At 43.6% G+C, this 144,179-nt stretch overlaps 7 protein-coding genes and 1 long non-coding RNA gene across 12 annotated transcripts; 4 read left to right on the top strand and 4 right to left on the bottom strand.

Annotated features, from left to right (window-relative positions):
* The first annotated feature begins 48,980 nt into the window (after positions 1–48,980).
* LOC106607392 (estradiol 17-beta-dehydrogenase 1) lies at positions 48,981–51,125 on the top strand. The gene is made up of 6 exons (XM_014204314.2): positions 48,981–49,204; positions 49,580–49,741; positions 49,947–50,126; positions 50,273–50,366; positions 50,473–50,656; positions 50,836–51,125. The coding sequence occupies exons 1-6, from the start codon at positions 49,108–49,110 to the stop codon at positions 51,001–51,003; spliced, it is 885 nt and encodes a 294-aa protein (XP_014059789.1). The 5' UTR covers positions 48,981–49,107; the 3' UTR covers positions 51,004–51,125.
* Positions 51,126–58,050: 6,925 nt separating this feature from the next.
* LOC106607393 (coenzyme Q-binding protein COQ10 homolog, mitochondrial-like) lies at positions 58,051–65,977 on the top strand. The gene is made up of 6 exons (XM_014204315.2): positions 58,051–58,104; positions 59,658–59,761; positions 62,804–62,956; positions 63,223–63,415; positions 65,145–65,246; positions 65,737–65,977. The coding sequence occupies exons 1-6, from the start codon at positions 58,051–58,053 to the stop codon at positions 65,899–65,901; spliced, it is 771 nt and encodes a 256-aa protein (XP_014059790.2). The 3' UTR covers positions 65,902–65,977.
* Positions 65,978–70,235: 4,258 nt separating this feature from the next.
* On the bottom strand, positions 70,236–86,877 carry LOC106607302 (myosin light chain kinase, smooth muscle). 3 transcript variants are annotated; one of them, XM_045720578.1, is made up of 17 exons: positions 86,535–86,877; positions 82,404–82,559; positions 81,739–81,987; positions 81,299–81,478; positions 80,180–80,224; positions 78,797–78,921; positions 78,519–78,672; positions 78,113–78,430; positions 77,604–77,703; positions 73,580–73,783; positions 73,181–73,398; positions 72,719–72,842; positions 72,156–72,308; positions 71,840–71,969; positions 71,627–71,714; positions 71,155–71,295; positions 70,236–70,848 (listed from the first exon to the last, which is right to left on the bottom strand). In XM_045720578.1, the coding sequence occupies exons 1-17, from the start codon at positions 86,692–86,694 to the stop codon at positions 70,643–70,645; spliced, it is 2,751 nt and encodes a 916-aa protein (XP_045576534.1). In that variant the 5' UTR covers positions 86,695–86,877; the 3' UTR covers positions 70,236–70,642. The 3 variants fall into 3 exon arrangements, with proteins under 3 accessions (XP_045576534.1, XP_014059609.1, XP_014059610.1); XM_014204134.2 differs by having other exon boundaries at positions 81,739–81,891; positions 86,535–86,874; XM_014204135.2 differs by having other exon boundaries at positions 81,739–81,979; positions 86,535–86,837.
* A 274-nt stretch (positions 86,878–87,151) lies between these two features.
* LOC106607304 (EF-hand calcium-binding domain-containing protein 3) lies at positions 87,152–95,137 on the bottom strand. Its single transcript, XM_014204138.2, has 9 exons — positions 93,954–95,137; positions 93,777–93,847; positions 93,455–93,598; positions 93,111–93,185; positions 92,819–92,930; positions 92,416–92,552; positions 92,083–92,267; positions 91,866–91,991; positions 87,152–91,781 (listed from the first exon to the last, which is right to left on the bottom strand). The coding sequence occupies exons 1-9, from the start codon at positions 94,877–94,879 to the stop codon at positions 91,434–91,436; spliced, it is 2,124 nt and encodes a 707-aa protein (XP_014059613.2). The 5' UTR covers positions 94,880–95,137; the 3' UTR covers positions 87,152–91,433.
* Positions 95,138–96,943: 1,806 nt separating this feature from the next.
* LOC123743445 (uncharacterized) lies at positions 96,944–102,499 on the top strand. Its single transcript, XR_006770235.1, has 4 exons — positions 96,944–97,186; positions 97,726–98,097; positions 98,234–98,278; positions 98,361–102,499. It is a non-coding gene; the product is annotated as an uncharacterized lncRNA (long non-coding RNA).
* Positions 102,500–109,768: 7,269 nt separating this feature from the next.
* On the bottom strand, positions 109,769–112,854 carry LOC106607305 (frizzled-2). Its single transcript, XM_014204140.2, has one exon. The coding sequence runs from the start codon at positions 112,629–112,631 to the stop codon at positions 110,982–110,984; it is 1,650 nt and encodes a 549-aa protein (XP_014059615.1). The 5' UTR covers positions 112,632–112,854; the 3' UTR covers positions 109,769–110,981.
* A 3,145-nt stretch (positions 112,855–115,999) lies between these two features.
* On the top strand, positions 116,000–125,575 carry LOC106607306 (meiosis-specific coiled-coil domain-containing protein MEIOC). Of its 3 annotated transcripts, none has more exons than XM_014204143.2 (8): positions 116,000–116,193; positions 116,697–116,744; positions 117,001–117,158; positions 119,141–119,245; positions 119,427–121,251; positions 121,439–121,573; positions 123,199–123,379; positions 124,237–125,575. In XM_014204143.2, exons 1-8 carry the CDS (start codon positions 116,188–116,190, stop codon positions 124,413–124,415), a joined length of 2,637 nt encoding a protein of 878 aa, XP_014059618.1. In that variant the 5' UTR covers positions 116,000–116,187; the 3' UTR covers positions 124,416–125,575. The 3 variants fall into 3 exon arrangements, with proteins under 3 accessions (XP_014059618.1, XP_014059617.1, XP_014059616.1); XM_014204142.2 differs by having other exon boundaries at positions 116,638–116,744; XM_014204141.2 differs by having other exon boundaries at positions 116,625–116,744.
* Positions 125,576–125,663: 88 nt separating this feature from the next.
* LOC106607307 (coiled-coil domain-containing protein 43) lies at positions 125,664–130,959 on the bottom strand. The gene is made up of 5 exons (XM_014204144.2): positions 130,746–130,959; positions 128,226–128,316; positions 127,945–128,089; positions 127,704–127,750; positions 125,664–126,756 (listed from the first exon to the last, which is right to left on the bottom strand). Exons 1-5 carry the CDS (start codon positions 130,917–130,919, stop codon positions 126,569–126,571), a joined length of 645 nt encoding a protein of 214 aa, XP_014059619.1. The 5' UTR covers positions 130,920–130,959; the 3' UTR covers positions 125,664–126,568.
* Positions 130,960–144,179: the final 13,220 nt, after the last annotated feature.

Here is a 144,179-nt window from a genome sequence, read left to right as displayed (position 1 = left end):
GTTGGAACACCTGACTCAAGGTCCAAAGATTGTCAAATATATTTGATTTGGCTTCTGTGATTAGTTGTGTGCAGAGAGAGATAGAGAACATTAGTCTGGCAGGCGGAAATACCATGGTCTGACTGAGTCAGACAAGGAGCAGCTGGAGACACTGCACAACACTCACTCCCACGGCTTCAAAAAAAACCTGTGTAAAACACAAGACTCCAAAACAGAGCATTGTAAACTTATACCATAACACTGCACACACAGTCACAGACCATCGTCTGAGAATAACAGGTATTATGATAAATTAATTTTCCTTCATTTTAGAGGCTTTTGGTTGTCTTCTACCCATTAAGAAAGAATTTTAATGTTTAATGAGGGAGAAAAAAAAGTCACTTCACTGCTGTCGCCTTGTGCAGTCAGGTGTAACAAACACACTTCCAGGAAACAAAAACAAAAGGTCCTAGAATAATATGGTAACGTCTCTACTTCAAAATGGAAAACAGAGAGGTGGCGCTGCAGAGGGCTCTACCAGCAACACCACCTAGCCTCAAACAACATGCCCTCCCTCCCTCCTCCCCCTCCCAACTGCAGCACCCACTAAAGGTGTTAGCGTGCTTCAGTTCGGCTGGCACCTAGCAACGGCTAGACGAACCAAACAAGTGTTTTCGCGTACTCCCTTAAAAGACCTTCCTTGGAAGCGGCAATAGTACTGTTTGTCCATTTTGAGATACCGTAGCCAAATCAAATCAAATTGTATTTGTCACATGCGCCGAATACAACAACCTTACCGTGAAATACTTTCTTACAAGTCCTTAACCATCGATGCTGTTCAATGTTGTTTAAGAAAATATTTACTAAATAAACTAAAGTTTAAAAAAGTTACACAATAAAATTACATATCAATAACGAGGCTATATACAGGGGCTACCGGTACCGAGTCAATGTGCGGGGGTCCAGGTTAGTCGAGGTAGTTTGTATCTGTAGGTTGGGGTAAAGTGACTATGCATAGATAACAAGTGAGTAGCTGCAGTGTAAAAACAAAGGGGGTGGAGGTTCAATGTAAATAGTCCGGATGGCCATTTGATTGACGGATATTGATGGCTATTTTTTATTATGTTACTTAGATTGTAGCACGGGTGCGTTAATAGACTTAAGGGTTAAGGCCTTTGTATACTAACTGTGTCACATCTGCTCCCACTACGCCCTCTGGTGTCCATCCGGTGTGGTCCTAACCTGTAGTTCTCCCCCTGTATTCTCTCTCTCTCTCGGTGATTGTGTGGTTGGAGACAGGTGTGCTGGAGTCAGAGCAGATCCCTACCAGCTGCAAATCGTCCCATGAATCAAGACCTCTACATATACTCATTCCTGCCACCTCCACTCTGCCAGATCGTAATCTCTGTTCATTACCGCTCTGTCTCCTGTACCACATCTCATCACCCAACCACCTTGCTCTGGACTTCACTCACCAACACCACCTTGGATTCCCCTCAGGACCTGTTTACCCTGTTCACTCAGTCAACTACAACCTCACTCTACAACTTCGGGTTTTTCTGCAACTCATCTGAGCTTCCCCGGTTCTGCACTCCATGTCTCTGTGTACAATAAACATTTTGGTTCATTCATCCCTGCTTCCGCATCTGAGTCCGCTCTTGGGTTCCCTGTGTTCTCTACGCGTAACAGTACGATCTGGCCAAAAAGATGAACCCAGCAGACTCTCTAACTCTTCACCAAATTCTTGTTGGTCAAGGCACCCTTCTTGACCAACATGACCAAGCCATGAAAAGCCTGTTGGTGAACATCAAGGAGTTTTCACGGAGCCTGTCTGACCTACAGATCCGAACCTCCGTCCAGAATTCACAACCTGTCTCCAGTTCCTCTTCTCCACTCCGTTAGTCTTTTGTTCCGACTCCTGAGCGCTATGATGGCAATCTTGGGCTTTGCAGAGCCTTTCTTGTACAATGTTCACTATTGTTTGAGCAACAGCCCTACTCTTATGCTAGTGAACGCGCCAAAATGTATTTTTTGATTGGCTGCCTTCGGGGAGCAACGCTCTCCTGGGCCACTGCGGTTTGGGAGAGACCGTCATCTATCTGGTTCTCCTACAGTGGATTCACAGATGAGATGAGGAAGGTCTTCGTCTGTGGAAGTTATGCTGTTCAACGACTTCTGTCCCTTCTCAGAGTTCTCAGAGTGTGGCTGAGATGGCATGTGAGTTCCGCACCCTCGCCGCAGAGAGCGGCTGGAATGACAAGGCCCTTCAGGGAGCATTCCGGAACTCACTCACTGAGACCCTCAAGGACGAGTTGGTATCCAGAGAGGAGCCTGATGGACTTAACAAACTAATTTCTCTACTATCCACATTGACAACCGTCTCCGTGAGCGTCGGAGGGAGAGGGGAGGTAGGGTTGCATGTCCCATAACGTCTGCTTCTGTGCCTTGCTCAATTTCTCCGACTGCATCACATCACCAGGCAGGTTCCAATCCTGAACTCATGCAGCTTGGCCGGACTCGTCTATCTCCAGAGGAGAGGCAGCGGCGTATCAGTACTAGGAGCTGTCTGTATTGTGGCCAGGTTGGTCACCTGGTCTCTACTTGTACCCGGTGTCCAGCAAAAAAGTGGGCTCAGCAGTAGTGGGGGATATACTGTTGAGCCAAATTGCCTGTCCATCATCTCCCAGACCCCTGCTTGAGGCCAACCTTGTGTGGCAGAGCCAGGCTTTTCCTCTGCCTGCTCTCATCGATTCAGGTGCCAACGAGAGTTTTCTGGACCGAGGGGTTGTTAAGCAATTGGGCCTGGACGCTGTTTTGCTTGATTCACCTCTGGAAGCCAACACTCTCACTGGAAAGCTACTCTTACATCTTTTGGCGAGAACTGTTCCTGTTTTCCTGCATCTCTCGGGTAATCACCAGGAAAAGATCAGTTTCCGTATCATCGACTCACTCACCTCTGGTTCTGGGCCATCCATGGTTAAAGCTACACAACCCTACCGGAAGGGTTACTACTTGGAGTATATTTTGCCATTCTAATTGTCTACATTCTGCCCTTCCTCCTGCCTTGTCTGCACCCCAGTCCATTCCAGAACCCCCAGACCTGTCTTCTGTTCCTCCAGAATATCACGGTCTAGCTCCTGTATTCAGCAAGCACCACACCCCATCTCTGCCGCCTCATCGGCCTTACGACTGTGCTATCGAGCTTCAGCCTGGAGCGCCTCTCACTAGTAGCAGGTTGTATAACCTCTCTCGCCCCAAGCAAGAAGCCATGGAGGAATACATCCAGGACTCCCGGGCTGTCGGACATGTCAGGCCTTCTTCCCGGTGGGAGCTGGTGTCACGTCCTGACCAGTAAAGGGGTCATTTTGGTATTGTAGTTTGGTCAGGACATGGCAGGGGTGTGTTTTGTTTTGTGTTTCGGGGTTTTGTTGTATGTTCTATATTTTCTATTTCTATTTCTATGTTCCATTCTATGTTGTGTATTTCTTTGTGTTGGCCTGGTATGGCTCTCAATCAGGGACAGCTGTACATCGTTGTCGCTGATTGGGAGCCATACTTAGGTAGCCCTTTTTCCACCTGTCTTTTGTGGGAAGTTGATTTTTGCATTGCTGTGTGTGGCCTGCAAAACTCTCTAGCTGTCGTTCGTTTTTTTGTTTAGTGTTCAATAAAAGTTAAAGATGAGCACTCAACCCGCTGCGCCTTGGTCCATTCACTACGACGGCAGTTACAGCTGGATTTTTCTTTGTCAAGAAGAAGGACGGGTCACTGAGGCCGTGCATAGACTTCTGTGGGTTGAATAGTATCACCGTCAGGAATAAGTATCCCTTGCCACTTATCAGTTCTGCTTCTGCCCCCCTCCATGGTGCCACAGTATTTACTAAACTGGACCTCCGGAATGCCTACCACCTTGTCCGCATCAGAGAGGGAGACGAGTGGGAAAACGGCGTTCAACACACCACTTGGACATTTTGAGTACCTCGTTATGCCTTTTGGCCTCACTAATGCCCCAGCTGTTTTTCAGGGCCTGGTGAAGGATGTCATTGGGCGTTTTGTTTTTGTCTATGTGGATGACATTCTTATTTTTTCGAAGGACATTGAGGCTCACAAGCAACACGTCCACCAAGTTCTCCAAAGGCTATTGGAGAATAAGCTATTTGTCAAGGCTGAGAAATGTGAGTTTCATGTTTCCTCTGTGTCCTTCTTGGGTTACATTATTGCTCAAGGACAGCTACAAATGGACCCTGCCAAGGTTAGGGCAGTCACAGAGTGGCCTGTGCCTGCGAATCTGAAGCAGTTACAGCGTTTTCTGGGGTTTGCCAATTTTTATAGATGATTCATCCGTGACTACAGTCGTTTGGCAGCTCCTCTCACCGCTCTCACCTCAACCTCCACTCCATTCCACTGGTTCCCCGAGGAAGAGGCAGCATTCCGGGAACTCAAGCACCGCTTCACTTCTGCTCCAATCCTTACCCAGCCAGACCCAGAACTCCAGTTTGTCCTCGGTGGACGCTTCCGACACCGGGGTAGGTGCAGTTCTGTCTCAACGTTCTCCCGTGGATCAGAAGCTCCATCCTTGTGCCTTCTTGACCCGCAAGCTCTCACCTGCAGAGAGGAATTGACGTAGGCAACCGGGAACTCTTGGCTGTTAAGCTGGCTCTTGAGAAGTGGCGTCACTGGTTAGAGGGTTCAGTACTTCCCTTCATTGTGTGGACGGATCATAAAAATCTAGCCTATATCCACACCGCCAAATGTCTCAACTCTTGGCAGGCCAGGTGGGCATTGTTTTTGGAAGATTCAACTTCACACTCACTTATCGCCCTGGATCTAAGAATACCAAGCCTGATGCCCTCTCTCGTCAGTTCACCGCAGACAACAAAAGTTCCGAGCCTGAGACCATTATGCCATCCTCCTGCATCGTTGCTGCTGTCTCCTGGGAGATTGAGTCTCGCGTTCGTCGGGCTGGACCAGCCTGATCCTAGAAACATCCCGTGTAAGGCTCTGTTTGTACCAGATTCAGTTCGTTCTGATGTTCTTCAATGGGCCCATTCTACTCACCTCACCTGTCACCCTGGCATGAACCGGACAGTCGTCTTCCTGCGTCAGCGATTTTGGTGGCCCACCATGGAGAGAGACACTCGGGAATTCATATCAGCCTGCTCAGTCTGTGCCCGGAATAAAACCTCCACCAAACCTACATCTGGTCTGCTTCGTCCTCTTCCCATACCTAGTCGCCCCTGGTCACACATAGCTTTGGACTTCGTCACTGGGCTTCCCCATCAAATGGTAACTGTCATCCTCACTATTATTGACCGATTTTCTAAAGCGGCTCACTTCATTCCCCTCTCCAAGCTTCCATCCTCCAGGGAGACTGCGGACCTGCTGGTATCCCATGTTTTGCGGCTGCATGGAATCCCCAGTGACATTGTTTCTGAAAGAGGACCCCAGTTCACATCCCAGGTATGGAGAGCCTTCTGCACAGCTCTGGGTATTAACCTGTTGGGGGTAGGGGGCAGTATTTACACGGCCGGATAAAAAACGTACCCGATTTAATCTGGTTATGACTACTGCTCAGAAACTAGAATATGCATATAATTATTGGCTTTGGATAGAAAACACCCTAAAGTTTCTAAAACTGTTTGAATGGTGTCTGTGAGTATAACAGAACTCATATGGCAGGCAAAAACCTGAGAAGATTCCATACAGGAAGTGACCTGTCTGACAAGTTCTTGTTCATCTTGGCTCTTTTTATTGAAGACTGAGGATCTTTGCTGTAACGTGACACTTCCTACGGCTCCCATAGGCTCTCAGAACCCGGGAAAAAGCTGAATGATATCGAGGTAGCCCCAGGCTGAAACACATTATCGCCTTTGGTAAGTGGCCGATCAGAGGACAATGGGCTTAGGCGCGTGCACGAGTAGACCCCATGCTTTATTTTCTTTCGTCTTTTTACCTAAACGCAGATTCCCAGTCGGAATATTATCGCTTTTTTACGAGAAAAATGGCATAAAAATTGATTTTAAACAGCGGTTGACATGCTTCGAAGTACGGTAATGGAATATTTAGAATTTTTTTGTCACAAAATACGTCGTGCTCGTCACCCTTCTTTACCATTCGGATAGTGTCTTGAACGCACGAACAAAACGCCGCTATTTGGATATAACAATGGATTATTTGGGACCAAACCAACATTTGTTATTGAAGTAGAAGTCCTGGGAATGCATTCTGACGAAGAACACCAAAGGTAATAACATTTTTCTTATAGTAAATCTGACTTTGGTGAGTGCTAAACTTGCTGGGTGTCTAAATAGCTAGCCCTGTGATGCCGGGCTATCTACTGAGAATATTGCAAAATGTGCTTTCACCGAAAAGCTATTTTAAAATCGGACATATCGAGTGCATAGGGGAGTTCTGTATCTATAATTGTTATGCTTTTTGTGAACGTTTATCGTGAGTAATTTAGTAAATTTTTTGTAAATTCACCGGAAGTTTGCGGGGGGTATGCTAGTTCTGAACGTCACATGCTAATGTAAAAAGCTGGTTTTTGATATAAATATGAACTTGATTGAACAAAACATGCATGTATTGTATAACATAATGTCCTAGGTGTGTCATCTGATGAAGATCATCAAAGGTTAGTGCTGCATTTAGCTGTGGTTTGGATTTATGTGACATTATATGCTAGCTTGAAAAATGGGTGTCTGATTATTTCTGGCTGGGTACTCTGCTGACATAATCTAATGTTTTGCTTTCGTTGTAAAGCCTTTTTGAAATCGGACAGTGTGGTTAGATTAATGAGAGTGGCGCGTTATTCAAATACCTTAGAAATGCTATTACTTCAATTTCTCAAACATATGACTATTTTACAGCATTTTAAAGACAAGACTCTCGTTAATCTAACCACACTGTCCGATTTCAAAAAGGCTTTACAACGAAAACAAAACATTAGATTATGGGGGGACGCCCTCTGTTCATCCGGTGTTGTCCTAACCTGCAGTTCTCCCCCTGTATTCTCTCTGTCTCTCTCTGTCTCTGTGTGATTGGAGACAGGTGTGCTGGAGTCAGAGCAGATCCCTACCAACTGCAAATCGTCCCATGTCTCTGTCTCTGGCTCCTGTCTCGTGTACCACATCTCACCACCCAACCACCTTGCTCTGGACTTCACTCACCAACACCACCTTGGATTCCCCTCAGGACCTGTTTACCCTGTTCACTCAGTCAACTACAACCTCACTCTACAACTTCGGGTTTTTCTGCAACTCATCTGAGCTTCCCCGGTTCTGCACTCCTTGTCTCTGTGTACAATAAACATTTTGGTTCATTCATCCCTGCTTCCGCATCTGAGTCCGCTGTTGGGTTCCCTGTGTTCTCTACGCGTAACAAACTGTCCACAATTTGTTGGATGAAACATGGGTTATAATCAGCTCTGACAAAGGAAACTGGTAAACAACACTTACCATGAAACATGTTCAGACAGTGTGCACTACTACATAAGTACCAACCCAAATATATCAGAGGATGCATGTTACGTGAATTGAGTTATCGATGTTCTTAAACCGAACTTCAATTAAACTACTCAGTCTGCCCCCCCCCCCAGAGTGTGTAAGATTCTGGTTGAATGAAGCAGACAGATACCCAGCCCACAAGGGTCAAAACGTTTATTTATGAGAGCTCTCAAATTCATACAATGCACACCGCCTTTTATATTACCACACACACAAATAAACTTACATCAGTAGAGAACTCCACCCCGCTTTAGGCGGCTGTATTTTTCCACAGTACCCAGACCACCTGTCTCCTTATCTTTTGCCAGCCTAGCCGTTTTCGGGCAGTTGTTCTCCTCCCTAACTTAGGAAGTTCCTGTTCCCTTTGCACAAGGTTGTCTTGTCAACTATGCCCTGTTCCTTTTGAAATAGTAACAGTGTCTTACTCACACACAGTATTGGAATATAGTTTTTAACCCATTATTATAGCCTTATAATTTCAAATACATTTCAACAGGTTATATGGTTTCTGAGTGAAATCATTTAGTCAAACCTTTAATCATATAATTTCCATTACAATACACAAATCAAAATGTTCAACAACGGCCTTCTTGGTTACAGAATCTGATGAGGAATTGAAAAAGCTCCAGCACTGTTTTTTCCCAGAGAATAAATGAGTGTGGGAGGAAGAAGTTGCTTTAAACGCCAGCCAACAAGATCTTTAAGAGGTTGCCATGGACCTTGTATCCAGCGCACCACAGAGCCAGACTAACAGGGAGAGTTTTGTGGTTGGTGTCAGGGGGAATGTCTCAACGTCAAATGCATTGAAAGTCAAAAATCATAATATACCTCATAAAATATACAACAGTTAAATTTGTGAGGCGTAGTCCACATACCGTGGGTCTCACGGGTAACTCAGAGCACAGGCGGGATTGATACCCAAGTTCTGAATGTCATACTCTATATACCTTTTACTCAGCATTATGTTCTACATCAGGGGTCGGCAACAGGTGATTTTCTTTGGTCAAAAATAATAAAATCACCAGGAATTCAGCTAACAGTGGGTTTCATTTAGAAAATCTGTTCACCAAGTGTTCCCACAAATAAATAATAAATACATATGTGATCATGTAAAATTATATTAAATTATAGTTATTTTCAAATACAATCTCTTTTTGGGCTTAGTTGTGGTCAATTTGCAGTGTACATGAGGTAGGGGTCACAGGTCAGAGGAGGTGGATAATCTTCCTCTTTCTCTCTGCCACTGTCAACCTCCTCTTCCTTTTCTTCCATACACTAGACAGATGGAACATTTCCCAATACTCTCAACTCTTACGTCTTAGGGTATCGTTATTGTAAGTAGTAATCGTTCTTACTTCTAAAAATAATCAATATCCTGTGCTTTATTCTCCTGCTTTGTGCTGACTTGTGTTTACAGTTTATTGAGTAGGGGAGAGAGGGGTACATTCAGAATCACTATAACAAGGTATTCTTTTTAACAATTATATCTACATACAGTACCAGTGAAAAGTTTGGATACACCTACTCATTCCAGGGTTTTTCTTTATTTTTACTATTTTCTACATTGTAGAATAATAGTGAAGACATCAAAACTATGAAATCACACATATGGAATCATGTAGTAACGAAAATCAAAATATATTTTATATTTGAGATTCTTTAATGTAGCCACCATTTGCCTTGAAGACAGCTTTGCACACTCTTGGAATTTCAATAAACAGGTGTGCCTTGTTAAAAGTTAATTTGTGGATTTTCTTTCCTTCTTAGTGCATTTGAGCCAATCAGTTGTGTTGTGACAAGGTAGGGTTGGTATACAGCACATAGCCCTATTTGGTAAAAGACCAAGTCCATATTATGGCAAGAACAACAGCTCAAATAAGCAAAGAGAAACAACAGTCCATCATTACTTTAAGATACGAAGGTCAGTCAATCCAGAAAATTTCAAGAACGCTGAAAGTTTCTTGCAGTCGCAAAAACCATCTCTGATGAAACTGGCTCTCATGAGGACCGCCACAGTTAAGGAAGACCCAGAGTTTACCTCTGCTGCAGAGGATAAGTTCATTAGAGTTAACTCCACCTCAGATTGCAGCCCAAATAAATGCTTCACAGAGTTCAAGTAACAGACACATCTCAACATCAACTGTTCAGAGGAGACTGCGTGAATCAGGCCATCATGGTCGAATTGCTGCAAAGAAACCACTACTAAAGGACACCAATAATAAGAAGAGACTTGCTTGGGCCAAGAAACACGAGCAATGAACATTAGACCGGTGGAAATTTGTCCTTTTCTCCAAATTTGAGATTTTTGGTTCCAACCGCCATGTCTTTGTGAGACGCAGAGTAGGTGAGCGGATGATCTCCGCATGTGTGGTTCCCACAGTGAAGCATGGAGGAGAAGGTATGATGGTGTGGGGTGCTTTGCTGGTGACACTGTCAGTGATTTATTTAGAATTCAAGGCACACTTAACCAGCATGGCATCCACAGCATTCTGCAGTGATATGCCATCCCATCTGGTTTGCGCATCCCGGCTGTGTAAGGGCTATTTTACCAAGAAGGAGAGTAATGGAGTGCTGCGTCAGATGACCTGGCCTCCACAATCACCCGACAACCCAATTGAGATGGTTTGGGATGAGTTGGACCGCAGAGAGAATGAAAAGCAGCCAACAAGTGCTCAGTGTGAGAACTTCTTCAAGACTGTTGGAAAAGCATTCCTCATGAAGCTGGTTGAGAGAATGCCAAGAGTGTGCAAAGCTGTCATCAAGGCAAAGTGTGGCCACTTTGAAGAATCTAAAATCCCAAATAATTTTTGATTTGTTAAAAAAAATTGGACTGGTACTGTATATGTCAGAATCTTGTGTATCCCTGGAAATAATCAAAATTCATGTAAACATAACAGTTTTGAATACATAGCTTGTCCAAAAAAAGTGGTCTCTTGTCACAATTTATGGGGTACGTTGAGCATAGGGACAGAGTAAGGTGAGCCGTCTTGGGGTAAGTGGGTGATGTCCTGTGAGAGTAGGTGATGGTGCTGGCAGGTCAAAGTTTCATTCATGGAATGGGGGTGTGGTATATTGTAAATCTTAAATGTATGCCTACATTCAGATATAGGTCTCTAATTCTGTGGCATTATTTTACATTATTTCATAGTATGAAGAATACAATTGAACAAAGCTGAATAAAATATTAATATTTTCTCCAAACGATTTGAGGGAGTGTGCACATGCAGCTATTCTGTGTTGAACGGTTAACAATGAAATAGGTACTCCTATATGCTTAATTTAGAGTTATTAATGTAACTTTAGTTGTTCTACAAACGTTAGGCTATATGGTTTGATGTTTAAGACATTGTAAGGCTGCATGACGAGACTAATGATGATTTCAAATAGTTGTTTGTAAGGCATGAGCTCTGCTTTGTTTTTTGCACAGGCTGTACACACTCCAATAGTCTCTCATTCACAATTTGACAAGCACTTGATAATGCCTCGAATTTTACAGCCTCATCCCCTTTGTGGCCGTAATGCACCCCAAAAAATTATGCTGGGCATCATTCACAAGTGATAATATATAATTCACAAGTGATAGGCTATTATTGTCACCCATCAGACTATTCTTGATTTAATCTTGTCTTTACATGTACTAAATAATATATGTGTGACATTTGTTTTGATTTGGAATGGACCATTATCATGCACCTGTATCGAAACAGGGGCAGCTGTAAAATATATGTAATCTATGCACTTAAATAACGAATGGAGGACGTTTTTCCCCGTGGTTTATTTTCATGCCAGCCAGGTAGGCTATACTCCTGCTGTACATATAAACAATGTGCTTAATATTAGGAAAGTTGAAAAATAAATATAGTAGGCCTAGCGTATAGAAAGCTGATCCTCCTCTTTTTATTAGAGGCCATCACTCTGTTTTCTCCCGCAATTGCATAGCCTATAAAAATGTTGCGCAACATGAGTTCATGGGCTCTCATGAAGTGTTTGATTAGATTTTTGAAAACATTTGCATTGATGTCAGAGTGATTAGAGGGACAATAGAGTACTGAGTACCAGGTAGTTAACAAGTTTTGTAGGCTACTAATGACCAGAAGCAGCATGAGAGCTTGGAGAAGCCTAATTACCGTGACTAAACGGTCATGTGGAATTTGACTGCCTTCATGACTCGTGGCTGCCGGTGTGGCATAAACCCTATGACAGCATGACACATTGCAAAAATACTATGCATATTATGCATAAAACTGACAAAATAATTTGTATGGGGTATGGTGGCTATTGGCTCAACTTAACTCAAGGCAAACATTTTGACTAGATTAACCCACACAGTTACAAGGATGCACTTTCATGATAGGTTTAGGACCTCATATTGTAGCTTATAGAGACTCCAAATGATGTATAAAACAATCTTTAAACATCTAACTTGATTTAGATGTTTAAGCATCATGAAACCCATAACAAAATACATGTGAACCCAACTTGCTTACCACCTTTTCCATGTGGTTTCTTCCTTCACAGACTCCATGAAATGATGACTCTCCATCTCCCCTACAAATAAACATAAAATATAAAAAGAGGCCTGTTTCACTGATTTACTTCTTCAATATGAGTAATCCAGACGTTATACATAATGTCGACAGTTACAACATTGATAGCTCACTCATACTCTGACATTACAGCAAAAGTATGACCATTGGCGTCTGGAGTCCAAACTATCTCTGCATGGGGAAATTCTTTTAATCTTAATATTGGGCCTTGGAATGTAGTATACCTCATACTCAACAGCAGCCAGAATAATCATACAAGCACCACAACAAAGCCATGAGCAACGTCTTCATCACCACTGAGTGTACATGATCCTTACACTATAGTCGCTACAGTTCCACAAACACCAGATGACAGCGAGCGTTTCCTAACCTGAACTTCCCCCTGTGGAACACTGGACTGGACCACAGATCCATTCGGAATTTCCTGGATTTCCTGCGGTACCTCAAAGTGGCTGGATGAAAGGGGGGCGTTGGACCAGATCCAGCTCACAGCTGGCTTCAGTGAGGGGTCGTAGCGTGTAACAAGAAATGAGGTCAGGAGGGCAGAGCTGATGGGTCCTTGAAAACTCTGAGGGGGGCAACACAAGCAGCCCATTGCAGAATCTGACGAAAGAAGGATAAACGGCTGGGGGGTACTTCTCTCTCCACGCTCTAGTTCTTTGATTCTGTCCGTGTGAGCTGATCATGCACAGTCCTGCTCGTCTGTCTGGTGGACTCATTCAGATTCACCCCATTATATGGTGAGGAGCAGTACTGGCGCTTGCCCAGTAGCCGGCTTGTGCTTCCTGTGTTTTGTTCACTTCCATACAAACAGAACACCTGTAAATCCTAAATCCCAAGTTAGAGAATTTTTAGGAACTCTAAATGAGGGTGTAGCTCTCTCCTCTCCCATAAACCCACTCTTTGGGTTCTTTTAGTAGTCCTTCACCCCTTGGCCTATAAGACACCTCAGGGCGACCTCACATCTTGAGAGTGTCTGTGTTTCCTCCAGCTTGAGAACCCAACATATACAGTGAGGGGAAAAAGTATTTGATCCCCTGCTGATTTTGTACGTTTGCCCACTGACAAAGAAATGATTAGTCTATAATTTTAATGGTAGGTTTATTTGAACAGTGAGAGACAGAATAACAACCAAAAAATCCAGAAAAAACGCATGTCAAAAATGTTATAAATTCATTTCCATTTTAATGAGGGAAATAAGTATTTGACCCCTCTGCAAAACATGACTTAGTACTTTGTGGCAAAACCCTTGTTGGCAATCACAGAGGTCAGACGTTTCTTGTAGTTGGCCACCGGGTTTGCACACATCTCAGGAGGGATTTTGTCCCACTCCTCTTTGCAGATCTTCTCCAAGCCATTAAGGTTTCGAGGCTGACGTTTGGCAACTTTAACCTTCAGCTCCCTCCACAGATTTTCTATTGGATTAAGGTCTGGAGACTGGCTAGGCCTCTCCAGGACCTTAATGTGCTTCTTCTTGAGCCACTCCTTTGTTGCCTTGGCCATGTGTTTTGGGTCATTGACATGCTGGAATACCCATCCACAACCCATTTTCAATGCCCTGGCTGAGGGAAGGAGGTTCTCACCCAAGATTTGACGGTACATGGCCCCGTCCATCGTCCCTTTGATGCGGTGAAGTTGTCCTGTCCCCTTAGCAGAAAAAGACCCCCAAAGCATAATGTTTCCACTTCCATGTTTGACGGTGGGGATGGTGTTCTTGGGGTCATAGGCAGCATTCCTCCTCCTCCAAACACGGCGAGTTGAATTGATGCCAAAGAGCTCCACTTTTGTCTCATCTGACCACAACACTTTCACCCAGTTGTCCTCTGAATCATTCAGATGTTCCTTGGCAATATTCAGACGGTCATGTATATGTGCTTTCTTGAGCAGGGGGACCTTGCGGGTGCTGCAGGATTTCAGTCCTTCACGGCGTAGTGTGTTACCAACTTGTTTTCTTGGTGACTATGGTCCCAGCTGCCTTGAGATCATTGACAAGATCCTCCCGTGTAGTTCTGGGCTGATTCCTCACCGTTCTCATGATCATTGCAACTCCACGAGGTGAGATCTTGCATGGAGCCCCAGGCCGAGGGAGATTGACAGTTCTTTTGTGTTTCTTCCATTTGCGAATAATCGCACCAACTGTTGTCACCTTCTCACCAAGCTGCTTGGCGATGGTCTTGAAGCCCATTCCAGCCTTGTGTAGGTCTACAATCTTGTCCCTGACATCCTTGGAGAGCTCTTTGGTCTTGGCCATGGTGGAGAGTTTGGAATCCGATTGATTGATTGCTTCTGTGGACAGGTGTCTTTTATACAGGTAACAAACTGAGATTAGGAGCACTCCCTTGACGCACGCCCAAGATAGGGGGCGCTACAGCGATTTTTGAAAAAAATACGTGCCCATTTTAAACGGCCTCCTACTCAAACTCAGAAGTTAGGATATGCATATAATTAATAGATGTGGAAAGAAAACACCCTAAAGTTTCTAAAACTGTTTGAATGGTGTCTGTGAGTATAACAGAACTCATATGGCAGTCAAAACCCCGAGACAGATCGTAACAGGATGTGGAATTCTGAATTGCGGACTCAACTTCAGCACTTTGCCTATAAATCACACCGTGAGCTATGGTTCATTGAGCACTTCCTATTGCTTCCACTAGATGTCCCCAGTCTTTACAAAGTGGTTTGAGTCTTCTACTGTGAAAACTGACTGAAAGAGAGGCTGTTGATCTTGGTCACATGGGGAGGGCCATCACCATTATGACGCGGGCGCCCCTGGCTACCCTCCCCTTTCGAAACATTTTGAAAGACAATGCAACCGTCCCCATGGAATATTATTGAAGCTCTGGTTGAAAAAGGCCCTAAAGATTTATGTTATACAACGTTTGACATGTTTGAACAAACTTAAATATTTTTGGGGGGGGGCTTTCATGAGGAGAAGTCCCGCGCACGATGGAACATTTTGAGGTGTCTTCGGAACGCGCTAACAAGAAGAAGCTATTGGGACATAAATTATGAACTTTTTCGAACAAAACTACATTTGTTGGGGACCTGGGATTCCTGGAAGTGCCTTCTGATGAAGATAATCAAAGGTAAGGGAATAATTACAATAGTATACAAGAGTAGATTTGATATTCGATTGTTCCAAGATGGTGCAGACCTGTATTGCTAGCCTATTTTTCTGAGCATACCACGTCGTTTATTGCAAAATGTGATTTCCCAGTAAAGTTATTTTTAAATCTGGCAATGCAGGTGCTTTCACGAGATGTTCATCTATAATTCTTTGAATGACAATATTACATTTTAAAAATGTTTTCGAATAGTAATTTAGTAAATTGTAGCGCTGATTCACCGGATGCATTTGAGGGAAAATAGTTAGTCAACGTCACGCGCCGATGTAAAATGCTGTTTTTATATATAAATATGAACTTTATCGAACAAAAGAATGCATGTATTGTGTAACATGATGTCCTAGGAGTGTCATCTGATGAAGATTGTCAAAGGTTAGTGCTGCATTTAGCTGTTTTTTGGTTATTTGTGATGCATGTGGTTGGTCGGAAAATGGCTATGTGAATACTTTGACGATATACTCCTCTAACATTATCTAATGTTTTGCTTTTGCTGTAAAGCCTTTTTGAAATCGGACAACGTGGTTCGATTCAGGAGAGGTGTATCTATAAAACGATATAAAATAGTCCTATATTTGAAAAAAAAATGAAAATTTTCTATTGTTCGGTTATGAATATGGCGAAATGATTTTACGCTGGATGTTGATCCCGCATGCGGGACGGGTGCTTCAACAGGTTGAGTGTGCTCCTAATCTCAGCTCGTTACCTGTATAAAAGACACCTGGGGGTCAAATACTTATTTCCCTCATTAAAATGCAAATCAATTTATAACATTTTTGACATGCGTTTTACTGGATTTTTTGTTGTTGTTATTCTGTCTCTCACTGTTCAAATAAACCTACCATTAAAATTATAGACTGATCATTTCTTTGTCAGTGGGCAAACGTACAAAATCAGCAGGGGATCAAATACTTTTTTCCCTCACTGTATGAGTTATAGCACATGTCAGCAGCCAGTTATTCATGTGTCCCTCATGACCCCAGTGATAAAACGACCTACCATACAACTCCCCATTCCCCCTCCGCTTTTCAACACATCACTCCCTTAATAACTGGACCATCAACACACAGCACCAATTCCCTCACACACTGCCTTCTAAGTTTCAGATGACCAGATTTTCCACCAGAAACATTTACAAAGCCAGCCTTTAACAGAAGTTCACATTTTACAGTACTTCAGAGGATTAGATACAAATGTACACATATGGATGTGTAAGATGATGAAAGGTGAAAGTTTGGTGAAATAGGGTCTCTCTGCCAAATATACTATAAGGAACTCAGAGGGTGTCAGATTTTTACTGGTCTGGTGTGTTGCCCCTTGCTCAGGCCTCTCTGTGTTGTAAATGTGGCCATACAACACACTGGCTGTGATTCAGCCACCCTGTCCCCTGTTCTGTCTACTGACATCCAGAAAGTGGCCTGTCTAGAATGGATGTCCCACCACTGTTGCACCCTAGACGGAAACACCTCTGGTTGTGGGAGGGGGCCGGGGGGGACACTCCTCCTCCAAAAAGCCCATTGAGGGAGGGGTGAATGGGTGCAGCACACCATCTGTTAGCTTAAACAGCCTCTTCATAATCAATATCAGTGGTGTGTTACGATCTGAGATTACTACATGGTGTTGGTGGTGGAGCTTGTGGGTGGAGATTCTCCAGATGTTTTTTTTTTCTCCCATCCCGATTAGATCAAAGTCCTGCTGTTGTGTTTTTGAAGTCGGGTAACTTAGGCTGAGCACACTTCCTTTTCATACATAAAGCAGAATTGAGCATTTTGATGTTTCTTGTGTTGAGAGGTGTTGAATTGCACCATTGTCCCGTCTCCTCGCCTGAGGAGGGGCTGTTAGGGGGTTGAGGGGTGCTGATGAAGAGGGAGTGCTCTTCACTGTAGGCTGAGGTTATTTGGGTGTGGGCCACTTTTCGCCTCCCGGACCATAACTCTGACCTCAGTGTGCATGTTTCTCACACCCCTGCCTCTCCTCAGCTGCAGCACAGGCCCTGCTTGTGTCTCTGTGTGCAGCGGGGCCACTGTGCTGGCGCGTGAGTGTGGGGATGGCAACACGTGGGGACCGGGAGGAATGCAGCTCACAGACAAAGAGCCCAGAGGAATCCCCCTGCTGACGCAAGGCTGGGCCAACAAGGATCTGCTGCCACTCCAGTGTTAAACTCAGAGACAGGCCTGAGACTGTCTGTGGACCAACTCTGGGAGCAGATCAACACTGGGGCAGTCAGATAGCATTTCACACACATCACCAACCGTACTGTCACATGCCATGAATCACTCCCTCTACTCTCAATAGACAGTGACATGATCAAAATATTTCAACCACATGCCGTGAATGACATATTTTACGGCATCAATGTAATGTGTCTGAAAATCTTTCTCACGCTTCGCACATTATCAAAGTTCTAGTGAATAGACGTAATTCAAGCCAGATCTGGCTTATCTTGTCAGTTCAGTTTTTTCCCAGTTCCTTTGAAGCTGTCTCTTTCTTGTAGTCAGAGTGACCTTACTGACGACCACAATATCTGTCCACTGTGGTGTACGATACCAGGCACTGATCAAAGAGATAGACAACAGTCACGTGATCTCACTCAGTCAGGCATGAGAGCGGGACGGACGTGGGTTGGAAATATACAACCAACCGCTCAGCAGAGGACTCAGGTCATGACAAGTGTCCTCTATGATTACATGTTTAACACTACGTTCTAGGGAAGCCTTAGAATACTGGTCAGGGTGCTGTTCACAGTGGATGAGGAAAATCTGAGAGGGATGGGTGATGACACCTAGAAAGGAGCATAGGAAGTACCCTTCTGAATGACTGGAACTCATAAAGGAGATTTAACTTGAATTGGAAGCTCTGCTATGTCTTTAATCTGGGTGGAGTTGGCATTCCTCTCAAACGTCAATAGAATACTCTAATGGAAATAGTCCCAGAGCTAAACTTGAATTGCCACAGGACAGGTTTGACATGATTTTACAGCCCCATGACCAGGCTGCTTATGAACACTATTCAGACTGTTCTCATTCAGTCCTTCCATAATCAATGTTACTTACTGTCAAAACCAATACATCATGTTTATTAAAACACATAACTATAGAATCACTGTAAGTATGACAGATTTCTGGCACACAGAGAACAGAACAAATCAGGGTCAAGTGTAGCTGAGGAATCAGTTGTTGGTGGAGAAATTTTAAGAGGATTCCGGGGAGACGTGCAAAACATCATGTTCCCGAGAGATGGTCATCGACCTTGGTCAAATCACCCCATATCCACTCCAGACAGTAAGTAGACCTGGTCAATGTACTGGGTCAGACAAAATAGCATAGACCCATTCATTTGTCGAGATAATGTCACTTAACAATGCTCTTACAATATCACTTAACATTGCAAGTTGCAATGTATCATTACTGCCAATGAATTGACAGATGCATAGAACAGGTCAAGTGAGGCCTGGGTCCTGGGACAAGGTAAACAAACAGGCAGTGGTGATGTCTGATAGGCACGTACAGCCTTTTAAAAACACTCACACAATTCAGAACTTGGCTCCATTTCTCCATGGTCTCCCTGGTTTTTATGAGAAGGAAGTGATGCTGTGAAACGATAAGAGACAGATGGGCCTGTGGAATGTTTCTGAGTACACTGAATGTGCATCCACAGCCTCCCAAACAGTAGGGGGGACTGGGGGGTCTGGGGTCTATATAGAACAAATAAATTCACGGGATTCATGGGATTTCTGGAAAACGGCCATGAAATAATGAATCATCCCAACTCGCTGCTATCCTTTCCTAATGTTGAGGGGGCCAACAATGTGTCTGGAGAATGAATTTGGGAGGTATATCATCCTCGTTTTGCCTTGTGATTGCTATTTAAGTTTTGATTTAAATGTGTTTTATTGGCCCTGGTTCATGAAATGAATCATGGGATTTTAGAGTTAAATGCCCTTAAAATACCAAACTCAGTCTGACCTGGATGTCTTTACCATTCTCTCACTCGTACTTCTATTTTCCCAAAATTTCCCAGGCTTGGGAGAGACTTAGGGGATCAGTGTCTTTCAATTAAGCTATTCCCCCATGTCAAAGTGAGGCACCAGAATAATATGCAGACTTGCAATGCCTCCTGTGTAGACAGGCTATCTGAGTTTGATGGTGACACATTATTCCCCTCAGTGGAAACAAAAACCCCAGAAGGCAAGCCCTGGTCTGGACACCAGTCAAAATGGGTGAGACTCCTGCTGGGCCTGTCTTTCAAATGAACCTAGCCAGATGATTTCACCCAGTGAGATTTCAGAGGGTTAGTTCAGCCATTAAACGGCCGTAGTGCCTCTCCATCGAAGACAGGCTCATCACCACTAGAAAAAATCACAAAGATCATTCTGAAGTCTATAAGAACAATCTGAAAGAACAGAACAGTGAGAAGGAAAGGAAAATAAACATCTATGTGTGGTGCTGATGCACACCTGTCTCTCCACTGGTGCCCATATATAGTCATCCAACCTAAAAAACTATCTGGTGTGATTCATGGTATGGCAGATCTAGGCCATACAAACATGGTTCTGGTAAACCGTCTCTCCACTGATGCCTATATATAGTCATCCAACGTAAAAAACTATCTGATGTGATTCACGATATGGCAGATCTAGGCCATACAAACATGGTTCTGGTAAACCACACCCATCCAGATACTACATGTCTAGAAACTGCTGAACAATGACGAAACAATCAATAAGAATCAACAAGGTCTCAGAACAATGACTCACTATGACAGGAATGCTCAAAATGAAGACCGGTGACATTTCTTTCTATTGAGGTCTAAGCCCTATTCAGGGAGGAGGAACAGTTGATAATTGTGAGAATAGTTTAACTGTGAAAACAAGGTAGCTAGGCTGGGCTACTGGGCAAGTACAGGGAGTAGGTAGCTAGCTAGGTGACAACACATTCTTAGCAGGAAATATAATCATCTAATAGCATAAATCAGAGCAGTGAAGAAAAACATTTCAGGTGATCTCCCTAGTGTTGTTTGCATACCTGGGTTGTGAAACTGCAATGACATTTAAACATTGTGTTCCCTGGACCTATGTTCCCTCAATTTTTGTTCCCTGGGCCCCATGTTCCCTCAGCCCTATGTCCCCTTAGCCCTAGGTTCCTTCAACCTATATTCCCGGGACCCAATGTTCCCTCAGCCCTATGTTCCCTTCAATATGTTCCCTTACACAGTGGTGTAAATAATTTAAAGTACTACTTAAACAGTTTTTTGGGGGGTATTACTATTTATATTTATGACAACTTTTACTTTTAATCTAATTCCCTCACGTATCAAGAGAACATCCCTGGTCAACCCTTCACTGCCTCTGATCTGGTAGACTCACTAAACACAAATGCTTCGTTTGTAAATTATATCTGAGTGTTGAACTGTGCCCTGGGCTTTCCGTAAGTAATTAAATAAACAAGAAAATCGTGTCGTCTGGTTTGCTTAATATAAGGAATTTTAAATGATTTATACTTTTACTTTTGATACTTAAGTACATTTAAAACCAAATACTTTTAGACTTTTACTCAAGTAGTATTTTACTAGGTGACTTTTACTTTTACTTGAGTCATTTTCTTTTAAGGTATCTTTACTTTTACTCAAGTATGAAAATGTGATACTTTTTCCACCACTGCCCTTACATAACGTGTTCATATGTGTGTTATTGTAGTTAGGTTTCTCAGGTAACAATATACTTATAGTGTGGCTGGCAGCCAATCAGTGCAAAGTTTCCCTTCAATAACAAGCTCTGGGTGGAGCACCCTCTCTAGAAAAATACCTGAAATGCCAGTTTTGGCAATGTCAGAGTCTGGACCATTAGGTCAGAGATGGTCATAATGTTAAATGTTGGAAATGTGCTTGCCTGGGCCATAAAGCAAAATACTGTACTGAAGAAGCTTCTTTCAATGTCCAGTGGCCTACGCGGGCATGGTAAGAACAGGTGCAGCCTCTAATCCCAGGCCTGACCAGGACGGAGAGAGAGAAAGTGAGCCCGCAGCATCTGACCCAGCACCCTCAATCAACCACCCCCAGCACCCCAGACAGTCAGTAAGACTAGTGTGTGCAGTCACAGCTGCTGGTCCAGGAGACAGAGCCCAGGAGAGAGCGAGCCAAGACAGCAGAAGAAGAAAGAAATGGAACCAGTAAAGTCCCTGTCCCTGTCCCTCTTCCCATACCTCCCTGTTTCCCTCCCCACTTCCCTTCCACCCCTACCTCCCAATGATGGCCCAACCACCAGCACTCCCATCATCACGGAAGGTCTGAAAAGACAGCGGGTCTCTCTGGAGGAGGGAAGAGAAAAGAAGGAAAAATAAGTAAGGTAAGCTAACTTGTTTACTACAAACTACGGACAATGTCCCTATTCAAAGACAAGAGATTTAAGATATCATTTAAATATCTCTATATAGGCCTATCTATTATTTTGTGGTTTATCTAAATATTGGCACTTGATTTAAAAAAAATATATATATATATATATTCTGGACTTCATAATTTCCCACAGGTCAGTTTTTGTTAATATTTCCAGTTCACATATTTTCTGTTTCAAATTTTTATTCATTTATCATATCTTTGTTTTCCAGACCCACTCTAATCATAGTTATTACTGACTTAACAAAAAGCATAACAAATGTATAGTCTCTCAGGGGTTAATCAGTTCCCTCCTGTACTCCCTGTCCACCTACGACTGCGCGGCCGACGACAATGAAACAGCCTCTAAGGAGGAGGTCAGAGACCTGGCAGTGAGGTGCCAGGACAACAACCTCTCCCTCAACATGTGCAAGACAAAGGCACTTATCGTGGACTACAGAAAACGGAGGGCCGAACATGCCCCCATTCACATCAACGGGTCTGTAGTGAGTGGGTCGAGAGCTTCAAGTTCCTCGATGTCCACATCACTAAGGACCTATCATGGTCCACTCACACCAACACAGTCGTGAAGAGGGCACGACAACACCTCTTCCCCCTCAGGAGGCTGAAAAGATTTGGCATGGACCCTCAGATCCTCAAAAATTTATACAGCTGCACCATTGAGAGCATCTTGACTGGCTGCATCACTTCTTGGTATGGCAACTGCTCGGCATCTAGCCACAAGGCGCTAGAGAGTAGTGCGTACAACCCAGTACATCACTGGGGCCGAACTGCCTGCCATCCAGGACCTCTATACCAGGCGGTGTCAGAGGAAGGCCCAAAAAATTGACAAAGATTCCAGCCACCCAAGTCATAGACTGTTCTTTCTGAGACCAAAAGGCTCCTGAACAACTTCTACCCCCGAGCCATAAGACTGCTGAACAACTTATCAAATGGCTACCCGGACTATTTGCATTGACCTCCTTTACAATTCATTCTTTATCGTAATTTCTTTGCGCTGACTCTCTTGCACTGGCTCTATGCACACTCACTTGACTCTACCCACACACTCACACAAACTACACTGACACTCCAACACACACACACACACACACACACACACACACTGCAAAACACAATATGATATATTTTCAATTTAGTTGTTTTAACTACCAGTTAATCCAATAGCAAGCATTGCAAGATACAGTATGTTTTAAACTGCCCTTAGAAGTACTGCTGCTGAAAGTAACATGCTACAGTACCACAAATTACAGTAGATTACACCGTTTTCACATTAGGCAATACACTTACATTACCCAGAAAAAATGTACAGAAAATCTATAATTTCCATAATATCTATCCAATGTGTAATCAAAGGTGTGATCAATGAAGCCATCCTCAACAATCATTCCTGCCCCAATTTTTCTTTATATATAATTGCAACATAGTTGTACTGTCTGTAATAACATTTAAGAAATGTAATAAAACAAACGAAATGAATGAAAATAAAACATAATGTTTAGCACAAATTAATTTGCATCAAGCCTGTCTCATCTGTCTCAATCCAAGCTTGACGTTAGTCTGCATTGATGTTGTTGCATGCCTCATCCATGGCCAGAAGGACGGTGGCACGCTCATGGGGATGGCGATCGTACACCTTCCACTTCCATGCTGAAAAAAAGTCCTCAATAGGGTTGAGGAAAGGAGAGTATGGGGGCAGGTATAGGGTCAGGAACCTGGGATGGGCCCGAAACCATGCCTGTCTCACCTCTGCATGGTGGAACCTGACACTGTCCCACACAATGACATAGGTGACCCCTTCACCTTGACAAGCCTGCTCAATTTCACTGAGAAACACAATGAGGTGTGCAGCGTTGTTGGATCCAAGTAATGGGCAACTTTCTACCAGACCATTTTCAGAGACAGCTGCATACATGGAGATGTTTCCCCACGTTGTCCAGGTACTTGGACGATCGCCCGTTAGCCGATGAGGTTCCGCCATGGCGTGGAGTTTTGGCCAGGTCAAAGCACACTTCATCAACAAATAGTGTATATACTTGTGGTGGTTCACAGCAGCATCAAGCACCATCACCCTCTACAAATATATTTTGGTTAGTTATTTCTACAGTATAGTTCTAATAGAATGTTGTGAAGTAGCATGTGCGTCAAATAGTAACAGTAATACAGTATATAGTGCTGTACCTGAATACGGCCCGCAGTTGATTCACCCGGTCGTTGTTTCTCTCAAAAGGCACCAGGTAAATGTGTTTCATAGATACCTGGTTCCTCATCAAAAGGCGGGCGACTGTTAGTAGGCTGAAGGATGCTACATTGGCAAAGGTGTCATCGTTCTCCTCAATGTCCTGCTTTATTTTGGACAGCCGTATGTCAATCCTGGCCCTCACCATTTCCACCACTGTCCACTCCTTCTGGTCGGGCAGTACACGGCCACCACCATGGGGTCTTCTGTCAATTCTGAGGGTAATACAGAGTACACTGTCAATAGATCATACTATAAGAATACTGTAACATGTTTGGCATTACAATATGTAATTTACTGTAAATGTAATGGCAAAGAATAATGCATATCCTGAAGAGCTAGCCGGTTTTGTTGGCAAAATGTTCTCATGATCTAATTGACAGTTGATTTTTTCAGATTGGGGTAAACTAATCTGTCAGCCTCTTTCATGGTAAGGCCTCTGTTAACCCATTAAATCTATAGGTTTACCAAATGGTTAAGTGATTAACCCATTAAATCTATAGGTTTACCAAATGGTTAAGTGATTAACCCATTAAATCTATAGGTTTACCAAATGGTTAAGTGATTAACCCATTAAGCGCAGTTGGATTAAGTTATGGTCAAATGTATTTAAATGAGAAGAGCATCATATTAAAAGTATTGTGAGCATTGCATTGGGAAAGACAATGACTTTATATGAAAGGTATTTCTAGATGAAACACTGATTAGGTTTGGTGAAAAAGTTACTTTGTGATTTTGTGTGTTGTACTTAGTCAATTGAAAATGTGCTTAATGTTTTGGGAAAACTGGCTTTTTGATGATCTGTTTTGAGTTTTGAACTAAGGGTTGTGAAATTATACCACATACTTGTGAAAATACTGGGCCCAAAGTGATACAAAAAAATCTGTATTTAGGTCAACTTTTTAACTCTGCATCGTTGGGAACAGGCTCGTAAGTAAGCATTTCACTGTAAAGTCTACACCTGTTGTGTTCAGCGCATGTGACCAATAGAAAAATTGTATTTTGAAATGTGGAATACAGATAATATATACTTTTAACAAAAATAAAAAAAGAAGCAACAAAACAAGAGATGTTGCAAAAAAAACTCATGAACTCATCTCTGTAACTCATGAAAGACAAAGTAACAGAGAGATATGGTTTTGAAGCTGATCTTGTTTAAAAAAAGCAATGGCAAACCTGACAAAATGTTAGTATTGTAGTATTGTACAGAGCCAAACGCCTAATCACAAGCATATTTCATTGTAGAATGATGTGGTGTTTGTTTTCTGTTCTGTGACCTGTGTTAGAGTGGCTGAGGAAGTGGGTCTTTGCAACCAACACACAAAGTGTTGCATCTCACCGAGAGAGAACACAGGAAAGAGCCTCAGAGAAGAGAAGCCAGAGACACGTTTTGCCAAAACGTGCAAAAAATTATGTGTTTGTGTGTGTGTCAGGGCCCATGTTACCTTTATCTCTACAGGCACTCTGTTGTCCTTCAGACAGTCACAACTCACTTCTCTGTGCCCACACACTGAGTCAGCTGAAAACAGAGAGGGACGGAGGGTGGTGAGAGAGCACACCAATGCCCTCGGGTACACACAGCTCATCAGCTCTTTCTATAGATGAGAGAGCACAGAAAATCACGCCAGGCAGCAGGCAGCTATACTGAAACAATGAGGGGGCGGATCGAGAGACGGAGTGTGTCAGAGTTAGAGATGGAGAGATCGATAGTGAGTGTGTGGGAGCGAGAGAGGGAACGGAGGAAGGATCAAATACATTTCCAGAAGGACATATACAGTATTAGAGGAAGAGAAAGAAGAAAAATCCGATCCTCGTTTGCTAAGTCAAACGACACCGCTGGTCCTGCTCACACTGCCCTACCCTGTGCTTTGACCTCTTTCTCCCCTCTCTCTCCAGATGAAATCTCGCGTCTTGTGACGGCCGGCCGCCCAACAACCTGCCCACTTGACCCTATCCCCTCCTCTCTTCTCCAGACCATTTCCGGAGACCTTCTCCCCTTCCTCACCTCGCTCATCAACTCATCCTTGACAGCTGGCTACGTCCCTTCCGTCTTCAAGAGAGCGAGAGTTGCACCCCTTCTGAAAAAACCTACACTCGATCCCTCCGATGTCAACAACTACAGACCAGTATCCCTTCTTTCTTTTCTCTCCAAAACTCTTGAACGTGCCGTCCTTGGCCAGCTCTCCTGCTATCTCTCTCAGAATGACCTTCTTGATCCTAATCAGTCAGGTTTCAAGACTGGGCATTCAACTGAGACTGCTCTTCTCTGTGTCACGGAGGCTCTCCGCACTGCTAAAGCTAACTCTCTCTCCTCTGCTCTCATCCTTCTAGACCCATCTGCTGCCTTTGATACTGTGAACCATCAGATCCTCCTCTCCACCCTCTCCGAGTTGGGCATCTCCGGCGCGGCCCACGCTTGGATTGCGTCCTACCTGACAGGTCGCTCCTACCAGGTGGTGTGGCGAGAATCTGTCTCCGCACCATGCGCTCTCACCACTGGTGTCCCCCAGGGCTCTGTTCTAGGCCCTCTCCTATTGTCGCTATACACCAAGTCACTTGGCTCTGTCATATCCTCACATGGTCTCTCCTATCATTGCTATGCAGACAACACACAATTAATCTTCTCCTTTCCCCCTTCTGATAACCAGGCGCAGGTCCTAATCCAGGCACTTGTCATCTCCAGTCTGGATTACTGCAACTCGCTGTTGGCTGGGCTCCCTGCCTGTGCCATTAAACCCCTACAACTCATCCAGAACGCCGCAGCCCGTCTGGTGTTCAACCTTCCCAAGTTCTCTCACGTCACCCCGCTCCTCCGCTCTCTCCACTGGCTTCCAGTTGAAGCTCGCATCCGCTACAAGACCATGGTGATTGCCTACGGAGCTGTGAAGGGAACGGCACCTCCATACCTTCAGGCTCTGATCAGGCCCTACACCCAAACAAGGGCACTGCGTTCATCCACCTCTGGCCTGCTGGCCCCCCTACCTCTGAGGAAGCACAGTTCCCGCTCAGCCCAGTCAAAACTGTTCGCTGCTCTGGCACCCCAATGGTGGAACAAGCTCCCTCACGACGCCAGGACAGCGGAGTCAATCACCACCTTCCGGAGACACCTGAAACCCCACCTCTTTAAGGAATACCTAGGATAGGATAAAGTAATCCTTCTACCCCCCCCTTAAAAGATTTAAATGCACTATTGTAAAGTGGTTGTTCCACTGGATATCATAAGGTGAATGCACCAATTTGTAAGTCGCTCTGGATAAGAGCGTCTGCTAAATGACTTAAATGTAAATGTAAAAGAAAGAGAGAGAACGAGAATAGAGACAGGAAGAGGCTGTAGCAGGTTGAGAAAGCACTGGTTGAGGGAGTATATCGTGTGAACCTATCTGAGCACTGTGCAGTGGGGTGGAAATGTGTCTGGTTAAACTGCAGGGAACAATTAGGTGCATATATGTATGGTTGACTCACCTGCTGTGCCTGAATTCCCCCTGTCACTATAGCTTCCCAAATCATAGGTGAGCAGGCAGAGCGCTCCCTGGCAGTCTCACCCAGCAGCACCTGGGGCTAGGTACACTGTGCCAGAGAGGAAGAGATAAAGCTCTCTGGAATTTAGTTTACTGGCACACTAACTGGAATTTGTGATACTGTTCAACAAATGTTCCAATTAGCTTCTGAGTATGGAGCCAGGGTGCTCTTATTGCTCACTTGTTTTCACGGTTGACGTACATCTCATGCACTCACGCAACAATGGTTTGAATTATGTCATACTTGTAAACTTATGTTAAATGTATGGGGTTTACTTGATCTGACCTGTGATTTAATGATGTAGTGAGTCTATGCAGAAAGTAAAATGGCTTGCCGTTCCCATGAATGACATCCAGCATGACAGATCTCACTGTAATGAATGAACAGGGAAGATACGTTTCAGCCCTGTTCATTTTGACATTTATTTTTTATGCCTGTCAATCTGACAGACTCATTCATCAGAAAAGCCACCATGAGGCTTCAGCTGCATAGCCAGGTCATGTATCCCCACTAGCTCTGTCCTCCACTGACCCAGACCTTGACTTAGTCAACAGCCAAGACCTCAGGGCTGAAAACAGGCTTGCCCTGGGCCTAGAGCAAACTCAAGAGCTGCCAGACTAAAAGAGAAACCGGGAACAGGATGTCCCCAACATAACTGAAGATAAAGAATGGCTGGCCGTCTATTCAAGTAGATGGGGGAAATTTCCCACGACACAATCCCCGGCATTTCCTGGAATGCTGGGACTAGAAACAGAAACTGGACTAGTGGAATGCCAAACTGCCGGGTGCTGTGGTGGCCCTGAGGGTTAAAAATGACGTACTGAGACTCAGGTCCCGTAAAGGACACTTCCATACCCACCATTGCCCCATACATCACTCTGCAGACCTGCACCAAGGCTCCCTGGGAAAATACACATTCGTAATATTTGACCCTCTGCTCCATGGCCGTGACAGGATCTGAGTGACCTTTAACTTTATCCTGTGGCATATGATTGGCCTGTGGCTTCCCTGGGGACTATTGCTGGAGCCATTGAATGTCGAACATGTTTTTCTTGGAAATGCAGTTGCAATGAGCTGTACAATTTATCATTCATCTGTCCAGTTCTCAGATTATTGATATTAGCGGTGCCACGGCACGGCTTCAAATACCAATAAGATTATCAATGTTCTGAAAACATATTTCATTACGAAGTATTTATTATCATGCGTTATCACTTCAGTATGGCATGCTCCCTCAACCATTTTTATTGTTTTGTCAAGTGAGTAATTTAGAAAATATGTGAACTTAACTAATTCCATTTCATCTCATGTGAAAAGTGCACAGTATAAAAGTGCTGATTGTGCTTCGAAGTGAGTCTGTCAGCTCAGAACGATCCATTCTTTCCACACTTCCTCTTGTGTTTGGGCCTTGATGACTTTACCAGAGAGGAGTGAAAGCTGCTCCCTCCGTGCCAGCTTGTGAAAAATGTGCTGTGCATTTCTCAGGCTCTCTCTTTTCTCTCTGCCTCTGTAAACCTGCCATCTACTCCATGGTAGCAAGAATGGAACTATTCCTACTCTCCACGTTTCCCATCTGTTTGTGGTTTAGAAGCCCTAAGCAGGCATATAAAGTTATAGCTCCTTGGTTTTTACCATTTTGGATAAAATTCTCTCAAAGGGGGGAATTCTTTAAATCTCCCACCACTGTCCCTGCAGACCTGATGAATTCGACAGATTGGAGAAATACCTTTCATTTTTACCATACATCCCACCAAAATCTACAATATGTAACCGACCTCCTCGATTCAGGCTTATGTAGCAAAATTTGAAATTGTGTTTTTTACATTGGATAAAAGTAGAGACTCAAGAGCTAGAAAATGGTAAATCATACACTGCAGTTGAGAAACAGTGGGAAAGTAATTCTGCTTTGAAAGTTAAACTTGTAACCCCACTTTTGAGAAAATGGCCCTTGAATGTTTTGGTACACCTACTGGAGAGCTCTTCACATTAGGCTATAACTAGCAATGCAAATGGGCTGCTGATTCGAATGATAGTACTACACAGATCATACATGTAACATTAGCTAGCGAGCCAGGAAGCTAACGTTTGCTAGCTAACTAAAAGTACGCTTTAACGTGCAATAAAAACAACTTTCTGACAAAATTTGAAACTTATATCTGAAAATGTAGCTAGAATCTTATCCGTATACATGGATGAACGCTTCATGGAAGACTGGAACCATTGAACTCCGTTTTGTTTGTAGCTACATCTTGTTTGGCCAGTGTTGTGTCAAGTCACTCTGGTTCACACTGACCGTGGTGTGTGCAGAAAGTAACCCATCACTTTTTCCAACTGAACGGTCGATAGCGCCTGCTAAATTCAGGCCATCAATGGTGTTGAGAAAGTAGCAAAACTTTTGCAGTTTTCGATGGCTAACATTATATCTTTCAAAAACGGCGTGGTAGAAAGGCCTGTCAACACATGTTATAGACAAAAGCATGCTACATGGCAGACCAATCCAAACGTATCTCCCGGCATGTCCAGCCTATTCATTATCTCAGCCAACCATGGCTAGCGGGATGGCTCCTGGCTTTTTCCGTGGCATAACCGAGTAGGCTTGTAATTTAACAATTTTATTTGTATTTATGGATGGAATACAAGTTTGTTATTAAGGCACATGAAAGTTCACATGTTCCAAAAGGCATTTCTGCCAAAAAACGCATTTTGATGAAAAATGTATGTTTAGCTTCATATGCCGCTCACTGCGAAGAAGTGACGTGCAACATACGCCTAGTTTCCTGAAATGAGTCACATATCGTATCTCTCATCAGCTCTCTATCAACTCTCTATCAGTCACACGGCAAGGCCACTAGCCTCATTCACAAACTGTAAGGGAAACACCTACCAGGAATCATCATCATTGTCATCGGGGTTATCATTAATCTCTAATAATAAACACTTTTATTTCTATGATGTGTGTCATGACGTTGGCCTCTTTGAGTACAGGGAGGACAGTTGACCCCCTCCCCCTTGCACCATCCCCCAACCTACCTCCCCCCACCCAGGCCCTGTGTGAAAGGGTTGTAAAACTCTAAGAGGAGAATCTCTGGCCACATGGCCCATAGAGAGACACAGGAAATTCCTCCAACTCACAGAATTGGGGAGCCAAGCGACATTTGTGTTCTGGAGAAGGTATGGAAGACTGGTGAAGAATCCAGCTACGAACTGGTCCGCTTGGTACAATTTTGTGATACTCAGAAGAGACAATATAGCCATATTACCATAAAACTGTTTATATAATAGCCTCAGCGATGAGACTTGCATCCACATGGTTGTATAAAATGTATTAATAAGGATAAAGCTATTTGTAATACATTGAGATGCTATGTACTGATGTTAATGTGATAGAATTGTATTTCTGTACCAAGCTTAACTCAGTCATCGGCACGCCCCCAGGGACACAGACAGGACCAGGCGTCATGTGACAAGCCTGTTCTATGTTCACTATAAAACTATACCCTGATTTACTTTCTAACAGACCAGGCCTCCACTCCATTGCGAGTTGGCCAATAGGTTTGACCATCCAAGTACTCTACTGAAAGTGAACTATACCACGTGGTTAACTTTTAGACTATTGATACCGACAGAATAAGAACAAGTCTTTGATATTAATTAATAGTCTGCAGCTAGAAATTATATCATTGAACGCGAAGACCAACGAAACATCAATTCTATGACGACATTAATGAATGTCGCTTTGAAAGATCCATTCTAACCGAGAGAGAGAGAGAGAGAGAACGCGGACAAAACTCTCCAACAGAACGACGCTCCAACAAGGATCCCGACGACACACTGAGCGTAAATATATATTGATTGCAATTGTTCCCGAATGAGTGAGCATTCATGTGCAAAGGAATAGCATATCAATTGTTAATATTAATGAACTCTGTAGGGTCTTCTCAGCTGCCTTTTATGACCCATTGTCTACAAGACACCAGCCAGGCCTGTTTAGATCACTAGGGCACATTACTCTACCAATTCTTTGTGATGATAATTACTGTTTGTATACTTTCTGTGAATTACTTAGTTTAGTAAATAAATGATTTTAAAACCTCTATGGGCTAGGTGGGACGCTAGCGTGCCACCCGTGGTGCACTCCATCAACAGCAGGTGCATTTCAAGAGCGGCAAATTTGAATCCAAATAAATGTCAAAATTCAAATTTTTCAAACATACAACTATTTTACACCCTTTGAAAGATAAACATCTCCTTAATCTAACCACGTTTTACGATTTCAAAAAGGTTTTACGGCGAAAGCATAAATTTAGAGTACGTTAGGACAGTACATTTACAAGAGTTGTGTGTAATGTTTTGTCAATTCAAAGACAGGGTCACCAAAACCATAAAACCAGCTAAAATGATGCACTAACCTTTTACAATCTCCATCAGATGACACTCCTAGGACATTATGTTAGACAATGCATGCATTTTTAGTTCTATCAAGTTCATATTTATATCCAAAAACAGCGTTTTACTATGGCATTGATGTTGAGGAAATCGTTTCCCTCCAATAACCGGCAGTCAAGTCAGCGTCACAAATTATATAATTAAAATTAGAAAACATTGGTAAAATATTATATTGTCATTTAAAGAATTATAGATTTACATCTCTTGAACGCAATCAACTTGCCAGATTTAAAAATAACCTTACTGGGAAATCACACTTTGCAATAATCTGAGCACTGCGCCCAGAAAAATACGCGTTGCGATACAGACTAGACGTCATGTTGGGGAGATCTAAAATCGAAAATACTATGTAAATAATCCATTACCTTTGATTCTCTTCATCAGATGTTACTTCCAGGTATCACAGGTCCATAACGAATGTAGTTTTGTTCAAAAAAGCTCATCATTTATGTCCAAAAATCTCCGTCTTGTTAGCACATGATCTAAGCCAGCCGGACTTCTCGTCATGAACGAGGGGAAAAAATATATTTACGTTCGTTCAAACATGTCAAACGTTGTATAGCATAAATCATTAGGGCCTTTTTTAACCAGAACATGAATAATATTCAAGGTGGACGAATGCATACTCTTTTATAACGTATTGGAACGAGGGTACCCAACATGAACTCGCGCGCCAGGTGTCTAATGGGCCATCATCGTTCCATGGCTCTTGTTCGGTCAGATCTGTCAGCAGCGCTGTAGTTACTAATACTAAACAACGGAACGATTAGACTAGTGCAGTGTTACCTAGCTAGCTACCTAGTTGTCTTTGTCATAACTTGATAATTGTTAATTAATAATTGTTAGCTAGCCAGCCATCGAGGTTAGCTAGCCAGCTATTTCCGTCCCCCGCGACGCCATTTTTCCTAACCTAGCCAACTATTACCGACGAGCAGCATTGTTGAAACTAAATACACTACAAGGAACGTCTTGATTAGTGTTATGTTAGCTAGCTAGCTACAAAGTTGCTTTGTATCATGACAAGGTGTAGTACTGAAACTACCGAGGTTACCTAGCCAGCTACACGTTCAAAGTCAACAACGCAGCCACTGCTAGCTAGCCTACTCCACCAGCCAGCAGTACTGTATCATCTTAGTCAATAACATTTTTGCAACGTAAGCTTAACTTCCTGAACATTCGAGACGTGTAGTCCACTTGTCACTCCAATCTCATTTGCATTAGCGTAGCCTCTTCTGTAGCTTGTCTACTATGTGTCTGCCTATCCCTGTTCTCTCTCCTCTGCACAGGCCATACAAACGCTCCACACCGCGTGGCCGCTGCCACTCTAACCTGGTGGTCCCAGCGCGCACGACCCACGTGGAGTTCCAGGTCTCCGGCAGCCTCTGGAACTGCCGGTCTCGCGGCCAACAAGGCTGAGTTCATCTCAGCCTATGCTACCCTCCAGTCCCTAGACTTCCTGGCGCTGACGGAAACATGGATCACCACAGATAACACTGCTACTCCTACTGCTCTCTCCTCGTCTGACTACGTGTTCTCGCATACCCCTAGAGCATCGAGCCAGCGGGGTGGTGGCACTGGAATCCTCATCTCTCCCAAGTGGACATTCTCTCTTTCTCCCCTGACCCATCTGTCTATCTCCTCATTTGAATTCCATGCTGTCACAGTTACCAGCCCTTTCAAGCTTAACATCCTTATCATTTATCGCCCTCCAGGTTCCCTTGGAGAGTTCATCAATGAGCTTGACGCCTTGATAAGTTCCTTTCCTGAGGATGGCTCACCTCTCACAGTTCTGGGTGACTTTAACCTCCCCACGTCTACCTTCGACTCATTCCTCTCTGCCTCCTTCTTTCCACTCCTCTCCTCTTTCGACCTCACCCTCTCACCTTCCCCCCTACTCACAAGGCAGGCAATACGCTTGACCTCATCTTTACTAGATGCTGTTCTTCCACTAATCTCATTGCAACTCCCCTCCAAGTCTCCGACCACTACCTTGTATCCTTTTCCCTCTCGCTCTCATCCAACACTTCTCACTCTCCCCCTACTCGGATGGTATTGCGCCGTCCCAACCTTCGCTCTCTCTCTCCCGCTACTCTCTCCTCTTCCATCCTATCATCTCTTCCCTCTGCTCAAACCTTCTCCAACCTATCTCCTGATTCTGCCTCCTCAACCCTCCTCTCCTCCCTCTCTGCATCCTTTGATCTCCTCTGTCCCCTATCCTCCAGGCCGGCTCGGTCCTCCCCTCCTGCTCCGTGGCTCGACGACTCACTGCGAGCTCACAGAACAGGGCTCCGGGCAGCCGAGCGGAAATGGAGGAAAACTCGCCTCCCCTGCGGACCTGGCATCCTTTCACTCCCTCCTCTCTACATTTTCCTCTTCTGTCTCCGCTGCTAAAGCCACTTTCTACCACTCTAAACTCCAAGCATCTGCCTCTAACCCTAGGAAGCTCTTTGCTACCTTCTCCTCCCTCCTGAATCCTCCTCCCCCTCCCCCCCTCCTCCCTCTCTGCGGATGACTTCGTCAACCATTTTGAAAAGAAGGTTGACGACATCCGATCCTCGTTGCTAAGTCAAACGACACTGCTGGTCCTGCTCACACTGCCCTACCCTGTGCTTTGACCTCTTTCTCCCCTCTCTCTCCAGATGAAATCTCGCGTCTTGTGACGGCCGGCCGCCCAACAACCTGCCCACTTGACCCTATCCCCTCCTCTCTTCTCCAGACCATTTCCGGAGACCTTCTCCCCTACCTCACCTCGCTCATCAACGCATCCTTGACCGCTGGCTACGTCCCTTCCGTCTTCAAGAGAGCGAGAGTTGCACCCCTTCTGAAAAAAACCTACACTCGACCCCCTCCGATGTCAACAACTACAGGCCAGTATCCCTTCTTTCCTTTCTCTCCAAAACTCTTGAACGCGCCGTGCTTGGCCAGCTCTCTTGCTATCTCTCTCAGAATGACCTTCTTGATCCTAATCAGTCAGGTTTCAAGACTGGGCATTCAACTGAGACTGCTCTTCTCTGTGTCACGGAGGCTCTCCGCACTGCTAAAGCTAACTCTCTCTCCTCTGCTCTCATCCTTCTAGACCTATCTGCTGCCTTTGATACCGTGAACCATCAGATCCTCCTCTCCACCCTCTCCGAGCTGGGCATCTCTGGCACCGCGCACGCTTGGATTGCGTCCTACCTGACAGGTCGCTCCTACCAGGTGGCGTGGCGAGAATCTGTCTCCGCACCACGTGCTCTCACCACTGGTGTCCCCCAGGGCTCTGTTCTTGGCCCACTCCTATTCTCGCTATACACCAAGTCACTTGGCTCTGTCATATCCTCACATGGTCTCTCATATCATTGCTATGCAGATGACACACAATTAATCTTCTCCTTTCCCCCCTTCTGACAACCAGGTGGCGAATCGCATCTCTGCATGTCTGGCAGACATATCAGTGTGGATGACGGATCACCACCTCAAGCTGAACCTCGGCAAGACGGAGCTGCTCTTCCTCCCGGGGAAGGACTGCCCGTTCCATGATCTCGCCATCACGGTTGACAACTCCCTTGTGTCCTCCTCCCAGAGTGCTAAGAGCCTTGGCGTGACCCTGGACAACACCCTGTCGTTCTCCACCAACATCAAGGCGGTGACCCGATCCTGTAGGTTCATGCTCTACAACATTCGCAGAGTACGACCCTGCCTCACACAGGAAGCGGCGCAGGTCCTAATCCAGGCACTTGTCATCTCCCGTCTGGATTACTGCAACTCGCTGTTGGCTGGGCTCCCTGCCTGTGCCATTAAACCCCTACAACTCATCCAGAACGCCGCAGCCCGTCTGGTGTTCAACCTTCCCAAGTTCTCTCACGCCACCCCGCTCCTCCGCTCTCTCCACTGGCTTCCAGTCGAAGCTCGCATCCGCTACAAGACCATGGTGCTTGCCTACGGAGCTGTTAGGGGAACGGCACCTCCGTACCTTCAGGCTCTGATCAGGCCCTACACCCAAACAAGGGCACTCCGTTCATCCACCTCTGGCCTGCTCGCCTCCCTACCTCTGAGGAAGCACAGTTCCCGCTCAGCCCAGTCAAAACTGTTCGCTGCTCTGGCACCCCAATGGTGGAACAAGCTCCCTCACGACGCCAGGACAGCGGAGTCAATCACCACCTTCCGGAGACACCTGAAACCCCACCTCTTCAAGGAATACCTGGGTTAGGATAAGGTAATCCTTCTAACCCCCCCCCTTAAAAGATTTAGATGCACTATTGTAAAGTGGTTGTTCCACTGGATATTATAGGTGAATGCACCAATTTGTAAGTCGCTCTGGATAAGAGCGTCTGCTAAATGGCTAAAATCTAAATCTAAAATCTAGATCTCCCTCCAGAAGACTCAAAACACTTTGTAAAGGCTGGTGACATCTAGTGGAAGCAATAGGAAGTGCCAAAATATTCCTCAGCCCCTGTGTTTTTCAATGGGATAGGTTTAAAGGTAATACAACACATCAGGTATCCACTTCCTGTCAGAAAATGTCTCAGGGTTTTGCCTGCCAAATGAGTTCTGATATACTCACAGACACCATTCAAACAGTTTTAGAAAATTTAGGGTGTTTTCTATCCATATGTAATAAGTATATGCATATTCTAGTTACTGGGTAGGAGTGGTAACCAGATTAAATCGGGTATGTTTTTTTATCCAGCCGTGTCAATACTGCCCCCTAGCCCTAACAGGTTTAAGACAATTGATGTATGGATGATTTTAGTAAAGACTGGGTTCGTGCAGATACAACAATTTACGACATTTGGAATGAGACTGGACGCGAGGTAAAATACACCATTTAAACCAGAAGATAATCGGCCTATACTATAATAGAATATAATATATAATGTTATAATATAGGAAAGTTATATTAGGAAAATTATAACTTTGTAATCTGAATATTTTCCTTGGTGCCCCGATCTCCTAGTTAATACAATTAAACGATGAATCAGTTTGATCGCGTGATAATAATTACAGGGAGTTAATTGATAAACATGTCTTCAGTTTAATGGTACCCCAAAGACACGACATGTGGTTACATTCCCTGTGTAAAAAAAACAGCATAGACCAGCATAGATTTCAAGCTGGTCAGTGCTGGTTGGATGCTGGTCAAGCTGGTCTGACCAGCATGGTCTAGCTGGTTCTGCTGACTGACCAGCATGCTTTAACTGGTTCTGCTGGCAGACCAGCATGGTCTAGCTGATCAAGTTGGTCTTACCAGCATGGTCTAGCTGGTTATCCTGGCAGACCAGCCTTAGTTGTTTTTCACTGGTGACCAGTATTCATTGTGTTTTCACTGGTGACCAGCCTTCATTGTGTTTTCACTGGTGATCAGTCTTCGTTGTGTTTTCACTGGTGATCAGCCTTCATTGTGTTTTCACTGGTGATCAGCCTTCTGTGTTTTCACTAGTGATCAGCCTTCGTTGTGTTTTCACTGGTGATCAGCCTTCATTGTGTTTTTCGCTTTGTGTTTTTCATTTTGGACACTGGTGACAAGCATAAGCTAAAGCAAAACCAGTATCAAATCACATTATGATGGCTTGCAAAGTGATGTTTAAAGCCTATTGGAATCCAGCCAGAGTGGATTCCCACAATCTGCAGTCAGAATGCCTGCCAGGGTTAAAATAAATTAAGATATGAGACTACTGTAGCTAAACCATCTAAACTGGAACTAGCGTTTCAGTAACGGGATTAGATTAGTTTAGGAAAATGTATATTATTTATCTTTGTGTAGCGTAAGATACATTAATTGATTAATACATCAATCAATGTAAATACAAAAACACAGACATTGAAAAAACATTTCTAAAAATCAAACTGCAATAGAGCATGCTGGGAAATATGCTCATGATGGGTGTGGTTTTGCAGACTAGCAAAATGTGGATTATTTGGGGTCAACGTCGTGGTTGCCAGCAATCTAATTTCCTGCTACACCACTGGATCTGTGGGTGTGATAAAATTGTTAAAAGATGAAAACCAATAGACATCCTGGGGGAACCATTTTGGGTGCCACGTAGAACCCTTTGATTTGTCTCTGTAGGTAGGGAAAGACTTTTGAGTTCCATTTAGAACCCTCTCATGAAGAACCCTCTGGTTCCAGGTAAAATGCATTACAAGTTCACCGTTATACTTATACGATACATCAGGTTTACTTATGACACACACTGTTAAAAATTACCTGTAATTTGACATTAAGTTACCGACTGGGTAGCAGTAAAAATACAGTATTTTTACAGTTGAATTAAGGTGTTATTGTTGTAAAATGACTTGTTGTTGTTTACCTTACAAGGGGGTAGTAGTACTGTTATGCACCAATGTACTGTTAGTTAATAATGTTAATGTCACGGCTGTCGTAAGGAGAAGCGGACCAAAGTGCAGCGTGTGTGTCGTTCCACATTTTATTAACACTGTGAAACTATGCAATACATAAACATGAACTAAAGAACAAAACAACAAACCGTGACGCAGGGGTGAAACATACACTACTCAAAAACAATCTCCCACAAACCCAGGTGGAAAAAAAAACCTACGTAAGTATGATCTTCAACGAGGACCAGCTGCCTCTAATTGGAGATCATCCCAAACAAAACCCCAACATAGAAATACAAAACTAGAACCTGACAACATAGAAATAGAAAACATAGGGGAAAAAACCTGTCACGCCCTGACCTACTCTACCATAGAAAATAACATCTTTCTATGGTCAGGACGTAACAGTTAACTTTGCAAGCTACCGGTAAACACTTTGTTCAGTTGGCTACACATAGTGGTAAGTAGACCTAATGTACTTTTTCCCCCAACCAATGTAGGCCTACCTAGCAAAGTTAGCTAACATCATCCCCTTTTCAACATTGTTTTAAGAGTGCTGACAGACATGATAGACTACATTGATTGATATACCACATCAAATTGGCTAACTAGCTAATATCAAATCACGTCAATATGCCTAGTTAACAAGTTAACTTTCAGGGGATAAATTAGATGGCTATATCAAAATATTGTTTGATTTGCTTGCCATCTATAGTGGTGATGACAGAAGTCTGACTGACAACTTTCTCAAGACTTGCTGATGTCAAGCTCTTTCCAAAAGCCTAATCTCTGTGGAAGCAAGCCAGTTAAATATAGCTAAATGACACATGTTGTTTGCTTAGCTAGCAACATGTCAAATGGATATGCTACCCTCACATATCTGAAATTACATGATCAATTGATGTTTACTGATCATGAAAAGCATGCAGTTATTTGCTTCATAACTCTGATAATAGAGCTAAATGTGGAATAATTGGAAATTTATAGTTCTGACTATGCTCTTCGAGAGATGATGATATTAAAACCAAATAGCGTTTATATAACAGTTATTTAACAATCCTTTGAAAACAGCACATATTGTCAATGGTTTTATTGGCGCTGGAGGTCTCCTTTCCCTCAGCAGCCAAATCGAACGCTCTGCACAACATTGTGCATATACAGTGTGTCCTTGTTTGAGCTCCTGTTTGACAGATTCGATTGGGTTTCTCAAGGGGAAGCTGCCCGATCTTTCCTCTACTTGTGTCCATTCAGATAGATTAAGCCTGATACAGAGGCTATTTCTTTTGGGCTGTATCCCGTGTATATTTGCTAAATCTACTTGTATATTTTTTATGATATGACACTTTCAACATTGGGTCATCAGTAAATAAATCTACAGACTGAGCACGTCAACCTTCCGTGCTCTCTGCTGATTTCATGCCCTTATGCCTGCTACAAGGTCACTCAATAAATAGACAAAGCTTTGTAGTCAAAGAAGTTGTTTGCATGTATCCATTTTTACTTTACTTGACTTGAGACTTGACTTGAAAAAACTTGACTCGACTTGCTCTTAGAATGCACGACTTGGACTTGGCTCGAGACTCGACCCATTCTACTTGGGAGTCGACTTGAGACTTGGACTTTGTGATTCGCAACTTGCTTGTGACTCAAATAATAGTGACTTGGTCCCACCTCTGCTAGTATGTTACCAGCAGTTAGTTGCCAGTGAGTTACTCTCAGTAACTGGCTATTAAGTTACTGTGAATTTTACAATAACTTACTGACAGCTGGTTGCCAGTTCAGTAATGCAAAATGTATAGCAACTTCCAGGCTACTGACTTCCATTAAGCTACTGTGAAATGCACAGTAACCACTTAACAGTGCAGCTCTTTAATGTCACATGATCTTACAACAATTACAGAACAGCCAGTGTCAATAAAAATAAAATAAGGTGCTCAGCCTTTGACAGCATAACCATCAACCACTTAAACTGGTACAACACTTCGACTGATGGTTGGCACAGATACAGATATATTAGACCATGCCCACAAATATGCTAATCAACCAACCCAGTACACTGGCCCCACCTACATTTCAAAGCACAGTGATGATTGTACCTTATATTCAAAATTTTGGGGAGAAAAATTGACCGTTATACTAGATTATCTGCACATGTACCATAAAAGGAACCGACCAGTATCATGTGAGTTCCTATGTGTACCTTTGAGGGTACTTTGTTTCCCTTTGACCTTTTTGTACCCCAGAGAACCACACTGTACCCTAGCCGTACCCTAATTTTGAGTGTGTGTGTTCTTGGTAATAAAAATGTACCTGGTGGCACTGCTGAAATATTAATGCACCATCCACTGAGACACAACATACACTGCTGCTAAAATTATTATTGATTAGATGTATTACTCCAGTACACTGCTGTCCATTGATTATTGATTTCCATTAGTATTCGTCTATTTATCCTGCTACTGGTCACTATTAATCCTGTTTACATGTATATATTACCATTAGTATATTCTGATAAGTATTTGTATATTCCTGCTACCAGTCACTTTTCAGCCCTGTTTACATGTATATCCCACTACCAGTCACTTTTTATGTATAAACCCACCTCAACCACTCCAGTACCCCTGGACATGGAATAAGGTACTGGCAGTGACCTGTATATACTACCACTCCAGTACCCCTGGACATGGAATAAGGTACTGACCTGTATATACTACCACTCCAGTACCCCTGGACATGGAATAAGGTACTGGCAGTGACCTGTATATACTACCACTCCAGTACCCCTGGAATGGAATAAGGTACTGGCAGTGACCTGTATATACTTGCATTCTCGTGTTTCTTTTTCACACCATAGTTCTTGTGTTTTTTATTTGTATTTTATTTTGTATTACATTTTCTATTATTATGTATACTATTATTATTATCACTGCATTGTTGGGAAAGTGCTCTCAAGGTAAGAGTTTCACAGTACTGTTTTTCAGCTGTATCCTATGCGGGTTGCGAATAAAGTTTCAAACTTGAAACTTCCACCCAAAAGCTTTCCGGTTAAAATCCCCAAAGCATTTATGCACATTTTACATCAAGTGTCCCCGAGCACTGCTTTACTTTTCACGTTGTTGTCAAATAATCAGATAATTTTTTACTTGAATCTGGGCAACTTTTAGTGAAGTGCAGAACTGTAATCATGCCATTAAATCTGTGTACAATCTCTGTCATGCCCACAGACCTGGTGGCATAGCAGGAAATTCAGGTCACTAGCAACCAACGGTTCTGAGTTCAAATCCCAAGAGATGTATAGTCTCAAGTAACCAGCAGCATACTATCCTTTTACAGCAATCACACCTTCATTCAGCTGTACCCTATCTGTAACTTGTTGTTTACCTTACTTTCACTGCAACCAGTAGCCTGTAGTGTACCGTTCAATTACAGGAACTTTTTAACAGTGTAGCATTTAATGCCATAAAAGGAAAACATGGTAGAGAGGGAAAGAACAGGATGGGTCTTCACAACCATCACGGCGGTAAAGAACCATGTTTATGTGTGTATGCTGGTCCAGCATGGTCAGATAACTTTATTTACGATACCAGAGACAAAAGGTAACCTGCATGCCCTCCTTTGTCTGTCAGTTTCAGTAAACATCGCTAGAGGATAACGTCTCAACCGGATGAGACAAATCTGAGGTCATTTTCTTATTACAAAAATTAGCAAGAGATAATGGAAAAGTCCAACCCCAAAACTATATTTTGGTATTTGTTTCATTAGTCCATTGTTGACATTGTCCCAGTGTGTTTTGCTTGTCAGCAATCAAGTTTTCAAGATATGTCATTTTCAAAATACAGAAATCATACCCATATGATGCAAAACGTAGCATCATATGATGCAAAATGCATCATACGGGATGAATTCTTAATTCTAAAATCTTCATATTGATATAGATTGTATATGTTTATCTAAACTCAAAAAGTAATGTCTGGACCTTGCATTCAATGTCTGTACTGTGCCATACCGTGCCTATTACCTTGTCATAATCAGAGGAAAATCAATGTCATATTTTTACAAATGTTTTAGAGATGGAATGACTAGCCTAGCAGTTAGAATGTTCGGCCAGTAACCGAAAGGTCGCTGGTTTTAATATTCAATGCAACAAGGTGAAAAATCTGTCGATGTACCCTTGAGTGAGGCACTTAACCCTCATTTTCTCCAGAGGTGCTGTACTACCATGGCTGACCCTGTAAAACAACACATTTCACTGCACCTATACAGTGCATGTTGCAATAAAACATATTTTTCATAAATTTTTTACTATCACACAGTTAGCTTCTGTTCAGTACCAAAAGAATTCAATACTGTTTTGATTGTTGTTGTTCTTGAATTTATGGTCAGTGGTGCCACCAGCATCTTCAATGTTTAGGAAAGAGATTTAGTTGTGGATATAATCACCCTATCACGTGATCACAGTGGAATCAAGCAGAGGCATTATCTCAAAGTGAAACCCTTACTAAACAAGCCCCTATCTCCTTCCTCTCACACTGCCCAGGTGACACAAAGCCACCTGCACGGCCCCTACCAGCCAATCCCAGACAAGATAAACAGCCACAATGTCACCCTCATCTGAGCTGAGAAATGAGGAACATGCTGTTGATGACAGCAGAGCAGGCTTTGGTTTTACGCATGTTAAGCAAGAGGGTTGGGCTGTTGGTAAAGTTAGCAGGGAAGATTGTATGTTATAAGAGTGTTATAAAAGTCGTATTGATATAACAGTGCAGGATGTAAAGCCTTATACTGTGAAGGTATATGGACCTTAAATATATAAAGGGTTAGGATGAGAGATGATGCAATGAGAATCGATATAGCGTGAGGACTTCCTCACATTTCGAATGAGTTGCCGTGCAAGAATGTTCAGTCTCACCTTAAGGAACCTCTCACTGTGAGAGTGCAGACGAGATTCAGACTCTCACTGCTATCTATAAAGGTATGGTAACGTGACATTTTAGTTCAACCTCAGTCACCACAACACGTCTGCAGTTGTTTCACTTCTGCTCATCTTTCTCCCATGGGACATCCTATTGAGCATGTGCTGCTGTCATTAAATGTAGACTTTTCTCTTCAGTCTACGTATTCAATGCGTTTAGCTTCGTTTGATTAGCCAAACTCTCTGGGGCTTAGCCCATCTCCATTCTGCTCATAGACCAATGACAGTGACTCTTTCCTCAGTGTGCCAGACAGACATTTATTGTTCATCTCCAAAACATCCTCCAAATTCACTCACATTTCTACTGAGAGAAACACCCATAAACAGAGCCTAACACATGGGGAAACTGTTCTGTCTCTAAGCAGCCCGGAAGTCCTGAAGGAGGTGTGTATTTTGTGGGTGTCTGGTTGTGGAGGTGGGCCGAGGAGGGGTATTTTCCAGACCTCCATACCCTCCTCCTACCTAATCACGCTGGACCCGCTGTGGCAGGGCAGGGGGAGAGGACACGTACAGAAGCACCAGGCTGAAGTAGCCTACAGTAGACCATGGACCACAGGACTTCCCCAAGCTGTCAGAATGGGGTTCTGACACAATGGTAGAACAGTTTGCAGCACACATCGCCCTGCTGACTGGCTTGGCTAGGACAGGCTAATTGGCCGAAAGTGTGTGAGAAAACACAGGCACCGCACCAGGGGATGTGATGAGGGTAGCAGATGAAGGTTTCCCACTGTTTCCCTCAGGGTCACAAAATCAGGACATAGTGTATGTAAAGAGATACTGTATTCACCAATGCTACTGTCAAATCACATGCACCCTAACATGTTCCACAGACAACATACTGTACACAGACAGTCAATGTAACTTCCCCTATGCCAGTAGCAAGACATTTGTATCCTTACAAGTTAAATCCCTATCACTTTTGGGTTGCTATGTACTCAATCACAATCAGGCCATTGAAATGTTGCATAAGGATGCAGCCAGGGACCATGGGCTGGTCAAGAGGAATTCAGCTCTCCGTAGAGAAAGAAAGAGAGGGCACAGCCTTGTAAAGGGAAAATAGGAAAATACCTAGTGGTGTATGTGGTCACTATCACCATATCCAAGCACATCTTTAATACATGAACTTTTAGGGAACCTCATAGGCCTAATGGTGCACCCCATTGCACAATACGAACACCATCATTTGATTCTGACTATATGGAAAACAAATCCTTACAAATGACACAGTGCAATCTAATCTTCAATCAGCCAGCCACAAACACGGATCATAATCATTAAAAAAAATGTAATTCTTGAAAATGGGACAACCAGGTAGGTATATCCAGTGAAGGAAAATGAATACTGTATTGGAAACTGAGGCTTTATCACCACCTAGTGAGTATTTATAAAGTCTATGGTAGGACACACAGACATAATACACACAGACAGAGACAGACAATTCTGAACATTGGGCAAACCTAGTCTCGGCTACCAGGCTTCTCTCATGAAGGTGAGGAGAAAGCCTGTGACAGTGGCGAGGGCAAATCACACTGTGTGTTTGCTCAGTAATTGGGACACAAATACCACTATGCAAGCACTCCATGAGAGGTCTTTCTAAACACACACTACACACATGACCTGATGCATCTATTAGGCCTACAAACCTTAGGACTCCCTCTACACCACAAAGTACGCACAGAACAGCATAGTAGCCTAATAATAGACCCTCTGTATCACTGGGGCCCTCTTGTTGCTGCCAGACAAACAGGGATGGGCAAAAATTACAAAATACCATAAAGATCAATGTATCAAAATAAACTACAAAATACTTGTATTTTGAAATGTATTTAAAATACACATATTTTGTATTATAAAACACAGAAGTACATTTGCAAGTAGCCCGAACAGTAACACCATTCTCAGTAACGGTTCCTTGCTACGACGGTGATATGTGTTGTTTATCTACCTCAGGTGAATGCACTGTCTATAAGTCACTCTGGACACTGGGTATTATTATTGGCCTTGTTTCAGGGTCATGTCTAGATGGGATACAGTTTAACCTAATTCTCCTAACCTGCTGCGTAAATTCTCCTAAACTTGGTATGAAGTGAATGTTGACAAAAACTGTATCCCTTCTAGACAAAACCTTGTTTCAGGGCAGAGCTCATTAGAATAATACTCAGCATGCTTTGCAATTGTCCATTTTTACATACACATTTACATTTAGTTAATTTAGCAGACACTCTTATCAAACCATAGTGTCATCAAATCTCTGATACCAATGCAGGGTGAAAGGGGCCACAAAATGGTGAACCGCTATAAAAACAAATGGTAAAGAAAAGTATTTGGTATTTTGAAAATACAAATTACAGCTCTTGAAAATATCTTGTTACAAAATACATTGGAGTGTAGTTCAGCCCAGTGTAATACAAATGACAAAATACTCAGAAGTAATTGAAATACATATTTCAAATACATGCAACAGAAATACTACCCATCTCTGAGACATGGCCTGTACTGTACAAATTTCTGACAGACGGAGATTAATGCACTTGGCATGTAGATCCAATCAGCAAATATTCGCGATAAAAATGTATGCGTTTTAATCTACGGCCACTTGGGGCTTTAGGGAGGGCTGCTGACAGTGGTCGAGAATTTGTGATGGCCGTGGGGGGGAAGAGATCTATCTCGGAGGAAATCAAGGGCTGTCTGGACAGACGCCTTCTTGGCAGATGAACAAACCCCATTTCTCTTTTACCCAGAAGAGTTGACTGGAGATGGCCATGGTGGATGAGGTCACCGTCACCACCATGCGAATATTTGCGTGATGGATTGAGCCCCTGGTTTATTTGCATTGAATAATAATGGTGCACTTATGTTAAATTATTACTGGGCCAGGCGCCACTGATCTGAATACCATATTTAATACTGACCTATATCACGTTTTCCCATGCGCTTCTGACTCCAAATGGAAATCTAGGACAAACTCAAATGTCAGGTGACCTGGCGCAGGCACATAGTAAATTAAAATAATAAGCCTACGATTATTGTGAATACTCAAAATGATTAATCAGCTGCCCTAAAAAACGACTTCTCGCTTAGAAAACAGCCTATATGTGGCATTGATATGAGTCAGAAACATGTATTCTACTGTCAAAATTGACTACAATGTGTAAATAGGATCATAAAGTCAGTGTAGGATTATTTTATGATAAATATTTTCTAAGCCACTGTTGTTAGTTCTAGAATATGGTGAATCAGTTGTTTGGAATTGGAAGGACAGGTTTTCTACCTGTCCCCTACTTTGTTATATTCTGATTAGTCAGATGTTTGTTACTTGTTGTAAAGAGAACACGACATAGGGCAGTTCAGGCTGTAAGCAAGGTGCCAGGTTTCTGGTTCCGGAAGCACAGTTTTGACTGCTCCTACAGTCTTTTTTTCGGCATTGCAGTTTAAAAAAAATTCCAATAGCTCCAAATTTCAATGACTTAAAAATCTCAAACCAACTTTAAATTGTAGAAATTCATTTACAAATATTTAATGCATTTAATGAAAAGACTAAAAGGTGTGCAACATGAAAATATTGTCTCATTTACATTGTGTAATTTATTGACGGTCCCTAACAAGCCCTGGAGACAGGTTATCCAAAGGGAAACCAATATTGCCACAGGTCGCACACCAGCCAGCTGAAGCTAATTGGTGAAATAATTTGGCTAACTCTTCCCACCTGCGAACACACACAAGCAACACCCACATCAAACCACACCCCAAAACCAACTCAAGTTTGAATTCAGTCATGGCTGCTAGCAAGTCAGTTCTTATTTTACAATGACGGCCAACCCCGGCTAACCCCTCCCCTAACCCAGACGATGCTGGGCCAATTGTGCGCCGCCCTATGGGACTCCTGATCACGGCCAGTTGTGATACAGCCCAGGATCAAACCAGGGTCTGTAGTGATGCCTCTAGCACTGAGCTGCAGTGCCTTAGACCGCTGCGCCACTCCGGAGCCATGCAGAAATTCTCCAATAAAAATAAACGTTCTGCCACACCATGTTATTATTTGGAAGCCTATTTGATTTGGAGTTCGGACATATAATGTTTCTATGTGAAAACTATTTCTAAGATGCATACTTAAACATTTTGCGAACTAACCCTAAACCCTTTTCCTGAACTTAACCTAATTCTCTTAACCTGCTGCATAAGTTCTCAGAAGTCAAATGTCAAGGTTTCAGCACTGGCCTCTGCTATCTATTCCAGCAAGATAATGCATAGGCCTATATATTAACATTTGTGCTATAACTTAGTTCCTCTGGCTAGAGGTCTGGACTTAAATGGCACAGTTCTTAGGATGGATTTGAAACAATGTTTCAGCCTACCCTACCATAGCACTAGACTGCAGCTTTCCAAAACAAAGAGCATCCACGTGACCTGTAACTATCCTACCAGGGGTTTACAGGCTTTACATTACTGTCTATGTAGTCATTTCAGCCAATGCATTTCTGGTAATTGTGGGTGTCAGTTGGCCAGTATAGCCAACGAGAGACTAATTATACTCCAAATGTCTCTATTCTTCCTTTTATCCAAGATCCTTTTGTGTTCTTCACTGGCTGTTCTCAACATTATTGTTTTAGGTGGAGTGTTAGTGGTCCACTGTGTATTCTAGGAGAATGTGTGGCCAGTGTGGGTTTGAGTGTGACCAGATACTGACCAGAGGGCCCACTGGCTAGTGCTCCTGTGCTGCACACATTGATAATGACAGTGCTTCCATCTCCTGGTTAAAGTAACTAACTGCTGTAGGGATCTTTATTGTTCCAGATAATTTTCCTCAGGTTTGGCAGGTTTTGTTTTCAAATGATGTGATAGTTTGGCTGACACTGAGGACAAAATAAAAGCTCCAATCTCTATCAGTGGGTCATATTTATTTGTTTGTTTGGATCCCCATTAGCTTTAGCAGAAACAGCAGCTACTCTTCCCGGGGTCCACAAAAAGACACAGAACATGACAAGCAACAAAACACTGATAGACTGCTGGACAAGGACATTCACACACATTTTAAATACAACTATATACACACACCATACAACAACAAAAAGAAAACAAACAATACAACTAAAAAGAATGTGTGTGTTTGTGTGTGAGTGCGTGTGTCTGTCCCCTCACAGTCCCTGCCGTTCCATGAGATGTTGTTTAATCCGTTTTTTTAAGGTCATTTTGTAGTTTGCTTGAGTAATTGGAGATGGAAGGGAGTTCCATGCGATCATGGTGCTGTATAATAATGTGCGTTGCCGTGAATTCATTTTGGACTTGGGGACTGTGAAGAGACCCCTGGTGTTATGTCTTGTGGGGTATGCATGGGTGTCTGAGCTGAACGTTATTTGATTATGCAGACAATCAGGAATTTTCATCACAGTAATATTTCTCATAAAAACTAGAAGAGAAGCAGTTAATCTCTCATCCACCCTCAACCAGGAAAGACTGGAATGCATGTTGTTTATGTTAGTTCTGTATGTGCAGTTCTGCTGTTCTGTTGGGAGCCAGCTGCAGCTTTACTAGGTCTTTCTTTGCTGCACTTGACCATATTACCGGACAGTAACAGACATAACCCTCCCCATCTTCACAACAACTTTGTCAGTACGACTTGATCATGATAAGTGACCATCCGGTGTTATACCTAGGAGTTTAGCTTCCTCAACTTGCTCAATGCTCCACAACTCCAGGTGAGGTTTAGGTCTTAGAGAATGTTTTGAACCAAATAGGGAGTGAAAGGGCTCGGGTCATGAGTTGATGGCCACAGACAGACCTCGTGGGAACACCTGGCCTAGCAAAACTTCCTCCTGGGCTGGGAAATGAGAGCATGTTTACATTCTAGGGACCTTGTTTACATTCTAGGGACCTTGTGATAGGGATGACAGTGAAGACATGACTTTGAGTATCAGCAAACAACACAAACTGGATCTCTTCCCATACCATCTCACTTCACACCCCTCATCAAGCCCTACTGAGCTGCTCCGTGTATCTCCTGGTCTCCTTCCCTCAGACCTCATCTCTCCGTTAGCTAGCAGACCCAGAGGACGTGTAGACCAGCAGGCCAATGGAGCAGACAGTGGTGCTGATCACAGGATGCTCCTCGGGGATAGGCCTCAGTCTGGCCGTCCGGCTGGCCTCGGATCCAGCGAAAATGTACAAAGGTAAGCAGTGACTGACTTGCAAGGACGTCACTGTACAGAAAGCGTTTATTTTATTCAGTGCCATAAGATCATGCAATAAACAGTATGGGTACAATACGTGACGTGTTGGTTGCATGAGGGCTTAGAAGCAGTAAGCTGTCTCTGGGTATTATACCTGTTTACTACATGGCACCTACATATTAGAAAACAGGTTTTGGTTGGTTTATCTGCATCACAATGTAACTACAGAAAATTCTAGTTTTGGAAACTATGGTGACAATATAATGTCAATGTCAAGCTCTGTATTTCATCCGTTTTGTTTCGTGCATGTTTAATGGTAAATCTCTGATGGGGAAATCTCTGATGTCCTTGACCACTGATATCAACTCTGTTTAGTCTATGCCACCATGAGGAATCTTGCCAAGAAGGAGCGTCTGCTGGACTGTGTGAAGGGCCTGCACAAGGACACCCTGGACATCCTCCAGATGGACATCACTGACCAGCGGTCCATTCTGGATGCCAGGGACAGGGTCAGAGAGAAGAGGGTGAACATTCTGGGTATGACCAGAGTCATGACTTACAGCAATAGTGTTATATCGTGTGTGTGTGTGTGTGTGTGTGTGTGTGTGTGGCTGTGTGTGTGAAACAGAAGAACAGATGTCCTTCATATTTTTACATCAACGACAATTTCTTTACATGTGTACAGCATACAGGATGTCATGTGCTCTGGCTTTCTGTTTGTCTGTGGTATTCATGCTGGCAGTATGTAATGCTGGTGTGGGGTTGATGGGGCCGCTGGAGGCCCAGTCCCTGGCCACCATGAGGCAGATCCTGGAGGTCAACCTCCTGGGCACCATCAGCACCATCCAGGCCTTCCTACCAGGGATGAAAGCCCAGGGCCATGGACGCATCCTGGTCACTGGCAGCATCGGTGGGCTACAGGGTGAGAGACAGAGAGCAGGGCTGGGGTGACAGGTGGAGGAATGGGATGAAATTACCTTTAGACACTGCTCTAAGGTCAGATTTGGGGGTTTGTTTAGTATTTATTGCCATGATAATCACATATCTCTGTGTGTTATTGTATTGTAGGACTCCCCTTTAATGAGGTGTACTGTGCCAGTAAGTTTGCAGTAGAGGGCGCCTGTGAGAGTCTGGCCATTCTCCTGCAGCACTTCAACATCTAGTGAGTCCAGACAGTCATCAGCTCATGTATCCCTTTGTCAGTGTTTCATTTTGGATGTGCACTGTATCTGTGTTGGTACTGATTGACTCCATCCACCATCGTGCAGTGTGAGTCTTATTGAGTGCGGCCCTGTCAACACGGATTTCTTGGACAATCTGCAGAGGGCAGAGCCAGGGGACTCTTCGCTGCAGCAGGTCGACGCCCACACACGCAGCCTCTATGACACGTACCTGCAACACTGTGGGATGGTGTTCCAGAACGCAGCTCAGGACACAGAGGATATTGTGAAGGTACGCTTACTTGACATCTATTAGTTATTTAGCTGATCTGATAAAGGTGCTCCTCCCTGTCTCCAGAGCATACTGCATGTACATACGTATGTATATGATACTAGATATTTCTAGATTTTCTATGGACGTGTAAGAAGTACTGATGAGTAGATTTAATTGCTGGACCCCTCTCGATACAGGTATTTCTGGATGCCATCCAGTCATCGAACCCTGCATTCAGATACTACACCAACAATGCCCTCATTCCACTCAGCAGCCCTAAGATCTCAGCACTGGACGGGTCCCAGTACATCAGAAATATGAGCAAGATCATCTTCTCAACCAATGGGAAAGGGGAACAAAAATAGCCATCAAACTATAGAATATAATAACCCTTTACTTTATACATACAGTACCAGTCAACATTTTTAGAACACCTACTCATTCCAGGGTTTTTCTTTATTTTGACTATTTTCTACATTGTATAATTATAGTGAAGACATCAAAACTATGAAATAACACATATGGAATCATGTAGTAACCAAAAAGGTCTTAAACAAATCAAAATATATTTTATATTTAAGATTCTTCAAAGTAGCCACCCTTTGCCTTGATGACAGCTTTGCACACTCTTGGCATTCTCTCAACCAGCTTCATGAGGAATGTTTTTCCAACAGTCTTGAAGGAGTTCCCACATATGCTGAGCACTTGTTGGCTGCTTTTCCTTCTCTCTGCAGTCCAACTCATCCCAAACCATCTCAATTGTGTTGAGATCGGGTGATTGTGGAGGCCAGGTCATTTGATGCAGCACTCCATCATTCAACTTGGTCAAATAGCCCTTACACAGCCTGGAGGTGTGTTTTGGGTCATAGTTCTGTTGAAAAATAAATGATAGTCCCACTAACCGCAAACCAGATGGGATAGCGTATCATTGCAGAATGCTGTGGTAGCCATGCTGGTTAAGTGTGCCTTGAATTCTAAATAAATCACAGACAGTGTCACCAGCAAAGCACCCCCACACCATCACACCTCCTCCTCCATGCTTCACGGTGGGAACCACACATGCAGAGATCATCCGTTCACCTACTCTGTGTCTCACAAAGACATGGAGGTTGGAACCAAAAATCGCAAATTTGGACTCATCAGACCAAAGGACAGATTTCCACCAGTCTAATGTCCATTGCTCGTGTTTCTTGGCCCAAGCAAGTCTCTTCTTATTATTGATGTCCTTTAGCAGTGGTTTCTTTGCAGGAATTCGACCACGGAGGCCTGATTCACGCAGTCTCCTCTGAACAGTTGATGTTGAGATGTGTCTGTTACTTGAACTCTGTGAAGCATTTATTTGGGCTGCAATTTTTGAGGCTGGTAACTCTAATGAACTTATCCTCTGCAGAAGAGGTAACTGGATCTTCCTTTCCTGTGGCGGTCCTCATGAGAGCCAGTTTCCTTATAGCGCTTGACAGTTTTTGCGATTGCACTTGAAGAAACGTTCAATGTTCTTGAAATTTTCCCCATTGACTGACATTCATATCTTAAAGTAATGATGAATTGTTTTCTCTTTGCTTATTTGAGCTGTTCTTGCCATAATATGGACTTGGTCTTTTACCAAATATGGCTATCTTCTGTATACCACCCCTACCATGTCACAACACAACTGATTGGCTCAAACGCAATAAGAAGGAAAGAAATTCCACAAATGAACCTTTAACAAGGCACACCTGTTAATTGAAGTGCATTCCAGGTGACTACCCCATGAAGCTGGTTGAAAGAATGCCAAGAGCGTGCAAAGCTGTCATCAAGGCAAAGGGTGGCTACTTTGAAGAATCTCAAATATAAAATATATTTAGATTTGTTTAACACTTTTTTTGGATACTACATGATTCCATATGTGTTATTTCATAGTTTTGATGTCTTCACTATTATTCTACAATGTAGAAAATAGTAAAAATAAAGAAACCCTTGAATGAGTAGGTGTGTCCAAACTTTTGACTATTCATAGGCTGTATATAGGTTATACACATGATTTGCATTGGAGCCACACACAAGCACATCATTTCAGCAAACAACATAGTTGGCCAAAATCGTCTTCTTTACACACAATGTTCAACAACCAATTTCAAGTTGGAGGCTTTGCTATTATGTCACAAGTTTTTATACATTTGAAGAGTTTATGTCTAAAACTCTATATCCACCAATGTTTTTCATCAGAAATGATTGCTAATGGGTACCTTCATGTGTGTGTAAGATATTACTGTTTTTAGATTTTAGTGTATGTAAATGTGTTTTCTTTTCTTCAAACTTGATATATCCATTGTTTAGCATGGAATTAAATGATTGTACCCTGTATATTTGACTGTGATGTGTGGTTGTCTCACCTAGCTATCTTAAGATGAATGCACTTTTACTGTAAGTCGCTCTGGATAAGAGCATCTGCTAAATTATTAAAATATGTAGATCTCATATTATTGTCTTGAATGCTTTTTAAAATATATTTTTAAAATATTGATGTCACAAATGTATCATTCATACAGTTCTTTATTAAAAATGTAGTTATTGTTACATTTGACTGTGTAAAGCCTAGCAGTACTACTCATTTATCTGAGAGTGAGGTGAATTTGTCTCTCAGGGATTCTTGAAAGACGAGGCAATCCCAACTTTTCTTTTACAAGTATTTTTCTTAATATTAACAACATTTGAAATATAACTGTTTATAAACCAAAGTATCAGCTATCACACAATATAAAGGAACAACCTTCTAACTAAAACCTTTTTCATAAAATGCACCTAACTGGATTTATCTCAACTTAGTCAGACACCACAAAAGGCATTTTGTTTGTATATTTATTGTCCAACAAGCATTTAAGGGCCTTGATTGTTTCATTCTAACATTAGATTATTCAAATATGTAATACAAATCTCCAAATCTATTTTTGTTATGTTTTATACTACTGTATAATGTTCCAAGGCTAATTTTGTTAGCATTTTGGCACGTTTTTCTAAATTCAGAACATAAAACAAGAATTATAAAGGATGTCTAGCACAGAAAGTACTGTACTTCAATAGTTGACATATATTGCAGGACAATGAACATATTTCTTCAGAATATTTACCAAAAAATCTGTATTAAGGGGGTGTCACAACATCCACAGAAGGGGGCGCCTCTCCTCGGTCGAGCGGCGCTCGGCGGTCGTCGTCGCCGGCCTACTAGCTGCCACCGATCTGTGTTTCAGTGTCTATTAGTTATGTCTGGTTTTTGTTTGCACCTGTTTTGTGTTTTGTCATTAGTGGGGGGGTTATTTAGTCTGTCTGTGTTTAGCTAGGATTTTGTGTGGGATTGTTCGTTGTTACGTGTGGTGTTACTTTTATTATCTAGGCATTAGGGTTGCCGGGCTGCGCCCCGTCTGCCTTTTGAACGGAGCTTCTTTTTGTCCATTTTTCTGACTGTTATGCTCCCAGCCGTATGTGAAACTTACCCGTGGATTTATTAAATGAAGATTGTTCCAACGGACCTCAGTCTCCTGCGTTTGACTCACTCCTTAAACTGTTCATTCCGCTTGTGACAGGGGGTTAGCAATCAGTGACAGAGTTGACAAGCCACTGACAGAGTTGACAACAGAAACTCAAAACAGACATACTCTTGTCTTTAAAAATATAAGTTGAATACAAACATTTGTAAAATATAGTAAATCATTTATTTAACAATCCACAACAAATATAACCATTCTACCATTTCAGCACTCAGACAGAGTTGATGTTAGAGAAACATCTGACAGAATTGACGTTTTACGGAGTTATAGCTTCTTTTCTTCTTCATTCAAGTGTTATACAAAATACCAATTTTGTTTTTTCTCAGTTAATTTATGACTCTAAAGCCTTCGTATGTCAACCAAAATTCATATTCTATCTTAATATATAATGGAGATGGAGTTGAAAGGTTATGGTTGTGACCATGGTGATATCAATATTGTTTGTTTAAATCTATCAAAACTAGAGAACTTTTCAGATCATGGGTGGTCTTGTCACACTACAGTTAATCAGGAGATGAAGAAGGGAATATCATGGTATAGCTGACTCTGTTAAATTCTGATTCATTTAGGATTTTAGATAAATCTGACAGAGTTGATCAAAACTCTGGACATGTTTGGTAGGAATCACAGTTTTTAGAGAAATATTCCTTAAAGTCAGAGATGGCAATTGCAAGAAACTACATGTGATACTTTTCAGTAAATATATATTTTGCCATTTATTAGAATTTTTAAACTTTTTGGTGGTGTTTGAAATTGTGATCCTTTGCACCAGACAAGGGCATTTCCAGCCAGAGAGTCGACATGGAAATGAATACAATTTAAAATGTTTGGAAAATTACATAAACACATATTTTCCACAATAGATTTCCACTAAATGTAATTTTTAAGATCAAATATTGAAACAAAATTCCCTTTTTCAACTATAAAAATGAAATTTCCCAGCCGGACAAGGATTGTCCCGACTTTCAAGAATCCCTGCTCTCTGAAATGAAATTATTAGATAGATTTTAAACAAATTCATGTCTGTCATTGAGCAACCCCATGACATGATTAGATAGCGAAAAAAAATCACACCAATCTATGTTAGAATTTCTTTAAACAATAAAAGCTAATTTACCAACATTTCGGAAAATGGATATATAGCGTTTTGGAATTAAACTCTTCATTCGTTTTTTGGGGGGGTTTTTTACCTCTGAATCCATGATTAGATGTTTTGTCACGAGTGCTATCTTCGTATTCCCCGTCATAAATTAGCCAAGGCGCAGCATGCCGGTAGTTCCGCATATTTTATTTGTGAACTTGAACAAAAACAATAAACAGGTGAAAACTGAAACAAATGTGACGTTCTGGGGCTGCTCAAACACAGCTGCACAAAAACAAGATCCCACGAAAACACAGGGAAAAACAGGCTGCCTAAGTATGGCTTCCAATCAGAGACAACGATAGACTGCCTCTGATTGGAAACCATACCCGGCCAAAACATAGAACACAAAAACATAGAATGCCCACCCACCTATCACACCCTGGCCTAGCTAAACAGAGAAAACACAGCTCTCCTAGGTCAGAGCGTGACATGTTTAAATAAATAAAAAATATATAATAATATTTTGCACTTATACTGTATTTGTGTTTGGGTTGATATCTTTTATTATGGTGCACATTGCTGCCACTTTTCCCTCCCACAAGCTTCTGTTGCTGACTGGTGTTTCATGGGTGTGATAAAATTCTCAAGGGCATGGCAGGGATAGGAAACTGTCATGGGTATTATTCCACCCAACAATTTACTTCTTGGGTCACTATCTCACAAACGTGTGGGTGCCCGTATGCCTGTGTGTGCCCCCCCGTGTGTGCCCCCATGTGTGTTTGTGTGTGTGTGTTAAGTTCAACCAGCCCTACTCCGGCTGTGACAGACTATACCCCCCAGTCAGCTGCCAGGCCTTGAGATAAGGCTAACTCAAGGACTCAGATCAGATTATCAGGCCCTGTCTGTCTGCCACTCGTCTAAACATTCCAACATTTCACTTGCACAATATTCCCTTTGAACATCATTTCTTTCTATTGATGATTATCGTGGGGAAGAGCAAGATGTCAGGGAGAGCTTTCATTCCAAGACAAAGATTGGTTTGACAAGCAAGGCATTTATCATGTTCTGTCTGTATGAGAGAAACTGTTCTTGTATTTCATTGTTTGTGTCAATCATTAGTCGTGTTGAGCAAACAATTACTTCACACTGGAAGAAGTGAAGCCACCCTTAACAAAAATATATTTTTATATTTACATCCAAACTACTTTGTGAAAAATGATCATATCTAAATGTCATAGATGACAAATTGCAAGAGCATATCACTGTGGAGTCAGAATGTCTAATTGAGTGTATTTTACACAAAACTATGTTTCAACTGAGAATTAGACAGATCAGATGTCGAAAAACAAAGGAAATTCTTGCCTACTGCACCCATATTTAATTTAATTTTTGCAAAAGAAGTAGTGTGTAGTTACAGTAGTTACAGTTGCTACACCAACACATGGTAAAAAAACTGTCAATAACACTACCAATATTTGAATTAAGTTCAACTACCACCAAGCTACTGCAAAATGTAGTTTGAACTAGTTGAACTAAATAGTGTACCAGACAGCGTACTAAAGTCCAGGTTTTCATCATAACCAGACAGGTCGTCTTCCTGTCTCAGTCATCCCGCCGTCATGAAACACCCACCCACCCACATCATGCATAGTGGGATTGGACTTTGAATCTCCACAAGAGCATCACTGTGGGGGGGGGCAGGGCCATGGCAGGGTCTATGCATGGGTGGGCCAGTGTTCAATCTGGCAGGGCCTCTGCCAGATTGAACACTGGCCCACCCATGCATAGGAGGTTCCTGGGATCTAATGTATCACAATCATATGGTACCAACCCCCCCCCCCCCTGCAATTCTAGAGCTAGCTAGTCATAAGTTGTGTAAACTTTTCAAAAAGCCAAGGATGGGGATTTTTATAAATTCATATGGAAATATGATCAACAAATTGTAAATCATCTGACTGAGCTGCACACCCGGATCCAGGAGGATTAGTATGGAATAATGATCCTGCCTGCCAGGGTATAGGACTTATGCACTGAAATAATCACTGCTGGCCCCATGTGATCACTATCATATCTCTGTTGAGGATGCTGGATTGGGGGGAGGTTAGGAATTACAATCCCTTATTTAAGTTTTGGACAGCTGCAGCCTTGACATTTTCCCTAACGTCAATAGACTACTCAGGGACATCATCACCCTTCCTATGACTTCATGAAGTGTTGAGAGACTCTTCTCCACTACAGGCCGTATCGTGCATGCTGACTGCCCTGTTGTCCTTTGAAAGGACTCTGGACTACAGTATGATTAAATAATCTCCATTTTCAACACCAAGCCTAGGCATCGACGCCTTGTGCTGTAAAACATGAAACACAAGAAAGGTCAACCTGAATACTGTTTATTTATGATTTAGCCTAATGTTTTCATGCCTGACTTGGTAGGCCAGGCCTATGTGTTCGATTCAAAGTAAGCTACTGTATTCATATCAGGTTTGAAGGTAAGACCCAAATTGTAACGAGGGTCGTATATAAAGGGGACCAAGGCACGGCGTGTGAAGTGCTCATATTTCCTTTAATGAATACACTTAAAACAGAAAACAACTAAACAGTTCCATCAGGTACAACAGACAAAATGGAAAACAACTACCCACAAAACCCAGGAAGAAAAAAAGAAAAAACATAGAACAACCCAAAACACCCCCTGTCACGCCCTGACCTACTCTACTATAGAAAATTACATTTTACTAGGATCAGGACGTGACACAGATGCAGACAACGTCAAATAAACAACAGTTTAATAATCCAACAGGGGCATGCAAAAGACAGGTCAAGAGCAGTCAGGAGTCAGTAATCCAGAGGAGGCAAAGGTACAGGACGGCAGGCAGGCTCAGGGTCAGGGGCAGGCAGAGTGGTCAGGCAGGCGGGCTCAGGGTCAGGGGCAGGCAGAGTGGTCAGGCAGGCGGGCTCAGTGTCAGGGGCAGGCAGAGTGATCAGGCAGGTGGGCTCAGAGGCAGAACAGGCAAGGGACAAAACCAGGAGGGCGAGAAAAAAAGAGACTGGGGAAAAGCAGGAGCTGAGAGAAACACGCTGGTTGACTTGACAAACAAGACAAACTGCCACAGACAGACAGAAAACACAAGTATAAATACACAGGGGTTAATGGGGAAGATGGGTGACACCTGGAGGGGAGTGGAGACAAGCACAAGGACAGGTGAAACAGATCATGTTGTGACAATTCATACCCGATATTAGGCCATGTATGATGATTTCATGTTTTCATGCCTGCCTTGGTAGGCCAAGTTTTTGTTTGCTAATTCAAGTGAGCTAGTCATACATGAATTATGTATAATGATTTCATGTTTTTATGCCCGAGTGACTATACTGTAGTGTTTGCTTATTCAAAGTGAGCTATTCATTTCATACCAGCCATACAGTTCATGGTATAATCCTAAAGGCTTTGTATTGTATTGTATTGTGTGTGGCTGTTTTCAAATGGTAAAAATTGTGCTCTTTTGGGCTGAATGAAAACACCTTTAGGGCGTTCTATTCTTCCTTGCTTATTTGTGCAATAAACTGTTACACGGAACCCAAACCGGCTGTATGCGTGCGCCATCGTGCATAAATTTATTTTGTCCCCCTACACCAAACGCGATCACGACATGCAGGTTAAAATATCAAAACAAACTCTGAACCAATTACATTAATTTGGGGACAGGTCGAAAAGCATTAAACATTTATGGCAATTTAGCTACTTAGCTTGCACTTGCTAGCTAATTTGTCCTATTTAGCTAGCTTGCTGTTGCTAGCTAATTTGTCCTGGGATATAAACATTGAGTTGTTATTTTACCTGAAAGGCACAAGGTCCTCTACTCCAACAATTAATCCACACATAAAACGGTCAACCGAATCGTTTCTAGTCATCTCTCCCCCTTCGAGGCCAGCAACACAGTTCGTCTTTCAATCACCCATGTGGGTATAGCCAATGAGGAGATGGCAGTGGGTACCTGCTTCTATAAACCAATGAGGAGATGGGAGAGGCAGGACTTGCAGCGCGATCTGCGTCAGAAATAGAAAGGACTTCTATTTTAACCCTTGGCAACGCAGACGCTCATTGATGCGCGCGAGCAGTGTGGGTGCAATAATTGAATAACATTGATTTTTTAATTTATTTTGCAACGCTCGCTAGCGGTGTAGTCAGGGTATTAGCGCATATTCCAATCCAGTGCTGAGCTGGTGTCTGGCCAATGAGCTGACCATGGTCCTGAATCCACCTGTTGTGCCTGTGCTGTAGATCTCTCAAGTTCTCTCTTCTTCTCTCTCCTCCTCTTCTCTCTCTCTGAATATGTAGGTGATATACATGTTGTATATTTCATTATGTTGTAAGCGGTTGTGTAGTTGCGCTTGTGTAGCGCTTGTGTAGCGGTTGTGTAGTTGCACCCCTCTTCTTTTCCGGGCACTGGTTGAGATGTCTGAAGTACACTCTTCAAAAGTTGTACGAGGAAATCCCAACAGAGCAAACAACAGGTAAGCGCAAAAATGCCGGTGAGCGATCCTCCAGCAAGTTTGCAACAACCGGCGACGTGTTGGCTATTTTGATCATTCACCAACTGTAGCCTGTGGCTTATTTATTTTTCACAATGGTTGAATAGAATGGCAATAAAAAAAAAATGTACATAAATGTATTTATTTTGTAAATCTGAGACGTTTGTATAAAATGTAGGCCTTAGGATGCTCCCCCTAGGGTCTGCAGGGGGGCAGCAGAGAGGTAGATGATAAACTAACAAAATAAGAAACAAAACAAAAATGTAGAGAATTTAGCTGGATTTCCGGTTACAATTAAAGTTGGTAAAATCCTGAGCTAATTTGGAACAAATAATAGTGCAGTACAATTGAACATGTTAAGAACTTAAGAACTATGGAAGATTTTTTTATTTATTTTCCAAATGGAGAAAGTTTATATTGCGAAGTGACAAAATGCACATCTCGCGATTGATAACAGTTTGTCCTATATTAGCGTACATTAGGCTACATAATTAGAAAATGTCTGTTTCTCTGAATGTCAGGCAGTAGGCTCCAAAATGTCTGTTTCTCTCCCCAGTAAGAGGCAGCCTACCCAGGGGCGAAAATCTGATATCAACTTTGGGGGGGACAATTACATGACATTTTCTCAAGAGCAATTCCTGAGGGGGACACCAAAAGTAGTGCTGTAACACATAGCCTACATTGTAATATGGTAAATGTATATTGAGGAACCAAAGAAATAAGGTGTTTGCCGTACTCCTAACTACCGGTACCCAAAACTACACAACTACTCACAACAGCAATACCATTGCCTTTAACAAATCTTAGTTCAGTCACCAGTTTAAGTTGAGAGTGGGGGTATCCATGGCATTTTCCAATTATGTTCCTATTTTACAAGTTAAAAAAATGGAGAACCTTTCATAATGTTGCCAAACAAAGACTCAACAAACTTACCTGAGACTCCCTGTCTCTGCCAGTCTGTCCCTGCATATCTGTCCCCAACTCTGCTGTCTGTGTGCCATCTGTTGCCTGCTCTGCCTAATGACATCATTGTGAAACATTTCCATTAGAATTTCATTTCTTTCTTATGAACATTTTATCAACTAGTCTTTGAGATATTAGGCTACTAGGGTTCTTACTTTGCGTTCTGGTGTACTCAAAAATACTCTGATGTCCGTCTTTTATTTTTCTGCCATTTTTCTACCTGGCTGGCTGGCTACACACACACACAGTGTGTAGGTTATTTACAGTAGGAGATGGGCTTCTATCATCTTATCTTTTATCATTCTATTTGGGCTTCGATCTAACAGGTAGCTAGCAAATGTGAAACGGATTAAAATGACAAGCGTTGACAGCTGTATGAGTTCACCATTTACACAACATATGCTGCAACCTTTTGTAATTTTAATAGTTTGTTTCATATTGGCTGGCTTCCAACAATAGCTAAATTTGCAAAGCTAGCGAGCACCAATTCAGTTTCTGTGGTGTTTGCTATAATCTTTGCTACCCGGGTTAAATAAAATAAATAAATAAAAGTTCCCTTGCGACAATTTAGCTTTTGCAACGAGACCATTAAATATATTTAAGACAATGGTAGAAGAGAGTGTAGTTCTGTTCAGTTTGGACTTCAGTTTATCGCTAACCTTATCACAGGGACTTTGAAGCACTAACTTACATCATCTGCATGCTGATCTCGGAATAAATTGACGATAGCAAAGATTCCATCTTTGATGAGGCCACATAAATGGAATAGGTACTAGCTAGCTTAATAGTTCATATTTGCGCGCTAGCTCTGCATATTCAGCTAGTGTGTGTGCGCGATTGACTGGATTAACCTCACGTCAGTTACGTTCATTGAGTGCCTTTCAGACAGTGGCTACGACCCCTCTGTTACCCTGCCAGTGGATCAAACCATTGTGAGGAAAAGGGTGGGGGGTCGCAATCTTTTGAAACTTAAAAACGCGCTATTAAGTGTCTATAATCAGCACAATTGCTTTCATTGCGTATTATTAATATTATTTAAATTACATAGTTATGTTTCAGTGATATATTGGGGGGGACAAATCATATTTTTCCCAGGATGGGGGGGTCGTGTCCCCCCCGTCCCCCCCGCGATTTCCGCCCCTGAGCCTACCTGTCTCCCAGACTCTGACCAGCAGAATCAATCATTCCTCTGTATTATGTATAGAATAGAAATTTGAAGGCTAGAATTGTGGGGGGCAGGAGATGTTCCCTCATGATGAAAGGGGGGCATGCATAGCCGTGGGAAGTAGGGCCCCCTTAAAAAAATATATTTAGGCCTTTACTACTCCTGTATTAGGGGTGTGATACAACCATCTGCAGCTCACGCTACTGCAAACATCTTCCTGTGGCTATGGGGGCATGAGTGAAAAAGTTCAGGAAGGACTGGCCTAGGTGATTATGTAGGGGAAGGCTATCAATTTGTCTAGAAGCTGGGGGTTTCATTTATGAAGCAGTGAGATATTTTGTATGGCAATGTTTTTTGAGCGGGCCAATGTGAGATGTTGTATTGGAATGTTGAGTCTCTTGAGTCACAGGACTGAGAGAGGAAGGGCAGGTCCCCCTGGCAGGTCTTCTAGGTGCCTACACACGGTGCCTACACACGGTGCCTACACACGGTGCCTACACACGGTGCCTACACACGGTGCAGTCAACATGCTCTGTTCATAACCCTCAGGTGTCTTACTTTATCCATCACATTCGTCTGAGTTCAGTAACCATTTTAGATGGGCCTACTACATAGTGGAAGTTATAGAGCTTTTTGAAAGGGTTTGATCTGATCTCATTGTTTTTAAGTCTGGGATTTAAACACACAACCAGACTATTTTCACCAAACTGGGACAAAATAATTTAGATCGTCTTTGTTATGATACTTTAAAACTGTTATTTTTTTATTCTGGAGTTTGGAAAGATTGACTATCGAACAAAAAAGTCACTACAGCAGGTGACTAAACCTATGTGAGCATAAGACCAGTATGCTTTACCAAAGATTAACACATTTTCTCCCTCTTCCCCTCCTCCCAGACACCTGGGCAGCTGTGGGGTCCTGTCAGCACGGCGTGCCACCCTTCCGCTGTCCTCCCCCCTCCTCCGGACCACACCCTCCCGCAGCTTCATTAACCTGGCTGCCTCCATCACTGCCCGCCGGATGGAGTACTCTGAGAGCCGCATACTAGGGTGAGACATCATCACACACACAACTCCTCTCTGCCCCTCTGTCTTGTCAGCCCGTGTTGACCAGAGGTGATTCTAAAGCCCCACTTTCCTATTCTCAACTTCAATAACCTTCAGTTAACATGTGGTTGGATTGAAATAGACCTGAGCATATTGTATCTTTCCTATATCACAGTCCAATGTTTACTCCTGACTTACTATTTTTCAAGTGTACATGAGTAGTCCTATGAGCATCTTCTTGATGGATCCCCCTCTCCTTCCCCATCCAGGTACACTCCAGAGCAGATGTACAGTGTGGTGGCCAGTGTGGACCAGTACCAGCACTTTGGCCCTTGGTGTAAGAAGTCCCGGGTCGTGAAGGGAAGGAACGGGGATGTCCGGGCCCAGCTGGAGATTGGGTTCCCTCCCATCGTGGAGCGTTACACCTCGGAGGTCATGGTTGTCCCAAACCACCAAGTCAAGGTAAGCCCCGATAACATTGTACAACACGGTTTATAGCAAGGAGAGGGTAGACATCCTGTATCAATATGGAAATTGTGCCCTATTTAGGGTGCCTTCAGAAAGTATTCATAGCCCTTGACTTATTTCACATTTTGTTGTTAAAATCTGAATTCAAAACGGATAAAAAATTATAATTCTTACCCATCAACACAGAATACCCCATAATAACAAAGTGAAAACATGATATTTTTGCAAATTTATTAAAAATTAAATAAATTATATTTCTGTAAGTCAACATATGTTAGAATCGTTTTTGGCAGTGATTATAGCAGTGAGTCTTTCTGGGTAAATCTAAGAGCTTTGCACACATGGATTGTACAATATTTGCAAATGTATTTTATTAATTCTTCAAGCTCTGTCAAGTTGGTTGTTGATCATTGCTAGACAGCCATTTCCAAGTTTTGCCATAGATTTTCAAGACGATTTTTAAGTCAAAACTGCAACTCTGTCGCTCAGGAATATTCACTGTCTTCTTTGGCCTTGCGTTTTATGCTATTGTCATGCTGAATTTTGTGAATTGTTTTCCGTGTCTGTTGGGAAGCAGACTGAACAAGGTTTTCCTGTAGGATTTTGTCTGCTTAGCTCTATTCCATTTATTTTTATCCTAAAAAACTCACTAGTCCTTGCCAATGACAAGCATACTCATAACATAATGCAGCCACCACCATGCTTGAAAATATGTAGAGTGGTACACAGTGACGTGTTATGTTTTGGGGCAAACACAACACTTTGTATTTAGGACATAAAATTGATTTCTTTGCCACTTTTTGCAGTTTTACTTTAGTGCCTTATTGCAAACAGGATGCAAGTTTTGGAATATTTTATTTTGTACAGGCTTCCTTATTTTTATTCTGTCAATTATGTTAATATTGTGGAGTAACTACACTGTTGATCCATTATCTGTTTTCTCCTATCACAGCCATTAAACTCTGTTTTAATGTGTCACCATTAGACTCATGGTGAAATCCCTGAGTGGTTTTCTTCCTCTCTGGCAACTGAGTTAGGAAGAACGCCTGTATCTTTGTAGTGACTGGGTGTATTGATACGCCATCCAAAATGTAATTCATAACAAAACCATGCTCAAAGGGATATTCAATGTCTGCTTATTTTTATTTTTTTATCCATCTACCAATAGGTTCCCTTAAACACTATGGCACACAGTGAGTCCATGCAACTTATTATGTGACTTGTTTAGCAACATTTTTACTCCTGAACTTATTTAGGCTTGCTGTAACAAAGGGGTTGAATACTTATTGACTCAAGACATTTCAGCTTTACGTTTTTATACATTTCTACAAATTTCTAAACTTAATTCTACTTTGACATTATGGGGTATTGTGTGTTGGCCAGTGACACAATCCCAATGTAATTCATTTTAAATTCAGGCTGTAACACAACAAAATGTGGAAACAGTCAAGGGGTGTGAATACTTTCTGAAGGCATATCATGTGGAATTTCAGTACTGTAACTTGTGGGTTTCAAATGTACTATGGGACCGGCTGAATGGGTTAAATCATCTGTAATACATTTGATTAGATCCTCCTAGGGGATAAATACTAAATCGTTTTTTTGATCACCTAGCTGCTAACATTGTGCTTCTATGTCCATAGAGCAAGGATTAGAGAGGCTTTGTCTGGGGCCATGTCCTGGACAAGAGCAGTGTGTAATGAGTGTGCATGTTGTCTCCCAGGCCGTGTGTACAGACGGATCCCTCTTCAGCCACCTGGAGACGATATGGAGGTTTACACCTGCAGCCGAGGACCAACCAGACTCCTGCAACATCAACTTCCATGTGAGTACCACCATTTTGTCCACCAGAACAGTTCACTTTCATTTGGTGTCAGCCTGAGACTAAAAGTCAGCAAGGTTAGATAATAGTCCACTGAAGTACACGTCTTAGTGTAGTTAACACTTATGAATGTTACGTCGGTCTACTCACACGAACATGAGTGATTATTAATGAACTTTAGGGCTTGAGATCAAATTGCCTGCCAGGGGGCTAGTTTTACACCAGGCCTTGCATTTCTCTCAACCTATAAAGATCCTTTTTTAAGAAAGGCCTTAGGATGACTTGGCAGGAATAATGAATAGTGCAGAATGGAATGAGTTCATTGTGTGTCTGTCAGCCAGCCATTAAATCAGGAATACAGATGGTGGTCCCTCGTTTGGATATGAGCACTGTCCTCAAAGGAAACAACATTCCTCAGATGGATAGGTACACTTGTGTCAGCAGCATGGTTATGGCATTTGAGTGTACTTATTTTCTCCCCTTCTCTCTTCAGGTATCCTTCGAGTTCAGGTCCCCGCTGCACTCCCAGCTGGCCACCCTGTTCTTTGACGAGGTGGTGAAGCAGATGGTGAACGCCTTTGAGTCGCGGGCAGCCAAACTATATGGGGGCCACCGCGGTCCCCTCAAGGAGGTGCCAACAAGGAGGCGAGCAGCATGAGAAGACCCCTACCTGGGCCCTCACTAACCGACACATGGACTAAGTCCCACTCCTCACCACCACCTGAAAACTCTCACCACCACTCACCACTCAATTTCAACATGGAATGCCTTGTGCAAGAGACTGGGTCTTCTCTTTTGGATTTTGTTCTTATGTACACAAAAGCACCTATTTATTTGCATTACAGAAACTTTAATTTACTTGAATGTACATACTATTTTTATTTGGGATGGAAGTGGATGTTTGTTGTCTAATGTTCATGTTTGAAAGGGACCTTCTTATATACATTACAGAAGATGAAGTGACTCCTTTGCGGTGTTCAAAAACCTCTGAGCGGTCAGCTTTTTCTTCTGACACTAATACAACTTTTTTTGGTGTGTGACTGGAAAATTAAAAAGCTCATATTTTGATAAACTCTTTGTGCCTCATGCATTTATTTTGTATGTTGTCAACTGTGTGTCTTCTGTTCATTGTTGATTACTGTAATCGTCAAGATGGCGCTAGGTTAAAGTTGGTAGGATTACAGATGTGTAGAAAGTATTGTTTCAACAGCCAAGAGAACAACTCGGCTCCAGTAAGAGAAAGTTGTCCTGTAGTAAACCTGTTCTCCTACTGTCTACCAATGTTCTGTTGCATCAGGACAGTTCCAGGAAGGCACATGACTTGAGAATTAGTTGCGTAAGAGCCAGGAAGGAGCACAACACAAAAGACCTGAAGACTGATTTCAAACTGACCTGACACTTTTTAGGCTATTTGCTAATAGATGAATGACAATCATTTGAATTTAAACCCTGTAGTGTCTTCACTGGCTTACTGGTGCTCTTCTATGCCGTCCCTATGAGGGGTGCGTCACTTGAGTGGGTTGAGTCGCTGACGTGGTCTTCCTGTCTGGGTTGGCGCCCCCCCCCCGGGGGTATCATCGGATGGGGCCACAGTGTCTCCTGACCCCTCCTGTCTCAGACTCCAGTATTTATGCTGCAGTAGTTTGTGTCGGGGGGCTAGGGTCAGTCCGTTATATCTGGAGTATTTCTCCTGTGTGAACTTAAGTATGCTCTCTCTAATTATCTCTTTCTTTCTCTCTCTCGGAGGACCTGAGCCCTAGGACCATGCCTCAGGACTACCTGGTATGATGACTCCTTGCTGTCCACCTGGCCGTGCTGCTGCTCCAGTTTCAACTGTTCTGCCTGCGGCTATGGAACCCTGACCTGTTCACTGGACGTGCTACCTGTCCCAGACCTGCTGTTTTCAACTCTCTAGAGACAGCAGGAGCGGTAGAGAAACTCTCAATGATTGGCTATGAAAAGCCAACTGACATTTACTCCTGAGGTGCTGACTTGTTGCACCCTCGACAACTACTGTGATTATTATTTGACCATACTGGTCATCTATGAACATTTGAACATCTCCACCCCGGCACAGCCAGAAGAGGACTGGCCACCCCTCATTGCCTGGTTCCTCTCTAGGTTTCTAATCTCCACCCCGGCACAGCCAGAAGAGGACTGGCCACCCCTCATAGCCTGGTTCCTCTCTAGGTTTCTAATCTCCACCCGGCACAGCCAGAAGAGGACTGGCCACCCCTCATAGCCTGGTTCCTCTCTAGGTTTCTTCCTAGGTTTTGGCCTTTCTAGGGAGTTTTTCCTAGCCACCGTGCTTCTACACCTGCATTGCTTGCTGTTTGGGGTTTTAGGCTGGGTTTCTGTACAGCACTTTGTGACATCAGCTGATGTAAGAAGGGCTATATACATTTGATTTGATATTGCAATATTAAAATACTATTATGGCATAATTTGATGGATTGATTTAGTTAATAAACCATCTGACCTAGTCCACCTTGGGGTTGATGTGACACCTTTATGACACCCGTCCCCCCCAACCTAGAAGCCTTGTCTCCCGACAGGGATGCATGACCAAAATAAGTGTAGTGGTGGCCTTTCCCATTCATCCTCTCATAACTGGTTCAAAGAACATTAGGTAGGGATACAGTATCAATTACTTCCCTGTTATAATCCACTTTTATGTGTCATATCAATCCACTGAAAAAGCCAAACATTGACTTCTCTTCCGCCAATTAATAGGTTGCTTTCTAGTGGACATAATGAGTAGCTGAATAGGCTTTACTTTGCCCTCGGCCTCTCAAGCCAATTTATGCTTGATGTGGATTTGTGGTCGGAGGCTGTGTATGGAGGATATGACACAATTGTGGAGCCTCTGGGGGCATGCCGTTTAGTTCCGCATTGACATGATTCATTGATGGTAGATCAACAGCTCTTGCTCGGCTGCTCTGCTTCTCTAAGCGCAAGAAGTATGAATGCCCTGACTTCTGCAGAGGCTGTATCACAGTAAAGGCTGTACGGCCAATGCAGACATTGGATTGACCATGTAGCGCCTTTTACTTGGTCCATTCTTGTAAATAGCAACACAGAGGTGACCTCTTTTATGCATGAATAACAGGTGCTGCATGGTCAACGGCGTCAGTGTTACTCAACTGACTTTTCCATCTTTTGTAGAGAGTTGCGTTTACTGTTTTGCAAAAATGTGCTTAGAATTTGCACTGTGTGAAAGCAATGAGATGACTACTGTTGTGCTTATTAGGTGATGATGGAGATCAAGTGGACCCCAGTTTCATTCAAAGTGTTTTAGCAATCAAGAAAAACTGTAACTGGAGGAAGTCAACGGATTATCAGAATGTCACGTCCATTTGCTCACCTGCCCAAAACCTGAAGGACCAGTAAGTAATGTAAAAAAAAAAGTGTTTAGCACTTCTCAGAAAAATGTAGTAGTTTCTACTTCCTGATGGCATATTTATAAAGAGGGAGACTAGGCTGAGAAATAACACAGAACTGTACTTCAGGAAAAGTTTCAGAAGAACATGAGTTTGAGAATTAATTGTATTGCAGTCTTTTTTACTGCCACTATGCTGCTGTCTATCTGTCTCTCGGGGAGACCGCCGGGATGAATGCTACCCATCTGACACTGGTTCTCTGATGAATGAATTTATAGGAGAGAAACTAGGAGTCATGTGGGAGAAACTACGACTTATGGAGATCCGGTTACAAACCAGTGAGAATAAAGTGGCAAAGCTGAAGAGACGAACTGGAGGTAATGTAACGCTTTTCACGTCACTAACCTCCTATCCACCCATTGCTTCTCTGTATATTACAGGGATTATCCTATATTTAACTTTCTAACAGCCTCTGATCTTTGAATACATTATTGTATACAACTGATATGCTATACACTGAGTGTACAAAATTAGGAACACCTGCTCTTTCCATGAGACTGACCAGGTGAATCCAGGTGAGCTATGATCCCTTATGGATGTCACTTGTTAAATCCAGTTTAATCAGTGTAGATCAAGGAGAAGAGACGGATTAAAGAAGGATTTTTAAGCCTAGAGACAATTGAGACATAGATTGTGTATGTGTTCCTGTGGAATGCTTCTACACCTTGTAGAGTCCACGCCCCAACGAAGTGAGGCTGCAAAAGGGGGAGGGTGTAACTCAATTTTAGAAAAGTGTTCCTAAGCTTTTGTACACTGTACCTCACTGTACACTGAGGTACAAGAATGTCTTCTCAAACACCGGCAGCGCCTACAACCCTACCACATGTACCAGATATTCTCTGTGTGTTGCATCGTGTTGTGTTTAGAAACTAAAAGCTATGTCCCTACAGGTATCTTCACTGCCATAGTCAAAGGAATGTACTACTTCCATTTCACGATGATGAACAACCATCCTAATTCTGTAGTGTGCTTGACCAAGAATGGCCAGAGGCTGGTGTCTGTCTGGGACACTGTAGGAACCAATGCCCATGACAGTGGCAGAAACGCAGTGGTCATTCCTCTGGAGGTGGGAGATAATGTCTATGTTGAGTTACAGGCTAACAGGCTGGTCCATGATATCTTCATGAACTAGAACACCTTCAGCGGTTTCCTGCTCTTCACCATGTAAACATGGAACACATTTCAACAGCTAAATGGTTGAAATTACTTATATAAAAATAAAAGGGTTGTATTCAATCCGTATCGCGATTGACATTTAAAAGGCAATGTCAGTGGCAACTGCATTTACAGCAAACCGGCTCAATTGGAAATCACCTTTAAAATTTCAGGCACGCTCAGCGCAGATTGTCAGCGATAGGGATTGAATCCAGCCCTTAAATTAGTAGACATAAAATAGTAATCTGTAGCACACAGTGGGGTTATAATTCTGTGGAATTATATGCTTCCTGTCACATTTTCCACAAGGCTGCTGTTACGCCACAACTCTTTTTCAAAAGAGTATGCTGTCATCTGGTGGACATAACTGTAAAAATAAAAAGCCATTGGTCTTAGAGGCAACTATAAAATGTTTGTACAGTAACAGGTCACTGAGAAAAAGAAAAAATAATTCCAAATTCATAGCGGTTACAATACATGCACATTAAAGTTACATCTATCAAATGTTTAACAACCATACTTGGTTCAAAAAGATTCCTTTTACTATTAAGACACTCTATTGACAGTCTTAATTCACAGGAGAATTATTTTCCAACCCGTACGCATGTCCAAAATAACTAGTAGGACTTAGAGGTTTTCAATCAGAAATCAAAGAGTTGTTTCACAAGAGCCGTAACGTACAGAGTTTAGTGGTTCAAGCGCTACACAACATTTTCTGGAATGTTTCAAAGACATTTCACAATCATGGGCGTCTGACTTTCTGCACGTTTGTGTTTCAATACGTATTCACAGTTCTGAACAAACCTATTCCTGTACTATGAGTTTGGCTGAACACTGTGCCTTCCCCTGGTCGTTGGTGGCCCTACAGGTGTAAACATCCGAGTCCTCTGGCCCAACTTGGGCCAGGACCAGGGTGCAGAACCCGTCCTCTTCATACTCTATCTGCACCCGGGATGACTCCTCCAGAGGCTCCTCCCCCCTCAACCACACCACCTCTGGGTCAGGATACCCTGAAAGGAGAGGTCAGAGGGGTGAGAGAGAGGAAACATCCAATGACAAGAGCTCAGGAATGGAATGTAGTTACACACTTGAACTAAAAAGCTTAACGTGTATTACACAGCAGGATGCATCTGTGTGTCCTTGAGCAAGGGACTTAGTAAGGCATGATTGCTCTTAATCAATATCCAACTTTAAAACAAAGCATTTAAAATCCTTACAAGCCCCAGCTGAACGTGTAATTCGGACAACCAAACATGTCTAATAAAGCGATCGAGATGGAAGCTGTTTGTAGTGTAATGCAGTGTATAGGTAGGTACCTGTGAGGTGACAGGAGAGGCGGGCGGTGGAGCCCTGGGAGGCAGTCTGGTCCGTTGGGGTCAGGGAGAACTGGGGCACCCCCTGGAGTTTGACCTCTAGAGACTGCAGGGCCTGCTCTGCCTCAGGACTCAGGGGGCTGTCTGTCAGGGGTCAGACACAGGGTCAAGGCTCACATCAGGGTCATAGCCTGGTCAGCCAGACTGAGGACAAGTCAACCAATGGTATGCGTAGTGCTCATCTGGTTGACCCGGGCTAACAGGGTCATATATCACTAGTGGTTTTGGCATTAGAAGTGGGTTCGCATGCTCCTAAAGCACACCGTTGCCTCATTTTGTATCACATTCCAAAAATGTAATTTCATAATGAAAAGTTGCACCCCTGTATATCACATGAGGAATGGTAGGGTTATGAGAAACGGACATGGTTTGTATTGGGTATGGCAGGTTTTGGAAGTATGGAGGGAGGTCTCACCTTCTGCAGGGGTGGTGGGAGAGCCAGGCCCATCGGCTTTAGACAGGAGAGCCATCCTCTTCAGCGCCAGCAGGGCTTTCCCTGTTTTCTAAAGGAGATACACAGAGAGGCTTCAGTCAGTTTCACACACCAACTGGGGGATGATGAAATAATTAAAGAACTGAAATGTAGTAAAATACAAAGTGTCATCTTGGTGGGGAACTCACTACCTACCTTCCACTTCTGCTTGGCGAGGTACCTCTTCATCTTCTCCTTGGAGAGACACTTGGTGGTGCTGGGGTCTGCTGAGATGGGCTCAGCTATCCAGGAGTGGACCAGAGCCTCCTCACAGGATATCCTGCGCCTGGTTGGGGACAAAGGGTTAGAGGACATATGGGGGGGTTAGAAGGGAGACAGAGATGGTTAGAGGGGAGACAGAGAGGGTTAGAGAGGAGACAGAGAGGGTTAGAGGGGAGACAGAGCTAGGCTCATCCATAGACAGTCACTCAGACACTATATATTGCTACAGGAATATGGTGTAGTCCAAGACCTTGGTTCCTTGTTGAGCAGGGAGCTGATGAAGTCTTTGGCCTGGTCAGTGATCTCTTCGAAGCTCTCCTCGTCAAACTCCCACTGAGCACCAGTCACCAAGGCCAGGGTCTCTGCCTCACTGTTACCCTGGAAGGGAGACTCGCCACTCAGTCTGAACACACACACATGCAGAGACACGCACGCACGCACACGCACGCACACGCACGCAGACACGCACGCAGACACGCACGCACGCACGCAGACACACGCACGCAGACACACGCACGCAGACACGCACGCACGCAGACACGCACGCACGCAGACACACGCAGACACACATGCAGACACGCACGCAGACACACACACGCACGCACACACGCACACACATGCACGCAGACACACACGCACACACACACGCACGCACGCAGACACACACGCACATGGATTTGAACTTGATATATGAGCAATACCAATGTATGGCCACTAGGTGGCAGAAAAGCTCAATTTTGTCAAGCCCTATTGTAGGCAGAGAAGAATGTCTAATTGAGAATGAATGAAACAGAAAATTGCCTTAGTACTCACAATATGTAGCAGATGACTCCAATGCTCCACATGTCAGTAGCTAAGCTAACAGGCTCATAGCCAATCACCTCTGGAGCCACAAACTCTGGTGTCCCGTGCATCACCTTCAGGGGAGTGGAGGGGTCTGGAGGAGAGACAACACCTCAGGGTAATGAGGATGAATCCCAAATGACACCCTATTCCCTACATACTGGTTATGTCACAAATGACACCCTATTCCCTACATAGTGCACTAATGTTGACCAGGGCCTTTTTCAAACACAGCCCTATGGGCCCTGATCAAAAGTTATTCCCTATATAGGTAATAGGGTACCATTTAAGACACAGACCATATATCACAGTGAACACAGAGGCAGACATCATTCCTTTTCCAGGTGTTGCAATGTAAACCAACAACGCTTCCAAAACATGCAGCACCATTCAACACCCTTGGCTCTGTCCCTCAGCCAGCCCCACACTCACCCAGCTTGCTGGCCAGGCCAAAGTCAATGATCTTGATGCACGTGCCAGTGTGGTCAACACACACTATGTTTTCAGGCTTCAGGTCCAGGTGGATGATGTTCTGCTGGTGCATGTAGCCCATCCCCTCCACGATCTGCTGCATGTAGTGCACACTGGCCGGCTCGGTGTGCACAAAGCTGTCGTCCACAATACGCTCAAACAGCTCACCTCCGGCAATGCTGCACACATACAATCACGGGATCAATAAGGTTGTATTTTCAATTTGATTCAATCCAACTCAATTCAAATGAACTCAATTCACATTAGTGACAGCGGACATCATACATTTACTTCTACAGGGCTCTATGGCTTCCACTGCCATGTATTGTGGTCAATGGTTTGTCTAGATTCTATACTTACAACTCCATGACCATGACCATCTCTGGCTTGAGATCATAGGCCCCCAGACACTGGACCAGTTTGGGGTGGTGCAGGTAGTTCATCAGCTCTATCTCTTTACGGGCCGCCTCCCTCTCCTTGGCCCGCCGGCCCTTGTAGAACTTTCCTGCACACACACGGCCCGTCTCCTTGTGAGTCAGTTTGAACACCTGGCCAAACTTCCCCCTGTGGAGTGTCACAGGAGATCGACGTCGTTAACTAGAAAATGTGGTTTGCTTGCTCCTCTTTAGGTGTTTTTCACAGTAATGAAAGAAGTTGTAGTGGTAGTGGCGGCTGTAGTAATAATGGTAGTAATAGATTTTTCATAGGCTACAGGTTAGTGATAGTGACCTATTTTGGATTGGCTGTAGGTGTGGAGTTACTATAATGGGTTATAGTGGGCTGGTATAGTAGGGTAGAGGGAGCACTACAGTATATCATCATAAGCCATATAAAGTGTTTTTAAGCTCTCAACATGTTTTGTCTAAAGGTTGTGGCACCGATTTCAGTTTTTAATGTTGAAGCCTGCATGCCGCCATTGAAATGAATGGGGATACAACCAGCTTTATAGTTTATGAAGTAGGAATGATAGCAAAAAGTTGTGTTGAAGGTATCTATACTGCTCAAAAAAATAAAGGGAACACTTAAACAACACATCCTAGATCTGAATGAAAGAAATAATCTTATTAAATACTTTTTTCTTTACATAGTTGAATGTGCTGACAACAAAATCACACAAAAATAATCAATGGAAATCCAATTTATCAACCCATGGAGGTCTGGATTTGGAGTCACACTCAAAATTAAAGTGGAAAACCACACTACAGGCTAATCCAACTTTGATGTAATGTCCTTAAAACAAGTCAAAATGAGGCTCAGTAGTGTGTGTGGCCTCCACGTGCCTGTATGACCTCCCTATAATGCCTGGGCATGCTCCTGATGAGGTGGCGGATGGTCTCCTGAGGGATCTCCTCCCAGACTTGGACTAAAGCATCCGCCAACTCCTGGACAGTCTGTGGTGCAACGTGGCGTTGGTGGATGGAGCGAGACATGATGTCCCAGATGTGCTCAATTGGATTCAGGTCTGGGGAACGGGCGGGCCAGTCCATAGCATCAATGCCTTCCTCTTGCAGGAACTGCTGACACACTCCAGCCACATGAGGTCTAGCATTGTCTTGCATTAGGAAGAACCCAGGGCCAACCGCACCAGCATATGGTCTCACAAGGGGTCTGAGGATCTCATCTCGGTACCTAATGGCAGTCAGGCTACCTCTGGCGAGCACATGGAGGGCTGTGCGGCCCCCCAAAGAAATGCCACCCCACACCATGACTGACCCACCGCCAAACCGGTCATGCTGGAGGATGTTGCAGGCAGCAGAATGTTCTCCACAGCTTCTCCAGACTCTGTCACGTCTGTCACGTGCTCAGTGTGAACCTGCTTTCATCTGTGAAGAGCACAGGGCGCCAGTGGCGAATTTGCCAATCTTGGTGTTCTCTGGCAAATGCCAAACGTCCTGCACGGTGTTGGGCTGTAAGCACAACCCCCACCTGTGGACGTCGGACCCTCATACCACCCTCATGGAGTCGGTTTCTGACTGTTTGAGCAGACACATGCACATTTGTGGCCTGCTGGAGGTCATTTTGCAGGGCTCTGGCAGTGCTCCTCCTGCTCCTCCTTGCACAAAGGCGGAGGTAGCGGTCCTGCTGCTGGGTTGTTGCCCTCCTACGGCCTCCTCCACGTCTCCTGATGTACTGGCCTGTCTCCTGGTAGCGCCTCCATGCTCTGGACACTACGCTGACAGACACAGCAAACCTTCTTGCCACAGCTCGCATTGATGTGCCATCCTGGATGAGCTGCACTACCTGAGCCACTTGTGTGGGTTGTAGACTCCGTCTCATGCTACCACTAGAGTGAAAGCACCGCCAGCATTCAAAAGTGACCAAAACATCAGCCACGAAGCATAGGAACTGAGAAGTGGTCTGTGGTCCCCACCTGCAGAACCACTCCTTTATTGGGGGTGTCTTGCTAATTGCCTATAATTTCCACCTGTTGTCTATTCCATTTGCACAATAGCATGTGAAATGTATTGTCAATCAGTGTTGCTTCCTAAGTGGACAGTTTGATTTCACAGAAGTGTGATTGACTTGGAGTTACATTGCGTTGTTTAAGTGTTCCCTTTATTTTTTTGAGCAGTGTATATTGAGTCAGTCTGCACATGTCAACGTCAGGGTGGGGTTTATAGCGGTGGTCAGTAGTTGTGGTCAGTAGTTGCGTGGTTGTGGTCAGTATACAAGCAACCTATTCCAGACCGGTCTGCACGTTTTAAACTTTGAATGGCGTTTCTAGCTTAAACGGTGGAGGACTAGTAGTAATTTCTCCCATTCAAGTCTATTACCCCTGAAATCCATTTGGATTCATGCAAATAGTGTGGTAGTGTGTAACATATATTTAGTCTCAAAACTTTCGTTTTTTTACCAACAGTACCACTGCAAATGTTAGTTGTTTTAATGGTTTAAGCCTATGGAGCTGAAAAGTATAAGTGGGTATCAAAACGTTTTTTTCCCAGCATACTGCGGACGGTCAGCCTGTACATTTTAAAGTTGTTTTGGTGTTGGTAGCTTTTACGGTTTTGGCAGCGGAAGAATAAGTATGACCAACAGAGTAGTTTAACTGCTTTACACATACACAGAGCGAATAGAGTTGCTTTGCATTAATATTGCCATCCACGCAATGGATTGATGAGACACTTTTGTCCATACAAATCAGAATCAGTCTATGATTACATGAATGTGTGTAGGGGGGTGGGCAAACATTGTCTCGAGGGCCACATCTGGATTTAAAAAATTCAACAAAGGGCCCCACAGATTTTTTGGGGAGCGATTTGTTTGTCAAAATACATTTGCGGGCCAGAAAAAGGGCAGTTATATCGGTCCATTATAATTTCTACAAACTTTATATCTAGTTTTAGACGTTAAAGAGTCGCCTGGAGTGTTTATTTTTGTACCTATAATAATCATAATTTCCCCCAAAAATGTATAAATACTCAAACCTCCCACGGGCTGGATTGAATGGCCTCGTGGGATGGATCTGTATTTTGCCCACCCCTGCTATAGACATACATAGACACACAGTGCTGTGAACCCCATGGACCATAATGCAATGGTAATCGGTGCCAAACCGTCTGTATAATCATGGCTCCAGAACAACTTTCTCCATCTGGAGATAGAGATCTGACCTAGATCTGACCTAGATCTGACCCAGATCTGACCTAGATCTGACCAGGAATGTAAAGGAAGGCTTGCTATCTCGGAGTTATCCCTGACCATGTGACCTGACCAGGAAAAACTCTGGAGGTTTCACTAGGGATTTCCTGGTCAGGTCATGGTCAGGAAAAAAAATCTGTGTCCTAACTACAGTACTAGAATTAAAAGACTATATTCTATGATCCTAACCACTAAATCACTTCGACAACTCTCTGCCTTCATACTGTACGAGTTCAGAGGGAGAGCTAGGTGTTAGTAGAGATACATACACGTGTAAAAGATATGATAGAGTGAGTGGGTCCGAAAATTAAACCACATCCCTTATTCTGACTAAACGGAGATGATCAGGGTTGCTACATGCTCTGTCTGTTTGAACACTTCTCTCTCCTCTATGCTCTGTGACGCAATATTCCCCTCTCTGTTGACTAAACACTGAATCAACAAGTGTTTTTGTCAAGGCCAGATCAGTCATGTCTTTGACATTTCAGAGAGGAGGGAACATTTTTTTTTCACTTGAAAAACATTGTGAACAAGAGCTGGCATGAAACAAGATAATGAGTGTCCCTTATCTAGATGAACAGACATCTTGGTTCATGTCAACCTACCAGAGGATAAGAGATGTTATCGCTAACCTGCTGATCTGGTGGCAGTGAGTTTAACTCATTTTGTTATCTACACTGCATTACACACAGGCGTGTGTGTGTGTGTGTTTTTTGTGTAATGTTTCATGGGAGATACTCACACTCCCAGTTTCTCCAGTACATTGTAGTGATCAGTGACCTTGTGGGTGGAGTCGATGGTGACGTCCTCATATGTCCGAGGAGACTCCTCTTGTGGCTCAGCTACAGATCACACACAGAGACAGACATGTGAGCTGTCAGTCATCAGATAGGCTGCATCAAACGATGCACCTAATGATACAAATCTATAGGAAACAGATTGATTGAGTTTAAAAAGTATTGTTGAAATGTGTTCGTCTCTGCAGCTGAAGGCATGAAGTCCATGTGACAAACAAGCTTGATTAACATTTTACATTTGAGTAATTTAGCAAACGCTCTTATCCAGAGCGACTTACAGTAGTGAGTGGATACATTTTTTGTACTGGTCCCCCGTGGGAATCGAACCCACAACTCTGGCGTTACAAGCACCATGCTCTACCAACTGAGCCGCACAGTATACAGCCACACATGATGAAGTTCAGGGTATACGACTCCTGCTGGAACCAATCAACTAGACACCGACATGGCTCACCTCTCTGCTCCATCTTGATAAGCGGAGACTCCTCACTGGGCTCGCTCACCCCCACCACGTTGTAGGCCCTCACCCGGAAGCAGTACTCTCCCTGAGGCTCAAGCCCGGAGCGCACCTTGTAAGAAGTACTCTTGCAATGGGCTGTGAGCTCACTCCAGCCCCCAGACTCAGCGGGGCCTTTTCTCCTCACCTCCACCACGTAGCCCTGGACAGCACTGCCTCCGTCGTAGCAGGGCCCAGACCAGGACAGGACCAAACAGAGAGGCGAGACCGAGAGGAGAGACACCACAGGGCTGGAGGCTGGGGACTGGGGCCGCTCTGGGACCAAGAAGAGACGGTACAGGCTACAAACAGGTTCCACACAAAAACACACAAAGCACAGAAATATTTTGCACGTGTTATTTACCTATGACAGAAAGAGCGAGGGTGTGCTGCGCCGAGCTCTTGCGGTCTCGTACTACAATGGTGTAGCGTCCTGAGTGCTCAGGTCCTGGCTCTGCGATCACCAACGTACTGCTCTGATCACTGCTCTCTACCCACAACTCAGACCCATCTACAACCTACAGAGAGAGAGAGAGAGAAAGAGAGTCAGACAAAAAGACACAAACTGTACACTCACACGCTCAGAAGGCTACGAAAAGAAGGCTAGATATTTGTTTACTCTTTAGAAAATAATATTGGTACCGGTTCTTTATTTCGTATCCAGCAGGACACCACAGGGGGACATCCACTGAACGCACACGTCAGACGGGCTGTCTCTCCTAGCCGTGCCTCAATGTGGGATGGGGGATCCTTAAACTGCAGCGAGGCTGTGAAAGACAGGGTAAAACAAGTTTTCACTAGAGTCCACTAGAGGCCACAATAATTATTTGTTTACAAAACATTATTAACTGCGTGTGAGAACTGTGTGTGTTTTTGTACATGTAAGTGTTCTGGTGTGTGTATGAGTGGTTCTGTTTGTTTGTACGGCTGTTGTGTTTGTGTGTATGGGTTTATGTGTGCGGGTCTGCAGGCGGGTTTTCATGACCAAACACAGATGACATACCACACAAGTAAGAGCAGTCCTTATGAAACCACGAGTATCCGACAACTACAAACGCCTACACACACCAGTACATAACATGGTCAAGCATACAGACCAAACATTCATTTTCAATGTAAATGAATTGCCAATACTGTTATCAAGAATGCTGAAGATAGAAATGGTTAGGTATCATTTATAACCAGGTACAGATGACTTCCTTATAACCCTGACATTACATTACAGAAATCCTTTTAAGAGCAAAGCCCCAAAGGGCTTTGTGGACACAGCCTCTTTCTGGTCAGTAGTCAAATCAGTATGGCAGTATGGTACATTTGACTAAAACCACTGTGATAAAGCTGCACTTTTGTTTTAATTGGTGTGAGTGTATAAAGCACTTTCTCTTTGAGACAAGAAGGACTGACGTCACAAAACCTCCCGTGGAATGCATTCAACTGATGCCCGTCTAGCCTAACAAATAGCCCTATTTTAAAATCACTCCATTTCAAATTGAATAAAATTATTCATTTACTGGCCTACTTGTAAACAACTTTCTTCTTTCTTACACACAGATTAGATTATGACAAATCAGATTCTGGGCAATCCACTGAACGATGTAAACCTACACCATCTAATGACAAAGTAACAAGTTATCTACACAAAAGTATGCAATTAAGTCAGGGATGGGCAACTGGTGGCCCGTGTGAACTATACATCCTTTTATGGTCCTACCTGGTAACACCTTTACCCAGTTCATACACAATAACACTCTAGCCTTACCCAGACCAGAGCAAAGTCCCTCACCACAGCAGTACAATACACACAGACAATACAGAAGAGTACAAAGGGTCAAACTAAATGTGTAGCTCTAGTATCTGAGGCTGGACGAAAATATGAAAAGCGGTGGGTTGATATAAACACAATAGATGAAAGCAAGGACAACAACTGGACATGTTATACAGAATAAATGCATTGAAAGAGAGACAGGTGCAGCTCTTGGCTTGTTCACAGAGAAAGGGGGAGAGAAAGACTAGTGTGTATCTTACCTGTCCCCGAGCTGGCTCTCTTCTTTGGCGTGACTTCTGTGGAGACTGGTGGAACGGAGGCGATGTGAAATGAGATCACAGGTGCAGGTAGTTAGTGATAGGGTGTGGGAGGGCGTGGCTAAGTGCTCTCTGGACCATAACCAAAGATTGTCTATTATATTTACAAGATATTCGCGTGAAAGCTCTAACAATGGAAATACATGTCCTCAAATATGGAAGGCAGGCGGGAGGAGGCGAGATCAGGTCAGACCATTCTAGCCAATGAGAGGGCAGATACGCGTGAACACCAGGCCATAGAGATAAATAGAGGGCTCATATTTTTATCTGTGCCATTATACTGTCTGTGACAGCATGGGCTTCTCCATTTTAAAGTAGTCAATTTCCTTCATCATTAGCTGATTGCTCCCAACTCATAGGAATCTCCACCCAGTTGACTAGTTTAAAATGGTGGAAGCCCTCAATGGCAACGTCCATGCTAAAACGGGTTATATCCATGATGAGTCCTTTATCTCTATGACAACAGAAACAACTCCGATATAAAGTATTTTTGGGGTAAATTGCCGAAAATGACACGTGTCCACTTATCAGAGCATTTGTAACAACAAATGATCCCTTATTGATGCCACGTGTTAAATCCACTTCAATCAGTGTAGATGAAGGCGAGGAGACAGGTTAAAGAAGGATTTTTAAGCCTTGAGACAATTGAGACATGGATTGTGTATGTGCCATTGAGAGGGTGAATGGGCAAGACAAAATATTTGAGTGCCTTTGAACGAGGTATGGTAGTAGGTGCCAGGCGCACCAGTTTGAATGTGTCAAGAACTGCAACACTGCTGGGTTTTTCACGCAAAACAGTTTCCTGTGTGTATCAAGAATGGTCCACCACCCAAAGGACATCCAGCTAACTTGACACAACTGTGGGAAGCATGAGTCAACATGGGCCAGCATCTCTGTGGAACGCTTTCAACACCTTGTAGAGCCCATGCCCCAACAAACTGAGGCAGTTCTGAGAGCAAAAGGCAGAGGCAGTTCTGAGAGCAACTCAATTTTAGGAAGGTGTTCCTAATGTTTTATACACTCAGGGTACAAGAGATAGTCTATAATGAGTTCATGTTTTACCTTTTTGGGGTCCTCCTGGGCTCGGGGTGTTAGAGCTTATTGGGGAGCTGGATTGTCTGAAGACACTGTCATTGTTGGGTGACATTAGTAACTTTGAGCCTCTGTTTTCCATAATGCTGTTGTTGAGGGCAGGGGAAGTGTGTGAAGATGCGTTCAGGACTCCGCAGATAGTCTCAAAGTCTGCATTGTTTCCATCAGGGGACAATTTCAGTTTCGTATCCCGTAACAGAAGGGACAAAAGAAAAAAAAAACACAACATCAGAATCTAAACTCTTACTGCAGTGCAGTTAACCCTTTGTGTTGTTGGTGTTCATGCAAAATAAAGCCACCGGCTGTATCATCTGAGGCAGTGGCATACTGCAGTTTCGCTGATCTGTGTGTGGTACGCCAGTGATCTGAGCTCACTTCAGCATTGTGTGTGTGTGTGTGTGTTGTCTTACCTCTCACACACACAGCTGCGCTGCTGGAGGTCTTGCCCGCTCGGTTCTCTGCCACACAGGTGTAGGCACCCGCGTCCTCAGGTAGGCATTCCCTCACCACCAGCCTAGTCTCACTGCCATCGAAGAGGGGCTCCCCAAAAAACACTGCCTCACCTGCCCACGGGAACACCCATATACAGCAACAGGAAACTCTCTCAGAGCTCAGGCCACTGACACTAGTCCTCAGCTTCAGTGTGTGTGTCTGTTCGTCTCAGAGAGTGTGAATGTGAAAGAGAGAGACCGGCATAAAGAGAGAAAAACTGAGTATGTGGGAGGGTGAACACCCACTACCCTGAAATGAAAATTCAATTAAGGCGTTAATGGAGGAGCGTGAGCAGTATCACTTGAAAGTAGATTCTTATCCTTCTAACGTGCTGATATATAAAGAACTAAAAAACATCACAAGGTAGTACTAATTTGCAACATGGGCAGCAGAGTGACGCAAATGTGCTTTTTATTTACCTTGCTGTTTGGGCGTTCAAGTCCATTTGGCAATGGATATAAAATGTCGTAGTGGAAATTGAATTTAATGAAGACATTTTCTATTCAAATTCATAAAGTTGAATTCTAATGGCATAGAGCCAAACTGTGCAGGACATGGAGAATAAGGCCTGTCCTCAGCTCACCATTGTGCAGCCAGGACACACTGATTGGCTGACTTCCTGTGATAACCCCTCGGAGTGAGATGTCACTTCCTTCATCCGCCGAGCAGTCCTCCAATGGCTCTGTGAACAGGGGTGGATCCAGACCTCTCAGGGGGGTAGGTGTGGGGCAGCTGTTCCCTGGATGAGATGGTGCAGGTGGGGTGAGAGACAGGGTAACAGGGGGTGAGTGGGACAGGGGTCAGGGGACAGAGAGTATCATAAGCACATTTGAAATTCATACAGCAGGCTGTCTGTTCTATGACAGCCTTATACGCAGGCTCCAATAGCTGTGTTGCTTTGGCATGTGAAACAACCACACGTACATAAACGTCTTTGTGCATGTGCTCTGAAGTCAATCAATCAATCAACACTCAAATCAAACTTTATTTGTCACACGCGCCGAATACAACAAGTGTAGACCTTACCGTGAAATGCTTACTTACAAGACCTTAACCAACAGTGTAGTTCAAGAAGAGTTAAGAAAATATTTACCAAATAAACTAAAGTAAAAACGAATAAAAAGTAACAATAAAATAATAATAACGAGGCTATATACAGGGGGTACTGGTACAATGTGCGGAGGTACAGGTTAGTCGAGGTAATTTGTACATGTACTGTAGCACTTGGATACCGGTAGACCTACTAATTTGGGTGGAATTTGGCCACTCTGTTTTGTCACCCTGGGGGAAAACAACTACTAAAACACTTTTGGTCAGCCTGCCAGCACTAACCGTGGGGTGTTCAGCCTGGCCTGTCATCTTGCATTACTGACAACGTTCCCTTATCGCTGCTTTTGTGTTTCTGTTCTTCCTCTGCTTTAATGTGCTAACCACATCTCTCATCTAGCAGAGTATTTATCAGCTCTCCCTGTTACAGGAAAGACTCCAGCATGCCTTGACACCTACTACATTGTCTACAACACAGACACAAATAGCCCAAACCCACACATGTATATTGGGAAAATAAGCCTGAACCAAAACATCTGCAACAAAAACACTGAGACACTTCCTCTGTGTTTCTCCACCAGACCACCAAATTAGTATAAAGACAGCAGTAGCACACAGCCAACATCTTGGCACTAAAACATCTCAGAGTATCTAAATTGTAAATCTGTTTGTTATGCAACAACACATATTTATTGACAACCTAAAATTGTATCTTTATTTTCATCTTAACATTGATCCCTGGCATTAATCTTCAGCCAGATCCAATGGGATGACACTGTCTGCTTGCTGACGTTAGCCACTAGCTTCTTCCTTGCCACTCCTTCAATGCTGAGCACCCCCTGGGTTCTCTAGAGTGATTGGCCTGCGAAGCTCCTGCAACCGACCTCAACTGATAGATTCCAGGCTCTCCATCCATTCTGCTGACTCAAGGGTGAGGGAATGGTATTTCTCGAGCTTCCACTCATGTGCCTCCTCTATCCTCTCCTCCCAGGGCACTGTGAGCTCGATGAGGACCACCTGCTTGGTCCTCTAAACCAGAGAACGATATCTGGTCTGAGGCTTGTGCTGGCTATCTTCTCTGGGAATTGGAGCTGCTTCTTGAAGTTGGCCCACATCTCCCAGTCACCTGCTGTGGCAAGGATCCCTTTGGTCCTTGTTCCCTTTGCTGCGCTCTTTCCTGGCCTGAGGAAGTGGATGAAAAAGGGGGTGAGTTGTTTGGGCTTTCTCCTTGCTTGCTCCAGTCCCGCGGCCATTCCCGCAGCCAGTCCCGCGGCCAGTCCCGAGTCAGTATTTGGTCATGCTGACACCTGAACTTTCCATTGGTCAGAGGTGCTTGTCAAGAGGACACGTGCTCCAGGTTGGCTGGTCATCCACATAGTGTGTAAAGGAGTGCGTAACTGGCTGCAGGGAAGTCAGGCGAAGGAGAGCAGAATTGGTTAGCAAACGGAGCCCTTTATTGAGGCGAACAAAACACGGCACTCAGAAAACTAAACACCGGGTTACAATAACCCGGCGCAAACCAGCCTGGAGTACACATACATTTACACATAACATATCCACACACAGACATGGGGGGAAACAGAAGTTTATATGCAAGACGAGTAATGAGGGAATGCAAACCAGGTGTGCGGGAAAACAAGACAAAACAAATGGAAAATGAAAGGTGGATCGGCGATGGCTAGAAGACCGCTGACGTCGACCGCCGAACGCCGCCCGAACAAGGAGAGGGACCGAGCTCGGCGGAAGTCGTGACATAGTGTGCAGCTGGGGCTCTCTGCCAACCCCCATGTGTGGAGGTTTGTTGGTGTGGGCAACACATCATACACAGAGAAAAGCAGAAACTTAATCCGCTGCCCTTCCATGTTCCAGATGTCTTGCACGCTCTTCCAGCATGTCCAGCTGCCCTGTTTTTTTCCTGACCTCGGTCTCTGCCTGGCAAACCCTCTCATCCTTGCTGTCCCACAGCATCATAGCCTGACGTGCTTTTGTTGCCTTGTACTCCTCTGCCAAAAAAATGTATTGGCAGCTGCAGCTTGCTGTCTGTGCTGTACAGGCAGATGAAGGAGTAGCTTCTTGGGACCGCCAGCCATCTCCTGAGGAAGTTGTTAATTTTCCTCTCTAGTGCCTCGACTGTTGAAAGAGGTACCTCATAGGCAAGCAGTGGCCAGAAGAGTCTGGGAAGTACCCTGTGTTGGTAGCCACATGCCTTAAACTTGCCTAGCAGTCCGCTCTTCTTCAGAGATGTCATCCACGTGTCAGCTTGCAAGAGCATCTCCTTCACACTCTCTTTGTCATTGAGCTCGGCCCAGTACCACTTCCCCAGGCTCTTCACACTTCCCCAGGCTCGAGGTGGACCACCTTGGTGCCTCTAGACCAGAGAACTTTACCACTTCCCCAGGCTCTTCACACTTCCTCAGGCTCTTCACACTTCCCCAGGCTCGAGGTGGACCACCTTGGTGCCTCTAGACCAGAGAACTTTACCACTTCCCCAGGCTCTTCACACTTCGCCAGGCTCGAGGTGGACCACCTTGGTGCCTCAAGACCATAGGACTTTAGCACTGTCAGGCCCTTCACACTTCCCCAGGCTCGAGGTGGACCACCTTGGTGCCTCTAGACCATAGGGCTTTAGCACTTCCCCAGGACCATACCCATCCTGACGGTGGGGATGGTCTCCTCTCCAATCTTGAATCGGTACCGTTCCTGGACACTTCCCTTTTTCAGGCTTGAACTCCATTCTGGACCATTTGGTGAGCTCTTCCAGATCCTCCAAAATCCATCTGCCTTCTAGAACTGACTTAGCTGTGATTGTCACATCATCCATGAATGTAAAAAAAAAGTTCATCCCCTCCTAACGTCACGATATAATTCACACTCTTTTACTTTCCAGTGCAGATGGAACTGTCACAGTAATGTCATCCTACTCCACAGGTGTTTAGGATACTGCACTCTGAGAGAAACACCGTCACAAAACATGTAAAAGGAGGCCGAGGGCAGGGGGACTAATGTTTTTTCTCCAAACCCCTTCCTCAGGCTGTTCAAAACAAGAACCACATGGCCTTTAAGTGCACTCACAAACAACAACTGGGCATGTAGATTCCTGCACCCGTCACTTCTCAGGTAATGGGCATGAAGCCAATGCTAATTAGGGCAATCTGGAAAATACATGAAATACTGTACATGCTATGCGCTTTGTTGGTGCACGCACAAGGAAGTACACACAATAAATCTCAATACATACATGGCAGCGGACGTCTTGCACTGTAACTATAAACAACGACAAAACAAAAGGCAGTGCTCAAGAAGTACAGAGTCCAAACACAATACAGTATGTTATCTACAATATCAAACTGGTAAGCAGAAACAAAACCAATAAATATCATTGTCATGTAAAACAAGCAAATGTACTGTCTGAAAATGAAATAGAAATGCCTTGTCATGGTGTGTGGTCACTTGTCACTCAGCTATACAGTCTCTGGGGTAAATGTCTGTTCTAACTTGTCTATTACAATGTTGACCTGAGCAACTAGAAAGCAATGCCAATAATTACACTCCTAGACCCCCCCTCCCCCCCATCACCACAACATACTACACCACTACACGCTGACAGACATTACACACACACACACTGAAAACTCTCACACACACACACACAAACACACACTCTTACCTGTACTAGAGGCTGTGTCTATCCCAGTCCTAGTGGCAGTAGCAGAAGTGGTACTGGTTGCCAAGATGTTTTTTCCCTGCCCAGGGGAAGTGTTGGTGGGTCCGATGTACATCCTGAGGGTTGATACATAGCGCTTCTTGGGGCTGCTGTCACTGCTCATGTCCGGCTCCACAATGTCTCTGCATTCAACACACAAACTTAAACAGTCATTTCCCAAGCCGCTTATCAAACATCCTCTCCCTCTCTCGGTCACTGTTGCTCTCTCACACTCACAGCCAACTCATAGTTCAGTCATAGTTAGTCTCCTCCCTCATGCCTCTCTCTCTCTCTCTCTCTCTTTCTCCCTTTCACTTTGTCCCTATCAGTGTATCTCTGTCCCCTTCTCACACCCACCCACCCCCTATGCTCACTAACCCCACAGCTAATAGAAACACACACACACATATACAGAACGAGAGAGATTATCCATACACAAACACAGCCAAAGGTTGCTTTGTCAAGTGTTTGACTTGTTCACATTCACCTGTCTTACTGTTTGAGTGCTCACTTATCAGTGTAGAGACTGAACTTTGGATGTGTGTGACATCTCTGTTACGTACTGTATGTATAACTTCACACCGGTAGGTGAGACCATTGAGCACAACAGCCTCGCCCCCATAACAGTTAACATAAATCCCAGAGAGAGATTTCCACAGTGAGCCGTGTCCATGGTAACACAGACCATAGAACCAGCGGCTGCTACTGCAGCAACCAGCAGCTCTGTGGATGCGTTCCCTTCCCTCAGGCTCAGTAGAGAAGAAGCCTTACCGTACATTTACTGTACACAGTATTACTATGAGCATCCCTGGTAATAGTAGTATGACCTATGTAGGTCTAGTCAGTTCTCTCACACAGCACAGTAAGCCAGTAAACTACAGCGCAATATGTCAACCCGACGACAGTAAGTCTTGTGTTCCAGTCTTGTGAAGCAGTGTACTGCACTGGCACCAACAAATACACTAGATGTTTGTCCATCATCGTTCTTGAAACTGTTCACTGAACTGTTGATACCTTTACTGATAGTTACTTATTAATACCTAGCTTAATGCCTCTGCATCCCTCTCACACACAGAGCATTTGTGTTTCACTGCCCTGATTTCAAGTACCATTACGCAGTGATACTGTAGTAGATCATTCACTCAATATCACTCTGCTCCCCCTCACTTTCCATCCCTGCTCCAGCCCTCCCGAATTCCACATCATTAACCACACAGAACGACTGCCGTGTTCAAGGTCTGTGATGAGACGGGCTGTTTGTGTTTCTGTAGAATCTGGGATAAGAATTATCAAAGCAAATACATTAGAGAGAGCTAAACATTGCGAGGAGGTGTTGTTTAGCTACCATGTTGTGATATAAGTACATTCTTGCTAGATTACACTTTGACAACCTAAGACGAATTGGAATTACACCGCTTGCAATGCATGTCATATTGCAACAACCCGCTGGTTCAGTAACTGAAATAAAGCAGAGACTATAGACTAGATGTAACATAGTAAATGAAAATCCGGGACACTAAAATTAGTATGATTTGTTACGCTTGGTGTGGCTAAATAAGACAGAAGGTTACTTAAGGAAAAAACGAAAGAAGGGTGGTTGGTAGGGGTGGATGGATTGGCATATAACGCTAACGTCTAGTAACCCAACGATTGCGTGTTTGAATCTCATCACGGACATTAGTATTTTAGCTAATTAGCAACTTTGCAACTACTAACTAGTTTATAGCTACTTTGCAACTACTTAGCATGTTAGCTAACCCTTCCCCTAACCCTAACTTTTAACCTAACTCCTAACCTTAACCCTAAACCCTAGCCTAGCTACCATTAGCGTAAGCCACCTACCCACCTAGCTAACGTTAGCCACAACAAATTGGAATTCGTAACATATACCTATTGCAAATTCTAAACATATTGTATGAATTGCAATTCATAGCATATCATACAAATTGCAATTCGCAACATATCACACAAATTGTAATTCGTAACATATAATATGATTTGTATTTCATAACATACCATACGAAATGGATGATGGACATCCACAAATGAATACGTACCATACCAAATGTAACATATCATATTAATTTGAGTGTCCCGGATTTTCATTTACTATGTTACGTCTACACCTGAGTCCAGATTGCGGGCAGATTCCAGAATGTGTCTCAACCAGGTAATAGGGGCTCTTTGATAAAGCCATAAGATAACCTCATGCCTAAACCTATTACCTCGTCCAACAACAACACAGCTACAACACACTCAGTATGAGGCCACACACACACACACACACACACACACACACACACACAGAGAGTAGACCGTGCACACATCCACACGTCTAATTTGGCATCCGAAAAAGACGCTAGAGCGAGAAGTGCTCCATTTTGCTAATACACAGGACCATTCATATAGGCCCTATTATGCAGGACAGAATCCAAACAAAAAAAAACTATTTGTACTCCCTAACAAAATTTGGCTTCCAAACAAAAGCCTGCACAGGAGTTTGAATCAGAGCAGTGTTGACAGACAGACAGCATACAGTACAGAGTTGGATAAACATTTGGCAAGTCATGCTGGAAGCAGCTCGTTATGAGGAAAGAGGATGATAATTCTTCATTCATCAGCGGGAGCCTCTAACGACAGACAGGACAGAGAGGTTCCTGGGTAATTCACGGGAGGAGCCACATCCATACAGACAGTATAACCTTTACAGCACCAATGACACCAATTGACTTAATGACTTTTAAATGGTTTACATTTGTTGTGTCAGTCCTTAGTGAGGCCTACTCTCTCTCACCCACCTGGCACACGGGGTCTTAACGTTCCCTCTATCTAAATGTAGGGTTCCAGTGATACGTCAAAATGGCCTTTATATCTCCCCTGGGGTGGCTGAGTGTGACTCCTCTGTCTAAACATCACCTAGATGTGGCTAGAGATAAACACGCAGCTGGGGCTGCTTTCAGTCACTTTGAAAGGAACGTCTCTAAAGAGAGATGCCAGATATGCAGCTGAGGTTAAGAATCTGGTCAGAGCCTTCATGTCATTTTCACATTTTTTGGAAATGTGTACCTGATATACGTTGTCGCCAAAATGAGCTAACTAAATAGGTACAGAGAGAGAGAACTGAAAATGAGAGAAACAGAATAATACTAAAGATCTGAAACCTTCCTGCATTCTGAGATACAGAATGTAATAATGAAAGCTGAGAAAGGACCGATGAATAGGCGGATGCCCGACACAATGCTGCTGTTGCTTGGACTTCACCTTTGATTAGTGAACAACACATCAATATAAGTTTCCTCTGTGGAAATAACATCTGGTGAGGATAAGGAAGTGGTTTCAGAAGCCAACAGCCTGGCGTGATCATCATTGACAACATTAAGATCATGTTACAAACATGATATTGACAGATCTGACATCAGGAGTTTGAAGCGTAACATTTTAAAGAGCTTTGAGGACTACTACTACAGTATATTATTACTTCACATCAACAGTAATAAACTACTATACTAAAGGGTAGATTCATTAGACCATAAAATGTATATCTTCTTTATAACAAGACAGAGACAAATTAAAGTCATTATCAAGTCAATGAGGAAGTGAAGCGACTGAACCAGACAATAAGGGCTGATACACTGGCACCACCTTTTGGTAAACCATCTGAAGAGGCGGTCTCAGTCAAACAACAATAATCCTTTAGGAACCAGTCAAAGGCACTAGGGGGCCCTCTCTCTTTCCCCATGACATCCAGAGAAACAGACACAGGCCAGCCTTACCTAGTTTAACATTTCCAAACAATGATAGATTTGTTTGGAGAAAAAGGTGGTGAGATTCCCAGGCAGGACCATTGTCCTACTATCCAATTAGCTGAGAAAATATTGAGCCCAAACTGTTGTATTTGCCATAATAGCGCTTATCTGGTCTCAGCATACAGTAAACAGAAGAGAGGAAAAGGAAACTGCTGAAGCTAAAGCATCTGGTCTACAGGATGACAGGGGCCATCAGGCCAAGTATGCTTAGTCTGAGTAAACAGTGTCACTGCTAATTTGTGATATCGCCAAATGCACAGACACATGCAAGCACAACAGCTTTAACAACAGAGCTCCCTGTTTCACTGTGGTTTATTTTATTACCGTCATCTTTTTAATGGGAGCCAGGCGGAGGGCTAATGTACTCTGCGTCTGTGCGTGTGTCTCAGGCATGTCTGGTTAACATCAGACTGAGACTGTTCATAATGAATGGGTCAGACCAGCACTGATCCCTTCCTCAACTGGGCCTGATATCAGGGTCCTCAACCCTATCAGGACCTGGACCAGTCAGGGACTTAATCAGCAGACTATAGTGTAACCCAACCAGCTGGAGAAGGCCAAGGGGATGAGTAGTTCTGGCTCTCCTCCTAGGCTCCATGACTTGGCCTTGTAGGACCCTTAGATTTATTCATAGACCCCATCAACCCCAGATCCCTCCCTACCTATCCCTCCTCCTCCTCACTTTTGCACGGTGCAGTTTTAAAACAAACCAGTGACACTCGTTTGACTCATTCTGCTATTTTTTCAGAGATGATGGGTTTATTTCTGCTGAGCAGGGAGAGACTGCATATCCTCTCCTCCATTCCCCCCTCATGGGCCTCAGGGGCGGGATAATATAAGTTAGGCCCTGGGCAACAGATCAGCTAGGGGGCCAGTCCTGTTTGTACACATAGCATGGGGGGATGTTGCACTCATAACTACAGCCGCTCTGGTCGAAGTCTGGGACTGGGATCAGGAGGGGTGGGGGAGTAGAGACTGTGGTCAGAGGAAGTGGGGGGTGGGATCTTTGTGGTTAAAGTAATTGATCGTATCAGTTTTGTTATGATTGCTATTGGTGTTATTCCTCTTTTCTACAGTGTACTGCTCTTCCTGTCAGTGGGGGTTGCCGCCGGGGTCTTCTCTTTTTAGCCTCCCTGATTGGACGAGGCACGCCGCTTCCTGGCGATGGGCTCCAGTGGTTGGCTATATGGGGGCGTAGGGTGGACCTACAGGGAGCGTCCAGGTCTCCAGTCTCCATCATGTTGCGACAGCCGCTCCAGGACCAGGAGTAGGTGGTGAAGGTTTTGGGGAAGTCCTTCCGGCTGTGGAGGACACAGTAACACTGAAGGGAGCCCCAGGAGTTCCACATGTCCCTGCGCTTCAGCTGGGTCAGGTCCTTCAGGTACTCCTTCAGACTTGATTTAGACTGGACAGACAGAGACAGAGAGAACTTCAATGTGGGACTGACTGCATCAATATTGTCATACATTCAGTTCAAATCCCGTCTTACCTTCTGTTTTATCTGGTTGATCTCATTGTAAGTGAGGTGGTCCCTCTCCTTCATGGACATGTTCACCTTCATCTTCACAGGCGTGATCATCTCCATTTTCTCCATCCCAGGGTGCTTGATTGACAGCTGGTACAAATACAAGAAGATTAGCAACATATTTTCGCTGCCTTTCTATATTTCTCACATAATTCAATATGTGAAAATGTTTTTATATTACTTGTCTGATGCGATCCTCGATCTCAACGGTCTTCCAGGCCGTGACAGACTTCATGCGGCCCATTTTGGCCCTCTGTGCAGGGTTCAGGGACATGCGCCGGGGGTCCCAGGAGGTGTAGGCCACGTTCAGGCTGGGACGCCTCAAGTACGGGCTATCCTTCTCCTTCTGGCTCTGGGCAATTGTCTCTGCACATCAAAACAACAACAGTCCCTCATCACTCCTCTGCCAATCAATATAAATTTGACTAGGAGAGTATGAAAGCTGAAGCAGTTCAATATGAATATAGGGAGAAAGGAGTACTGTATGTGCTGGTGTTATATTGTGTTAGCTCACCCGCTGGCTGGAGCTGCTTGCTCTTCAGGCCTATGAGATGAGCTCCCTTGGTGTAGTAGGCGAGAACATGGTCCCCGTCCTCCTTGTCTGGTCGCACGGCCCGCCGGATCAGCCTCGGAGTCTTTTTATGGTAGTACCTGGTCAGAGGTAGAGGACAGTCAAATACGGCTGACACAGCTGACCACCAGAATGTATTATTTCTGTGTAAACAGATAAAGTTTATTGAAAATTCAGAAGATACTGCAATGAAAAGTTGTTTCTTTGTTTTATCCCTGAAAATGTCTTGTTAACCTTACATAATCTTTGATGACATCCAGTTAGTACACACTCATGTATAGCGTCGCATGACGTCGGTCGGCTATTCATATACAAAAAGAAAGTAGCATGACTTAGAATGGCTTACTGTACTATCTCTCTTGTAGTACCACTGGACAGGATACCGGCAGCCAGCATCTTGGTCAGGGTCTTGTAAAACACTGTCTCACACACCTCAACAGACTGGGATGGGTCCGCTCCTTTAGCTCAGAAAGGAGTGAGAGAGAGAGGAAAAAGCGATGTAGTGAGAGAGAGGAAAGTAAGCACCATCTTAATACAGTCTCGCAAACACTATGGCAGCTCTATGAGTCGTATGTTCATATTTCCATGTGACTCCAGATATGTTTAGTGAAGGCAACATCTTAGTCGGGGATCTTCACCTTTCACACACTTGGAGAAGCGCTGGCTGTCCGCCATCACATGCAGGAAATCTTGAAACCCCACCTCTCCATCCTCTGAAGCCAAGAAACAAAAACAGCCAGTCAGCCAGCCTGCCAACTCACATCAACTAAGGGAATGTGTATGGCTGCACCCCAAACGGCAATCTATAGTGCACTACTTTTGACCAGAGCCCTATATGGGTACAAATGTCACGCACTATATAGGGAACAGGGGGCCATTTGGGACACAAACTATTTTTATGTATTCCGTTCCGACATGTTTATAATGGAAAAGCGCGTTATTATATTTTGGGGTAATTCCAGATACTGAGGCAGAAACATACTGTCGTAGTCAGCCTTCTGCAGGGCTTTCTTCACCTCCTCTGGGCTGATACTGATCCCCACTCTGTCCAGCGTGGACGCCAGGCCCTCCTCATTGATAGAGCCATCGCTGTTCTTTGCAAACTGCTCAAAGACTTCTTTGAAGGCTACATGGGTAGAAAAGCCAATAGATATGATTGTTTCCCATAACATAGGGACATCACTTCAAAATACATGTACAATAGAAGATCATCATTAATTAATTAATAAAAAAAATAGATTTTGTAGTGGTAGGTAATATTAGTTGACAATATAAGACAGGCTAACAGTACGCATGCTTCTTACCATCAGACTGGGTATTGATCAGGGGATCGTCAGGCACCATAGTTGTCAGGTCTTCAATACGAGTAACGCCCCTACAGGCAAACAGGCACAAGCAGATAGTTGTGTTAGGGAATAACAGTGACAGTTGTGGGGAATAGAATAGGTATGAATGGTATGGAGCAGAGGGTAGGTACTGACAGTGAGTTTAGGAACTCCTCCGGGTCATCTGTGTTGATGGTGCTGTCTGGCATCTTCTGGTTCAGCTTCTGGTACTCCTCATATGAGATGGAGCCCCTCCACCGTGGAATCGCCGGGAGTTTAACCAGGGCAGCTTTATCTGGCTTTGGCATTGGCTGATTGGGCCTTTGCTGCAGCTCATCACATGGAATGATGCCCCTCCTCTTGGTGATATCCCTGGGTTTGAATCGCTCCAACTCTGGCATCTGTCGGTTGGGCCTTTGCTGGAGATTTTCACAGCGGATGGTTCCGCTTCTCTTGGAGACCTCTCTAGCTTTGAGTCTGTCTGAATCTGTCATGGCTTGGTTGAGTCTGAGCTGGATGTTGTAGGAGAGAGGCGCCTTCCTACTGCTATAGTCCCTGCCTCTGCCTTGTTCTGCTCCATGGAAGGACCCTTTTCTCCGGGGTTCTTTGGCTATTGGCGGGATGTTATCTTCTTTCTGTTTACCTAGTTTGGTCTTGCACAAGTCTTTGACTTTGCCCTGGACTTTGTCATCTTCTTCACTTGGACTGGGCCGTGACCAGCTGAACTTGGGTATGGCCGGTAAGGTCTTCTGCATGACCTTAGCTCCAACACCAATCTCCTCTGGGATACCGGCCACCCTCACATTCTTATGTACCTTTTCTGCCTTGGCAGAAAGCTCCACACTGGGCCGGTCATTCTGAGTAAGAAAGGGGTTGGTGGTGGTCCCAGCCACGGCTGTCTTGGTGAAGAGGAGTGGGAACTTGATCTTCTTCCTGTCGCTGTCAATGTTATCTGGGGACGTAGATCCCTCTGCCCCTCTGCAACTCTTATTAGTGCCAGTGGGTGGGGAGTGCTGCGGTGAGTTATTATGGATAGTTCCTTGCGAGCTGTGGAGAGCTTTGCCCTCTACCGAAGACTGCATGACTGCCCCCTGGCGGACTTCAGCGTTAGCTCGCTCTGACTCCGAACTGGACCTGTCATCAGAGCTCCGAGAAGTACTCTTCAGCCTCAGCTTCACTAGGAACCTTGACACCTTCTTCTGGGCCTCCTGAGAGAAGAAAACCCTCCAATAAATGTCGCTAGCAAAGTAAACCTCAGTGGTGTAAAGTACTGAAGTAAAAATACTTGAACATACTATGGTGTTTTTTGAGGTAGATGTACTTTATACTTTTGACAACTTTTACTTCACTACATTCCTAAAGACAATAATGTGCTTTTTACTCCATACATTTTCCCTAACACCCAAAAGTACTCGTTACATTTTGAATGCTTAGCAGGACAGGAAAATTGTCTAATTCACACACGTATCAAGAGAACATCCCTGGTCATCCCTAATGCTTCTGATCTGATGGACTCATTAAACACATGCTTTGTTTGTAAATGATGTCTGAGTGTTGGAGAGTGCGCCTTGCTATCCGTACATTAAAAAAATACAAACAGAAATGGTGCCGTCTGGTTTGCTTACTATAAGGAATTTAAACAATTTATATTTTTTATTTTGAAACGTAAGTATATTTGAGCAATTACATTTACTTTTGATACTTAAGTATATTTAAAACCAAATACTTTTAGACTTTTACTCAAGTAGTATTTTACTGGGTGAATTTCACTTTTACTTGAGTCATTTTCTATTAAATTTATCTTTAGTTTTACTCAAGTATGACAATTTAGTACTTCTTCCACCATGTACCCAAACACAACACTCATTGATATATCAATATAGCCGAGGGTGATGGGTGATAGAGGTAAATGTAAAAACCATACCAGAATAAGGTATTGAAATATTACGTAGAAAACATAATATGACTGTAACCTTATTATATAGCTTTGTGATTTATAATGCCCTACAGGTGTATGTGACTTGACTTGCCTCTTTCCAGCTCCAATCTTCCTCCATTGTTTGATGATATGACTGCTTGGCAGAAAAAAAGTCAAGCTGCACCTGCCTCTGAGAGCTGGACTAAAAAGTGATAGGCCTATACTAAACTGGAAGGCTTCAGGTGGTGCCCTCAGAGAATAGGTATGAAGCAAGAAGGCATCAAGAAGTGAGTTGGTAACCCAGACAGTGATGGTGGATCCAGCCAGATGGATGTAAAAAAGAGGAGGGAAGATCTAATTTAAAATCTCACATAACCCAATATCACTACCAAACAAATTCCTGAATTTACCTAAATAATACTTCGAAGACATGTTTGGAATTGGTAAACGAATATGTTATTGTGGAACAAGGGGGATTATTGTTATACAATAAATAGCTTTAACCAACCTCTTAAAAGAGCATGATCACCAATAGGCCATAGGCCAGAGATGGAAAAAGAGCCAAGCCTCAGGCACCAGAGGTGGCAGGGCCTCTGATCCCGAATTCCACCATGTACCAAATGGACAAAGGATGGAATTTCCAAGTGAAAATGTAACCAATAGTACTGATCCATGTGTGGGGGAATATGACGCACAACAACTGTGACCCAAGTAGCAACAATGACGCACCCACCCTCTTACGGCTACTTTCTGCCGTTTTGCGTCCGATTTACTGCCTGGTGAAACTGTTTAAAAGCTCTTTGCATCGCTCAGTAGGCTACATGGCTGGTGTAGGATCAACAACTTCCCCTTCCCCAATCCTAACATTAACCATTAGTAGGGGAAATGCGAAACTGGCCCAATAGCAACGTCTAGGGGCAACTTTACCCGGCCTAAACGGTTTGTTTCGATAGGACGTCATGGACTGTTGACAAAAACAAGTCCGTCATAAATAACAGTCCGAGATCAAACGAGAGAGATGGGAACCCTGAATACCTATCCTAGCTCCCGTTTGCTTCTATTTCTATTCAATTCAATTAGATCGACGTCTCGAGACTCAGAGCTCTCTCTGACATGTAACAGTGTTACAGTATCCCAACAACTGTGTAAACTCATGAAACTACACCCATCATATCCAGTTTGTTTTACAGTTCATTGTAGTGATGATGTCAACCGAATCATTTCAAGGATAGGACTAGCTGATGCGGTCCACTTGCGTTATCCAAATCGTGTTGCTGATAACTTATTGTAAGTTATTGTAACTTATTGTAAGTCGCTCTGGATAAGAGCGTCTGCTAAATGACAAATGTAAATGTAAATGTACATTTTGCTTCTCTCTCTCTCTCCGACAAGTAATATAGACATTTGGAGCTATAGAAATGCTGTTAATTGAGCTGCCTATTCAAGAATTCCAGGTGTTTGTACAGGTCAGGTGAGTCTCGTAGTTTTGGTGTTAGATCTATACTGCTATGCATATTGGTCAAAACGCTCAATGAAGTCCAAAATGTTCCCGTGTACCTACCCTAACTGATAGAGTACAGAAAAAAATGTAGGTATAGGCAAAGTTGTACAAGTAATACAAATATCGAGAAGTGACTATAAAATGAGAAATATTGAACGTGGACTTCAGAATTCCTGTATACTTTTCAGTTTGGAAGAAAATATTTCTGTAGAATGGTTAAGTTCTTCTTTATCCTCCTAAACACTCTATTCTGGGTAAGTCATACATTCACCTCTTACATGCACAATGTCCTCAAATATACACCACTACCTGTCCTGATCACTCCAGGGGCACTTTCGTAGAACACATTTGGGCAGGTGCTCTGGTATTTAAACCACTGACCCATATGTGCCTGACTGACTCCAATTGCTCTAGAGTGAACCATTAAAAAGGTTTAAAGGTTATATTGAGAAAACTACAGTTGTTTGACTAACCTGTGATTTATATGGCCTGTGTTAATGTTCTACCAGGTGTCTGGCTTGGCCTTGGTCTTGGTCGGGGCGATGTCTCGGCCCACCTACACAGAAATGGAGTCTTTCACCCACACATCCCAGGGCCTGTCTCACACCTCCATCCTCCTCATAGTGGTGGGCATCATCGTCTCTCCATATCGCACAGTGTGCGATATGGTAACTTGGGGCTTTATGTTTTGGAGAACAGTTAATATGCCGTGTTCCATCTTCACATACTAAATCATAACCTGTCCGAGCTCTGCCACGTTTGCATTTTGCTTTTGGAGAGTAACATCTTGGTTGTTTGTACTCTGTAGTTCACACACTTCCTAATGCTGATCCTCAGCCTGCAGATAGTGTCTGGGATTCTCTTCTGTCTTCAGAAACAAGGTAAACATGACTCTGCCCAGCTGTCTCAATCTACTGCAGTCTTGGATGATCACTGTATGTTTTCCAGGGAATTCAACGGGTATTGCTTGATTGACAAGGGTGAGAATGCTTTTTGTGTCCTCTGCACCCTCTGCAGGTGGAGAGAAGGGATAAGGTTGCCATCGATGACCTACAGCATGCAGTGAGTAGCGTGCTATTCACTCCTTACCATGGGAATGGTCTCTGTGAGATACACTGTCAAAGTTTGTTTATGTGCGTTTCAGTTCCGTCATTGTGGTGCAGAGAACTACACCGACTGGCTCCTGCAGGGCTCTCATGGGAATATTAGTTTTGTGCCACACTCCTGTTGCCATGTGGATTCTGTGGCCTGTGTGAAAGTCGTCACCACAGACAACATCTACCAGAGAGTCAATGTTAACCAGCACAGGGAAGGGCGAGGGGTTTACAAAGGCCTCAGATGAGGTTAACAAAAAGGTGATCATGATTCCCTACATGGGAATTGCTGTGACAATGATGAGAGGTTTTAAGGGCCCTAAAGAGTAAGGAGGCTTTATCTCAAATGCCCTGAGTCTTTTCACTAAAACCTATAATAACAAGCTTTTAGTCATGCTTAGCTCAGATCCTGGAGGTCTGCAATTCAGCAAGTAAGACAAGCAGGGACTTGGAGGGATAAAGTTAAACACGGTCAATATATATCAGCTGGTTCTTTGAGTGACTGACTGCAGACACTGTGGCCCCTGGAGGACAGACAGTTAATTAACAGCTCATTTAGTCACAGGAAGAGAGGTTTCACAACACTCTGTGCTAGTGTGTGTGTGAGTGTGCGTGCGTGCGTGTGCGTGTCGTCCCTCCAGGGCTTTGTGCAGGTGATCAAAGAGTCCCTGAAGAGGACCTGATGTGGCTGGGTGCCGCCTGCATCGTACTGGGTCTCATAGAGGTTAAACAACATATCAGGTGTCCTACTTAGGTCACATCTCGCATCATTGTACTTACTGTGTTATTATCATTTTTATCAGTTAGTGGGATGCATCATGGGAATTAAGCTCTTTCGGGATGTCAAGAAGAGAGAGGTGTATGAGAATTTGGGTTAAGGAGGGAGGGAACGGCTTCGGTCAAGACAATGCCCATACCATTCTATCGTAAATCGGGGGAGAATGCTGTGACTCACATCATAATGCAGTTTAGATCCTGTGTATTGTCTTTCCAAATATTGAATTGTTATCAGTGATTGGTTGTTTTGCTGTTGGTTTTTTTTCTGGAATGTTCTGATTTTTTATGGTGGTGGAGGCAAGGGTGTAGGAATAACAGTGCAGCTTGAATTCACACATTGTTGAGTTGATCTGTTTTTGTTGTGGTTTTGAATGTCTGCATTCTGTGTCTGCCATGTTTCACCAGGCCATTTGGTCCAGGAGGTGAGGCGGTCACCTGTCACAGTCATTGTCCCATGTTATTTAGGCTGTTGTTCCTGGGTGGTTCACTAGGAACATTTGCTCCCGTCACCTCCAAGCGACAAGGGTGTGGTGGTGCTAATGAGAGTTTCTTCAGACAGCTGGGATCAGCTAAGGCTGCAGCTCCACCACCTCCATCGCTCTCCATCCAAGCACATCCTCCCCCATCTGAACAACAAGCCTTAATGATAAACTCACGTTTTATGCCCGGTGTTTTACGATCCCTCTTACTGCACCCCACCCGGCCTGTTAGTGGATCCAAGTGTATCCGAGGCGCCGGGAAAAATGGAACACGTCAGCCGGACGCTGGACCCATGGCGGCGGGCTGGGCTGAAGGCTGGTCTCCCTGGCCTACAGTGAAACAGGCTCACTGGGCCTCTGGCTGGCTTCGATGGAGACAGGAGACTGCTGCCTGTCTGCTGTGGGGCCTGCCTGCTGCTCTACCTGGCCCGGCCCCTGTAATGTCAGTAACTAGGTCAGTAGTAGTACTCAACATCCCCAGGAAATTGGATGGACTCCCAGCAAGTCTTCTGTTATTGAGGATTGTGTTGTCAATCCCTAATTCAGCCAACACCCAGGCCAGCAACCCTAATTTGTAGGATTTCAGGACCCTTATTAGTTATTAGACATATTGACCCAGCAGAAGAAAACAAATATTTAGCACGCGCAGACATTTGTAACTGTACTAAAATCATGACGGAGTTGCTGCCCCCTGTGTCACCCAGGATAACAGGATATGTAGAAGTGTGCTAACCCAGTGTGAGTGACTGGGGATGGAAGAGCAGCAGAGGATGTTGCTCACTAGAGATAGAAGAACTCTTAGGTAAAGTCATGCACCTCCTCTCCTCTTCTCCTCAGAATGTTTAATACTGTAATGCCAAGGGAGCATGGTGTAATTTAGGATACTTTTTCTGGTGATTCAGAGGAAATGTTCAAACCAGCAGCACTGGCAGGCAGCAGACACCACTAAATCCAAGCCTTCGGGCCTCTATTCACTGTCTGTATGTAGCCTGCAGTCGCTTCAGGAATGTTCTCTCTCTCTCTCTCTGTCTCTGTCTGATAAGATCACACGGCATCTCTCCTTTCACCTTTTATTTTTCTCTTTTTACTTTCATCTTCTCATTCAGCCTCTCGTCTGAAGGATGGTAAAGGACGACATAGAACTGATAAGACCTCATTCGGCATTAGGATTGGCCTACTTTAGTTGTCCCTGTGGTCAGCGGTACAGCTGAGATCTATCTGAGCGGTCCGCTTGGCAGAGGGTTTGCTGTGCAGAAGGGCCTGTTTATTTTCTTTTATTATTATTAGTTACGCTGCACGTTGACCATGAACGTCTGGTCTGGAGAGCCTGTCTGTCTCTCCCCAAGGCCTTCCAACATACAGCTCAACATGTGCAGCAGCACAGATGGAACCACCCCCAACAAAAAGAGGAAGAAAAACCTCAGGATTGAAGGAAGGAAATTAGAAAATGCGGTCTTATGCCCTTACCATAACCACACAATGCTAAGAGTTGCTCAATCAATTTCTATTGATAGTGTGGGCTAAAGTTTTCAATGAGATGAAATGTATTTTTCTAGTTCTGATATGACTGGTTTAGAGGGTTAGTAGTAGCAAATGTAATAATGTCCCAGAAGGATTTGATGAGTGGTGCGAGACAGGACATGACTGTTAGGGTGTTCTTGCTTGTCTGAAAGCTTTGTAGAAAGTGACTCTTCTACTCTTAGTAACTCTTATGCTGAGTGTTTTTGGAATGAGAATATGTAGACTGGATGTGTATATTAGTGGGTGTTGTGTGTCTGCTAGAATATGGGTTATTTATGAGTGTGTGCATATGATATGGGTGTGTGTGTTTAACTCGCACCTCCTTGACGAGGCCCCTCCACCATTTCTCTCTCTCTCTCTCTCTCTCTCTCTCTCTTTGGGCAGGGCTCAGATGGAAGTGATTACGCTGCACAGGGAGAGAGAAATTACAGGGAGAACCTACAGAGCTCCAGCCCTTCTCCTTTATCCACTCACTCATTCACTCACTTACACATACAGGCACGCAATCACATGCACAGGAACACATGCCCTGCCACCAGTCCCACCACATTGCTTCTGGTGGTACATTTCCACTCTTGGCTGTGTCAGGACAATGCGCCAGTGTGCTCCCCTCCTTCTCCTGCCTCCCCTCTCGTGGGCCGAGTGATTGAGCGAGCGGTGAGGGCCAGGGCTGTAAATTCCTCTGAAAGAGCAGTTAAGAAGGCTCACATTAAAACGGGGATCGACGCTCGCCATAAAGGAGCCGAAGAAATGAGTCATCACCTGGAGCCTGAAGGGTTCCAGAGCCTGCAGAACCACAGAGGAGAGGAACTGTAGAAATAGAACGGATAGAATATACTGTATCTTTCATTTCAGATGTACACAACTTACTCCAACTAAGTTGAGATGCCAAGGAAGCATTGTGATTAGATGACATGAGCATTATAATTGTGACATTTAACTACAATGTCACATTTCAATGTTTTCTAATTAAATTATTTGGATATATTCTAAAAAAATATGTCTTCTCTTTGCTCCATTTCATATGTTTTGGAACCCTATGGCTAGTGCGCTAGTTTCCTATGTTGTAGAACTGTAAGCCTAAACCTACCCTCTAACTAACCACAAAATCTTAACATCAGTCGTGGAGGTCTATTCTAGCCCGTGAACCCCACCCTCTCTCTGTTTCAGGTCTGCAGGTCAGTTGAGTTGCCATAGCAGCTCTCTGTGCTGTACCACACAGCTACTATACAGACAGGCTGATTCAGAAGGCCAGGCAGCGGGCTCTAACCAGTAAACACAGCTACTATACAGACGGGCTGATTCAGAAGACCATGCAGCGAGCTCTAACCAGTAAACACAGCTACTATACAGACGGGCTGATTCAGAAGGCCAGGCAGCGAGCTCTAACCAGTAAACACAGCTACTATACAGACGGGCTGATTCAGAAGGCCATGCAGCGAGCTCTAACCAGTAAACACAGCTACTATACAGACAGGCTGATTCAGAAGGCCAGGCAGCGAGCTCTAACCAGTAAACACAGCTACTATACAGACGGGCTGATTCACAAGACCATGCAGCGAGCTCTAACCAGTAAACACAGCTACTATACAGACGGGCTGATTCAGAAGACCATGCAGCGAGCTCTAACCAGTAAACACAGCTACTATACAGACGGGCTGATTCAGAAGGCCATGCAGCGAGCTCTAACCAGTAAACACAGCTACTACACAGACGGGCTGATTCAGAAGACCAGGCAGCGAGCTCTAACCAGTAAACACAGCTACTATACAGACGGGCTGATTCAGAAGACCATGCAGCGAGCTCTAACCAGTAAACACAGCTACTATACAGACGGGCTGATTCAGAAGACCAGGCAGCGAGCTCTAACCAGTAAACACAGCTACTACACAGACGGGCTGATTCAGAAGACCAGGCAGCGAGCTCTAACCAGTAAACACAGCTACTACACAGACGGGCTGATTCAGAAAGCCAGGCAACGAGCCTGGCTACTACACACACCAAGACTTTCTCTCTCTCTCTCGCTCTCGCTCTCTCTCTCGCTCTCTCTACCACACACACCAAGACTTCCTCTCTCTCTCTCTCTCTCTCTCTCTCTCTCTACCAGTAAACACAGCTACTATACAGACGGGCTGATTCAGAAGGCCAGGCAGCGAGCTCAGTTACGTCAGACAGGGGGCTTCCTGTACATTGAGGTGGGACAGTAAGTGCTTTCACCCCAATCCTTCAACCCAACTGACCACCGGTGTTTGTGTTTGTCTTAGCAAGGGCTCTGTGCCACGGGAGTCAGGACAACAATAGCTGGAAACCAAGTCAAACAGAACTGGCTGGGTCGTATACAGGTTGGATTAGAGTTGTTTCATGTACTGCCTGGAGCACAACAGTTGCTGGAGTTTCTTATTATAGATCATTCACAGTCATTTGCACTAACACAATAGAAGATGATGACATTGACTAGAAGAATTCCCCCCCATTGCTCTGTTTGTATTCTCATCACCAGATTGTTAACCTATACTTGTGCCATGGCCCGAGGAGTGGTATGGTTGTGTACATAGTGTGGTGTCTGGCTATGTATCAACCCCCCTCTCTCCTCCAAATCAAGCCCATTATTATCCCAGGCGAACTCCAGGCTCCCAAAATATCCGTAATGCAGCTGTCAGCACCACTCTGGGCAACAGCTGGAGCAGCTCAGGGGCACTCCCTCTCTCTTGACCCTCTCTACCACACACCCAGACTCCCTCTCTCTCTCGACCCTCTCTACCACACACCCAGACACTCTCTCTCTCTCTCTCTCTCTCTCGACCCTCTCTACCACACACCCAGACTCCCTCTCTCTCTCTCTCTCTCTCGACCCTCTCTACCACACACCCCCAGACTCCCTCTCTCTCTACCACACACCCCCAGACTCCCTCTCTCTCTGCCACACATCACCAGACTCCCTCTCTTTCTTTACCACACACCCCAAGACTCCCTCTCTCTCTCTACCACACACCCTCATACTGCCTCTCTCTCTCTCTCTCTCTCTCTCTCTACCACACACCCCCAGACTCTCTTTACCACACACACCCAGACCCCTTCTCGCTCTCCCTCTCTCTACCACACACACCCAGACGCCCTCTCGCTCTCCCTCTCTCTCGCTCTCTCTCTACCACAAACACCCAGACTCCCTCTCTCTTTACCACACACCCATAGGTTTTCTACGACAGGGCCTGGGACCTGAGCGGCTTACTCCAAGCACACACAGAGAAATAGTTAGCCCCTTTAAAATACTCTGTATACACACTGTGTGTGTGTGTGTGTGTGTGTCTGTGTGTGTGTCTGTGTGTGTGTGTGCCTGTGCCTGCCTAGCCTCGGCCCCACCCTTCTATCTCACTGAAGCCACCTCTGAATGGCCTGTGGGTCATAAAACCCCAGACAAATGGTGTGTGTGGGGCGTGAGAGTGAGCCAAGGAGGGGGTGGAGGAAGTGAGGCTGGCTGTAACAGAGGCTCTGCCACCACAGTTATTGTCTGCTTCTGTTCCGTTCCCTACTGCTGTAGTTAACTTACAAATCCTCTGAGCCGCAGAACAGACCATGGTCTATCTTGACTGAGTGGCTAGTTGGTAAGATCATCCAAAGTCGAGGAGTTGAGAGTAGGCTTTCCAAATATCAATTCCCTTCACTTTCTGTGGATCTTTTCCCCTGATAGTGTCCAGCCAAGGAATCTGTGAACTTTTCAACTGCTGCCTAATAAATCTAGAACTATGTCCACAAGACTCTCACAGCATACTGATAAAACCAGGACAGGACATTAAAAACAGTCATTATGTTGAAATGCATTTCATGGCCATTTGCAATGGCTCTGCCCAAAGAGAAGCACTGTGACCGAGCAGGATATCACCATATTAAAGTGGAGGACCTCTGTAACATAGAAACTGAAAATTCCCATTTTAACCTCCTTTCTTCTGCCAACTCTCTGATTTCCCCCTCCCCCAAATCTATACGGTGGCCTCAGGAAGCAATCCATGCAGGGAATAGGAGGAGAGGGAACATATTGGACTTCCTGTTTTGATTTCAAGGGGGAAACGAGATCCAGAGATATGGAGGGAGCACTGGAAAATCAAAACTGCCCTCATTTAGCAGGGCTAATGTCTGACTATAACTAACTGAGCATAAGCTCTCAGAGCATTATACTCTCTGGGATCAGAGAAAGACTTGATTAGTAACAGACCGAAGTCTAGGTCTTTTTTTTTTGGAACCTTTTCTCCATCTTTTTTTCATGCTAACTTTCACAGAGAGCAACTTTTTTTCACTCCCCTTATTTGTCTCTTTTTTTTTTCAGACCAACAACATGATCCATCTTTGTTAACAGCCTCTTGAGGGCTTCTTTCAATCAGAGGGGTATGAGATCACATTATTAACATTCTCTGGAAGAGCATTCTTTCTCTCTTTCTGCCCAATCCTCTGCTTGTCCCTTCTTGCCCTCGAGGAGAGACTATGGCAGATCTCAGACCAACAAAGAGAGAGAGCTAATCCACAGCATAGACAAGCTTAGCTGAGACCACCTAGAAGAGACTTGGTCAATAGCGCGCAGAAAACAGACAATATCTGGTCTACATAGATAACAACTTTTCCCCCACTGTAATACATTTAGCTTGATAGATGTGTCTCTATGTAATAAATGTGAGCCCTGTGTACAGGGTGATAGTCATCATACCTCTACATATAGTACAAAAGGACAAATGTGCAATAGCTATCAGGTATAAACCATGTAAAGGTCTACAGTCTCCCTGCTGGGTCATGCTATCAGACTTCAGGTTTCCTGACTGAGAATATCAAGTGAACAGAGCTTTGCTGGCGAAACTCAAACATTCTGAAAAGTGAATCTGGGCATCTGTTTCTGTTTAGTTTTCAGGTTCCGAAAAGACACTTTTTTTTTTCTTCCACAGATTTACAATATGGCAGCAACATCTTTCCCTATCCTGATACTCCTTTTATTCCCTTCTTTTTTTTACCTCCAGAGAAAGAAGAAAAACACCCCTATTAAAGTGAATTTTTCAAAATACCTTCCAATCCCCCTCCCCGCCCACCCCTTGTAACAATCTTAGACGCTACCTACCACCCCCCCACCTCCCCCCTTCTCTTTTCTCTCTCTCCTCATTCGTCTCTCTCTGCTTCAGCGAAAAGCCAAACAAGCCAGCCATTAAGTTGCGTTAAGCGCAGGAAGCGGTGCCTTCAGGCCAGGCAGCCCTGTTTACAAGGAGCTAGTCGGGTTTCAGCGGCCCTTTGAAGTGAGGCAGCTCACAGGAGACTGTCACTGGGCCAAAGCCCGGCGCTGCTCCACTGACTCACTGCATTCCCCCCATTCATCTGAGTGAAGGGGGGCAGGGAGGAGAAAGACAGGGGGAACTAGGGCTGAGGCACAAAGAGGCGTGGAGGAGCAGAACATAAGTGGGACAGGTAGATTTATGTATTTTTCCCCCAACAAGGCGTGGGCTCTTTTGCTGTCCTAAATCACACATACTGTACCTGTCAGTTGTTACAACCCTGGTACTTATACTGTACCATGCCATACACTGCCCCCTCTTTCTGTACAAGACAGACAAACGATAGATTTTATCTGACAAGGGGAAATATTCAGTGGTCTTCAGCGAGTACAAACTGTTCAAGCCCTGCATATCGCCCTGCATTTGTTGTTGTAGATTAGGTGAGAAAATGGTAATCCAATTCTACCTCTTTCTTACATGCAGGAGCTGTTCAGAAAGTATTCACACCACGTGACTTTTTCCACATTTTGTTGTTACAAAGTGGGATTCAAATGTCTTTTTTTGTCAACTATCTTAACAAAATACTCGATAATGTCAAAGTGGAATAAAAAATATAAAATTAATTAATGGAAAATAAAACACTATGTATTGATTTAGATAAGTTTTCATTTATTTAACTAGGCAAGTCAGTTAAGAACAAATTCTTATTTTCAATGACAGCCTAGGACCAGTGGGTTAACTGCCTTGTTCAGGGGCAGAACGACAGATTTGTACCTTGTCAGCTCGGGGATTCGGACTTGCAACCTTTCGGTTATTAGTCCAACGCTCTAACCACTAGGCTACGCTGCCTCCCTCTGAGTCAATACATGTTATAATCACCTTTGGCAGCGATTACAGCTGTGAGTCTTTCTGGGTAAGTCTCTAAGGGCTTTGCACACCTGGATTGTACAATATTTGCCCATTATTCTTTAAGAAATTCTTCAAGCTCTGTCAAGTTGGTTGTTGATCATTGCTAGACAGCCATTTTCACATATTGCCATAGATTTTCAAGATGATTTAAGTCAAAATTGTAACAAGGCCACTCAGGAACATTCAATGTCGTCTTGGTAAGCAACTCCAGTATATATTTTGCCTTGTGTTTTAGGTAATTCTCCTGCTGAATGTGAATTTGCCTCCCAGTGTCTGTTGGAAAGCAGACTGAACCAAGTTGCCCTCTAGGATTTTGCCTGTGCTTAGCTCTATTACATTTATTTTTATCCTAAAAAAAACTCCCCAGTCCTTTTCGATGACAAGCATACCCATAACATGATGCAGCCACCACCATTCTTGAAAATATGAAGAGTGGTACTCAGTGATGTGTTCGATTTTCCCCAAACATAAAGCTTTGTTTTCAGAACAAAAAGTTAATTTCTTTGCCACACATTTACATTTTACATTTACGTCATTTAGCAGACGCTCTTATCCAGAGCGACTTACAAATTGGTGCATTCACCATCCAAAGTGTAATTAATAATTTCACCATGCACAAAGGGCTTTCAATGTATGCTTCTTTTTTTGGCCATCTACCAATGCTGCCCTTCTTTGTGAACCATTGAAAAACCTCCCTGGTCTTTGTGGTTGAATCCGTGCTTGAAATTCACTGCTCTACTGAGGGACCTTACAGATCATTGTTTGTGTGGGGTACAGAGATGGGGTAGTCATTTAAAAATCATGTCAAACACTATTATTGCACAGAGTGAGTCCGTGCTAAGTTATTATGTGACTTGTTAAGCGCATTTTTACTCCTGAACTTATTTAGCCTTGCCATAAGAAAAGGGTTGAATACTTATTGACTGAAGACATTTCAGCTTTACATTTTTATATAATTTGTAAACATTTCTAAAAACACAATTTCACTTTGACATTATGGGGTATTGTGTGTAACCCAAAATTGTGTGACCCAAAATTTCAATTACATTTTTTTTAAATTAAGGCTGTAACACAATACAATGTGGAAAAAGTCAAGGGCTGGGAATACTTTCTGAAGGCACTGTATGCTTACAGTATGTTTTGGAAGTATTCCTCATAGCCTCAGTGCTGGAGGTGTTGGGGATCCGGGGAGTATCCACTTTCTCCAGCCAGCACTACATGTATTTCATTACATCACCACAGACGAGGTTCAGTTTCAGCCATGCATCACGGGGGATTCCAGCTCAATATTAAGTGTTTACTTTAAAAAGGTTCTTGAAAGATAAAGTACTCTGTGAAGCCAAGCACCATTATTTTCCTTTGTTTCACTCGCATGTAGAGATGAATGCCATGTTCACAAAGAAATACACACAAAGTAGCATACTCAAATTCTTATTGGCATAGAAGCTAATATTCCATCTAAGGGTATGTCATTCCAGGTATCCAATGTTACCTCACCCCTGTACCTTTGGCGAGCCGCGTCAGGGTAATGCATCCCCGTGGCAGTCGCCACTCAGTCTGAAAGCTAACAGATGTTGAGGTATGACTCAACTGTCAACACATTGGCGAGGGCAGCATGATGAAGACTTCTCTTGAGTAGGCCTAGTTTAGCCACACATCATGAGAGAGCAAGAGAGAGATAGCTGAGAGAGAGATGCGGACAGACAGGCAAGTCTACCGACAGACAAGGCTCACATACATATGGCCACGCGTTGTGCACACAAGGGCACGTTAAAGTAGGGCTTCTTACAGCACCACACATCATCGTAACTGAACGACTTTGGAGTGAAGGAGGCCATTGTATTGGGTCCAGCCCGTAAAACTGCGTGGCCTCAGAACATACATTAGAGCCCAAATATGATCCCCCTCTTCAACAGAGGCACAGTGATGTTTATAATGCCCAGCATTTGGATTGTTTCCAAAGTGGGCATTGTTAGTTTGACCCTGGAACATCCACCTTGCTACAGCTAAGCCCCCTCCAACCAAAGCCAGGCCATAAGACATACAGGTTTCAACCCTATTACATTTTTGTTGAACCATAACTTTATAACATGATGTAGAAATCCTTTTTATGGTCCTTTTAATTAGGGAACTGGGAATTTATGATGAACCTGGTGAAGTTGGGCAGAGACCACCATTTTGTAACTACACTTACATCTTTGTGCATTAACATGTTACCACTCAGTTATAAGAAATAACGGTAGCTCTTGAAATGACATCACACAGTTTGTGCTGTAGTATAGAACAATATAGCAACAGAGACCCCCTTTTCCAACCCTCATCGACAAACCCTTACTTTCAGACAGTGACCATATTTGTACTGTTAACATTTCCATACTATAACTATGTTATTAGCCCATTCTGAGCTGTAATGTAGTGGTAACTAAATCACATTTCAATTCAAAGCCAAACGAAATAGACAAGATCAAGAAAATAATCCTGCTAGTCAAGATAACACAGGACACACACACACAGCAATACAAAAAATGTATAAAATCATGTGGCTTTTATTTTGTCGTCACCTTCCCATCCCCTTCCCTCCCAGCAAGTCACGTGAGATACATTTGTGGTTGCCAGATTCACACCACTTTTCACGTCACAACATTAAAATACCACATTCTTCTTTGATTCCATTTTTTCAAAATACTTTTTTGTTTTCCTAGATAATTATTTGAACAGTTTGAGCAACAGTCTCCAGAGGAGTGACTTTTTGGTAATGGAGTGTAGTGCTGACAAGGACTAGCTCCCCCCCCCCCTCCCCTGGAGGCATGACCAGTGTCCTTGCAGTCTTGTCTTCACCCCTACCACCCAGCTTCTCTTGCGGCTCAGCTCAGCTCCAAGGGATTTAATTGGTGTGGGGAGACGAGAGGAAGGAGAAGGGCTAAGCTAGGGAAAGTGCACAGCCAAAGACTGCCTTTACTACAACCCAGCTTCCCTGATCTGATACATCAGAAGGAAAATGATTACAGATCTGGGTTTGACAGGAGAAACTTCAAATGTGTATGTGTCATACTGCCAGTGAAAACAGCACTTAGAGACAGTGTGTCTATGGCTCCTTTCAGAAGAGACAGTGTGTCTATGGCTCCTTTCAGAAGAGGTGCTAGAGTTAACCAGGCACTACGGCTGTCGGAAGACAAAACAAAACATGTCCTTTCTTTAAATACAAATATATAATTTTATATTTTACAATTCCTATTTACAGTTGCATTTAATTACATCTCACACGTTCACAGAGTGAAAATAAAGTCTTAAAATGGCCGCCTGTCCTTTCAGGCCTCCCTCCTTCCCCCGTTCACTGTATATTCCCAGCTGGATTCTCACTCACACTGGAGAGTTTTTATGGCTGGTAACTTAAAAAAAGGAGTAGGAACAGAGTGGGGGAGGAGAGAGAGCACTTCAGCACATGGCATCCACTGAACACCTTTGTTGTTTGTTCATTCTGAGGTATTGGCCATTCTTCTGGTCAGCAACAGTTTGTCCTTTGGTCAAGACCCCCACCCCTGCCTCTTAAATTTGACTTCTTAAAAATTGTGTCAATGTTCCATAAAAATACTATAAATACTGACAGTATCTGATGATCAATGTATAAAAAGTACCACTGAGTCTCTGACAGTGAGTAAGCAAATAGGAGGGAGAAAAACACACTATAAAACATCCAAATGAATGTCCAAAAACAAGTTCCATGTTTTGACCTCCCTCCCTAGACAGTGGTCTCTCCATGCCTACCGTTTGAGAGTCTGGTATAGAACTTGCGCCAGGAGTGGAGTGTCTTGCCAGACCAGATCCAGAACCCGGAGGTGATGCCCACTATGAGGGTCATCAGGTACTTGATCATGTAGACGGTGAAGTCGGGGGTCATGCGGGGGGTGTACTGCATGGGGCAGGGGATGGCTAAGCCTTTACAGTTACGGCTGACCCAGCTTCTCTCCCAGTGGTGGCGGAAGGCCTGCTCGTAGAAGAAGCAGGCGATGACGATGGTGGCGGGGACAGTGTAGAGCACGCTGAACACCCCGATGCGCACCATCAGGCGCTCCAGCTTCTCCGTCTTGGTGCCGTCGTGCTTCATGATGGTGCGGATGCGGAACAGGGACACGAAGCCGGCCAGGAGGAAGGAGGTACCGATGAAGAGGTAGATGAAGAGGGGGGCCAGGACAAAGCCCCGTATGGGGTTCAGGCTGTTGAGGCCCACAAAGCACACCCCACTGAGCACGTCCCCCTCGATCTGCCCCATGGCCAGGATGCTGATGGTCTTCACGGCGGGCACAGCCCAGGCTGCCAGGTGGAAGTACTGGGAGTTGGCCTCAATAGCCTCATGCCCCCACTTCATCCCAGCTGCCAGGAACCAGGTGAGGGAGAGGATGACCCACCAGATGGAGCTGGCCATGCTGAAGAAATACAGCATCATGAAGAGGATGGTGCAGCCCTCCTTCTTGGTCCCCTGGACTATGGTCTTGTATCCGTCTGGGGTGAAGCTGTCATTGCACACCACCTTGTCCCCCAGGAAGTAGCCAGCGATATAGGCTATGGAGACCATGGTGTAGCAGCCAGAAAGGAAGATGATGGGCCTCTCCGGGTACTTGAAGCGCTGCATGTCCACTAGGTAGGTGGTGACGGTGAATAGGGTGGAGGCACAGCACAGAGAAGACCAGATGAGGATCCATATGCGTGCAAAATAAATCTCTTTATCATTGAAGAACATGTAGCCTCCACTGCTCCTGGAGTGTTCACATGGTGCTCCACAATCCAGCTCCCCCAGAAACGAATAATTCAGATAAGTGGGGACTTTGAGCACAGATGGACAGCGGAAAGGCCTGTCTGAAGTGGAGTAGACATGGACGCCTGGGGTTCCAGGGACTGGCATGTGGACGGGCGGGGCAGTGGCAGTAGATTCATTCTGACCCACGCAAATGTGCCCGTCTCCAAGCACGGGGAAATTCTCGCACCGGAGGCGTTCTGGCCACTGGAACCCGAATTTATTCATGAGTGCCTCGCAGCCGTGCTTTGCCCTCTCGCAAATTGAGCGACAGGGTGGAATGGCCTTTTCCAAAACTGTACAAACAGGCGCATACATTGAACATAGGAAGAATTTAAGTTCCGGCGAGCACTGTACCTTTACCAAGGGGTAAAACTGGTGCACCTCCAGTCCAGCGTCCTCTTGGTTGTAATGTCCCACCAGATTGGGCATGATAGTTTGATTGTAGGCGATGTCCGTGCATAGTGGGATTGAAATAGGCTGGCAAAATCCGTGGTCCGGGAAAGCAATGCCATTATCCCCTTGCGCTGATACCATCATTGACGGCATGAGCAGTGCGAAAAAAGTCACACAACTCGTTTGAAAATCCATTTTCATTGTGAGCTGATCAATAAAAATCTCCTATATTTAACCTGATAAAGTCATGCAATTTACAGATACTTTTTATTTTCTGTAGCATCGGTATTTTGGCTATAAATAACGGAATAATTGATACAACTTCTGCAGTAGTCCCAGTGAGCGAATAACTGTTGCTGTTTGCTCGCCTGCAAGATGCTGCTTGACTTTTCCTTTGTGCAACTTGCATGGACCAATCAGACAGTTTCAAGTCCCCCCTGCAACTTTCTGTGGTTGGTTTGAAAGTAAAGTCGGGAGGAGGAGGGATGGGGATAAGGGGGCTCTAGAAACAGATTCCCACCCCTTCCCAGTGTTTTGCTAGCCAATGGAATTGCAGAGCAGTGTCAACTTGGGAGAGTTTTGAGTAACTTCAGTACAGTATGCATCCCCTGAATGAACCGTACTGTAGTGTAGCCTGGCTCACAACGCCAAGATGTGCAGATATCTATTTATATATTTATCCATCTATCTATATATCAATTAGGTTTCAAGTTTTATTTCTCACGAAAAATAAGAGATAAGAAAGGAAGAAGAAGGAAAACAGTGTCAGTACCAAATTTACAGTGAGCAGTGATACGCGAGGAGCTGAGGTAGTAGATATGTACATGTAGGCAGGCATAGATGAGTAAAAAGTGATTGGTAGCTGGATAAATAATAATAATATTAATAACAATAAACAATATAACAGTGTAAACTGGGCTGAAAAGTGATTGGTAGCAGGAATATTTAAATACGATGGCGATATACTAATGGTAATATCAACATGTAATCAGGAGTAATAGTGACCAGTAGCAGGATAAATTGGACGATATTAATGGGGATGCAATCAATAATCAATGAACAATGAACCGCAGCGTAATGGTAGTAATACATCAAATTAATAATTTAGCAGCAGTGTAGGTGGGTGTGAGTGTGTCGCATCAGTAATGAGTGTGTGTGTGAGTGTGAGTGTGAGTGTGAGTAAAGGTGACAGTGAAGGTGTGTGTGTCAGAGTGGGTAGAGACCTGTGGATGGGCCTAGAGTCAGTGTGGATAGTCTGTGGGAGAGGGAGAGAAGTAATAGTTAGCCAGGGCCAGGGGATAGAAGCTGCTTAGGCCCTTACCAAAAAAATAGTGGTTTTGAAATTGCAGTAAGAGTGCAGTAACTGCAGTCAACTGTGGTATTTTGGACGGAGTGATTGCACTGTAACTGCAGTTACACTGCAAAATGACTGCGGTAAAAACAATTGCATTATATTGGACGCAGTATTTGCAGCATAGTGCAGTTATTCTGCATTCTAACTACAGTTATACAACAGTGTATAACTGCAATCTTTTTTCGTAAGGGGGAGTCCATTGGTCTGAGCCTTGATGCACCGGTACTGCCTGCTGGACGGAAGCATAGAGAAGAGTCCATGTCTCGGTTGGCTGCGTCTTTCTCAGACACCACCTGGCATGTACGTCCTGGATGGCTGGGAGCTCGTACCCAGTGATGTGCTGGGCCATCCTCACCACTCTATGTAGGGCAGTGGCGGTTGGTGACGTTTAAGAGGAGGGAGGGTGTTTTTTTTTATGGACATGGCCTTATTTCTATTACAGCATATTGGATAACTGTCATTCATATTTCATTCACCCAGTTTAATGTAACATCGATGGATTTAGGTTGCTACATGATACTCTAATTTTCCCTGTACCCATCATGAGGTTACTACAACCTGTGTTCTCTGGAGTGATGAATCACGGTTAACCATCTGGCAGTTCGACGTATAAATCTGGATTTGGCGGATGCCTGTAGAACGCTACCTGCCACAATGCATAGTGTCAACAGTAAAGTTTGGTGGAGGAGGAATAATGGTCTGGGGTTGTTTTTCATGGTTCGGGCAGGGGAATCTTAACGCTACAGCATACATTGACATTCTAGATGATTCTGTGCTTCCAACTTTGAGGCAACAGTTTGGGGAATGGCTTTTCCTGTTTCAGCATGACAATGCCCCTGTGGACAAAGCGAGGTCCAAACAGAAAAGGTTTGTCAAGATCGGTGTGGAAGAACTTGACTGGCCTGCACAGATCCCTGACCTCAACCCCATCGAACACCTTTGGGATGAATTGGAACGCTAACTGCGAGCCAGGCCTAATCACCCAACATCAATGCCTGACCTCACTAATGCTCTTGTGGCTGAATGGAAGCAAGTCCCCGCAGCAATGTTCCAACATCTAGTGGAAAGCCTTCCCAGAAGAGTGGAGGCTGTTATAGCAGCAAAGGAGGACCAACTCCATATTAATGCCCATGAGGATGGTGCGCTGCATCACTCGGGATCTCTGTCTGTCTGTCTGTCTGTCTGTCTGTCTGTCTGTCTGTCTGTCTGTCTGTCTGTCTGTCTGTCTGTCTGTCTGTCTGTCTGTCTGGCTGGCTGGCTGGCTGGCTGGCTGGCTGGCTGGCTGGCTGGCTGGCTGTCTATCTGGCCAACGCAAAAAAACTATAGACATAGCGACATCTTGTGGGTATTGTAGGACAATGCATTTGCAACACTTGTAACCAAAGATGTCAATTCAATTCAAGGGGCTTTATTGGCATGGGAAACATATGTTAACATTGCCAAAGCAAGTGAGGTAGATAATATACAAAAGTCAAATAAACAACAAATATGAACAGTAAACATTCCACTCACAGAAGTTCCAAAAGAATAAAGACATTACAAATGCCATATTATGTATATATACAGTGTTGTAACGATGTAGAAATGGTTAAAGTACAAAAGGGAAAATAAATATGGGTTGTATTTACAATGGTGTTTGTTCTTCACTGGTTGCCCTTTTCTTGTGGCAACAGGTCACAAATCTTGCTGCTGTGATGGCACACTGTGGTATTTCATCCAGTCTCCAACGACTTGTACAAGGGAAGTTTATTCATATTTGGTTGAATAAATTGAGGCCCTGGACTTGACTAAGCACTATTTTTGCTATGACTTAGTTATTAGTATTTAATGTAACACAGGATTGTATACTTTATTATGATGTTACCGACCACATTTACTTATTTAAAAAAAGTTCCATGAAGATGATTCAAGAAGAGCAATAAATGTTCAACAAAATCCTTCACTATGCATGAAAAAGCCTCATGTTATAGTCCCTCATTGATAGTAAAATAGGATTCCCCCATCTTTTAATTTTATGAAAATGATTGGTTGCTATGCCCTTTATGTGTACAATCCCTATTTGAACCCATTGGGTGAAAAAGCTTCTTTATGGACCAATCATCACCTTTGAGACAGTTAGTAATAAAATAAGAGAATTTTATTCGCGGGGGTTGATGTGTAGATCTTGAGTGAGATGTCCGCTGAAGCTCTTGCTCGTGACACAAGTTTACAAAAGCGAGAAGAGCAACTGGCAAGCTCGAGATCAATACTTTTGTAGCTAGCCGCAATGTACTAGTGATTTCCCCTGTCATTGTTTAAAGTCCGTTTGATTTAATTCATTTTTTTTTTTTAAGTTAGATTTTTAAATCGTGAACATTTCATCTGGGGAAATTTCCTACATAAACGTTGTTTACAAGTGAATTTATGGAGGTAAGTAGCTAGCTAGCTAGCCCAGTGGGCTAGCTAAATTTAGTTAGACATAAATCGTGTGACTGAGGGAGACAAGGGACACAAAAGCTAACTTAGGACAAAAGTGAAACGGTCTGTTATTACTGTGTCATTCAGAATACGTTGTTGATTGAACTCATAAAAGTTGGGTGTTTTGGGTTTAGCTAGCTTAGCAAGCTAGACACCTGCTGAGCATTGTTCTTTCTATCTTTGTAACTCATTTATCTAGATAACGTTCGCTACTGTGGCCAGCTAACATACACTTAATTACAATTTGACTTGGGCCGAGTTAGCCATGTGCAATACAATATGTTTTTACCCTTGTTAGCTGTATATCTAATAATAAAGATAGCTAGTCAGTGAAGCTGTATTGTTCTGTTGAATGTTTGTATGAATATCTTTGTAATGTTTAGTTTAATAATGCAGTGAAGAATAGAATAAGTGCAAGTTCAAGAGGAGTGAGAATGGCGTTTGATCGATTCCAGAGTGCATCAGCAGGTTCAGACTCATTCTTTTCCCCAAATAAGCATCAGGTGAGACATTCAAAATAAATGTTTTACTTTTCTAGATTGCAGTTCATCACAATGTAGGCTATAGATGAGAAATAATTCAAGTGGTATGTTTATTAATGGTTTATATTAAGTAGCTAGTGTTTTGTAAGTCTTAGGTATAAATTGTCTATTGTAGGCTAAACAGAATCAGAATGCTAATGTTATCTCTCATCTCTCACCAGTGACTGGCTGACGTTTTCACTAGGGTTCATGAATTTCCTTTTTTATTGTCTCACAGACCTGTGGAACTGCGGACAACGAAAGGCTCTTGCAGCCTTACATCCCATTACCCGATTTCTCACTGCCAGAAGAACCTCCCATGTCCTACACACCCTGGTCTGCACAGGATGATCCATATCAACTCATTAATTGCACCCAGAACAATGTTAAAAGCAGGTAACTAAACTAACTACTTCTAATGCAACTCTCAGAATTGTATACTGACCTGGTCCATACTGTGTTTTGTCATACCAGTATTTAACATTGACAGTCTGAAGAATGTATTGTGAAAAGGAAGACCGAGTCTTAATTTATACTGAACAAAAATATAAACGCAACATGTAAAGTGTTGGTTTCATGTTTCATGAGCTGAAATAAAAGACCCCAGAAATTTTCCATATGCACAAAAAGCTTATCTCTCTCAAATGTTGGCCTCAAATTTGTTTACATCCCTTTTAGTGAGCATTTCTCCTTTGCCAGGAGAAACACAATGCCACAGGTGTCTCAAGTTTTGAGGGAGCGTGCAATTAGCGTGCTGACTGCAGGAATGTCCAACCAAGCTGTTGCCAAAGAATGTAATGTTCATTTCTGTACCATACGCTGTCTCTGTCGTTTTAGAGAATTTGGCAGTAACTCCAACTGGCCTCACAACCGCAGACCACGTGTATGGCGTCGTGTGGGCGAGTGGTTTGCTGATGTGAATGTTGTGAACAGAGTGCCCCATGGTGGCAGTGGTGGAAAAAGTACCCAATTGTCATACTTTAGTAAAAGTAAAGATACCTTAATAGAAAATTACTCAAGTAAAAGTGAAAGTCACCCAGTAAAATACTACTTGAGTAAAAGTCTAAAAGTATTTGGTTGTAAGTATACTTAAGTATCAAAAGTAAATGTATTTAAGTAGCAAAAGTAAAAGTATGAGTCTTTTCTAATTACTTATATTAAGCAAACCCGTAGGCACAATTTTCATGTTTTTTTAATTTATTTACGGATAGCCAGAAGCACACCAACACTCAGACATAATTTACAAACAAAGTATTTGTGTTTAGTGAGTCCGTCAGATCAGAGGTAGTAGGGATGACATGGATGTCCTCTTGATAAGTGTGTGAATTGGACCATGTTCTGTCCTGCTAAGCATTCAAAATGTAACAAGTACTTTTGGGTGTCAGGGAAAATGTATGGAGTAAAAAGTACAATATTTTATTTAGAAATGTATTGAAGTAAAAGTAAAAGTAGTCAAAAATATTAACATTAAAGTACAGATACCCCCAGAAAACGACTTAAGTAGTACTTTAAAGTATTTTTACTTAAGGACTTTACAACACTGGGTTATGGTATGGGCAGGCATAAGCTACAGACAACAAACACAATTGTATTTTATCAATGGCAATTTGAATGCAAAGACATACCGTGACGAGATCCATTTTCGTGCCATTCATTCACCGCCATCACCTCAGGTTTCAGCGTGATAATGCACGGCCCCATATTGCAAGGATCTGTACACAATTCCAGGAAGTTGAAAATGTCCCAGTTCTTCCATGGCCTGCATACTCACCAGACATGTCACCCATTGAGCATGTTTGAGATTCTCTGGATCGATGTGTATGACAGTGTCTTCCAGTTCCTGCAATATGCAGAAACTTCGCACAGCCATTGAAGAGGAGTGGGACAACATTCCACAGGCCACAATCAACAGCTTGATCAACTCTGTGCGAAGGAGATGTGTCGCGCTGCATGAGGCAAATGGTGGTCACACCATATACAGACTGGTTTTCTGATCCACTACCCTACTATTTTTATGGTACAGTATCTGTGACCAACAGATGCATATCTGTATTCCCAGTCTTGTGAAATCCATAGATTAGGGTCTAATGAATTTATTTAAATTGATTGATTTCCTTATATGAACTGTAGCTCAGTAAAATCTTTGAAATTGTTGCATGTTGCATTTTTGTTTATTATAATGAATTACTGAAATCATAGAGGACATTTCATAGGTGATTTGAAGACAAGGTGGTCATGAACACACTGTCCATTTGAAATTCAGTTGAACTTCTAATAACCGCTGGACTTTTTCCTATACTGTATGTCCCACTCAATTTGAAATGTAAATGGTCTTCTTTTGAATGTCTTTTGAAATGCTTATGTTTTAAATCTCCAAGGAATCTCCCAGATGGAAATGACTGTGGAAGTGAAGCTGATCTCTATGGGCTGGTGTCAAATATCTTGGAAGAGGCTGATCAAATGGACAGTTACTATACTGAAGAGTAAGTTATTCATTAGGAGGGTATTTTTTGTCTTCAGTGATATGACCTCATTTCGTTGTATTGGGAGGCAAATTAATGGGAATTGAAAATGGAAACCGCAACGTTTGCCAGTAATGACTGAGACTTTCAATTGTGTTTAAAAAACAGTATTTAACCTTTAACTTCTCAACTCTCCTTTTAGGACATTATCCCAACTGAAATCTGTCTGGTCTCCCAAGTCAATGAGCGACGATTGCCAGCAGTACTTCCAGTCAGAGTCCAAAGTGCAGTCCAACTTTCTGCCGAACCATGTTTACCCTGAGTCTTTCGGTAAAGCACAAGGGCAGCCAATGAACAGAGGTTCCGAAGAGTTCTACCAGCGTTTCAACGGCTTTGATACCAGTGACCAGCAGTGGCTCCTCTCTTCCTGCAATGGAGATATGGACACTAGATACTCTCTACAGACCCAAGAGCTGCCGAAGCCACCAGGGCTACCGCTGCCCAACGTGGGGAACGCCTACCGTTCAAACACGAGGCCGAGTAAACACGAGTACAACACAGCTGAGAAGATTGGAGGGTTCTGTGGGTCTGGGAACGCTCTTTCTGACCACATGGATGCCTTTGCACCCTCCTTCTGCCCCCAGAGCAAGATAAACAGCCAGTGCTTTGACCACTACTATGAAGAGTTCCCAGGCCAGATCAGCGCCAAGCCCAGAAGGACCAAGCAGTACACCATGCAAGAGGTCAACAAGCTGGCCAGCAACATCCAGGCTCTGATGGTAGGTGAGCAGGACAACGCATGTGGTAGGGAGCCCCAGAACCGGCAGAGTGTGCAGATGCAGTATGACAACATCATGGCCGAACAGAAGAACTTCTCCAACACCAGGATGCCTGGGCAAAGCACTCAAGCCATGCAGTTTAAGAAGGAACTGGGAGGGGAGTATGGAGCCATGCAGAGGGAGACTGATGGCGGATTGAAGAGCAAACAGCCGCTACAGAGTGACTTTGATTCCAAAGACTTATCTGGATTTGGTCCACAACACGTTGAGTATTTCCAACAACCAAAATCATTCTCAGCGTCTTTCAATCCTACAATTTCTCACCAAAACAAGATGGCTGTCCAGAAAGGAAACAACCCCCTCTCAACGGGCCTGAGTCTGAACCAGTACTCTAACCATTATAGCCAGCAGAACCAGTTGCAGAACAAACTCAAGCAGCATCAGCAGCCAAGGGGAAACTGTTTATCCTCTGGGCCGTCCAAGATGCTGTCCCACTCTGTGTCTGAGTTTGTACCTCAGCACTCCCACCAGATGCAGAGAGGACCACCACCGTGCATCCAGGACTACAGTCAGGGGGACGGGCCCAGCCTCCACAGCAGCAGGGAAGGACAGAACCAGGTCGGGATGGGCATGGGCGGGCTGAGGAGGGGAGCCAGCGACAGTGACTTTGAGATGCAGCTGGACAAGAGCAGGATGCACATGGCTGGGCTGGTGGCTGATGGCTGCTCCTCCACTCAGCGCTTGGATGGGAAGACAAGGCTCCAGACCAGCACTCACATGACAGGAGACGGGGACAAGACGCAGGGGCTCCTGCAGAACCCTTACCTCGACCTACTCGGCAGCATGTATGGCTCTCAGAGATTCGGCGGAGGAAACGGCACAGTCAACGCAGGAAAGAACCCAGCCTTTCTGCCTTGCATGTATCAGGCTGTGAATGACCCCAGACAGAACTCCTGCCACATGTCTCTGAACTCTGCCAGCTTCAACTCCAGATCCTCCTACCCCTACGGCGGTTCCATCCCCCCCATGGACCTGTGTGACCTGCTGCCAGACGGGGAATTTGCAGCTTTTAACCCTTACCTCAATGACATGATGGGCTCCAGCGGAGAGAACCCCTACCCAGGGATGATGGGAGGCCTCCGCTCCCCGAGGATAATGAGGAACCGGGGAGGACCCATGAGCCAGCTCCACTTCCACCTGGAGGAGTGCTATGAGCAGTGGAGAGTCCTGGAGAAGGAGAGGAAGAAGGTGAACAATAAAAATAAGTGGTTCATTTAGTGGGAATATTTTTGTTTCTTGTGATCATCTTGAAATCCTTATTATTTATCTGATTATGCTGCAGTACAATACTTGGTAAGAATGACTCCCAAACTAGGATTAAAATGTATAGTTCGACTGGTTGGCGTTAAGTGTTTTTTTATATGATGTGTTTTAGACAGAGGACGTCCTTACCATGAGTTATCCTGGAAAGCGGATTTCTGTGGTGACCAGCAGTGCCCTCCCCAAAATCCCACCTAACCCTTCCAGAGTGGACCGTCTCATCGTGGACCAGATCCGAGAACAAGCCAAGGTGAGAGATATTCATTCTTCGGGGGGGGGGGGATTCTAAGCTGACATATGGAATTGTTTTAAGATGGTCATGCTATCGATCATTTAGCTATTTGATTTAGAATTTTAGGACCCCTTTATTTATCAAAATATATATTTTTAAAGATTTGATAAAGTATTTAATTTGTCCTTTACTACTATAGAAACGCATTGAATAACACATTCATACAGTACATTCAGAAAGTATTCAGTTCCATTGACTTTTTTCACATATTGTTACGTCACAGCCTTATTAAAATTGACTGGGGAAAAATGTCCCTCATCAATCTATACACAATACCCCACCAATAATGAAAAAGCGGAAACAGGTTTTTAGAAATGTTTGCAAATGTATATAAAAAAACCAAAAAAAACTTGAATACCTTATTTACATAAGTATTCAGACCCTTGTGTCAAGGCACAGATCTGGGGAAGGGTACCAAAACAGAGAGATCCTTGATGAATACTTGCTCCAGAGTGCTCAGAACCTCAGACTGGGGCGAAGGTTCACCTTCCAACAGGACAACGACCCTAAGCACACAGCCAAGACAACGCAGGAGTGGCTTCGGGACAAGTCTCTGAATGTCCTTGAGTGGCACAGCCAGAGCCCGGACTTGAACCAGATCGAACATCTATGGAGAGACCTGAAAATAGCTGTGCAGCAACGCTCCCCATCCAACCTGACAGAGCTTGAGTGGATCTGCAGAGAAGAACTCCCCAAATACAGGTGTGCCAAGCTTGTAGCGTCATACCCAAGAAGACTCAAGGCTGTAATCGCTGCCAAAGGTGCTTCAACAAAGTACTGAATAAAGGGTTTGAATACTTATGTAAATGTTATATTTGAACTTTTTTTTCTTTTTTTTTTTTATAAATTTGCAAACATTTCTAAAAACCATTTCATGCTTTGTCATTATGGAGTATTGTGTAGATTGATGAGGGGGGGAAAGGGGATTTAATCAATTTTAGAATAAGGCTTTAACGTAACAAAATGTGGAAAAAGTTAAGGGGTCTGAATACTGTAATTGGCGAAAAAGACAGTCAAAAAATAAATCATAAGAAACAAGATTTTGAAGTGTTTGTCCTATATCTAGGAGATATAAGAAAGCTCAGGAAATATATATATTTTTTACACATATTCAACCCCTTTTTTGGGTAGGCACAAAACTACCTTCATATTTCCATCAATTTTTTAAAACCAGTACCAGTTACCTACTGACGAGTCCCGTGACACTTGGGGCAGCATTAGTTTCTAGCCCAAACGCATGCGGAGGTGCGACATCGGCAGATGTGGTGGAAAGAGACTCACCCAATGCAGATAGGTTAAACTGACAGATTTTAATGGGGATTTTTTTTTAATTATGTTAGTTAGATTGATGCACCGGTGCGTGAATCGACTCTAGGAGGTTAAATGTCCACTTTGGAATTTTAGGATTGGGTGATGCTAATTCCATGAAAGTTGGCATGAGTGTTGATAGAAGAGTTGATTTAAGACCAATACATGAATACCAGTTGCTGTAGGCTAGATGAACACCCATCAAGTTCTGCAAGTGTTTCAAAAAATACATTTGAAGAAATATTGATGGAATTGATTTTCCTCTTATATCATAGGTGGTGAGCCTTCTGGGTAAAATGGAGCGTCTGCGTAGCGTCCCCCTCCATGCCAATATTTGTTCAGCACTGGACAGACACCTCGAGGCTATTTACATTACCCAGGCCAGACGCAAGGAGGAATTTGTCAACACTTCAAACCGTCAGAGACAGGCCAGCGCACATTTCAGAGAGGACAGAGGTAACTCAACACTAAGTCATTAATGAGCCACAGCTAGTTCTAAACAACTGAATCCCCAAGCATTTGTCTGCTTGTCTTCCAATGTTGTTTTAGATTTATTCTGGAAATATGACTGCCATTTTTTATTCTGTAGAGCCTTTTATATTTTATTTCCTTGAAAGAGCAAATAACAGAGCTTATCTTCTACATTTGCCTTTCCGTGTTAGGGATGAGCAGCATTTGTTAGCTCTGATGATGAGGCCTAAAAACCAGTGGTTGAAAAAATACCCATTTGCCATACTTGAGTAAAAGTAAAGATACCTTAATAGAAAATGACTCAAGTAAAAGTGAAAGTCACCCAGTAAAATCCTACTTGAGTAAAAGTCTAAAAGTATTTGGTTTTAAATATACTTAAGTATCAAATGTAAATGTAATTGCTGAAATATACTTAGGTATCAAAAGTATTAAAATTCCTTATATAAGGCAAACCAGACGGCACCATTTTCTTTTTTTTAATAGATAGCCAGGGGCATGCTCCAATACTCAGACACCATTTAGAAACAAAGCATGTGTTTAGTGAGTCTGCCAGATCAGAGGCAGTAGGGATGACAGGGATGTTCTCTCGATAAGTGTGAATTAGACAATTTTCCTGTCCTGCTAAGCATTAAAAATGTTAGGAGTACTTTTGGGTGTCAGGGAAAATGTATGGAGTAAAAAGTACATAATTTTTTTTTAGGAATGTAGTGAAGTAAAAGTAGAAGTTGTCAAAAATATAAATAGTAATGTACAGATACCCCCAAAAAGTTGTACTTTCAAGTATTTTTACATAATTACTTTACACAACTGCTGTCTTATTGTTTTGACTGTATTCCTGCTAGATATCCTGCTGCTTGCTACAGCACTGAGGGATCTGTGTTTGACCACAAGGAAGTCCCGCACTGCCCTGTGGTGTGCCCTACAGATGACCCTACCCAAGTCCAACACAGACACGGACAAGCTGGATGAGCAGAGCACCTCTGAGGAGACCAGCCCAGGGAGAACACTTATCCAGTTCTGATGCCACTGAGCCACCCTATGGTTCACGTGACACTCACGTTCATGCTATAGATGTTGCTGAGAGCAAGACCAGTGAGGAGCATTAGACCAGATGAAATTTTGATCACATTAGACAGAACAGAAGGAATTCTTACATGTAGCCTCATTTTGAGCAAATAGAGGAAATGTATTATTTTCTGAGATTATCAGTCTTATTTAAAATTGATCCTAAAGCAGGTTGTTCAGAACAATGTAATGGGATAACCGGGGGTGCATTTATTTTAAATGGCAGTACAATTCTATTATGCTGTTGAATTGAGAATCCCCATAATCCCTTCAGCTCCAGTAATTCCCTGTTAATGAGCTTCTATTAGGAACATGAGAGAGAGAGCAGAGCCTGATCAGATATCTTTTATCTGCGTGGTGGTGATAACTGTAGGAGAATATACAGTATTACATTCATCAGTATTGTCACCTACCTGAGAGCTAGGGTCCTTGCAATCATTGCAAGGAAAATTCGTTTAATTTACCTTAGTGGCCACAAATGTTAATACAATTTGATTGATAGTTGCTCTTGGGGTTGGGGAATTCATAATATGAAATGTGTTAAGGCATAATTTATCTTCAAAATAACCACATTTTGTGATTAGGGTCATCGAAAATAATGGGAATCTTGGAAAGGCCGAATATTATTTAAAGACACTATTTATAATTATTAAAACATGGCAGTCATTTGAATGTTTTCCTGATTGTTTTACTTATTTATTCGAATGTGATTTGACATTCAGTTCTCTAATATGCTTCTTAACAACCAATAATTGTGGATAAGTGATCATTGCCTCCTAAGTTGAGTAGATATGGCAATGGGAACCACTTTTCTGTTATATTCCATGTTAACATACCAATCAATCGTCAACTTGAAGCCTCGTGTTTCCTCGGTTTACCTGAAATGCAACATACTCTAGTCAGTGTATTGTTTTTACTTTCTCTCAGTAGGTTAGGAATTTCGACTGGTCATGCATTGATGTTAATTAAATCTTATGTTATTCTTATTTTGAATTTAGTTCTCTGAATGTTAATCACGCTGCATTACAGCTCATTTCAAAAACATCAGAATGAACTTTGATGGACCCATACTATCAATGACATAATACACACTCGTAAGACAGGTGGCAAACGTGTTCAAACCCCTGTATTTTTAATGTTCCTGCTTGAAATTGTATGTTTCATGATAATTGTTTCTGTTTTATTAATTCAAAAAACAATAAAGCTCTTTAAAATGGCATTTATTTATTCAAAAAATATGTTAAAAATGAACCCCATTGCCATTCTGCAAACACTGTATATGCTATAATCGAGGTATACGGTATCAACCGCCACGTTGTTCTGATTCTCATACAAGAGAATGCATAGACAGTACATGAAGACTGGGGTGCCAAACTGAATGTGTTTAATATGACAATGACTTGAGTGTGAGCCTTGAGTGAATCCGTCTCCAAAGAGGAAAAGCATTTGCAACACATTGGCACATACTAGCAGTGCCTCAATCTGAGTGAGTTAATTAAGATCCCATAGGGCAATTCCCCTTCCTTTTACTACAATGTCCCCTATAGTAATTGCAGAACATTTGAATGCCATTTAAAAACATTTATCTTGGCAAATTATTACTTAAACTGGGCAAACATTTTAGAGCAAAGGCTTGTGTGCTACATCTATTGAATGACTATTTCAGACAGTCTCCATATTAGTAGAGGCATATTGAAAAGGAGGCAGGGACAGCAATGATACAGAAACATCCGCCTCCTTAGTTTCAACATGGTAGGATGACAGATACAGGCAAGAGCTTGTGCAGGTTGATCATAGCTAGTAGCGATAGACTATTAATGTTGGCTTTTCATAGAGTCACTGATTTACTTTATTAATCACAGTTGAGGAGAAAGAACACATTGTAGATAGATGGACCGTTTCCCAGCTTTAGATAAAGCTTGATGACTGAAATCTATAGAAAACTAAAATGGTTAAAACAATTAATGTCCAGACAAGTTCTTGTTACAACGTCATGTTACAATCATAAGGGTGGTAATAAGGGATAGGTAAAAATAATGTTCATTTCAGTTTTTTGTCCAGTAACAAAACATTTCATGTGACAATGTCCCAAAGTGTCATTTGTTTTTCTCATCTTTTGCGTTCCCCTTTCTGTGTGCGTTTCTTCTCCTTGTCCTTCCTGTCCTGCCTGGCTAGTTTATCCTTCTCGCGCTGCATCTTGTCCGTCTCTTTCTTCTTATGCGAATCTTCCTTAGCCTGGTCCCTCTGCTGCTTCTTCCTGCTCAGAACCTCCTCCACGTTGGTGTTCTTAAACAGGGCTGAGGCGACCAGTAAAGGAGTTTCACAGCAAAACCAGCACCCCTATTCATAAAGTGTCTCATAGGAGTGCTGATCTAGGATCAGGTTTCCCCTATACATTTAATCAAGATTTAACAGGCAACACTGATCCTGGATCAGCACTCTTATTCCAAGGCGCTTTACAAATAAAGACCAATATGTACTATTACCTGGGTTAAGAAGTTGACGGGCCTTTCTAATCAACCTGGCCCGGGTATCCTGGAAGGATATTATTGACCTCATTCCGTCAGTAGAGAATGCCTGGTTATTCTTTAAAAGTGCTTTCCTCACTATCTTAATTAAGCACGCCCCATTCAAAAAACATTGAACCAGGAACAGATATAGCCCTTGGTTCACTCCAGACCTGACTGCCCTTGACCAGCACAAAAACATTCTGTGGCGTACTGCATTAGCATCGAATACCCCCTGCGATATGCAACTTTTCAGGAAAGTTAGGGACCAATATACACAGGCAATTAGAAAAGCAAAGGCTAGCTTTTTCAAACAGAAATTTGCATCCTGTAGCACAAATTCCAAAAGGTTCTGGGACACTAAAGTCCATGGAGAATAAGAGCACCTCCTCCCAGCTGCCCACTGCACTGAGGCTAGAAAGCACTGTCACCACCGATAAATCCGCGATAATTGATCATTTCAATAAGCATTTTTCTACGGCCATGCTTTCCACCTGGCTACCCCTACCCCGGTCAACAGCCCTGCGCCCCCCACAGCAACTTGCCTAAGTGGTCTTTTAAAAATATAGTACTGGTTAAATATTACTTAATGCAGTAAACAATACATTTGCATTCCATTTTAGTAATTTAGCAGACACTCTTATCCAGAGTGACACAGTTAGTGCATTCATCTTAAGATAGCTAGGTGGGACAACCACATATCACAGTAAGTACAATAAGAGGCATAGAGAGGATACATTTATCACCACTGGGGGGGAAAGCCTGCTCCTCCTCTTCAGCTTCAGTGTTGATGTCAAGGAAACTTGAAAAATAGTGTTACTCACTGCAGTCACATAAAAATGAACATTTTGGGAGACTGCTTGCATTATACATTACAGAAATAAACACTTAAGACCTTTAGAGCTGTATAGGTTTAACAAGGGGCAAAGCATAACGGTAGGAGTACACAATAATTGCAATATATTGATCCAAGGATATTCCTCATCATCGGTGATATTGGCATATTGAGCCAGGACTGCTTCTTTAGCTTCTTTCCTCTTCCTGGACTCCTGAGATACTTCCTTCTGTTTCACCACAATCTGTGCCTGCTTCTCTATCAGATTGGCAATGGCCAGTACCTCAGCTAAAGACAGAGAGAGAGAGGAAATTCCACAGATAATTCATACAACGGCTGCTCCAGCTATTAGCTCATGTCTGAAAATACAGCTAGAATAATGTTCTATCTTTTAAGTTTCAAAGCTTTTGATTTATGTTCATACCATCCTCCTTGTTTTTGGTTGCCGACCGGGCACAGCTCTCAGCCCACTGGCTAATGATCTCTTTGCAGACATCTTCAAGTTTCTCATCCTCCTGTGCATGGAAGACAGTGGAGTATGGAGATGAATTTAGTTAGTGAATTTGAACATCACTACCTTGAGACAAGTATGGTTAGATGCAGCCCAATATGGCAACTTTATTATGGACGAGTGGGTGTGTTGAAAGGAGTGGGTGTATGGAAAGTGAATCAGCTAATTGGCAGATTTGTTGCCACTCAAGACCATTTTGCGTTGCTGATTGGGCTGCGCGACGAGTCGATAAGCCGGCAACCAGTGTACAGGTGTTGTATCGACCAGCCTGCCAACCTAAAGTGCTTCCGACTGGGCAGCTGTATCACGGTCGTGTGGCCGGTGGTAGCTAACATGGCCATTCCCTCCACTGATTTTATTTCAAGTAGAATAGCAGCCTATACAAAAAATAGCATTTATTTGAAAATGTTTAGGTCCATTATAATTTATACATAATTTCTAGTTTTAGACATTCAAGAGTGGCCAGGAGTGTTTAACCCAAAGTATAAGTATGTATGTATGTATGTATGTATGTATGTATGTATATATGTATGTATGTATGTATGTATATTTTCTTTTACTCAAACCTCCACCGGGCTAGATTGAATGGGCTCCCAGGCCGGATTAGGTCAGTGGTTCCCAAACGTTTAATAGTTCCGTACCCCTTCAAACATTCAACTTCCAGCTGCGTACCCCCTCTAGCACCAGGGTCAGCGTACTCTCAAATGTTTTTTTGCCATCATTGTAAGCCTGCCACACACACAATGATACATTTATTAAACATAAGAATGAGGGTGAGTTTGCCACAATCCGGCTAGTGGGAAGTGACAAAGAGCTCTTATAGGACCAGGGCACAAATAATAATATAATAAATTATAAATAATTTTGCCATCTTACATACACTACCGTTCAAAAGTTTGGGGTCACTTGTCTTTGAAAGAAAAGCTAACTTTTTGTCCATTAAAATAACATCAAATTGATCAGAAATAGAGTAGACATTGTTAATGTTGTAAATGAATATTGTAGCTGGAAACAGCTGATTTTTATGGAATATGATAATGTACAGAGGCCCATTATCAGCAACCATCACTCCTGTGTTCCAATTGCATATTGTGTTAGCTAATCCAAGTTTATCATTTTAAAAGGCTAATTGATCATTAGAAACCCTTTTGCAATTATATCAGCACAGCTGAAAACTGTTGTCGTGATTAAAGAAGCAATAAAACTGCCCTTCTTTAGACTAGTTGAGTATCTGGAGCATCAGCATTTGTGGGTTTGATTACAGGCTCAAAATGGCCACAAACAGAACTTTCTTCTGAAACTTGTCAGTCTATTCTTGTTCTGAGAAATTAAGGCTATTCCATGCAAGAAATTGCCAAGAAACTGAAGATCTCGTACAACGCTGTGTACTACTCCCTTCGCAGAACAGGGCAAACTGGCTCTAACCAGAATAGAAAGAGGAGTGGGAGGCCCCGGTGCACAACTGAGAAAGAGGACAAGTACATTAGTGTCTGGTTTCAGAAACAGACGCCTCACAAGTCCTCAACTGGCAGCTTCATTAAATAGTCCCCGCAAAACACCAGTCTCAACGTCAACAGTCAAGAGGTGACTCCGGGATGCTGGCCTTCTAGGCAGAGTTCCTCTGTCCAGTGTCTGTGTTCTTTTGCCCATCTTAATCTTTTATTTGTATTAGCCAGTCTGAGATATGGCTTTTTCTTTGCAACTCTGCCTATAAGGCCAGCATCCTGGAGTCGCCTCTTCACTGTTGACGTTGAGACATTTCTCAAATGTTCAACCTTCCAAATTCTCTCTCAACAAGAGGGGTGAACAGTTGTGTCATGAACAGTGCTTGTGCCCGTAAACATAGATGTGGCGCTCACGCGCATTGTTACCCAATGCTGAAAGAGGGCCACTACTTTTCTTTCGACACTCCCACACGCCATATTGAGCTGCAGCTATACCCCCTTCTCCTTTGAGAGCAAGTGGGAAGGACGTAGTGTCAGTGAATCATCAGTTAGAATAATGCTCTATGTCAGGCGTTGCCAACCTTTGGAGCAGCCTACTGAGCATGTAGGCTTTCTCCAACCCTGATCTAACAAACTTGATTCAACTGAACCTGACGAGCAGCTTGGCCACCCTGCTGTATGTCATGAACCATCTGTTTGTCTGGAGAGTTCCACCGAAGTCTCAACATGGGCTAGCCGGCTAATAATAGAAAGGGTCTGGATAACTTCAGGTTTGATTCGCCTAACCCCCATCTCCAAATATGGCTAATGGTAGATTGGCACATGTCGCTAACGTTGTTACCAGTTAGTTATATGGGAACTGACCGATTGTAGTCACTCAGTTGTTAGTTAGCGTAGTTAACCCCCACGTGTAACCATTGAGCACGTTAGCCAGCTATTGACCAACTAAGCGCGGCGCAAGCATGGCATGTCTGCCCGCTATATTTACCAAAAACGCAGATAGAATTCCTAGCAGTGCGTCCTCCTTCTCTTCGTCACTCTCCTCCTCTTGAAGTATTCCTAAAATATAAGCTCCATACACCTCCTGGTCCACTTCTAAGGACTCTAGTCGATCATTCAGCCACTTCTCAAACTCTCCGGCATCTGCCATGGACGCCGCCATCTTGGCCGTTCGGGGTCTTCCACACCCTACAACTATCCGCGTGTATTGCCTGCTAGATACAACTTTAGCAGAATATGGTTGCTGCCTGGTACATTGTTTTAGTGATTGCCAGTAAATAATTCATAATTTACATTATTGCATTTAAGGAGGGATAATTAATCAACTACATAATCAATTTGAAATGTTATTCATTCGTTCATAGACGTGAGAATTCTTTAAACATCTTCATGTGAGATTATGTGACCAATATATCCGTGAATCAATCGGACGTAGTTAACACACCCCTATAATACAATGTTTATGAGATTTTATCATAGTATTCTATGAGATTCGAGAGCCCCCCGCCCTGACTCAGGTGACGTGGAAACATGTGATTCTCTACATTTCACCACTGGGTGGGAGTATAAGACATAGTCTGACTTAGTCAAGTATATATTTTCTCCAGTTTTACAGCCTAAAAAAGTATATATTTTCAAAAAATAATCTCTCATCTCACATGCTTGACCATCACCTGGATATGCTGAAAGATTGTTGTACATTTAAATGTATCCCTGACTCTGGACAATGTTTCCTGATCTCTAGTTTCTGCTCCCAGTTACACTAACTAGTACTGTTCTCTGTTGATACTGGGACAAGTAACGCCTCCCAGCTGTAAATACATTAAGGAGGGTTTCCAATGGGATGGTCTCACCCTGCCTTCAGAGAGGCCTCACTGTGTTTTGGGTATCAGTTAACCCCTTATCTTCCCTCCCTCCCTCCCTGCTTCTCTGTAATGGTTTCACATGTCACTGGTCTTGTAATAATGAAGTGTGAGGCTTCTGTGCTGCCATGGGGAAGCTGCCATGTACAACTGCACCCTTTATTTCCAATAAAAATGTGTGTTTGTGTGTGGAGTGGACTAGGCCCTTGCATGTTGAATTTAAACTTCGCTCACATCAATGTCAGGATCTGGGTAAATGTATATAGGCCATGAGGAGACGGATGCAGAGTGTAACAGTGTAGGTTCCGTCCCTCTCTTCGCCCCAACCCGGGCTCGAACCAGGGACCCTTGCACACATCAACAACTGACACCCACCGAAGCATCGTTACCCATCGCGCCACAAAAGCCGCGGCCCTTGCAACGCAAGGGGAACCCCTACTTCAAGTCTCAGAGCGAGTGACGTCACTGATTGAAATGCTATTAGCACGCACCACCGCTAACTAACTAGCCATTTCACATCGGTTACAAGAGCATGAAAATTGAACTGAACAAGTTCCACAGACATGTGACAAACAGAAATGGAATAATGTGCCCCTGAACAAAGTCAAAATCAAAAGTAACAGTCAGTATCTGGTGTGGCCACCAGCTGCATTAAGTACTGCAGTGCATCTCCTCCTCATGGACTGCACCAGATTTGCCAGTTCTTGCTGTGAGATGTTACCCCACTCTTCCACCAAGGCACCTGCAAGTTCCCGGAGATTTCTGGGGGGGAATGGCCCTAGCCCTCACCCTCCGATCCAACAGGTCCCAGACGTGCTCAATGGGATTGAGATCCAGGCTCTTCGCTGGCCATGGCAGAACACTGACATTCCTGTCTTGCAGGAAATCCTGCACAGAACGAGCAGTATGGCTGGTGGCATTGTCATGCTGGAGTGTCATTTCCTCCAAAGCTCCATTGTCCTGAGTCTGCACAACTCTGCCAGGACCTAGGATCAAGGGAGATACTAAAGTGTTTTAGTACTATATCTCTTGACACAATGATGAAAATAATCATGGCCTCCAAACCCTCAAGCTGCATACTGGACCCTATTCCAACTAAACTACTGAAAGAGCTGCTTCCTGTGCTTGGCCCTCCTATGTTGAACATAATAAACGGCTCTCTATCCACCGGATGTGTACCAAGCTCACTAAAAGTGGCAGTAATAAAGCCTCTCTTGAAAAAGCCGAATCTTGACCCAGAAATTATAAAAAACTATCGGTCTATATCGAATCTTCCATTCCTCTCAAAAAATTTGGAAAAAGCTGTTGCACAGCAACTCACTGCCTTCCTGAAGACAAACAATGTGTACGAAACGCTTCAGTCTGGTTTTAGACCCCATCATAGCACTGAGACTGCACTTGTGAAGGTGGTAAATGACCTTTTAATGACGTCAGACCGAGGCTCTGCATCTGTCCTCGTGCTCCTAGATCTTAGTGCCGCTTTTGATACCATCGATCACCACATTCTTTTGGAGAGATTGGAAACCCAAATTGGTCTACATGGACAAGTCCTGGCCTGGTTTAGATCTTATCTGTCGGAAAGATATCAGTTTGTCTCTGTGAATGGTTTGTCCTCTAACAAATCAATTGTAAATGTCGGTGTTCCTCAAGGTTCCGTTTTAGGACCACTATTGTTTTCACTATATATTTTACCTCTTGGGGATGTCATTCGAAAACATAATGTTAAATTTCACCGCTATGCGGACGACACACAGCTGTACATTTCAATGAAACATGGTGAAGCCTCAAAATTGCCCTCGCTAGAAGCCTGTGTTTCAGACATAAAGAAGTGGAAGGCTGCAAACTTTCTACTTTTAAACTCGGACAAAACAGAGATGCTTGTTCTAGGTCCCAAGAAACAAAGAGATCTTCTGTTGAATCTGACAATTAATCTGGATGGTTGTACAGTCGTCTCAAATAAACTGTGAAGGACCTCGGCGTTACTCTGGACCCTGATCTCTCTTTTGAAGAACATATCAAGACTGTTTCAAGGACAGCTTTTTTTCATCTACGTAAACATTGCAAAAATCAGAAACTTTCTGTCCAAAAATGACGCAGAAAAATTAATCCATGCTTTTGTTACTTCTAGGCTGGACTACTGCAATGCTCTACTTTCCGGCTACCCGCATAAAGCACTAAACAAACTTCAGTTAGTGCTAAATACGGCTGCTAGAATCCTGACTAGAACCAAAAAATGTGATCATATTACTCCAGTGCTAGCCTTCCTACACTGGCTTCCTGTTAAGGCAAGGGCTGATTTCAAGGTTTTACTGCTAACCTACAAAGCATTACATGGGCTTGCTCCTACCTATCTTTCCGATTTGGTCCTGCCGTACATACCTACACGTACGCTACGGTCACAAGACGCAGGCCTCCTAATTGTCCCTAGAATTTCTAAGCAAACGGCTGGAGGTAGGGCTTTCTCCTATAGAGCTCAATTTTTATGGAATGGTCTGCCTACCAATGTGAGAGACGCAGACTCAGTCTCAACCTTTAAGTGTTTACTGAAGACTTATCTCTTCAGTAGGTCCTATGATTAAGTATAGTCTGGCCCAGGAGTGTGAAGGTGAACGGAAAGGCTGGAGCAACGAACCGCCCTTGCTGTCTCTGCCTTGCCGGTTCCCCTCTTTCCACTGGGATTCTCTGCCTCTAACCCTATTACAGGGGCTGAGTCACTGGCTTACTGGTGTTCTTCCATGCCGTCCATGGGAGGGGTGCATCACTTGAGTGGGTTGAGTTACTGACGTGGTCTTCCTGTCTGGGTTGGTGCCCCCCCCTTGGGTTGTGCCATGGCGGAGATCGTTGTGGGCTATACTCGGCCTTGTCTTAGGAAGGTAAGTTGGTGGTTGGAGACATCCCTCTAGTGGTGTGGGGGCTGTGCTTTGGCAAAGTGGGTGGGGTTATATCCTGCCTGTTTGGCCCCGTCCGGGGGTATCATCGGATGGGGCCACAGTGTCTTCTGATCCCTCCTGTCTCAGCCTCCAGTATTTATGCTGCAGTAGTTTATGTGTCGGGGGGCTAGGGTCAGTCTGTTACATCTGGAGTATTTCTCTTGTCTTATCCGGTGTCCTGTGTGAATTTAAATATGCTCTCTCTAATTCTCTCTTTCTCTCTTTCTGTCTTTCTCTCGGAGGACCTGAGCCCTAGGACCATGCCTCAGGACTACCTGGCATGATGACTCCTTGCTGTCCCCAGTCCACCTGGCAGTGCTGCTGCTCCAGTTTCAACTGTTCTGCCTGTGGCTATGGAACCCTGACCTGTTCACCGGACGTGCTTGTTGCACCCTCGACAACTACTATGATTATTATTATTTGACCATGCTGGTCATTTATGAACATTTTAACATCTTGACCATGTTCTGTTATAATATCCACCCTGCACAGCCAGAAGAGGACTGGCCACCCCTCATAGCCTGGTTCCTCTCTAGGTTTCTTCCTAGGTTTTTGGCCATTCTAGGGAGTTTTTCCTAGGGAGTTTTTCCTAGCCACCGTGCTTCTTTCACATGCATTGCTTGCTGTTTGGGGTTTTAGGCTGGGTTTCTGTACAGCACTTTGAGATATCAGCTGATGTACGAAGGGCTATATAAATACATTTGCTTTGATTTGATGTCAGGATGAGCCTGCAGGAAGGGTACCACATGAGGGAGGAGGATGTCTTCCCTGTAACGCACAGCGTTGAGATTGCCTGCAATGACAACAGCTCAGTCCGATGATGCTGTGACACACCGCCCCAGACCATGACGGACCCTCCACCTCCAAATCGATACCTCTCCAGAGTACAGGCCTCGGTGTAACGCTCGTTTCTTCGACGATAAACGTGAATCCGACCATCACCCCTGGTGAGACAAAACCGCGACTCGTCAGTGAAGAGCACTTTTTGCCAGTCCTGTCTGGTCCAGCGACGGTGGGTTTGTGCTCATAGGCGACATTGTTGCCGGTAATGTCTGATGAGGACCTGCCTTACAACAGGTCTACAAGCCCTCAGTCCAGCCTTTCTCAGTTTATTGAGGACAGTCTGAGCACTGATGGTGGGATTGTGCGTTCCTGGTGTAACCTTTGGCAGCTGTTGTTGCCATCCTGTACCTGTCCCGCAGGTGTGATGTTCGGATGTGCCGACCCTGTGCAGGTGTTGTTACACGTGGTCTGCCACTGCGAGGACGACAAGCTGTCCGTCTTGTCTCCCTGTAGCGCTGTCTTAGGCGTCTCACAGTACGGACATTGCAATTTATTAACCTGGCCACATCTGCAGTCCTCATGCCTCCTTGCAGCATGCCTAAGGCACGTTCACGCAGATGAGCAGGGACCCTGGGCATCTTTCTTTTGGTGTTTTTCAGAGTCAGTAGAAAGGCCTCTTTAGTGTCCTAAGTTTTCATAACTGTGACCTTAATTGCCTACCGTCTAAAAACGACCGTTCCACAGGTGCATGTTCATTAATCATTTATGGTTCACTGAACAAGCATGGGAAACAGTGTTTAAACCCTTTACAATGAAGATCTGTGAAGTTATTTAGATTTTTACGAATTATCTTTGACAGGGTCCTGAAAAGGGACGTTTCTTTTTTTGTTGAGTTTACACTTGTGGTTGTTTGTGTGCTAAAGCTAAAGACAAGGGCAAGAGAGATTGAGACACTATGGAACAGTGTGTATGTTTGAGAGAGAAGGAGACATGACAACGTGGCTGGCATGACAACAGACTGGCACTGTCTCGGTCTCATCTGAGCCAGAGAGGCCCAGAGTCGGCCCATGCCGCTCTCCACAGTTCCACGTAGCTTGAGGACAGCTGTCCTATTTTCATCGAGGGGTTGTGGATTGATGCGAAGTGACGAGGGCCGCGAGCCGCTGAGTGGGTGGGTATCCACATGCTTGGCTCCACAGGCAACCTCCCTCCACAGAGACCCCACACACGTACGCACACCGACATGCATGCACATGGAGGCAAGCACACACACACATACGCACTCATGCGAGCACACACTCTCCTATCTTCACCCCCCCAATGCCACCGGCCTAAAAAAGCCCTATGTCACTATTTGCAATGTCCTCCCTGTCAACATCTTCTCTGCCCCGGTGTCAATGTGACAGCACAATCCAGACCCTACTACAGTATTTATCATTTTGGTACTATTTTCTTAAGTATGTGTTGAATTTTAAAAACTCTTAGAACAATACACCAATCTGGTAACACTTGATACGCAGCCAGTCTTACATTCAAAACCTTTCATTGTGCATTCAATTTGTTTGGAGACATCTTTCACCACACAACCTTTGATCCAAAATATAAGTTTACTGCAAAATATAATGAGTACTTTGGTTTAATCATCAAAACACAATTTAGTTATCTTAACAACCAGTTAATCCAATAGCATTTTTTTAAATACATGTTTAAAAATTGCTATTTGAATGTAGTATGCTACATTACTGTAAATTACAGTACATTACACTGTTTTCACATTAGGCAAAACACTTTTACTACCGATTAAAATTGACTGAACATCAAATTTCCATAATTTATATCCCATGTGTGATCATTAAAGACATATTTCACAATGTAACAAATTAAATAAATGACAGAAACATCATGTTTAGCAGGCACTAGTTTGCATGAAGACTGTCTTGAGCACTTGGCCATAGGTTCTCATCGAAATTCCAGTAATTATCCTCATTGTTCATGCACCTGGGGAAAAACTTTTCGTATGGCGAATCCAAGCCTGACATAGGTCTGTTATTGCATGCCTCACCGATGCCCTGAAGGAGGGTGGTACGTTTATGAGGATAGCAATCGTACATCTTCCACCTGTATTGTAATCTTGTATTGTATTTTAAGGTATTGTGTTGTACATCTGTATTGTAGTGGTCCTGTATGTTTTATTTTTTTATTTATTTTTTATTTCACCTTTATTTAACCAGGTAGGCTAGTTGAGAACAAGTTCTCATTTGCAACTGCGACCTGGCCAAGATAAAGCGTAGCAATTCGACACATACAACACAGTTACACATGGAATAAACAAAACATACAGTCAATAATACAGTAGAACAAAAGAAAACAAAAAGTCTATGTTCAGTGAGTGCAAATGAGGTAAGTTAAGACAATAAATAGGCCATGGTAGCGAAGTAATAACGATATAGTAATTAAACACTGGAACGGTAGATGTGCAGAAGATGAGTGTGCAAGTAGAGATACCGGGGTGCAAAGGAGCAAGATAAATAAATAAATACAGTATGGGGATGAGGTAGTTAGATAGATGGGCTGTTTACAGATGGGCTATGTACAGGTGCAGTGATCTGTGAGCTGCTCTGACAGCTGGTGCTTAAAGCTAGTGAGGGAGATATGAGTCTCCAGCTTCAGAGATTTTTGCAGTTCGTTCCAGTCATTGGCAGCAGAGAACTGGAAGGAAAGACAACCAAAGGAATTGGCTTTGGGGGTGACCAGTGAGATATACCTGCTGGAGCGCGTGCTACGAGTGGGTGCTGCTATGGTGACCAGTGAGCTGAGATAAGACGGGGCTTTACCTAGCAGAGACTTGTAGATAACCTGTAGCCAGTGGGTTTGGCGACGAGTATCAAGCGAGGGCCAACCAACGAGAGCGTACAGGTCGCAATGGTGGGTAGTGTATGGGGCTTTGGTGACAAAACGGATGGCACTGTGATAGACTGCATCCAGTTTGTTGAGTAGAGTGTTGGAGGCTATTTTATATATCTATCCTAGATGGTAGGATAGATATAGGTCTGTAGCAGTTTGGGTCTAGAGTGTCACCCCCTTTGAAGAGGGGGATGACTGCGGCAGCTTTCCAATCTTTGGGAATCTCAGACGATACGAAAGAGAGGTTGAACAGGCTAGTAATAGGGGTTGCAACAATTTCGGGAGATAATTTTAGAAAGAGAGGGTCCAGATTGTCTAGCCCGGCTGATTTGTATGGGTCCAGATTTTGCAGCTCTTTCAGAACATCAGCTATCTGAATTTGGGTGAAGGAGAAATGGTGGGGGCTTTGGCGGGTTGCTGTGGAGGGTGCCGGGCAGTTGACCGGGATAGGGGTAGCCAGGTGGAAAGCATGGCTAGCCGTAGAGAAATGCTTATTGAAATTCTCAATTATAGAGGATTTATCTGTGGTAACAGTGTTTCTTAGCCTCAGAGCAGTGGGCAGCTGGGAGGAGGTGTTCTTATTCTCCATGTGTCTCAGTTCATAAAAGCATGGCATTAGCGACACTAGAGTTGTAGGTTCAATTCCCACTGGGGTCACATACCAAAATATGTTGGCTGTTACCACTTTGGATTAAAGCATTTGCTATGTAAATAATAATAATTTGGGGGGTGCTTATATTTGTCCAGTTACACACAGTCTGTAATGGAAATGTGTTTTTTGCAAATCCCAACTCCCCCTGAGATACACGCAGGGAGTGGGGTCACAGCCAGGGTCACCATTGTACATCACCTCTGGAGCAATTAGGGTTAAGTGTAAGCTAGAAACACAAGCATTTTGCTGCACTTGGTGTAACATGCTAATCTGTGTACACAACCAATACTTTGATTTGAATACATCAATTCAGATTTTTTCCAAATTTACTGTGATGTAAAATCATTAGTCATCATCATAGTAGTACATTCGAGTATATATCATACTATTTATGTTTCTACTTTAGAGACATACATTTTTATTATCTATTGTAGTTCTCTAAATCTGTAGTAGACAAACCAGTATACATGTAAAATCTATAGGTTTACCAAACGTTTAAGTTATCATCAATTAAGAGCAGTCTGCAATTCTAATCATTTTGTCATTGGGTGCAGATAACATTTTACAGTTTTAAAGCAATTTTTCTTGCAATTCTATACATTTTGCCATGGCTAACATTTTGCAGTGACTCAAACATTACAACAAAATCTATAGGCTAAAAAACACATCTAAAAATCATTAGCGGACATGGGCTAGTTAATCTGGACATTTCTGACAAGTGATAAATAGCTCTCTAATGTATGTAATGACTGACATGACGAGGAAAACTGATGATGCACTACCCAGTCTATAAATTGCACCTTGTACATTCTACCATTACAACTGTCAGGAGTAAGTTGAGTTCCTTTAAAAACAGAAGGGGAAAATAGCTTTTGACTAGTTTTGTGTGTTTAATATATATATCTCATTGCTTAAATGTATGCATAAATAAGACCTTATAGATGCCCAGTTTTGGTCATGATATGGTTTCAGCTTCTTTAGGTTTTTCAGCTCTACTCTATGAAGCGCAGAGCCAGAGCTCTGACGTCATGTATAGCATGTTACTGTACAGCCACTGCTTTCCAATTTAGACGCTTATCAGTGTCCACATCTGCTATTTTGAACCTGTATACAGGTAGAGTATGAAGAGCCACATAAGAGAAAACATATTTTAACAAAAAACAAGAGAATCATATCAAAAGTAATGGGAGGCGTTGCATTGTGAAAGGCACATACTTTATATGAACATATATACCATTGTGAAAGGCACATACTTTATATGAACATATATAGCATTGTGAAACATGTACAGCTGAAGTCGGAAGCTTAAATACACCTTAGCCAAATACATTTGTGACCTGTTGACACTCGAAAAGGGCAACCGGTGAAGAACAAACACCATTGTAAATACAACCCATATTTATGTTTATTTATTTTCCCTTTTGTACATTAACCATTTGCACATCGTTACAACACTGTATATATACAGTTGAAGTCGGAAGTTTACATACACCTTAGCCAAATACATTTAAACTCAGTTTTTCCCAATTCCTGACATTTAATCCTTGTAAAGATTCCCTGTTTTAGGCCAGTTAGGATCACCAATTTATTTTAAGAATGTGAAATGTCAGAATAATAGTAGAGAGATAGTAGATTTATTTCAGCTTTTATTTCTTTCATCACATTCCCAGTGGGTCAGAAGTTTACATACACTCAATTAGTATTTGGTAGCATTGCCTTTAAATTGTTTAACTTAGGTCAAACGTTTCAGGTAGCCTTCCACAAGCTTCCCACAATAAGTTGGGTGAATGTTGGCCCATTCCTCCTGACAGAGCTGGTGTAACTGAGTCAGGTTTGTAGGCCTCCTTGCTCGCACACATTTTTCAGTTCTGCCCACAAATTTTCTATAAGACTGAGGTCAGGGCTTTGTGATGGCCACTCCAATACCTTGACTTTGTTGTCCTTAAGCCATTTTGCCACAACTTTGGAAGTATGCTTGGTGTCATTGTCCATTTGGAAGACCCATTTGCAACAAAGCTTTAACTTCCTGACTGATGTCTTGAGATGTTGCTTCACTATATCCCCATCATTTTCCATCCCTCATGATGCCATCTATTTTGTGAAGTGCATCAGTCCCTCCTGCAGCAAAGCACCCCCACAACATCATGTGCTTCACCCCGTGCTTCACGGGTTGGGATGGTGTTCTTCGTCTTGCAAGCCTCCCCCTTTTTCCTCCAAACATAACGATGGTCATTATGGCCAAACAGTTCTATTTTTGTTTCATCAGACCAGAGGACATTTCTCCAAAAAGTACGATCTTTGTCCCCATGTGCAGTTGCAAATTGTAGTCTGGCTTTTTTATGGTGGTTTTGGTGCAGTGGCTTCTTCCTTGCTGAGCGGCCTTTCAGGTTATGTTGATATAGGACTCGTTTTACTGTGGTTATAGATACTTTTGTACCTGTTTCCTCCAGCATCCTCACAAGGTCCTTTGCTGTTGTTCTGGGATTGATTTCCACTTTTCGCACCAAAGTACGTTCATCTCTAGGAGACAGAATGCGTCTCCTTTCTGAGCGGTATGACGGCTGCGTGGTCCCATGGTGTTTATACTTGCGTACTATTGTTTGTACAGATGTCTTAACAGACTTGCCAAAACTATAGTTTGTTAACAAGAAATTTGTGGAGTGGTTGGAAAACAAGTTTTAATGACTCCAACCTAAGTGTATGTAAACTTCCGACTTCAACTGTACATGAAACACAAATTCAACTGTAGATGAAACACCAATTAAGATTGGTGAAAAAGTGACTGTATGATTTGTGTGTTGTACTTAGTCAGTTGAAAATGTGCTTACAGTTTGAAACAACTGCCTTTTTGATGATCTGTTTTGAGTTTTGCACTAAGAGTTATGGAAATTTACCATATACTTGTGAAAATTTCACCAAAGCAATAAAAAAAATGGTTAAAACAACAGCAAATTTACAGCATTAGTAAATAACATACCAATGGGCTAAGTTACTCCTTTCTTTGTGGTATAGGCCTGTGGATTTAGTTTTAGATGATATACATTAGTCATGTTATTGTGACGATCTTAAAATGTGCTTTGATATGGTATAGACGAGATTTTGGCAGAATAGTGTCATTTATCTGCAGGACAGGGGTGCCATTGTGCAGGTTTGATTGGATTGGCCACAGAAAGGCAGTGCTGGTTGCTGAGTCACTCCTGTCCTGTTGCTCGGTGGCTCAGTAGCTCTTTGGTAGATCAAATGGTAGCCTAGAGCAGATACGTTCACAGAAACGTTTAGCTGTAGGACAATATGTGATGATGAGGGCAGTTGTTAATAGTTGTTGTGAGGTTGAGTCTGATGTTGTTGGCAGTCCTCCCCCATCACCCCTGGAGGGACACGTCTGCACTGTCTGTCTGTCTGTCTGTCTGTCTATGGTTTCCTCCAGCTAGCTCTTTACTCTGAATTATCGCAATTAAAACCCACCACATGAGCGAGAGCAGAGAGCAGAGAGAGAGATAGGTCATGAATATGCAACACTAACTGGACGTTGTCCGGGGAGACCTCTCTTAGAGTTCTGAGGTTTCCTTTCTCCAAGTCATTGGGACGCACAAAGACCAGTTGACAGCGTTTCCCTCCCGTTTTGTGCATGTGGCGCCCGAACGGGTTGGTGAACTTTCATGACCTCCCGGAGTGAGAGGAAACTTTTTGTCGTCGTGGCTTTGGCAGCCTGCCTCGGTGGCCGTGCCAAGTGAACTCCTGCCTACCGCACCCCTATTGGGGGTCGAGGGGGAGGAAGCTGGGTGGACATTTCTAGACCTAGATGACCAAGAGGAAGAGGGCAAATATTTAGCCCTTCCACTGGATCAGGCCATGTACCCCTGTCTCTCCCCTGGTGCTCCTCACTCTGTATTCAGAGTCACGGATCTCATTTCTGGGGGTAATATTTCAAGCGGGCCACAGATGTGGAATTAAATTGAAGACCTGGCTTGGAATGGGGCAGAGGGTAGGTGGAAAGGGCAGGCTAGGAGAGCGGAAAGGGAAAGGTTGTGCTTATATAATGGTTAGGGGTTTTGGTGAAGTGATTTCTGCAAATGTCACCCACATCGAGTGGTCCAGAAAAAGGCTAAAGGGTGACCATTTTCCACACTCATTGTTATACTATAATGGTTAGGAGGGTTTGAGCACCTGGAATAGCCAGAGATCAAAATATGGCGCAAAATGTACGGTTTTATTTATAGTGCAGCCCCTGATAGTGCCAATATTTAGGTATAAGAAGCTTTGATGAATGCATCCAAAGTTCCACATTGCACAAAAATGACAAAAGCGACAAAAAGTCAGGTTTACCAAAACTTCAGTTGTCCAGTGGACACAAAACACCTATAGGGATAGACAGACAAGTCCCTCATCTGAGTATGACTGGAGAAAACTACACATCGCCACACTCATCAGTTCAGTCTACGGACGCAAAAAACTGTTGACATTCGTAATGTCTCTCTGATTTATCATGAACACACACAAACCGACTCATTACAAAGGTGATTGTCTTTGCACAGTGGATTGCTAAATGCATTTTGCTTACGTTGTGCTTTCTTTGCAAAAAGACAGCAGCTAACAGACACAGACAGACAGGGTCACGGTGACATCTCACGACTCCGCAGTTGTTTACACACGCGTGCAAATATTTACCTTGATGTGTTGCACATCACAGCTTTGCTCTGCCACGGGGGCCTGCATCTGCATTAAGGTCTTAAGATTTCCATCATCTGAATCTGAATATGTTTCCTCGTAGATGAGAAGATGATCGAGTAGGAAACGCCTCCCGAAGAGGCTAGACAAATCAGAGGTCATTTAACCTTGACTTTGCAATACAGAGGTTATGCGCTATGATGGTACCATTTTAATTCGGAACCAGCTGCTATCTTCATCCAGGGCTATACAGGGACCAGACGACCCTTAGACCTTCACCCTCTAACCTCTCCCAGCTAGACAGAACAGGAGAGCCCAAGGTTAAAGAGGGAGTTGGAAGAGAAGCAGGTGGGATTGATGTAGCTTCTGTCTACAGTTCCACTGGGTGAGTGGTGAGTGTTAGTGCATGCTGCAGTGTATTGTCTTTCTGAGTCTGGCCTGTCTGTCACGTCTGCTCCCGGGCTCAGTCAACCCTGCGCTACTGGTGGCTGTCACACACACACAGTGCTGCGCAGTCTCACACCACCTGTGCTGTCTGTGACGTTTTATCTGAGCTGATCTGTCTCTACAGCCTCACTACTTCCTCATCAACCTCTGCACTTAGCCAATGAGAGGAGGGTTTG

Source organism: Salmo salar, chromosome ssa06 (genome assembly GCF_905237065.1).
Source record: "Salmo salar chromosome ssa06, Ssal_v3.1, whole genome shotgun sequence".
Lineage (NCBI taxonomy): Eukaryota > Metazoa > Chordata > Actinopteri > Salmoniformes > Salmonidae > Salmo > Salmo salar.
This window is presented reverse-complemented; position numbering and strand designations above follow the sequence as displayed.

Excerpts from the sequence above, each read along its gene's own strand:
- LOC106607392 (XM_014204314.2), top strand. The coding sequence starts at position 49,108 with ATGGAGCAGACAGTGGTGCTGATCACAGGATGCTCCTCGGGGATAGGC. Across the intron at positions 49,742-49,946 it reads GAAGAGGGTGAACATTCTGG|TATGTAATGCTGGTGTGGGG; the intron begins GTATGACCAGAG and ends TCATGCTGGCAG. Across the intron at positions 50,367-50,472 it reads CTGCAGCACTTCAACATCTA|TGTGAGTCTTATTGAGTGCG; the intron begins GTGAGTCCAGAC and ends ACCATCGTGCAG.
- LOC106607304 (XM_014204138.2), bottom strand. The coding sequence starts at position 94,879 with ATGCAGTCTTCGGTAGAGGGCAAAGCTCTCCACAGCTCGCAAGGAACT. Across the intron at positions 92,553-92,818 it reads ACTACAAGAGAGATAGTACA|GTACTACCATAAAAAGACTC; the intron begins GTAAGCCATTCT and ends ACCTCTGACCAG. Across the intron at positions 91,782-91,865 it reads TCAACCAGATAAAACAGAAG|TCTAAATCAAGTCTGAAGGA; the intron begins GTAAGACGGGAT and ends CTGTCTGTCCAG.
- LOC106607393 (XM_014204315.2), top strand. The coding sequence starts at position 58,051 with ATGCAAAAGACAGGTCAAGAGCAGTCAGGAGTCAGTAATCCAGAGGAG. Across the intron at positions 62,957-63,222 it reads TCTGAGAGCCGCATACTAGG|GTACACTCCAGAGCAGATGT; the intron begins GTGAGACATCAT and ends TTCCCCATCCAG. Across the intron at positions 63,416-65,144 it reads TCCCAAACCACCAAGTCAAG|GCCGTGTGTACAGACGGATC; the intron begins GTAAGCCCCGAT and ends GTTGTCTCCCAG.
- LOC106607305 (XM_014204140.2), bottom strand. The coding sequence starts at position 112,631 with ATGAAAATGGATTTTCAAACGAGTTGTGTGACTTTTTTCGCACTGCTC.
- LOC106607306 (XM_014204141.2), top strand. Across the intron at positions 116,745-117,000 it reads TTTCCCCAAATAAGCATCAG|ACCTGTGGAACTGCGGACAA; the intron begins GTGAGACATTCA and ends ATTGTCTCACAG. Across the intron at positions 123,380-124,236 it reads ACATTTCAGAGAGGACAGAG|ATATCCTGCTGCTTGCTACA; the intron begins GTAACTCAACAC and ends TATTCCTGCTAG.
- LOC106607307 (XM_014204144.2), bottom strand. The coding sequence starts at position 130,919 with ATGGCGGCGTCCATGGCAGATGCCGGAGAGTTTGAGAAGTGGCTGAAT. Across the intron at positions 127,751-127,944 it reads AATATCACCGATGATGAGGA|TGAAGCTGAAGAGGAGGAGC; the intron begins ATATCCTTGGAT and ends TGACATCAACAC. Across the intron at positions 126,757-127,703 it reads CCCCCCCAGTGGTGATAAAT|CCCTGTTTAAGAACACCAAC; the intron begins GTATCCTCTCTA and ends TGGTCGCCTCAG.
- LOC106607302 (XM_045720578.1), bottom strand. The coding sequence starts at position 86,694 with ATGAGCAGTGACAGCAGCCCCAAGAAGCGCTATGTATCAACCCTCAGG. Across the intron at positions 77,704-78,112 it reads TATCAAGATGGAGCAGAGAG|CTGAGCCACAAGAGGAGTCT; the intron begins GTGAGCCATGTC and ends TGTGATCTGTAG. Across the intron at positions 73,784-77,603 it reads GTACTGGAGAAACTGGGAGT|GGGGAAGTTTGGCCAGGTGT; the intron begins GTGAGTATCTCC and ends GACACTCCACAG.